A 144,179-nucleotide genomic window follows, 5' to 3' on the forward strand; every position below is an offset into this window, starting at 1 on the left:
CAGTTGTGAGGTAATTGTTTTATTGGCTATTTCATGTTAGCCTGTATTAGATTTGAGCTTGCCTCCAAACACTGGCCAAACAGAGCCTGGGCACAGGGCACATCCTTCCTCATGGGCATCACCAACCTTCCAGAACACTGCCCTGCCTCCCAGGTTTTCATCTGCCACTTGGCAGAGGGGAAGAAGAGACTCCCCTCTGGACCCACACAGCCACTTGCAGCCTGGTCTCCCTGTCCCCACCTTCGCTGCCCTCAGCTAGGGCTCCCTGGGCCTCATCCTCTCCTCCCTCAGCCCCTCCTGCACCTGTCTTGGGCTCCGGATTCCTCCTTCACCCAGATTCATCTAAACTCCAGTTTCAGAGATACCTCACAATTTCTGGTCCATTAAGGCTTTCTTTTTTCCATTCCATGTGTGTGTGTGTGTGTGTGTGTGTGTGTGTGTGTGTGTGTGTGTATACACAAGCATTTTAAAAATTAATTGTAAGGACTTAAGAAAATAGACATGAGATATGGTGAGTCTTCTTGGTCCTGCTTTTCAACCTAATCACCAGCCTTACATTCGTGTGTGTGTGTGTGTGTGTGTGTGTGTGTGTGTGTGTGTGTCTGCGCATCATTGGGTATTGAGCTCAGGGGTGCTTTACAACTGAGCTACACCCGTAGCTTTTTTAATATTTATTTTGAGACAGGGAATCTCTAAGTTGCAGTCTTCTTGATTAAGCCTCCAAAATACTAGGATTACAGGTGTGCACCACTGTGCCCAGGAGTAACACTCTTTTTTTAAGTTTCACACATGTGTGTGCACACACATGAAGACATCTAAATCTTTATGCTAAATCTAAATACAATATTATATTTTCATTGTTTACTACCACAAATAGTAAGCCACAACTATTTTCCTGACTTGCTTGGAGTTTGCAGACTTTCTTAAATATTTTTCTACCCTCAAAATAGTCCCCTAAATTTTTTCTTACCTCTTTTAAAGACTTTATAACTCTTGCTAAGGAAGCTTGATAAGGAAGTGCTGCTTCTGGATCTGGTGCCTGATTCTTCTGGGTGCTTCACTGTCTTTTTTTCCTCCCTCCCTCCCTCTCTCCCTTCCTCCCTCCTTTCACTTGCCTTACCCAGTGCTCACAGTCTACATAAAACTACCATGGGGTTCTGAGCTCAGCATGTTTTAAGGCTCCTTTCTTTTCTCAAGATCAAAACTTTGGAATTTGCATTTAGATGAAGTTATATAGACCCTTTGTCAGAGGCCACAACTACACACCCAGGGCCAAATAAAGACTATAAAAATATGGGCTACAAATTTACCACCACACATACACCACCCAGCCACATAAGTAAGCTTCCTATCAGTCAGCCCTAAGGAAAAATGCCTAAGGAGTGTTGCTAGGGACCAAGTTCTGTGCAGAAATATAGATGCTTGCACCTAAAACTCAGGCTCTTTGGAGGTCTCTTAAGATAAATTTGCTTGTGCTGCTAAATTCAATCACATCCTCTCACCCACTCTACTACAAGCTAACAAACAAAGTATCAGTAACTGAATATACAATGAGAGACAACCTAGTAGAGTAAGAGCCCAGCTATATTACCATTGAATATAGTGTTTTCTATGTCTCAAATGTCTAATCTGAGACAAATGACTTAACTTTTCTATGACTCAGTTTTTACTTGTATAAAATGGGGGCAATAGTGATACCTACTTCTGAGAATTGTGATGAAGAGGAGAAAACTTTGTGCAATGTGCCTAGAACTGCACTGTCCAGTAGCTAGCGCCATGTAAGTGCTTGCTAACATGAGTATTAATGTTAGTAGAAATTGCTGCTGCGACCTTCAGTGAAGTAGAACTAATGACCATTTTTGGAAAGAGAGCATTTTACTTGACATTTTACTGACTCCCACATAGTCCTGATGGGAATGGACATCTTCACAGAGTAGGCCACACAACATATGTAGAGATGACAGGTCAGCATGAACCCACAGGATCGTGCCCAGGGCCCTCTCGAGAAGAGTGACTCTGTCTTTAACATCCCTTAGCAACATCCACAACAACTCCCTGCAGCAGGCCAAACTCATAAACTTGTATCTGCTTTGGGAATCAAGTAGCCCTGAAGTTCAAAGCTGCTATGTCTCATGCTCTCCCCAGGTACAACCAAAAAGCCAGACCCCCACTCACCTGAGCTGCTTCTACCCAGAACACATGTACCACAGATGCTGCAGTTTTAGGCTCTGAAGATGGCAAGTGTCTGTACTCTTATTCATGTCATGCTCAGCCTCTAGACAGATAGTCCTAGAGGGCCAGGCTAAATAGGAGTGATTGCAAAGAGACTTCTCAGTCAGGCCCTAAATATATTTAACCAGTATCATCTAGATGGGGAACACTGTCTTAATTGCTTGAACAGGGTGAGGAATGAAAGTAATCAAAGATGGGCTGTTATTGGATAGTAGAAAAGAAGAAGACATGTGTATGGTTCTTGGGGTGAGAGCAGACCCTTGAAAAGTTTTTTTTAAAACTTCTTTCCAGGGTGAATTCATTCAAATCACTTCCCCCCATGTCACTCCTGAATGGCATGGGGCTGTAACTGCTTTCTGTATTTCCATCTTTTTAATAAACTCCTAAAAATAAACAAAACTTCTTTCCATATCGACTGGATGGTCTAGAGTTGGAGCAAATATTATCTTGGCCTCCCTGTACCAGTTCCCTTGTTACATTAGCCTCACAGCCTTTTGAAGATGCCTGTGTTTGTACTTTGCATGACTGCAATAAGCCTAGAAAACAAGTCCAGACTGAGATGTAGCCTCTATCTTGCCTTCCTAGAAATGGTTTCTTAAAGCGTGAGAATGTGCTCAGCACATGAACGGCTTTGTTACTTCTTAGAGCATCCAATTTCTTAGATAGAATCCTAATGAAAACAAGTTAGACAGTAAAATCAGCTATAAGAAAAATACTTTTCATCAGTGCATGCTCAGGCCAGGCTGAAATAAGTGGCTGTCCCAGGGAATAATCACCTTCTCTCTCCTCCCATCAACTGTCATTAAAATATGGACAAAAGAATGTGTGCCTGCATGTCGGAAGAATTAAGAGGGAAGTAGAATGTGTGTGTGTGTGTGTGTGTGTGTGTGTGTGTGTGTGTGTGTGTGTGTGTGTGTTTCCCTCTCCATCACCCCCGCATAGTTCACCTTTTGCTTCAAACTCTCACTCTCAGCATTGAAAAACAAAAGCCCTGTAATTAACCAATCTACACTCTTTAGAAGGCAATTTAGTAACCATTAGGATCCACTTAAAGCTCTTGGGGTCCTTTGAGTCTCCACACAAAGCTCTGTATCAAATTATTCCCACATTTCAAACAAAACACTCCTCACCAAAAAAGTTGACCTGGGAAAAATAAATGTCCCCATCTCAGGATATTTCCAGGGCTGCCTTTGTGTATCCGCACCCCAGTTAGCTCTCCAGGACACAGATGGGGAGGTAGGAGGGCGTCTGTCCTCTTCTACTCAGGACAGCCAAGAGGCCCAAAGGACCTACCTATGAGTTGTAATCATTTTCTCAACAACAAAATCTCTCTAAGAGGGTTGTCCATCAAAGAGGTCTAATAGGGAAGTGGAGGTGCAGTTTAAGAGAAGGCCATGGTAAATAGGAAAGATAAGAGAAAGAATGTGAAAGGGTCCATTCTGGAAGTGGAAAATAGCGGTGCGTTCTCCTTATGACAAGTTCTACAAGTTCTAATCGGCTTGGAAACCTTGCCTCTCATGTATAAATGTTCTGGAGAGGAACTCTCTCTCAGCGCCATGGAGAGTGCACCTGCTCCATTTCTGCTTTGTTGGAAACTCGTGCTTAGGTGAAACCCTGGAGGCCACCGAGCCTAAAGCAGCGATTGCAGCACCTGTCTCTTCTTCTGAGGGCTGCGGACTCTGTCCCATTCCTTCCTCTGTCCTGCTCATCTCTAACCTAACTACCCAAACAGAAGCTAATGGGAGCCGCCTAGTGTAAAGTAAGTCTTCTAGTAGCCACATTTTAAAAAATGCAAAGAATGAGGTGACATTTAGTGTAATATCTTTTTAATTCAAAATGCCCTACATTGTCACTTTTACCTATTTTTCATACTACTTTTCGGACAGTGTAGTTGTTGAGGCACTCAGCCTCATATGATGGAATTAGTCTTCATCCCCAGTCCCTGTTTTCAATCTGGAGACTTGGAGAAGTTTGAGGATGATCTGTCTGTTAGAGTGGTCTCAATGCCTATTCCAGAAGAAGCCTAGTCCCAGTGTGTAAGAAGCAGACCTAAGATGTCATGAGATCAAAGAAATGAGTGGGCAGACCCTGAACTGTGCAGAGTGCAAGGTATCATGGACTCCAGACAGAGTGCAGCCCTGGGCGTAGCAAGACCAAGTGCAATTTGGGTCATAAGCAGCAGAAGATGTATTGATCAAGACAGACGTGACTTACCTAGCCAGATGTACCCAGTTTATCTTAAGCTAATATTAAGGAGTCAAGCACATTCCTAGCATCAGACTCCAGCTGTCAAGCTTCACATACCGTCCTAGTGGTTGTGTATTATAGTTTATTGGGAAACTATACAGAAAAAACTATCCAGGATTATTCTGGGGTAATCCTGGCAGCTATGACTGAAGATGGCTGCAAGCATGTCAAAGTGAATCCATACAAAGAAGTAGTATAGATTAATGGGTAGAGATAAAGTCTCTGATGCCAGATCTCAGACCTTCAACTCTGTTCTCACCATCCATGATGCTCTGGGCAATTGCTTCTCTAAGCTTCATATTCTTTACCTCATATTTGTTTGGGTGCCTTTATATAATATAATAGAAAAGCAATATCTGTAATCATATCAATTATAAAATGTCTACTATTATTGAAACAACTACTAAGAATTTGGCATAGCCAAGTGTGGTGGTGCATGCCTATAATTATATTATGAAATTTTTACTATTATTGATACAGCTACTAAGAATTTGGCATAGTCAGGTGTGGTGGTGCATGCCTGTAATCCCAGTACTTGAGAGGAGAGTTCCAGACAGGAGGATCACAGGTTAGAAGCCAGCCTCTGTAACTTGGCAATACCCTATTTTGAAATAACAAAATATAAAGGTCTAGGTGTCCGGCTTGGAGGCACAATGTCTGTGGGTTAAATTTTCAGTACAAAAAAAAAAAAAAAAAAAAACTACCACATAATCTTTCATGTAAAGATCCCTGAAAATAATATTTGTAATTTACATTGCTTATCAAAGCCCTATGGTAAGAGAGTGAATTAGTTAACTAGGAAAAAGGAAGTAGATGTATATGACAGTGATGTCGGGAACAGGACTTTTTACAGATGGGGACCCAAACACTGGGCTTGTCTTGCTCTATGAAAAACACTGAAGAAATGAAGAAGCATTTTCTCATAAGTACTAAGTGCAGGCATTTCTTGACTACCATATGGCTGGTACATGGGAACCAGAAGAGCCAGCCCCTTTGGGCTATATTAGCCAGAGGGAATAAAAGCACGGATATGAGCAGGAGATCAGAGGTCTGCCAGCACCCAGTGGGCACCTAACAATCCAAATGCCTGACCCAAGCAGCAAAGTCTTGGGTCCCTCTTCCCTGCCAGCATTTTCTGGTCCCAGGATTTTTCCTCAAATCTGTCTGCAATAAAAAATAAAAGTTTGTATGAATTAGAACATCAACTAAAAAAGCATAAAATCTCTGAGGTTGTAGGACCTTAGCCCAATGTACTGACTAACCCTGTAACCCCCTTCCATGGGTTCCAACAGCATCTTTTACTCTCTGCTTGGTCATCTGCCCAGGGGAACTCTTTAATTGACAGGTAGCCTATGACTCTATATATTAAAAAGATTCTCCCTGAATGGAGCCAAAATGTGCTTTTGCTTTAAGTTCCATTTTATTCTTGGCTTTTGATTTGTCCTCTGGACGTGTGTACTGTCTCTTCTAAAGAATAGTTTTCAAATAACCTGACAGCTTCCCTTGCTCTTTGTGTGGACATGTACATGTGCGTGTGAGAAACGAAACAACCCGGGCTTTTTCTATTCATTTTTCATGAATCAGTTTCTAGACCCCTTCCTTGCTCTTTATGGAATTGGCTACATTTTTCAAATGTCCTTTTACATTGAAATGCACAGTGTAGAACACACTCCTTCCAACGTGTGCTGAGCAGGGTCCAGAACAGTGCACCATTGTTTCAGACACTGAGCCTGGCAGCCCCTTTAACGCCTGCCTGACCATGCTTTCCACGGGCCACCCTCCCCCTTCCCCAAGAGCAAATGCTTCTGTTCTCTTTTCATGACATCTCTCTTCTCTTCGTCCCATCCCATCCCATCCCTGCCTCAGCCCAGGGCCTCATCAGCACACACCTGCATGATCCAAATGACCTCCAACTTTTCTCCCTCTAGTCTCTCACCTCGGCAATTCATTCCTGCCCTGTTGCTATGTAGCTCTTTATGTCAATGGGTCAGCCGTGTAACATGTACAGAATCAACCCCCACTCCGTGGCCTCTGAACAAGCCTCACTTCCATGGTTTAGCTTTCAAAGCAAAGCTCTCAGTGATCTGCTTTTAAGCTTTTTTTTTCTTTTTTTCTTTTTTACCTCATTGTCCTCACCATTTGGTCCATTGACACTTTGGTAATAACATGGAGAAGAGGTAAGAACCAGTTAAAAGTGGAGGCACAGGAAGTTATTATGAGGCTGAAACAAAACTCCACATGTGGCAGTAAGTGTAAAGAATAATGTACAAGTCCCCAAATACCAAGGAAGTAGAACCCTTAAACTTGGTGAACTTGAGAGTGAACAGGTGGGAAAAAAGACAAATTATGGGTGTTTGGATCTCTTATTAACTTTTGTTCTATTATGTCTTATTTCATATAAACTGCTCCAAAAGAGGTAGCCCTACCTATAAGTCCCTGATTGTCCCAGGCACCATTTTATATTAGTTATTGATCTTCCATATTCAAATGGGGCCTTAATAAGAATTTGCCAAATTTGCTAAGACTCCTAATTTTGTAGGTAAGTTAAATTTATGATATCAGATAGGGCTTTTTTTACCCAAAGAAACACATATGCATGAGAGTTACCTTGAAAAACACCCATAGTTGGGCCATTCTATGATCATCTCTCCATTTTCAAAAGCACAGCTATTTACTGTCTGTCTCCCACATACCAGACATTATTTTAGCTCTTGTGGATAAAATATTTAAGATAATAGGCTTCTACCAAGGCAATTAGGTTAAGAAAATGGAAATATAAATTCACATAGGTATTAATATAGAGAGGAAAATGGAATAAGAAGTGAAAACAATCAACCAAAGAGGTAATATTTAAGCAAGCTAAAAACTGAATATCAAGAAAGAGGCAAAGCTGCCTGGAAAGAGTAGCCTAGGCAGAAAGGGCAGAAAAGTGCAGCTATCATGTATGTGAATTAAAACAGCATGAGAAAATGCTTGGGGATGGGCTTGGAATGGTGGGTAGCTTAGCTGGGGTCCATGGGTCATGAAAAGGAATCTGGATGTTCAGCAGGAGATTGCCATGCTCTAACCATGGAGATACTATTTTTCTCCACAGCTCTTGTCCCAAGCCTGCACCTAATGTTCTTAGAGAAAAGCAGAGAAGTTTTACATGACTTTGCTTCTCCCAAGAATGTTCCACAGGGAACAAGCCAAATCATGTTTATTACCTGTATTCAGTGAAATTTCACCTGGGCTTTGCTCCAGCATCTTTAGCAATATTTTTTTATTATCTATCCAGGTACAGGAATGTGCACTGCACTTGGTCCAGACAAGGAGAGCTAAGCATAACAAAGAACAAGGTCTCTATTGTGATGTGTATGGAGCTTTTCTCTGGTACCTGACTCACCTGAGAGCAAGAGGACCAGAGATATGGTGATGGACCAGGACCAAACCAACAAGGCCTGTCAGGATTGGAGCCTTTTACATAAAGAGAAACAGAAGAGGCTGGCACAGTAAGGCCAGATGGTGGTGAAGATGCACAAGCCGGTGATGAGCTTGAGGTTGAAAAAAAGGGGACATCTAAGGTCACAGAGAAAATCTGGCCTTGAGTTTCTTACAGTGAGGTGATGGCTCAGCATCAAAACCCCAGCTGTGGTTCCTTTCTCTCTTCTGGTTCACCAAGGAGAAGCAAAGGTCATTATTTCTGACATTCCAATGAGGAATAAAAAGGAGAGAGGATAACTAGTGCTAGAAGCTAGACTACAAAATGGAGCTAGAGAGAGCCAGCTCCTGCCCCCACGCTCCTCCTTTCCATGTTCATATCAGCTCTGCCCTAAACCTCAAGGAGCACTCCTTAGCTAAGAAAAAAATACTTCAAACTGGAACTTAAAGAGGAAAAGTGTAAATGGCAAACTGGTCTCTGGTTAGCAAGTTCTGCTTTATTTTTTTGTTGTTAAAGTTTAAAAGCAAGGGCTATGGTGTTTCAGTCATACTCTTCGTATTTCCTGACTCCCCCCAAAACTCCCCCTACAAAAAATCCTGCTCTTAGAAGAAGACTGTTTTCAATTATCTCTAGATTCAGAGATGATTATCCCTGCTGTTTGTTGCAAATATGGTTGAGACTATACCATATATTCTGAGTCTCCAGCTCTTTGGCTTCATCACTAGACCTTCCTCAGAAGCCCCACAGTGCAATGGTGCCCGTGCGGTAGTGACCCCTCACACATCGTGGTAATGCTTCATTATGGCTTTCCTTTGAGTAGAGAGCGAGGGGATGGGGCTCCTTAATAGATTCCAACACGAAAAACACACTGCTGTCAGAATCTGACCAACAGTAGTAGCCTGAGCATGTCATTCTAACCACAAGGGAACGGTATTGGCTTCTTGTCAAATGTTGAATTGATTTTAAAATTGCTTTGATGACTTATGTATTCAGTGCACAGTTTGAGGCCTCTGTTTATTTCTTCATATGAGCCTAGTCGCAGCTTGAGAACATTCAAAGCTTGTTCTATTGGCCATTTGAAAATATAGGTTTAAGTCACATGGTGCATGAGTTTTCAGCCAGTGCTGTGGAGTCTCACATTTGGAATTCTTTCCTGGCCGGCCTCCAAAGCACTGAATGAATAGATCTATTTAAGATGAAATCTGTTTTATCTTTACACAGAATGCTTTTGAATTAAACATACACATAAGTTGTGCATGATTTTATTTGGGGTTATATAGCACATGAGAGCTTAAAAAAAGAGAGAAGGAAAACAAAACATCCCCCAGTCTCCTGGATAAATTGGTTGCACATTACCTATTTACCTTCCAAGTTCATTCAGGTGTTCTGTACAGAGGAGGTCTGACTTTTATTTATGTCTCCCAGTAGAATAGATAAGAAAATCTTACCAATGTAGAGTGACAATCCAAAATTGGACAAGAAGAATTAGACTTTTGTTCACCCAGAAATGGATTAATAAAAGGAAGGAGGAGGAAACTGAAATAAAAACCAGGAGGGAATCTGAACTGCAGATCCAGGTGAATGTGTTAGATCAGTGAGGATGAAAATTAGTTGAAGTTAGGAAAATGAAAAGACAAGACAGGAACGTGATAGTCTGAAAAACCAGAGTCCCCAGAACTGTGCTTGTCCTATCTTGACTGGCTGATAGCTTGCACAGTTTTCCACAAAGAGGGTACAACACAAAATTCTTTATGCTCATGGACATTTTTGATGGATTAAACTAAAATCTAACTGTGGATATTTATTACATTGCAGTATGCATGGCTAATACACGTGGACTTGGCAGAAAATGTTTTTGGTTTGGTTTGGTTTTGTTTGCGGGGTTGGGGATGGAACCCAGGGGCATTTGACCTCTGAGCTACACTCCGAACCCTATTTGTTATTCTTTTTTATTTTGAAACAGGGTCTCACCAAGTTACAGAGGGCCTGACTATGCAGCTGAGGCTGTCAGCAAACCGCGATCCTCCGGTCTCAGCCTCCCAAATGCTGAGATTACAAGTGTGAGCCACCACACCCGGCTAGAAAATGTTTATGATGGAAGGTGGAGATGAGTCAGGCTTACTTTTTAAAATTCATAGGTCTAGGGGGCTAATAATTTCATTTTATGATCATGCTTAGTGCTTATCTGCATTGGGGGGAAAAGTCTATTGCTTCAATTCTACTTCCAGAGAAAACTACCCTAAGGCAACTCCATGAGCATACAATGATAAGAAGGGAGCCCTGAATTAGCTTTCCTCACCCCTTTCCAAGGAGTCACTGGAAAAGAGGCAGAAAGAAAAAAATGACATTATAGCTGCCGATCTTGGCCATGTTCTATCAATATCAATATTATAATTTTGTTTTCTAAAACACAGAACCTGCCGGGCGTGGTGACACATGCTTGTAATCCCCACGCTTGGGAGGCTGAGACAGGAGGATCACACAGGTTCAAAGCCAGCCTCAGCCATAGTGAGGCTTTCAGCAACTTAGTGAAACCCTGTTTCCAAATAAAATATTTAAAAAAAGGTCTGGGAGTATAGCCCAGAGGTAGAAAGCCTCTGGGTTCCACCCCCAGTACCACCAAAATAAATAAATAAATAAATAAATATAAATAAAACACAGCGCCTAAATGCTAAATTCAACAAAGAAAATTATATTGAATCTGATCAGATGACCAGGAATAAGGGGCAGCTGCACTTCCTACAGCTCCTAGGTTGCCCATCCAATACCAAAGGGTCAAGACCTGAAATCAAGACAACATGAGAGCAGCCTATTTGGGTCAGTCAACAGAGTTCCAAATAATGGTTTTAAGATCAAGAATCAGAGGTAAATTTCCAATGAAGCCATAATACTTAAACTGTATTTATTTAGTTATTTTGGCGATACTGGGGATGGAACCCAGGTACATTCTACCTTCGAGCTACATCCCCCAACCCTATTTTTTAGCCTTTATATTTTAATTATTTTTGTGGTACTTTATATTTTAATTTTTCTACCTCCAGGATACACCCCCAGCACTATTTTATAATTTATTTGGAAACAGGGTCTCACTAAGTTGCTGAGAGCCTCACTAAGTAGCTGAGGCTGGCTTCGAACCTGTGCGATCCTCCTGTCTCAGCCTCCTAAGTGCTGGGATTACAAGCCTACGCCACCACACCTGGCTAGTCTTTAATTTTTGAAACAGGGTCTCACTGAGTTGCAAAGGGCCTGGCTAAGTAGCTGAGGCTGTCTCCAAACTGCAATCTCTGCCACCCAAATGCTGGGATAACAAGCATACGCCACCACACCTGGCTAATACTTAAACTTTAAACTCTCTCACTTTTCAGAGATCCTGAAAGGGATCCCAAGAATGTGTTCTTGTGATCATGCATTTTTACAATTTTTGAAAAAATAAATATGTTTTTAGTAACCGTAGAGAGACACTCTAGTCTTTTTACACTCTCACCTCTCCTAGTGTTGGGAGTTGCCAGGGTAGCTGTGTGCATTTTGAGAATCTGATAACCGCAGGCTGACTTGGAGTCCCCTTAGTGTAGGTTTAATGTGATATACCTTTGCAATGATGACTTCTGTGTGTAGTTATCGCTGGTCATCCCAGAGAGTTTAGGATTCCTAGAGGAATGGCTCTATCACCCACAGAGCCAGTGTTGGGACAGGAAGTTACAAGGCTTAGTGAATTTTTCCCACGGTACTTAACAGCAAAAGTTTGCGAGTGGTTAAAAACAAAAAGAAATAAAGGATTTTTTAAAAATGGGTAGAGCCAGAATCTACTGTGGCTCCTCCCCCTACTCTATGGCTTTTTGATGTTTGTAGTATTTGATAGACCTTATAGATATATAATTTAGTGTTATTTATTATTTCATTCTAAATAGATACTTATTTTCATATGTAATTTATAGTTTTAATTGTGTGTTATTTTTCCAGAAGAGTTCCAGAAACCTGGAATCCTTTCTGCCAATGATGCAAAGTAGCATCTAAGTCAATGAAATAATATCAGATGCTGGTGACAGTGTTAGTGGGGTAAGCCTTCTTGGAAACTGAGATTCCAGAAGCTGAGAGGGTAGAGGATCAACTTTGCTAGAATCTGGCTCAGCCTCCAGATACCCTGTTCTTGCCAACCCTGCCTGACCAGTCTGTCCCCAGATTCTGAAGGGAGCACCTGCTTCACAGAAGGACAGAGCCTCTTTGCAAAAAAAGGTTGTAAATCTTGCCCAAACTGCTTTCCTACCACTGCTGTCTTCCTCCAAGAGCTGGACAGAGTTCCCACTGAAGAAACTGTGATAAGCTGTCATGTACTTGGTTAAATTCCCTTTACCACTTAAACTTACATATGAAACATCAAATCCAGGAAACCCTCTCTATCACTTCCAATCCCCATCTGTCCTCCTCCAGGGTGCCAAGCTCCTAAGTACCTTCAAAGATAGAAGAAAGAAATGAAAACCAAGTTCAATATGATGTATTTAATTATCAGAATAGATTTTTCTTTTATTTCTTAAAGTTCTTAAATATTACTTTCTAGAAAACACAGTTTGGTTTTAATGTCCTAATTTGATTTTATTATTTCTCAACCTCTTTACTTTTTCACATCCCATTTACAAACCATACTCCAAAAGGAATTTAATTAATAAAAGAAGTAGCTAATGGAATGCAGCGTGGTATTAGAACCTATTACCACATACCTCCTTCTGCTGCACAAAGTGTAATTTGGACACACAAGTCTTAAGCAGTTTTAGCCTGTCAGATGAGTTTAAAGTAAGATAATATTTCAGTTGTACAAGGCTACTTGCCTATCAGTGTTCACACAGAATTAAAGCAAAGTGAAAACAATTCCAGAGAAAAAAATAACTTTAAAAGAGAAAAGAGTAGGTAAGTCTAAATTTTACCTACAAAAACTGACAAAATTGTTTATAGGCATATGCAGAAAAGCATAGGCATATTATATGACTACTTCACAGGATTGATGTTACCCATGTGTCAGCAACCAATTTAAAGCTACCTTCTTTGGATACACTGTCTACTTTTAGTTCAGTAAAATCAACCTTGTTTTTATTATATTTATTATTATTATTATTATTATTATTATTATTATTATTATTGTACTGGGGTTCCTAGAGGAGGCCCTTCTACCTCTGGGCTACACTCCCAGACCTATTTTATTACATATATATATATATATATATATATATTTTTTTTTTTTTTAATTTGGAAACAGGGTCTCTTAAGCCAGAGAGGTTGGCTTTGAACCTGCATGACCCTCCTGTCTCTACCTCCCAAGCACGCGCCACCACACCCGGCTCAACCTTGTTTTGAAAACCATCAGAATGGAAGCACGATAAACATAGCATCATTATTTCAAATGTCCACAAGTAAAAATAATACTAAATGTGAACACTGTTGAACATACTTTTCTTACCTTGTACTGTTTCAACACATCATAAATAGGAAAATTTTATCAGACAGTTGTGTAAACTATAAGCAGCATCTGATGGCCACCTACAATCCCTCCTGACGTTTATACCCCTGTGGACTCTCCTCCCACATTGCCTCAGGTGTGGACTGTGTGGCCAAAAGAATATGAAAAAAGGGATGATATGCCACTTTTGAGATTAAATTATAAAATACTGTAGCTGTCGCATTAGACACACTCTTGCTTGTTCTCTCTCTCTCTCTCTCTCTCTGTCTCTCTCTGTCTCTGTCTCTCTGTCTCTCTCTCTCTCTCTCTCTCTCTCTCTCTCTCTCTCTCTCTCTCTGAGAAATACAAGCTGTCATGTTTTATAAGCAGCCTATTAGAAGAGTCCAGGGGGGAGGGGACTGAATCCTCTAGCCACCAAGGCACTGAGCCCTGCTAATATTTACACAAGTGGATTTGGAAGTAGACAAGAGTGATTTGACTGGCACACACCCACAATACCAAGTCCAAGCTTCAGTAACCTACTGGGTGGAGACCATGTCTCTATGACCTCATAGAGATGAGAAAAGCCTGTGTATGCTTGAAACCAAAAGTGTCACATGCTGAAGAAATAATCACCTCCCTTGTTCAACCAAAACAAAAACAAGTGCACTTTCAGGGCATGAGAAGGGGGTAGAGTGCAAAGAAGACTATCGATGCTTTTGTTCTGTTTCAGTGTCAAGCTCATCCTGTCCTCTTAATCTAGGAGAAAACCGCAAACTCAAGGCCTTCATTTTTGAGGCATATTTGCATCATATTGTACTTAACTTTTTGCAGTAGAATTCTTTGAATAAACTTTGCATTTGCTGTGCATTTTGAGACTATTTCTGATACTCAATTAGTGCTTTTTCAGAAACTGTTAACTTATGCAATATGTCAAAGTAAGGAAAGCACTTTTTAACCTACCAAGGGAATAGAATATGAAACATTCAATTTTGAAAGTTCCTAAGGTAGAGGTCAATAGCTGCTAATTCACTGATATTTCTGGTACTGATTCGAAAGACAAGAAGTCAATCTTTCAAACACAAACTGTAGACAGAAGCAGAGTAGGTTTCAAATGACTATGAATATTTAAAACACTTCTTTTTCTTTATATTTTTCTCCTTTCAGAACAGGACTCTCAGCCAGACATGGTGGCACACACTTGTAATCCTCGCACACTTGTAATCCCCGTGCTTGGGAGGCGGAGACAGGAGGAGCGTGCAGGTTCAAAGCCAGCCGCGCTGGCTTAAGAGAGCCTGTTTCCAAATAAAAAAGTATTAAAAAAAAATAGGTCTGGGAGTGTAGCCCGGAGGTAGAAAGGTTTTCAGGAACCCCAGTACCACCAAAATAAATAAATAAATAAATAAATAAATAAATAAATAAATAAATAAATTTGCAAAAAAAAAAAAAAAAGAACAGGACTCTCATTTGTTGTTTTTTCTTCTATCATATTCTGGAGGGAACAGACTGTAACTAGTTTACTTCTGAATCTTCCTCTCAGGGTGTTTCACATCACAGGGGCACAGACACAACAAATGACTTGATTTTAACCAAGTCTTTTTTTTTCCCAGCAAAACTTAATGAGATTTTATGAAATAGAACAATACACAGTAAAATAAAATGTGCCTAACATTTAAGAACACAAGAGAAGCAATACATAGGAACATTGGCACATTGTAGTATCCTACAAATGAAATCTTGATGAAATATACTCAGTGTGCTACAGGAGAAAAAAGAGCTGATGTGTAACCAGCAAGATTTATACCCAACACAACATATATAGTCTTTTGTTCTACCAATCTGTCAGAACAAGGTAGGGTTTTTTCCCCAAGTCCGTATGAATTATCAACTTATACATTTTAAGCAAGTGGAATAAGAAAAGTCTATATGTTTTTGTACATAATGTTGGGTAACAAGGAGTAATTCTTCCAATATTATGTTTCCAGTGAAAAGACTTTTCCATGAAGAATTAATTGCTAACCAAGAATCCTGGAATTTGTCTCATAAAAACAAAAAGAAATCCACTCAGTCTTCCAGGAGTCCATATATGTCATGAATTCTCATTTTAGGCAATCAGAAAATAGAACTCTATTTACAAAGTTAAAGTAGGAGTTACAATAAATAATTACTACCAGAAATCTAAAAATAAATTTCACTCCTAATTGCTGTAAAAATAATACAGGGAAATGATGGAGCTCTCTTTTCCAGTACTTCCTGGCTATGCAAATGTCAAAGTGTCATTTGGCAACAGTTGGACAAACAAGGGAGGTTTGTGTCAACCAAGACAAAGCGACTGGCAATCCCTGCCATGCTTCAGCAGAGGGAGGTGACCTAAGCTCCTTTATGAACAAGATCATTATCTACATTTTGCCCTCCCTTTCTTTTTTTTCTTTCTATCTTTCTTTTCTCCCCCTACCGCCCCCAAGCCACTTGTTAAATTTCCATTAGATTGGATCAGGAAGAAACACTCTCAAGTATGGAATAAGCATCTGGCCGTAACACAAAACAACTGTGCCGGTAAATCAGCACCTTTCTAAAATTGAGTTTAGCCAATGAAGCGAGAAGTGGAGAAGAACGTTTGCGTTCAACAACATCTGTCACTAACCGAGATAGCCCACTTGCTCTAAAGTTCCCATCTCCTAAATAGTTCCCATATCACTAATAAGTTCTATCTGACTTTGCCAAAATAATACTCTTCCGTGGAATTAGATGCCAGTATGTATTGCCCAGCAGAATGAACAGCCTGGATTTGAACCTCACTTTACCATGTTTCTGCTACATATCCCTGGGCAACTAACTTAGTCTAATTTCAGTGATGATTTTAAAAAAAGAATAGAATCTGTCTCATAAGGTAGCTCTGAGAATTGAGAGAGACAGTGAGTACACAGATGCTTGGCATGGTGTCCAGCATAAGGGAAACTCGGGAAGCGTTGATGCTCATTATTGTAGTCATTGTTTTTCAGTCTTATGGCTGTTGTTCATATTACTATGTCAAAACTATAAAGTCTGATTTGTAACAATGCATGCCCACTGGCAGGATCACATGAAAACAATTTAACTACTGTCCACGCATAAAGGACATTTTTATTAACGAGCACACTTATTATTAAACCAATACATGAGTACAGGGCTATGCTAAGTACAGACGAGGTAGAACATGAGCTTTAAACTCACAGTCGTGGGTACCCTTGTCCCATTTGAGTCACTGTGCTCTTTCTTCCTATGTTCTACACAATGATTATTTTATGTTTACTAATAAAATGTGTCCCAATCTCCTCTTAAACTCAAACTCTTCTGCTCTGCATAATAATTCTGAACTTCTCCAGTGATAGAATTCTCAGTGTTAAGTGATAAAAAGCACTTTCAGAAGTGCATCTCCACTCCAAAGAACAAAACTACCAGTAGCTAAGAGGACTTCTATAATTTACTCATGTCCTTATTCAAGTTAAGATGTGGAGACACCAATAAGGAAAGCCTAGGAAAGCTGTAGGCTAAATGACTCCTCCAGAAGGAAAAGGGGGCTCTGAAATGAAGTCTTGTTCATAAAAGCAAAATTCCTGCAGGGCAAGTCAGTTGATGGGCTTTTAATGGAGTGCAAAGTTTAATCCAGTTACAAACTAAATCACATTTAAATCAAATCAGGATCTCTCCAGCTGACAGCAAAAGAATCTAAGAGGATGCCAGCACTGTAACTATCCCAAAGATATCATGGCTACATGTGATAGTCATCATTCAGTCAAAAGTAGAAATTATCTATTGGTAATCCTTTTTTTTTTTTTTTTTTGCAGTACTGGAGATGAAAACCAGAGGCATTTTACCTCTGAGCTACACCCCCAGCCCTATTTTTTATTCTTTATTTTGAAAAAGGATCTCACTGGGTTGCAAAGGGCCTCACTAAGTAGCTGAGGTTGTTTGCAAAACACCATCCTCCAGATTTAGCTTCCTGAAGGCTGGGATTACAAGCGTGCGCCACCAATCACAGCTAGGATTTATAGTTAGTCACCTGCCCCTTAGAAAACACCCTCTGCTCTTCTGAAGGTCAGGGAATAGTCCAGAGCTTTTTTGAAAGAATATGAAAATAGTTAATGTTTTGAAGTTCTTACATACCAGGAGAACCACGTTAGTAGGTAGGGCTCATTTGACCATGGAACAAAGAAAGAGAAAGAAAGAATGAAAGAAAGAAAGAAAGGAAGAAAGAAAGAAAGAAAGAAAGAGAAGGACAGAAAGAAAGAGAAGGACAGAAAGAAAGAAAGAAAGAAAGAAAGAAAGAAAGAAAGAAAGAAAGAAAGGGAGAAAGAAAATGCTGTTCCTAGAGGCCCATTATGTGTCAAGCTCTAGTTCACTTTTTGTTTTTTGTGTTTTGTTTGTTTTTGTGGTACTGGCAATTGGACCCAGAGACATTCTATCTCTGAACTATACCTTCAGGCTTATTTTTTAATTTTAAAACAGGGTCTTACTACATTGTGGAGCTGTGGAAGGGCTCTCTGAATAGTTGAGGCTGACTGTCAATGTACAATTCTCTTGTCTTAGCTTCCCAAGTGTACTGGGATTATAGTTTTGAGCCACCACTCCAGCTTGTAAACTGTCATTTAATCCTCACAACAACCCAATGTGAATTGTCCCCATTTTAGAGATAATGAAATAAATTGATGCTCAGAAACCTTGATTAACTTGTACAGAGTCCTATGGTCATTAGTGATTCAGGTATCAGAGTCCAAAACCTATTCTGTTCTTTGCAGATAACATCAACCTGTAAGTGAACAAAGGTATTTTACATGCATACACATACACACATGTACACACAGAGATTAACTTTTAAGCAAGTTTTAAAAATTCAAGCCGGGTGTGGTGGCGCATGCTTGTAATCCCTGCGCTTGGGAGGCTGAGACAGGAGGATCATACAGGTTCGAAGCCAGCCTCAGCTACTTAGTGAGGCTCTCAGCAACTTAGTGAGACCCTGTTTCCAAATAAATTATAAAATAGATCTGGGGGTATAGCCCGGAGGTAGACCCATGGACATTCTATCTCTGAACTATACCTTCAGGCTTATTTTTTAATTTTAAAACAGGTTCTTACTACATTGTGGAGCTGTGGAAGGGCTCTCTGAGTAGTTGAGGCTGACTGTCAATAGGCAATTCTCTTGTCTTAGCTTCCCAGTACTAGGTTCCAACTCCAGTACCAAAATAAAAAAATAAAAAATAAAAAATAAATTCAAAGCAGTTTTTATTTGTTGTTTTTTTTTTTTGTGGGTTTTTTTGTGGGAGTGGTACTGGGGATGGAGCCCTTCTACCTCCAGGCTACACTCCCAAACCTACTTTATATTTTTTATTTGGAAACAGGGTCTCAAGCCAGCAAGGCTGGCTTTGAACCTGTGTGATCCTCTTGTCTTTGCCTCCCAAGAGCAGGGATTTCAAGCATGTGCCATGCCCAGCTCAAAAAGCATTTTGATACTGAACATTGTTATAAATGGTAGTTATACTTGTATGCCAGTTTGCAAATGAGAAAATAGAAACAGAATTTTACAAAAGTGCTTAGTGACTGTGGCATAATTTTTTTTTTCTTCTGCATTGTCTTTGGATATTTTTTTCTTCTGCATTTTCTTAGGTGTTTGGGTTGGAAGAATTACAAGTTTTGAGTCCAGATATTAGCCAAGGACTACCTTATTACAAAATTTAAGTTTGTTTAGGTGAAACAGGAGGAACACTGGGATTGAAGCCCTGATGAGAAAACTGATAAAAGCTGAATTTTACCCTCCAGCTCTAGGACTCACGTATTGCCTTTACTTTGTCCTGTGAGGTTGCTACTTTCTTCTCTTTTTGAGAATAATTTTCTCTGACTTTCCATACTCAGGCCAGAAAATTCCCTGATTTGTGTCATGTCCTACTTCAAATACAGTTTTTTATCTTGAATAAGATTCTTTGAAATAATTGGTTCACTGGAAGCTTGTATCTCTCTGCTCCCAAAGCAGAAGGAACCCCTCCACACTTCCGAGCATAGACTCAACTCACCAGTGCCCTGGTTCCCAGGCTCCCCAGCCCACTGCCAGTGTTCCATGGGGTACCCAGGTTCCACAATTCCTGGCCCTCGCCTTCCATTTCTAGGCTTTCTTCTGCTACCTGCACTTCCTTTTCTTTGCTTTAATTGCCAAGGCCTTTGGAAGAGTTGTTGGCCAAAGGAGTTTGGAGAAAGAGTTGTTTTGGCTTTGATAGCTCCACAGTGACAGTGGATCTAGGGGTTCTAAACGCAGAAGCCCAAAGGCAGATTCATGGACAGTCCTTTCCCAGTTTATTTCAGGATCTATTACCAGATATGGGATCTTGGACACGTCACTTTTTCCTCTACACCTCTATGTAAGAGGGAAAGGATCTGAGAATTCTACAGTTCTATGACCGTTACACAAGGGCCACTTTGCTATGCTTCCAATGATAGTAACCTGAAGCCTATATAACTGCCCTTGATTCTTAAGCTACATCTAACTTATACTACAAATAACCTTATCTGCATACCTGGGAGCACACTTACTATTACTTCTTCAAAAGTCACAATCAGTCAAAAGGTTGGCTGTTTTTGAGAGCTCTTCACAGTTGTTGTACCTCTGGGGATTCATGTGTTTATTTGTTCCTTCAGGTCTTGCTTAGTGGTCCTCTCTGCCAGGTACAAAGGAAAGTAAAAGACACAGATGGCCCTCAAAGGAAGCTGGGCCAGTGGGGAGAAACAACTGTTAACCATGAAACAATAGCAGAGAATCTAGGAGCTGCTGTGAGTGCTGACCATTGTAGCCGGTTTAGAGTACAGAGAAAAGGGAAGAAATGTTAGTGGTTTGTCAAATTCCTAAGCATAGTGAAAACACCTAGAGTCTTTACCAGAGGAGCTGCATTAAACTATTTTCTGAAGAATCAGTGTCATAAAGATAAGTAATCACGGTGTACAAAAAGGGAATTTGGGGACAGGAGGAATTCATGATTCATTGACACCCATCCTCTATCCAGCACAGTTTTAATTTTCTTGTTATAGGTGGGGAGGTGGTAGACAGTGAGAGCATCAAACCTCTGTCATTCATTAACTGCAGCTATAATGAGCACAATTCACCAAAGTCCCAGGCCAACCAGTGAGCATTTTGGGGTCTTCCCTATCATATCATTAACACCCATTATCATCACCACTACCACTACACAACTCAGTAACAGGAACCCTGTGCCTTCCATGACTTACTTTTTATTTTCCATCTACTATGCTGTGGACTGGCTCTACTATAGATAGATTGTTCAAAAAAAGGAGTGAGGTATGATAGGAGCCAAGATAAAGAAGTGTGGAATAAGAGGCGTAGTGCTGTATGTCTAAAGTTCCAGTAACTGGAAGGCTGAGATAGAAGATTCCAGGCTGAATGCCAACCTCAGCAACTTAGTGAGACCCTATTTCAAAATAAAATATAAAAAGAGTTGAGGGTGTGGCTCAGAGACAGAATGCCCCTGGTTCTAGTACAGAAAAAAAGGAAGAAAGGGAGTAAAGGAAAAGAAAAGATAGATAGATGAGTAGAATAAAAGTAATTATCAGAAGCTCACAGGAGAAAAAAATATCATGAAAATGTAACCCAGTACAGAGGATAATCTGTGGGTTTTACTGTTCCTCATGAATGTCTCAAGCCTGTGCCTCCTCTCTTTTCCCAAACCACCATCTTGTCACCTTCACAACAGGCTATGCTCCCTGTTCTTCAATCCTCTTTGCAAAACTTGACTATATTATCTTCTCCTAACTGATTCCATCACATCATTCCCCTCTCAGAGGCCTGTTTCCATCTGCATCAAAGGTCCAGGCCAAGTGTTCAAAGCTTCCTTCTCCATTCCTGTTAAACCGGCTTCCTCCCACCTGCAGCATGCTCGTTCAGCCTCTGCCCTACTCCTCTACTGGAGTACTTGGCACCTTCCCATCTCGAGCTTCATTCTTCCAGTCCTTCAAGGTCAATCAAGTTTAATTTTCTTCATAACAATTGACTATAACCATTCTGTATCTTCCTCTGCAGTGAATGGACCCTTTGCCAAACACCTACAATGCTGGTGCTGCTAGTTCAGACCTCAAGTGGCCTTCCAGGGTCCATGTGTTAAAGGCTTGGTGGTAGCAAGATGCTATTGGGAAGTGTGAAATCTTTGAAAGGTGGGGCCGAATGGAAGGTCACCAAGCTCTTGAGGGTGTGCCCAGAGGGGATTGTGAGATAGTGTCTTCTCCCTCTCTTCCACTTCCTAGCTACGAGGTGATTGGTTTTTTCCTACCTCACATTCCCACCATACACGCCACCATGGACCTGAAACCTTCAAAATAAAGTTGTTTTCTTTATAAGTTGATTATCTCAAGTATTTGTTATAGAAATGGGAAGCTGACTAATAAATAGAAATAAACAATATTGCAAGTAATGATATACTTGAATACCTTTTAATTGTCTTCCCAGTTAGACTATCAGCACCTGGCACTAAGCCTGTCATATAAGCTATAAACATATTTTGGGTTTTTTTGGTTTGTTTGTTTTGTTTTTTGTTTTTAGTACTAGGAATTGAACCCAGCGGCATTCTACTACTGAGCTACACCCTCAGCCCTTTTTAATTTTTTTTTACTTGAAAACAAGGTCTCACTATGTTACTGAGGCTGGCCTCGAAGCTGTGGTCCTTCTCTTTCAGTCTCCCAAGCACTGGGATAACAGGCACGTGCCACCCACCCAGCTCTATAGGTTTTTAGTAAGAAAAAGAGTGAATCATTATACTAGACATACTATCTAGATTCTTTATCTTTCATAAAACAAGACATCCAAGCCAGTGTCAATATTTTATCCCAAAGCATTTATGAAATAGTCTCCCATTGTAACACCTGAAGCACCTATTATGATAATAATATGGGCAAACTCATACCTTTACAGAGCAAGACACAGGGGTAAGAAGGACAGCACTCAGTATAAATGGCCAATTGAAAATTCTGAATAAATAAAAGATAAGGCAGTTGTCATGTGCATGCCAAGGGTTCATGTAAGAAAAAGTATTTTAGGGCAGAGAGATGGCAGGCAGAGAGCAAGTATAACTAGATTAATAATGTAAGAGTATGGAGAAAATTGCTCACATCTCATCTTGGATAATAGGAAGGGTAAGGCCAGTAATAGGGAAATGTATGCACAACCTGCTGCTCATTTAGGTCTGTCCCTAGAATACGAACCTGTCAGAGTTGGAGCTGAAGCAGGAAGGTGGGGGCCTGTTTGCTAATTTGTTGATTACAGATCCACATATCTGAATACAGAGTATGTGTTCATTGATTCCAGGTGTTGTGTGTGGGCTCTGCTGGTGATTCATTTGCTCATTTACCCTTTACTAGGTATTTACTGTTTGTTAGGTTCCCTGCCTTTAAAGCACACAAGGCATTGATTGGGCAAGCCCTTCAGGTGAAAATAAAACTGATAAAAAATAGAAAAATAATAATACAAAATGGTAGACAGGGTCTCAGTGGATCTGCCAGAGAGTAATAGTTTAAGTGTCCAGAGAAAGCAGAGCCAATTCTGGGGCCATCTAGTATTGTGGAAATTGTTCTGAACTAAGTGTTGTATTCATTTAGAATGCTAAAATTTTATATGAATTTAAGGTAGATGTTTTTATCTTACATTTTACTGTTTTTGGTATCAGTATAATAATAATACACATTTAAGTAGCACTTACAATATGCCAGAATACATTCTAAATGCTCTATAAATTGCTACTCTGAGTCTTCACAACAACCATATGGGATAGAAACTACCATCAGCTCCATTTTTGGTCGTACTAGGACTTGAACCCAGGGTCCTTTTCCTCTGAGCTAAAAGCCTATCCCTGTGTTTTTTAAAATAGGGTCTCACTAAGTTGTGGAAGGCCTTGCTAAATTGTTGAGGCTAGCCACAAACCTGTGGTCCTCCTGTCTTATCCGCCCAGCACACTTTTCTTTTTCTGTTTCTCTTCTTTTTTTTGAAACAGGGTCTCACTAAGTTGATGGGGGCCTCATTAAGTAGCTGAGGATGGCCTAAAACCTGTGATCCTCCTGTCTCAGCCTCCCAAGTACTAGGATTACAGGCATATGCTACCCTGCCCAGTGATCAGGTCAATTTTATAGATGAAGAAGTTGAGGCACAGAGAAATTGAGGCCTTTGCCTAAAATCACAGAACTTGCCAGTGATTTAGCTGGAATCCAAACCAGAGAGATAGACTCCAGAATCTATATATGCACGCACAGTAAGTTTAAGGTAATCCACTTGAGGACAATTAATATACCCATCCCTCAGCAGTAAATCAAAGGTACAGTATATAATGAAGGGACCCTTAAAAATCAAGGAATTCTGTTTCCTCCAGACCTGATACTGCATATTGAATTGGAGGTGGGAATTCAATTTAATCTAACAAATATTTACTTAGCTGTGGAGGATTAAGATATGAATGCGATGTAGTCACTCCTTAAGAGGTCAATACGTAGTGGGAAACATAGATAAGTAAACAGCTCATTACCGTACACTGTGGTAAGTGCTGTGGTACTGCTTCTATTGTGTCAACAAAGCGAGTGGGCTGCAAAAGACAAAAGGATTAATTCTGCCTGCCAGGTTTAAAGAGGCTTCACAGAAGTGGTAAGGACCAGCTCAGCCTTGCCAGTAGGCAGGCTTCACTCAAGGGTGGAAGAAGGACCTTCCTGGAGATAACAATCCAGGGAGCTTTAAATAAGGGCTGATAATAAACCTGCACTGTGGTATAGCCTGAATTCTGCCCTCGAGGGCATACTTTGCACAAATTAGGCAAAGCAAGGTCACTTAATATTTTTTTTATAGCTTTCCACCCTTACCCCAGTACTATAAACTCGGAGAAGCTAGGGTGAACCTATAAAGAATGTCTTCACTCAAGCTAGGATTGTTGAAACTTCCTAGAATCACAATAGCAGAGAAGACTTCTTCTAGTTCTCCCCTAACCCAAACCCAAGCCTAAACCCAAACCCAAATGCTGTGTCAACACTGTATTTGAGGCAAGTGAATCCTGAGAATAGTGTGCGAGTAAGAAGAAGCCAGCTAGAGAGTTAGGCCATCGTGCCTTTAGTGGGTTGGCCTGTCGGTGTGAGTGGACAGAAGCTGGCTTCTCCTGAGGCACAGGCTGTGGGCCCTGCAACCAACTAGCCCTCATGCAGGACAGAATAAGATGCAATTGCACAGCTCTCATTTCTACTCCACCTACTCACAGTGCATGCACTTATTTATTTTTATATATACTTTTATTAGTTTATCACAATTATACATCAAAATGAGGCTCAGAGTAGTAGAAACACATGCACACAGTATACCAGTATTGGGAATTGGCTTCAAAGCCAGAGCTCGGGTGTGGGCAGGCATTCAGACAGGGAAGTGACCCTGAAGAGTTCCAGGCACCAAGGGTGATTAGCAAGAAAATAGAGAAAGCCCAGGGTCTTTTACATTTTATTTATTTTTTTAAATAAAATTTTATTGGTGCATTGTAGTCATACATCTCAATGGGGAAAAAAACTTGTGGAGATATACATGCACACATAACCCAATCAGCCCCTACCCAATCTCTAACCCCTCCCCTCCCCCTCCCACCTACCCATGCTTAGCTTCCTGATTGACTTTGATATGTTTAAGTACACCATGTGCTTTAAAGAGTTCCCCTTATCCTTCCTCTTACCCCCTCAGATATGTCGCCTTCATTGCTCCTCTATAGGGTCACTTCTTCATCTAGAGTTCCTCCTGTTACCCATTTCTCCCTAATATTTTGCACATTAAGAAAAACATCTGATTTCTTATTTTTTGTGACATTTCACTGTAAATGCCATAATTTTATTCTTCCTTATGGCTGAGCAAAATTCCAGTGTGTACATATCCCACAGTTTTGAAATCCACTCATTCGTTGAAGGACATCTTGGCTGATTCCATAGTTTGGTAATGATGAACTGTGCAGCTATGGACATGCTTGTTCATGGATGCACCAACTTGCAATCCCACCAACAATGTATTAGAGCTTCTATTTCTCCGCATTTACTCCCACTTATTGAAAACCTGAAAGACAGAAGGTGAGTAACTTTGACAAGATGATCCACTCACAACCAATTTTTTTTAAATAGAGGTCACTTGGGTCTGGAAATCTGCTGAGAGATTAGGTGAGGCAGCGGCAGCTTCTATTGCTTCTTGGCCACACAGTTGAAGAAACCTGCTGGCCCTTTGCTATGAAGCAGGTCCCAGTTCCAGGCCTGCCGCGCAACAGGCTCCAGGCCCAGCCTCGCTGGCTCCAGACCTGGCCTCGTTGTGCAACAGGCTCTGGTTACTGTCACTGTGGGCATGACATTTACAGAGGTTCCTATTTTCCTCCATACATACATATATACATTTATTTCTTTTTTTCTTTTTAATAGGAGAAAACAGCACGTCATTTGCAGAAGTTGAGAGCCCAGTTCCCTAGCAGAAATGGATTTTATCTCCCCGCTGAAAGTGGAGGCTCACAGCCTCACCATGGAGAGTGAGATCCGCTGCTCCAAGCATACCCTGACCTCCAGCACAGTGCAGAGGAGCAGAGCGGCCATGAGCTGAGGTTTTCCGGGACCTCTGGTGCAGCGAATTGGCCCAGCAATATGAGCAGGGCTCCCTCTGACTTGCCCCCAGACATTTTTCTTACATAGTATGTTGTCCAGAATTCCTGCACATGTATGGCAAGAGAGTCTACTTTGGGGGAGATATTTTCAAAAATTCAAGGTGAATTGGACTGGATCTGTCTGCTTCTCCTGAATACTGGCCCTCACTGCCACCTTCTTGGTCTCTCCTAGTGAGACCTGTGCATGGGTGGCAGGAGCAGTCTGCTTTCTCATCTCTTTTGGGATGTCCCTCCACAAATCACTTTTCTTGCAGTGGTGGGTGCCGCGCTACAGTCTTGCCTCTGATTCCGCCATTTTCACTCTCTCTCTCCTATATTTCCGATAGGATGTGATGACTGGAAATGTTTCTGTGTGTTGTCCCATTCAGCTATTAAATCAAAATCTGTTGTCCAGGGTTTCTCAGGGGGGATGCATATCCTATTCAGCTGCTACAAAACATCACCGCTGGGGTCGTGGTCCCTGCTGCAGCTGCAACTATAGCCACAGCCATCTTCCTCCCTCTTCAATATTTTTTAATAAAAGAAAAGAGTACATGTCTTTTGCAGGAGTTGGGGGCTCAAGTACTTAGTAGCAATGTATTTTATCTCCCCGCCAAGAGTGGAGGCCCACAGCTTCACCACAGAGAGCAGGTTCTGCTGCTCCCAGTGCACCCAGCCCCACACTGCGCAGAGGAACATGGCAGCCAGGAGCACCCTTGGCTCTGGGACACGCGGCACAGGCTGACCCAACTATGCGGGGCTCCATCTGACACTCCTGAAATATTTTTCTTACATAGTATGTTGTCCAGAGTTCCTGAGCATGTGGGGCAGGTGCAATCTAGTTTCAGGGAGATTTTCTCAAAAGTTCAAGGTGGATTAGAATGAATTTATCTGCCACTCCCCGATACTGGCCATTGCCACCACCACCATCTTGGCCCTCCTCCAGAGCACTTTTCTTACGTAGTATGTTGTCCAGAATTCCTGAGTATGTGGGGCAATCTTTTTTTGGGAGATTTCTCCAACAGTTCAAGGCGGGTTGGATTGGTTTTATCTACCTCTCCCAAATACTGGCCGCAGCTGCCACCGCTGTCTCTCCCATCTTAGTCCATCTCTTCTTTCTTATCGGTCTTTTACATTTTAAAGACAAGCAAAATTCCCCAAGGATGTGGGGGGATGCCATAAGCCTTCAAGAGATCCCAGACTCCAATAATCAATTAACACATTTTGGGGTGTAACAAAAAGGCCTGGGGTCTGTACTAAGACAGGGCAGGCCTACAGGAAGGAATCCCCATATCAAAAGACCTGCCCGGGAGAGGAGAAGGGGCAGATCTAATCAATTCAGAAGATTATTGGTAGAGCAAGATGAAGGACCATGTATCTATAAAACTGTTCTGTATCCAAAAACTTCAGTGACTTATTTTTAAGTCACTCCACTATGTCATTCTCTCTTTATAATGTAATGCTATAATCTAAGTTCTGTCCTATTTTTCTAATTTTGTAATAATAAAATTGCTTAAGCTTACAGATAAAAGAGGAGTTCTGGCTATTTTCTACTCATAGCTAAAAACAAGAAGCGGTGGCTACATCTCACTGTTACAGTTTCGGAGCCCAACAGGGCGCTGTAACAGTTTCACCATAACACAGCACTTGGTGTGTTTCCCTGGATTCCACCCCATTCCCTCCCCTTCCCAGAATGTGTTATTGAGATTGGTATTGATAATTTCATGTATGGACACAGCATTATTTGAACTGTTTCCTTCATTAAACCTCTTCCCTTTGCCCACTCCTTCTCTTAATCCCCTTTTCCTATTTTACTGAAATCTCTCGTTTATTTGATATATCTTTTGTTTCTCCCTAGCTTCCATATACAAGACCCAAGTTTTTTTTCTTTTCTCCTCTTTTCTTTTCTGTTGTTTTTTTTTTTTTTTTTTTTAAGAGAATACAGTAAAATCTTTAGCCATTGACAGTCCTCTTAGGGACTTTTTTTATAAAGAAACTTTCGGTTGGCAGCATTTCGCTTTTATAGTCTAACCACTTTTTGCTACTAGTTATGATTGTGGTACTGGGGATGGAACCCAGGGGCATTCTACCTCTGAGCTACATCCCCAGCCCTATTTTTTATTCTTTATTTTGAAACAGGGTCTCACTGAGTTGCAAAGGGCTTCACTAAGTAGCTTAAGCTGGCCGCGAATCACAATCCTTTCATCTCAGTCTCCCATATGCTGGGATTACAACCATGCGCCACCATTCCCAGCTCCTACCCTTCATTTTATAGAGGGGCCCTCAATCCATTGGTGGTGATGCTTGCCTCCTCGTGTGGTCAGGATGATCCACCAAAAGGCTGTGTGTAAAATTCCTGGCATGTAGAATTTGTTCATTCCCTGTGTGCCCACCTTATTCACCACAGTTAAGACAATCCCTAGCTTTCAATTCTATTGGGCTCTGCCCAACTAACATTTTTCACTATAGGGTGAGTAAAGGAACCAGAACATGCCTTATGCACTTGAAATAAAATGGATTTAATGCAGGGATCAAGGGACTTACAAAGCACTAAAAAGGGGAAGAGGCGAATCTTTTGGAATAAACAATCCAACCAGCCTATTAAAGGAGCTGCTAAGGAGCTCAGCACATCCAGAGGTGTGGCAGTGGCACAACCTGAAGTCCTGCTGCAGCAGAAAGCAAAAATGGACACGGGAGGCAGAATGGAGAGATCAGAGACCAGATCAGCCTGCCCCAGCCACCACTGCTTCCTGACAGCTCAGCAGCAGAAGACGGTAGCCATGCAGGAAAGCCTCACTCCATAGCCAGTGAAGATAGCTGAACAGAAAAAAACCCACTTCTCCTCTTCTGAATCTCCTGTGAGAACTTGTACTGGAACCTAACATACATCCAGGACCTGGTCTTCAAAGGAGCGGGAGGTGGGGGGGATAGTTTCTTGGTCAGCAAGCATATGCCAAGCCCAAACTCTATTATGACAGAAGAGAATAGAAATCTGAAAACAATAAAATGCCTATTCCATTTAATATGAGATGGGAAGAAGAGGCATTAGAGAGTAGAGAACAATACCAACAAGGCCCAGCGGAAGGAAAGAGGTGCCAGCAATAACACAGGTAACTACAGTGAGGGAGTCCAAGAAAATCTCTAAAAAAAAGCTAGAAACATTACCTAGCAGCTCAAGTAGGAACCATGTCTGGCTTTCAATATTTTCTTCCTTTAGAATAGTAAAGGCTTATGATCCTTTCTTGACTGTTCTTCCCTGGAATTCCGCAAGTCCTACTGAAACTCCTATGACCTTGTCTCCACTAGAAGATGCAGCCCTTTCTCCAAGGCCAGCTCTCCACAGAGCTGGTCTCCATAAAGCTTTGCATTAACTGCTCAGGTTCAGTGAATGCATGAAAGAGTGTGTTAATAGCTACCTGCTGCTAGGCTTCCTGAATTCTTTTTTAAAAAATGTCATATGTTATTATTATTGTTATAGAAGGTATCTCTTTGAGTCAGGAAAAAAATTGGCTTACGAAAGAAAGCAGACAGTGGGTGACAATTGCACGTTTACATGGAAAGTGATATTTTACGTTTGAAGTGCAGGCCCTGATGGCTGAAGGCATTCTTTGTTGTTCATGCCCAATGGCGCAGGAACATGCTCTAGTTATTTACTGGTGAAATGGGGTGGCAGAAGCAAGCAATGGGAGACAGTGTTGTTTGCACTGTGCATTTCTCACATTCACTTTTTCAAGGCCTTTATTGTCCTCGTTTTTGTTCAAAATCGAGCCAGTGATGGCAGACCTGTTAGAATACTGAAAGCAGTGTATGACAGTACCAGGCAGGGCAAGGAGCTAGGCAATAAGAATAACAGCAAACTCTTACTCCCAAGTGCAATGGTGAGCTGCAAGTTGCCATCCCTGGATATCCCAGGCTGCAAAAGACAAAGATGGGAGTCTCAGTGAGGGTGCTTCTCAGCAAGCCCAACTGTAGAAGCCGAGGACAAAAGAGTTTGAGAAACCCCGTTTTGTCCCTTCCTGTTTTCCTGAGGAATTTACTATGCCTCTTCAATTTACATCAAGCCATAGTCTCCAAAGACAAGCTTAGCTTGGACTTTGAAAGAACAGTTTTGCGCAAAGCTGTTTGAACAAAGGATGGTAGATCTATCAAACAGATAACTTTGTTTGGAGTCTTTGATCTCTTCTTGGGCATGCCTCTGTGTGCGCTATCAACCACCGCATCTCACGATAGCTCTCTTCTTTGCCTAGGCAAGAGGGGGTAAGGAAATAATGTTTCTTGAAAACATAGAAGATGAAGTTTAGGATCAGTCCATAGCTAAGCTCTATCCTTCAATGAATCTAAGGGATCGTGGGCAAGAGAAAGACCAGAAAGTAGATAAACAGATAAGGGTAAGGATGAGAGATTCATCTTAAACATGTACCAGCAAAGGAATTATTCTGGAATAAGTCCAAATAATTATAGAGTGTGTTTCTAAAGATGTAGATAGACAGTCATAGCTAAAAATCCCCTGCCTACATTAAACCTTCCACTAGAGAAGGCAGGTCACCACTTGCAAAGAGAGATTGATTTGAAGTTTGTCATAAAGAAATTTTTTCAAAGAAAAGAAAATTTTATCTTGCCCACATGCTCCTGTCTGGAACCTATGTCAAACCTTTTGGAGGGAGGATACATCTCAAGTATCTGTTACCTACAAACTTTCAAGAATTTTCAGCCTAAATATTTTCAATAGAAAAGAAGGGCTTATTTATTCATATCTGATGAATGTCAAAAGTAGAAAACTACAAGATGATTCAAAGCAAACAAATACTTTTGCCTTAAGACCTATATGAATAAAATCATAAGAATTTACTGAGGGACATTAAAAAACATGGATAAAGAAGAGACATATGACACTGCTAGATTAAGAAAACTCAGTTTTCTTTTTAAAAAAAAGTATTGTTTTTGCCAAATTAATCTATAAATCCAGCACAATCTCAAGTAAAACTCTGACAATTCTTTTCATGGAACTGACAAGCTGAGTCTTTGAATTTCTGTGGAAAATAAAACATGCAAAAAGAATAAAAAATGTTATTAAAATACGATAAAGCTATGCTGCTTAAAACAGTGTATGGTTAGACAGGAAACACTAGCTTGAACAGATGAATGCCCTGAATACCTTCTGTGTGTGTGAATTTATTTCAAATTAATGAGTAAAAAATAATAGATTGTGAATACATATATTTGTGTGGTGCTTGGGTGTTCTACCACTGAAATACATCCTCACCTTTTTTATTTTTATTTTGAGGTAGATGTCTCATTAAGTTGCTGAGCTGGCCTCAAACTTTGCAATTCTCCTGCGTCAGCTTTCCTAGTCACAGAGATTACAGGTGTGTGCCACTGCATCAGGCTTGTGTGAATATAATTTTGATCCATCTGGAAAATAAAAAATCAGTCCCTACTTTATAACAAGTTTCCAAATAAATTCTAAATAGATTTTAAAACCACCTAAAGGTTATCATAAAAGCGGTAGAATAAAAGAAAATCTAGAAAATATATGAGTAGATCGACAAATATAACAGTGTAAAACAAACCATTGATTGTTTACAGTGAAGGAAAATCATAAGACAAAGAATAGACCAAAATAAAATATGTGAAGCATGTAACAGAAAAAGTATTAATAGCCACAGTATAGAAATAGATTCTAAAACGCAATAAGAAAAAGAGAGAAAGTACTACAGCTAATGGACAAAAGGTTTTTAAAAGTAACCACAGGAGAAACGGTGCTAGCCACTCAGTTTCTTTGACTCCTCTTACTCACTTTGTACAAACAGCTCATCGTTATGCTCACGTCTCTCCGATTCCAGCATCTCTGCCTTATGTTGTGCTGCCCTCACCTCTCCCTCTACCAAGACAGCCTCGCATCCCTCTAGTTGCTATCCTTCAGCTCTCCCCACACTGAAGCCAGGCTGAGCCTCACACGACACAGAGAACCTCCAGGCCTCAGTGCTGCTTGCCACTGCTCTTGAGGTTGAGAAAAGTCTCCAGTGGGGTCTGCAATGTCCTGCAAGGGATGGCTCTCTGCCCTCCACTCCGGTCTTACCTCTCACTGTGACAGACTTATTTCTGATGTTAGCCTTCCTTCATCTTCTCAAATGTGCATGCTCCCTCGGATCACAAAGCCATTAATCAAGCAGCATCCTCTGGCTGGAAGCTCAGCAGCTCTGGGCCTCTCCTTTTCTCTAGCACATCTTTTCCTGGGTTCATCTGTCCTCCACTCTTCCTTGACATCTGGACTCAAATACCATAACTTCTTCAGGGAAGCCTTCCCACACCTCCCCAGTTAAGTTCATTTTCCCTAATACAAGACCAACTACAGGCCTCCCCTTCATAGCACTCGCCACACTTGGAGTATCCTGTGGTTTGGATCACTTAGTGTCTGGCTTCTGCAGGAAGCTAGTGAGCAGCACATGGGGAGGTTCATCTGTTTTTGCCCACCATGGCATCCTGCTTCATAATCATAGCATGTGCTCAATAAATAATGTTGGATAAGCGCATTTTTATTTTTATTTCTGGAGGTACTTGGAAATTAACCCAGGAGCATTCTAAATCTGAGCTACACTCCCAGTCCTTTAATTTTTCAAAAAAAAAAAAAAAGGCTCTCACTAAGTTGCTGAGGCTAGCCTCAAACCTGCAATCCTCCTGTCTCCCAAGTACTAAAATTATAACCATGTGCCACCAAGCCCAGCTGGCATGGTACAAAATGTACACACATGAGCACACACACAAACACAAACATGCACACATATACACACTTATACGTATGTGCCATATAAAGATGTGATGCAAAATAGACACTAAATTTTTGCAAGCTTTCAATGGGGATTTCTATTTATTTGTTTGTTTATTTATTTAGTGGTGTTGGGGATCAAACTTAGAAGTTTGTGTGTGCTAGGCAAGTACTTTACTATTGATCTATGTCCCCAAATGCCTATTTAAAATTTTAATAGTAAACATCCATTATGCTGATAGGCTAACAAAATAAAGTTCTTTCTATTTGGAAAAAATACCCTAAAGTAAAAACTAAAGCTCTATAACTACTTAACAGTTGGGAAATTTAAAAATATATCAAACTTGGGTGAATTATGATTCCATATTCTTTTTTATTTTATGTCAGATTACATAAAATGCTAGTGATGCTCAAACAACTAGGTTGCCTGCAACTTCAGGATTTTTAGGTCACCTCACAGTTTACTCTTTGGATTAATTTCTAGGTCTCTTCAATTTTTCATTCTAATTTTTTATTGTTTACCAAACATCTCATTTACCATTATTATTAAAATAGTACTTTTTCCTTAAATTTGGCAAAGCACATTTTACTTGCTTGCTGCAAATACCAGCAACTTACCTGACAAAAGAGACTATCCTCATCCTGTTCATAAGACTTCCTTCTTTACATTCATCATTAGTAACAATGCTAACATGAAACTTGAATCAAGAGTGGAAGAGGAATTGAGAAGTATAACAGAAACTCTTTTTTTTTTTTTTTTTTTTTTGGTACTGGGGTTCCTGGAAGCCCTTCTACCTCCAGGCTACACTCCCAGACCTATTTTTACATTTTTATTTGGAAACAGGGTCTCCTAAGCCAGCACGCGTGGCTGGCTTCGAACCTGCGCCATCCTCCTGTCTCCGTCTCCCAAGCGCGGGGATTACAAGCGTGCGCCACCACGCCCGGCCAACAGAAACTCTTCTAAACAATTTAGGGCCAGGCGTGGTGGCGCATGCTTGTAACGCTTTTAACGAAGAGACAAGATCGCGCAGGTTCGAAACCAGCCATGCTGGCTTAAGAGACCCTGTTTCCAAATAAAAAAATATATTTATAATAGGCCTGGGAATGTAGCCCAGATGAAGAAGGGTTTCCAGGAACCCCAGTACCACCAAAAACAAACAAACAAAGAAACAAACAACTTAGGGCAGTGTGCTGGAAAAGCAAAGGTAGCCCTGAGTTTGGAGTGGTTGTAGGGCTTCTCAGTGGTGATGTTTCCCAAATACTTGCCTTAGTGTAGCCAAAAGAGGTGATCATTGCCATGATTATGTCATCTTTTCACCTTTGTGTAATTACTCATAGGAAATACAATGCAGCTCTGGAATGTCCTCCTATGAGCCATCTCCACCCTAACCTGGGAAGGTGCAGTATTATGATTAAGGAAAGTTTAAGGAATGAGAATTTTAGGTTACGCTTTAGATCTCGTCTTCAGTATTTGCAGAAGACAACATCCTCCTTGAAACATTGAAGACTGTCGGGCAAATGACTACATTTTAACAAAATTAAGCCATGGACCAATTTTAAACCTTGGAGACCCTTATAAATCCAGCCATTTGCTCTGGTTTTCATAGCTATTTGGAAATTACTACAGATCTCACCTGTAAAATTAATAAGCGACACTGCATGAGCATAATTACATTGTTCAGCTTTTTATAATCCATAATTCCTCTGCGTGTAGTAACATGTGATCCGTCCTTCTTGGACCCAGCTGCTTCACATAATTGCTTGCTGTCCTACCGAGAAAAACTTTTAATAAATGGTGCATTAAGTAAAATAGTGCAACTCTGCTCTCTGAGCTACAAAATCAGAAATGGATTTCACCCAGAATCATTGTGTAATTCTTTTCCCCTGTTTTCACAAGAGCATTGGGTAGATTGGAATGAAGGAAGAATTAGAATATTTCAATTAGAACCCCTGTGGTTCTTTAGGACTACCACCAGAATTCTGCCACTAATTGAAGAAATAGATAACACGTGTCTTTTCTTCAGTAGCTCTTATTTCCTTAATAGACATTTTTTTTCAACAACTTTAAGAAATGCTTCCCTTTGAAATACAACATCACATAATAGGCCCCATCTGGAATGGCAACTGCATATACAGGCTAAGAAATTAGAAAAAAGAAATCTCTTTTTGTGTGTGTCTTTGTCTAGGGTGAATAATTGCAATTAGTTACTGCGATATCTATATATATATTACCATAGTAGAAAAATGAACAAAGTTTTACAATAACTAGACATTCAAAATCTTGAAAAGGCTAATATCTAAGGAAAAAATCTGGTGAATTTTGTTTATTCAAGTTAAAAGCATCTCAGGTTTTTCTGTTTTATTGTTTTTTGTAGCACTGACTGAGATTTGAACCCAGGGAAGTTCTACCTCTGAGCTACACCCTCACCCCTTTTATTTTTTATTTTGAAACAGGGTCTCACTAAACTACTGTCTCACTAAATTACTGTATACTGGAATACTGGCTATAAACTTTATTTCTGGTAAGTATGGCTTTAAAAAATCATTTGGAGTAAAATCTGAATTTTATAGTTTCTTTCTTCAAATGTGGATGAATTCTTTATGGAAAAAAGGAAAGTTTTTGTTTGTTTGGGTTTTTTTTTTGGGGGGTTAAGACAAAAGACATGAAGAATTTCATGGGAAAAGTGACCAATGAAAGCCTGCATCCCAGTGTTGAAGAAAAGAAGAGCAGGAGCAGCAGAAGAACCCAAGACCCCTTGACAGGACAGCGCTAAATGGGAGCTGCTAGAGCTTTTCATCCAGTAGTAATTTCCAGCTGGGGATATGGCACACATCTGTAATCCCAGTACTTGGGAGGCTGAGAGAAGAAGATCACAGGTTGGAGGCCAGGCTCAGCAACTAAGTAAGAAGCTCAGCAACCTAGTGAGATCTTATTGCCAAACAAAAATTAAGAAGGGCTGGGGGTATAGCTCAGAGGTAAAAATCCCTGTGGGTTCAATCCCCATTACCAAAATAAACAAATAAATAAAGTAAATAGGGCTGGGGTATAGCTCAGAGGTAGAATGCCTCTGGGTCCAATTCCTAGTCTCACACACCACACACACTAAAATAGAAAATTTTCTAGATCTGCCTTCAAAGAAAGCTTAGAACACAGGCATGATTGAGTCCCACAATGCATGAAAACAGAGGCCTTGCAGAGGGAGGCTGTGGACCAAAGACGAGCGACAGAAGGAAGCAGGTGAGCAGGAGATGACGAGGAGATTGCTACGTTGTCAACCACGTCAAAGAAAGGTCCTAGCCCTGGGTGGGAATGGGCCTGTGCTTCCACTTGTGTGGAATAAAAGTCTAGGGGTTCATCGAAATCCTACATTCCGGCTTCAGCAGGTATTTGTAGCTTGGGTGTGTTCGGTGCCACATTAATAATTTCGTGTTTGCCTTGATCTTTGTCATCCATCAGTGGAACCAACCCTGGAGTACTCGGTCTCAGACTGAGGCATCCAGTTCAACCTTTCTCTTTAGTTTTATGGCATGATTCCAAATAGGTCTTTTTATTTTTTTATTTTTTTAAATATAGTTTTATTTATTTATTTTATTTATTTTTTAATTTATTTTTATTGGTGCATTGTAATCATACATCACATTGGAATATAAGACTTGAGAGGATATACAAGCACTCATCATCCAATTAGCCCTCATCCAGTCCCCATCCCATTCCCTCCCCCTCGATCCCATGCTTGTTTGGTGATTAACTTTGATACTTATGTTTATGTACCTCCTGCTTTTTAAAGAGGCTCCATCCTCCCCTATTCCATACCCTCTGATTGGTCACCTTAATTGCTTCACTATAGGGCCCTTTCTATAGCTCAACCACTTCCTATTGCCCCTTTCCTCCTAGTTATTGCTGATTAGGGGAAGCATCTGGTTTTAATTTTCTGCAATATTTCTCTGTACATGCCGTGTTGCAAGTACCGATCCCACTCTTGACGGCCCCAGTTGTGGCCTGGCTACCCAGTGGACTGATCCAGACCTCGCTGGCTCAAGCAGTGGCCTTGCCTCATGGGAGGCCCCGAATCTGGCCTCACTGGCCCCGACACCGGCCTAACCCCTCAGCTGGCTCTGATCCCAGCCTCAGAGGCGCCAGCTCCGGCCTTCCTCACAGCAGGCTCCGATGTTAGCCTATGGCCCCAGCATCGGCCTAACCCCTCGGCAGGCTCCTATCCAGGCCTCATAGGCCTCAGTAGTGGCCTTGCCTCACAGAAGGCTCCGATGCCGGCCAGTGGCCCCAGCACTGGCCTAACCCCTCAGCAGGCTCTGATCCCGGCCTCGGAGGCCCCAGCACCGGCCTTGCCTCGCAGCAGGCTCTGATCCTGGCCTCGCTGGCCCCAGCACTGGCCTGACCCCTCGGCAGACTCCGATCCTGGCCTTGGAGGCCTCAATGACAGCCTTGCCTTATGGAAGGCTCCGATGTCGGCCGTTGGCCCCGGCACAGGCCTAACCCCTCGGCAGGCTCCAATCCCGGCCTCGGAGGCCCCAGCACCGGCCTTGCCTCACGGCAGGCTCCGATCCCAGCTTTGCTGTGTCTGTCACCGGCCTCAACCCTTGGCAGGCTCTAATCCAAGCACCCTCTTCGCCCAACTATTTGTCCCACGTTCTCGAGGGTGCGTGGTGGTGATAGCATTCGGCCTCTGGGGTCATTACTTCAAAGAATCCAGGTGTAATGCATCAGATTTCTGCCTCCCCTGAGTACTGGCCACTGCCATTGCCACTGCCTCCATCATTTCAAATCTTTCCCAAGTTCTTTTTCCACTCTGAATGTTGTCCAGTCTTCCTAAGCATGCGCGACGGTAGCATTCAACCTTTGTTGTAATTTCTCCAAAAAAATAAAATAAAATAAATAAGGTTGGTAGGCTCTGATTTCTGCTCCTCCTGAACACAAGTCTCCACCGCCAACGCGGACACTGCTTTCAGCACCGCTTTTCTCCTTGGTCTCCGCTAAAGTCTCTTTCCTTACAGGTGATGTCCAAGATTCTTAACAGTGTAGAAAAGAAACAGTCCTCCTTAGTGGGGAATTTTCCAATTAGTTTTGTCTGCATCTCCAGTATTCTGGCATCCGCCATCTCCTTGACCCCTCTCCGATATTTTCCTTTTTTCTTTTTCTTTTCCTTTTTTACAGGGTCCTTCCGGGTGGAAAGGGGGTCGCCTAGGGGTGCCCCGTCAGAGCCTGACCACCTGTCCAGGGTCAGCCTGAGGGCCCGGGCAAGGGGTCCTTCCAGGTGGAGAGGGGGGTCGCCTAGGGGCGGCCCGCCAGTGCCTGCCCACCCGCCCAGGGTCGGTGCCCAGGGGCCCAGACCACGGGGTTCTTCCGGGTGGAGAGGGGGGTCGCCTAGGGGCACCCCGCCAGTGCCTGCCCACCCACCCAGGGTCGGGGCCAGGGGCCCAGACCACGGGGTTCTTCTGGGTAGAGAGGGGGGTCACCTAGGGGCGCCCCGCCAGCGCCTGCCCACCCACCCAGGGTCGGGCTGGAGCCCAGACCACCCAAATAGGTCTTTTTAAACCCCAGTTTGGGCAGAGACCACCCTACCTCCAGAAATTAAGAAAGAGTATGTTACTTAGCAAATGAAAAAGAGAGAAGGGGCTGGCTTTAACTAAAAGCAGAATATGTAACTGGCTTGAAAGTGCCAGGTCATGAGCGCTCCCTGCCATTATACCTGAAGTCTTTCATAAGCCCAGTCGTCACCCTTGACAGCCAGAATAAGAAGCCTCTCACTCCCCCACCTCTCTTTCAGTCCTGGGGACTGCCGCCTGCTAAAACAGAAACCCTATTACAGTGCCTGGTGGTAGAGAAAGCAAGTGTCTCCCAAGATAAAATAAGAGCTAAACACAAGGAGCATTAAAAGAAAACTGTCAGTATTTTCATACCTCAAAGGACCATAAATCTTAAGATAATGACATTTTGGACACAAAAATCACTACTTTATGATAGAAATATCTGATATTCAATCTATCTCTGTAAACATATGTTTCAAGCCTTTGATGCTGCTTATTTCATTAAGTCACTGTGAATCTGGGATTGAAATCATTATGCTATTACATTGCAATGCCTTTTTCTAAAGTATAATGTTCTCCATAAGTGTCTGTTTTCATTCTTTATTCCAGCCTCTATCCTATTTTTCCTCTTCTATTCCAATTATCCTCGACAATAAGAAGTGTCTGATAGTATCATTTGACATCCAGAAATACAGGTGCTCATGGAAAACTTTTACAATTAACTTTGGAAGATGCAACCAAAGACTCAGCACTAACTCTATGACTAACTGAATATCTATCAGAAATAAGTTAACAACTACCTTGGCAAACAAAAAAGCTAAACAAGTAGAAATTCCTGTGTTGTGTGTGGTCAGGATGTTCCCAAGGTGTTTTCCAGCAGCTAGAATCCACAGACCAAAATAACACCTTCCCCCAGACAAACAGGCAGGTCTCAATGGATAATCCCTTTGGAGAACAGATATCTGCTTAGGTGAAATGAAAAGTCATGGAAACTCAAGTTCCCCAAGTAAAGGAGGTAACCCAAGTGAAAGCAGTGTTTCAACATTGATCTCTCAGGAAAAGTAAAGCTAGATTCCTTATCATTCACATTTTGTAAATATTTCCTTGAAGAGGAAAAATATAAACACACCATAATTTTTTTAAACAAAAATAATAGCCAAGTTCGGATCTCAGCTTCTCCCCACATAAACAACTAGCTAGTGGGGGGTCTCTAAAGGCCCCTCTTAGGCCTGTTTAAAGGCGCTCTGCTCTCTTCCCAAAGTCTCCACGTTATAACACAATTTCCAGCAAGCCCCAATCCTGCCGTTACTCTCCTAAATTCAACCACACATGGAATCCGTTGCCTCTACGGATGTTGTCAGGTTTCACAAAGGCCACGTTGTGTCTCAGATTCTTACTGTTTTCGGTTTATTTTCTATGCTCTGCATGTGCGTATTTGATTTTCAGAACGTGACTCATGCCTTTTAAGCAACTCCTCAAACTTACAAATAGAGAAAAGGAGTGATGGGTGAGCTGATTGGAAGTGAAAGAAGGCATCCATTCCCTGGACAGTATGCCTTTTTAAAGAATGCACTAAGTGACCTTCTGGCTCACTGAGAGCAACATGAAGTGACATTTGAGCAGGGACAGGATAGGGGGTATTCTCCATACATTATTTGTAGACAGCCCATCATTTTTATTACTGACAGCAATAAATCTCCCCTCCCTTCGCAGAATAACGGAGCAGCATGGAATGTCAGAGCACAGCCAGCTCCTCAAGTCTATCTGTTTTAACCTAAAGATTTTGGTAAATGACTTATGAAGGTAAAAAAAAAAAAAAAAAAAAGTATTGACTGTGATACTATTATCTCTGTTACCCTGATGGGCTTCAGGATTCAGGTAATATGTAAATATATCTCATGTCTGGAAGGAGCTAAAAACAAGTTATTTTTGTTCACTTGGAAATCCTCATTCACTGACAGTATCTTTGGAAGAGGAGAAGCCCCACCGAGCTCTCTCGGCTAGGGTGGGTTAAAGCACTTGCTCTGCTTGAGGCAGGGAGGGAAAATCAGTCATAAGGCTTCTAACAGGGGTGAGGGGAAGATAGAAGCACATAGAAGCCAGGAGGGAGAGAGGAAAGAACAGATCTCTGAAAAGAAAAAAAAAAGTTCTGGATCTTCTCTGGAAAGAGGCAGTCAGCAGACACTTCCAGTACAGGTCACAGCGCCTCACCTGACTAATGCTGCCTCACTAATGCTACGGTGGTCCTGTAGGTGCATCCCCACCTGGGAAGCCTCTGCAGTCTCACCCGCTGAGCAAAGTGGACTGCCGTGTGGGGGGTGGACTGTTGCAATCAGAGAAAGGCTAAGTTTCTCTGTGCTGTCTGTGTTACACAGCAGAGTTGGCCTGTAAAATATAGAAACCCAAAGATAGGAATGATAGGAATTTGCATAACCATGCAAAATACTGGGGAGCTTGATGGGCGTGGTGGTGTAGCACGCTTGTAATCCCCGCGCTTGGAAGGCGGAGACAGAGGATCACGCAGGTTCGAAGCCAGCCATGCGAGCTGGCTTAGGAGACCCTGTTTCCAAATAAAAATATAAAATAGGTCTGGGAGTGTAGCCCGGAGGTAGAAGGGCTTCCAGGAACCCCAGTACCACCAAAAAAAAAAAAAAAAATTACTGGGGAGCTTGTAGGAATCCTGCAGAGACTTGGGGTACCTGATGCTAAACCTCTTATGAAGTTGGGGGGTTGAGGTAATCTGACACAGATCTCTAAGAACAGAGAAGTTCCAGAATGTAGAAAGAAGGGAAAGTATCTAGATCATACTTTCCCCTCTGTCTACATTTCCACAAGATCTGTGCACTTTTTGTGTGCATGCCTGTGTATGTGGGAATATGTTAATATGTATAGGTTCATGTGAGAGAAAACTGGGGGTCTGGCTCCAAATAAGAACTTCCCTTTTTTTTATTCTTCTGTTTCTCTAAGAAAGTGTCTCCTTTCAGACAAATCTGCACAAATCTTGAGTGAAAACTCTGGGCCTTGCAGAGAGACTTGTGCTTGTCATTGACATTGACCGCCTTGTCTCTCCTGAGCAGAGGACTCTGACATCATCATAATCATAATGTTCTTTGTTCTTCTATTATTTTTACTTGTGTTTTTATGCTTTTCAAAAGATTTTTACATCCATTATGTGATTTCATACTAATAACACCTTTGTGGGGTGGAAGGAAGGTATAATTATAATTCAGCCACTCCTATCAACAGAATCATGACTGAAGCCTCAGGCCCACAGAGGGGAGGCAAACTACTCACTTTATGACCTTCCCAGAAAGGTCCTCAGGGCTGACAGCGCGACGAGCCAGTGCAGGTGCCTGAAGGAAAGAGTGCAGAGGAAAAGGGCAGCCTCCAGATGGGCAGATGCCCACAGCTCAGCCTGACAAGAATGGGGTGATTGCGAACACTACTGTCGTGTAGGATTACTTTCTTCTGTTGGCTCTGTTAGGGCACACAGGGTTTGAGGCCTTAGAGGCATCTGGCATGAGTCTTCACTCTTTGAGTTCGATCTATGATTATAATGCAGGATAGGATGAGAAAGAACTATTCCTCTTTCTGATTTAGAGCTCTTTCTTTGGAGAAACAGCAAGAAAGCAAAAATATCTGCACTTCAAGAAAGAGACATAATGTTCTTCTTTTCTTTTATTTCCTCCACCAGTGATGGCCAACTTTATATGCCAAATGGCTGGATATTTCACAGAAAAGTGAGTCTTTTTGTCTTACTCAATGATTTATATGTGCACAGCATGAACTAAAGATAAATATATAAATTTATTGGCTCAGCACCTGATAGTATAAGTTCACTAAATTCCATGGACCATTATAATTATATGCTTAAGATCTACAACAGAATCAATGAGCATGTCTCTTGAAATGGCTATCTCTGCCTTACGATACTTCAGATTCCTAGGTATCTACTGTATAGGTAGATACAGGTAATAATTTTTGCTTGTTTGGGATGTTGGGATTGAACTCAAAGACTCATACGTACTAAGAAAGGATTTTACCACTGAGTTCCACCTCCAGCCATAGGGGTAATAGCTTCAAATAAGCAAAATAAGTGTCCATTCCAGGCACGGGGGTAAGCCAAACTGGGATGGTGTTATGCATAGAATATGAAACATCTCCTAGAAAAGCCAATGCATTGGCAGTGCAGCATGGGTCAGAGGTGGGTTTTGGCAGGAACAGATGTGTCACAGTGTGGCCTTGAGGACTTCATCTGTCCCTGGCTGCTTCCTGGCTCTCACCTTACCTCTGGCTGCCTTGAGCTGTGAGAAGCTTCTTCCAGCCCACAATGTCTGCCTTGGAGTTAGCCAAGTATAAATTATACCTCCGAAACCATGAATCCAAATAAATCTTTCCTTCTCTAAGTCTTTCTTGTCAGGTATTTTGGTCATAGTGACAGGAAAGTGGACTAAAACAAGTGGAGGGGACAATATGTGTAATGATATCATTGGCTTTTTGTGACCAATAAACAGCATGTGTGGACCGGCAAGCAGAAGACCCCCTTTTCCTAAGCAGAAGATCACCTTAGACCTGTTTCTAATGAGATGGCTCACTGGAATGAGGGCTCCGTGTCACCGAGTATAATATACCTGCTGGCATTCATTTGATTTCCCTAATCACACACAATTCTGAAGGCAAGAGCTTAAATTTATTTTCAAATGTATCTAATTCACAGCCAAGTGAAAATGTTTCTGTACCAAGAATAATCTTGCATTAAACTTTTTTTCAGCAGCCCAAATTTAACCAGCTGGAATTCTTTTTATAGATGCTATTCTATTCAACCTTTAAAACTGAAGGATCTGATTTTAATGTGAAATCTGCATTTCATCAAAAAGAGGACACACTGTCCTTGGCTTAATTATTCTTTGGAAAACAAACACCTTTACTACGGCATGCTTAACAGGTAGCAAAAACACAAATGAAAGAAGATGCGATTCATGTCTGAAGTACTTAATCCACTAATTTCATCCTCATTGCCAAAGCACAGGGAACTTGCCTTATATTGCTATTGCTCACATGCTCAACTAGTACATGGTACAATAGTCAAAGATAATGTCATTGAATGTCTACACACACAAGTCAAATTTTGAGTGTGAACAAGTAAAATAATAATTCTTCACAGTCACATGTGATGTGCTTGCATGCACTTTGCTTCACTTCACAAAGCCCTATATTATCTATTTTGCCATTTAATTCTTTTAGCAGCCTGAGAGGAGAGCAGCAGTAGAGGTCAGGTAAGCAATGATTATGAATGCGACCCTGCAGCTCATGAGTGGCAAGGCCAAGTCACCAGTCTTGCCTGCCCAGAACACTTTTTTCTGCTATGCAAATCCCTAAAGTTGAAATTTTGTGAGTGGGGCCAAGATGTACAGTAACTATACATATAAAGACACCATTTCATAAAAAAAGAAAAACTGAGGGATAAAAGTCAAAATCAGGTAGGCCTTGATTATACTTTTAAGCCAGCAAAGTGACCTAGGACAAGTGCTTTAAATGTCCAGTGTCTCCAGTGTTCAGCTCAGGAGAGAGGATGTTATCTGGTTCATCTATCTTGTCTAGCTTTCAAGGAAAGAGACCACTAATGAATATGAAGTTGTTTTTTTAAAATCAAAATTTCTTTTCAAATGTGACTATGAAGATCACTTTTTATACTTGTATTGGTACATTATTGTCTTATAGTCTCACATCATAATATAGTAAATAGTGGTAATGACCTACGTGCACACAGCAGTTGGTGAGTTTTGCCCCGGCTCCCTCCCTACTCCCCTCTCCCCCATACATGATGTTTATTGCAAGCTGAGTGTAGTGGTGCACATATGTAATCCTAGTACTTGGGGGGTTGAGAGAGGGGGATCACAGGGTCAAGGACAACCTCAACACTTTAGCTAGACCCTGTTTCAAAATAAAATAAAAAGGGTTAAGGGTGCAGCTCAGAGGCAGAATGTCCCTGGGTTTAATCCCCAGTACTAAAATAAATAAATAAAAAGAAGAAAAGAAAGGTATACTGCTAAAGAGACACATGTAGTGTAAATGAATGAACTTATTTCTAGAGTTGTCTGCCAGGCCTTGTAGATGTCTCCAGGAACCAGCCTAGCTTTCACTACTCATAATTGTTGCACTTGCTTTGTTCCCATTTCCCTTCTGAAAGCAAAAGGTACAGTGGACATAGGCCTCAAGGGAGGTTCTTTAGGAGATCCTCCTCCCTGGGCCTGGCCCCATGTTAGAAGTAGAACAGTGGGCCCATCTAGCAGGTGAGAGGGGTCTAGAAAGTTAGTTTTTTTTTTTTTTTTTCCTATAGGGAAAGACTTTACCTGCCCCCACCCATGTTGCTGGAGCAGCTCTGGTCTTCCTCTTTCACATCCCAGCAGTAAATCCAATCAATACCACCTAGCAATTTGGTTGTGTTTTTGAGCCAGGTAGTATTGGTACTAGCAACTTACAAAATACCCTAATAGTAAAGCAATACTGAGATGCTGACGAACTTGTGCAGCCAGAGGGAGGTGGAAAGGGGAAGGAAATCAAGAAAATCAAAATCACAGGAAGAAGCTGAATTCCAAAATCCTCACCAATGTTCTAATATTTCTCCAATGAGTGTTCAACAGCCTGAATATTAAACATGAAATGAAAATTTAAAGTTTCCTAAACAAACAGGAATAAAAATCGCCCAGACTCTTAGATCCTATTTTCTTTACATCTAAACATTGACTCTAATGCTCCCTCTATCAAGGAATCTTCCATTCTGATTATTGTGGCTACCTGACAAAGCACTCAAAGACGCAGTGGTGTGAAACTGCCAATTGATTCTGCTCCTGGATTCTTTGGGTCAGGAACAAGAATAGTAGGAGTGATCTGACTGCTCCCTGATGTTCAGACCCTGCCATGCTAGACTTAATGGCTGGGACGAGCCTTCTGAGCAGGTGCCTCCCTGCCTGCATCTGCTATTGATGCTGGCACCAACACTGACTCAGCTGGGGCTACTGACCAGGGCACACAAGCAGCCTCACTGCGAGGCCTCGCAGCCGCCCAGCACGGGGGCCTCGGGTCACTGGACCTCTCACATGGATGCGGGAACTTTGGACATGATGTTCTGCAACAGGGTGTCAGGGCCTGAGTCCCTTTTTCTGTCCTAGCCACGGAAGTTATGCAGTGAGAGCCCCTGTGTCCTCTCACCATGGAAGTTTCTCCTTCTCCTGCCTTTTCCTCCCAACAATGATTCAGAGCTCTCTGACCCCCTGTCTCCCAGGTTCCAATTTCTAATACCGTAAGTTAAAAAAAAAGTTATGTGGTGATATTTCCACAGTGCACTGTGTTGGCTACGAGTCGCAAGCCCACTGAGATTACCAAGAGGCATCCACCAAGACCTACTCAGGTGGGTGTCGGTGTCTCCTCATGGGAGACCATGTAGCATGAGAGACTGTGTGTGGCCATCCTTGGAAAAACACAAACTGTCACAGCTACCAGATCTCTCATTTCCAGCCAGAAATAAAGCTAATCCTTTTCTCCTCTAAACTTTCATAGTGCTCTATTTTCAAATTGATGCTTACCAATCGTCTAGCTTATAATTATTGTAATTATTACGGACATGTTTTGTCTTTCCCATTCTCTATGAGCTACTACAGCTTTCTTTCTTTCCTTTTCTTTTTTTAAATTATACCTTCCACAGTACATAACAGAGCTCTCAGCACTTAGGAAACACTCAAAATAAAGTTTATTGAAGAGATGTCAATTTTTTTAGGGGGAGGTGGTACTGGGGATTGAATCCAGGAACATTGTACCTCTAAGCCACACCCTTAGCCCTATTTTATTTTGAAACAGGGTCTGACTAAGTTGCAGAGAGCCTCGTTAAATTAAATTGCTTGAGGCTGGCCTTGAACCTACAATTCTCCTGTCTCAGCCTCCCAAGTACTGGAAATACAGGCATGCATCACCATGCTAGGCAAAATGTGGATTGTTTAAAATCAGTTTTAGCTGTGATCATTGTGGATCTAAGAGATACAAGGGCTATCAGAGGGAGAAAAAGTAGAAAAGGGAAAAGGAAGAAAGAAAGAGGAAAAGCAAGAAAAGAAGAAGGGGAAAGGTGTGTTTATTCTCAGAACATTCACATTATTATACCTTAAAAGTTTCCAAGGGAGAAAAGATATAATTCTCCACCTTTTGTGTATATCAGTGGCAAAGCAGAATATCCTTAGAGAAAAACACAAAATTCTGCTGATAGAGACTTCACTTTACATCCAAGACCAGGATCTGAATGTAGGTTTCCTTGTTTGTTTTTGTTTTTCTGTGGCACTGGAGATTGACCCCAGTGTCATGTTACTTCCAGGCTACACCCCCTGCCCTTTTATTTTTTTTATTTATTTTTTTATTTTTTTAATTAATTTATTTTTTAAATTGGTGCATTGTAGTCATATATCAATCACATTGGAGTACAAGACTTGAGAGGATATACAAGCACACATCATCCAATTAGCCCTCATCCAGCCCCAATCCCATTCCCTCCCCCTTCCTCCATCCCACACTTCTTTGGTGATTTACTTTGATACATTTGTTTATGTACCTCCTGCGTTTTAAAGAGGCTCCGTCCTCCAGTATTACATACCCTCTGATTGGTCACATTAGTTGCTTCACTATAGGGCCCTTTCTATAGCTCAACCTCTTCCTGTTGCCCTTTTCCTCCTAGTTATTGCTGATTAAGAGAAGCGTCTGATTTATATTTTCTGCGATATTTCTCTGTGCATGCTGCGTTGCAAGTACCAATCCCACTCTTGATGGTCCCAGTAATGGCCTGGCTACTCAGTGGACTGATCCAGACCTCGCTGGCTCAAGCAGCGGCCCCAGTTCTGGTCTCGCTGGCCCCTGAACCGGTCTAACCCCTAAGCTGGCTTTGGTCCCGACCTTGGAGGCCGCAGGAGTGAACTTGCCTCATGCCAGGCTCCGATGCTGGCCATTGGCCCCTGCACCGGTCTAACCCCTTGGCAGGATTCCAATCCCGGCCTCGGAGGCCCCAGCACCGGCCTAACCCCTCGACAGGCTCTTATCCTGGCCTCGGAGGCCCCAGTACCGGCCTTGCCTCAAGGCAGGCTCCGATGCCGGCCTCGCTGGCCCCAGCTCCGGCCTAACCCCTTGGCAGGCTCCGATCCCGGATTTGGAGGCCCCAGCACTGGTCATGCCTCAAGGCAGGCTCCGATGCCGGCCTCACTGGCCCCAGCACCAGCCTAACCCCTCGACAGGCTCTTATCCTGGCCTCGGAGGCCCCAGTACCGGCCTTGCCTCAAGGCAGGCTCCGATGCCGGCCTCGCTGGCCCCAGCTCCGGCCTAACCCCTTGGCAGGCTCCGATCCCGGATTTGGAGGCCCCAGCACTGGTCATGCCTCAAGGCAGGCTCCGATGCCGGCCTCACTGGCCCCAGCACTGGCCTAACCCCTCGGCAGGCTCTTATCCTGGCCTCGGAGGCCCCAGTACCGGCCTTGCCTCACTGCAGGCTCCGATGCCGGCCTCACTGGCCCCAGCAGCGGCCTAACCCCTCGGCAGGCTCCGATCCCGGCCTCAGAGGCCCCAGTGCCAGCCTTGCCTCAAGGCAGGCTCCGATGCTGGCCTCGCTGGCCCCAGCACCGGCCTAACCCCTTGGCAGGCTCCGATCCCGGATTTGGAGGCCCCAGCACTGGTCATGCATCAAGGCAGGCTCTGATGCCGGCCTCGCTGGCCCCAGCACCGGCCTAACCCCTCAGCAGGCTCTTATCCTGGCCTCGGAGGCCCCAGTACCGGCCTTGCCTCAAAGCAGGCTCCGATGCCGGCCTCGCTGGCCCCAGCACCGGCCTAACCCCTCGGCAGGCTCCGATCCCGGCCTTGGAGGCCCCAGCACTGGTCATGCCTCAAGGCAGGCTCCGATGCCGGCCTCGCTGGCCCCAGCACCGGCCTAACCCCACGGGAGGCTCTTATCCTGGCCTCGGAGACCCCAGTACCGGCCTTGCCTCAAGGCAGGCTCCGATGCCGGCCTCACTGGCCCCAGCACCAGCCTAACCCCTCGGCAGGCTCCGATCCCGGCCTTGGAGGCCCCAGCACTGGTCATGCCTCACGGCAGGCTCCGATGCCGGCCTCGCTGTCCCCAGCACCGGCCTAACCCCTCGGCAGGCTCTTATCCTGGCCTCGGAGGCCCAAGTACCGGCCTTGCCTCATGGCAGGCTCTGATACCAGCCTCGCTGGCCCCAGCACCGGCCTAACCCCTCAGCAGGCTCCGGTCCCGTCCTCGGGGGCCCCAATACTGGCCTTGCCTCACGGCAGGCTCCGATGCCGGCCTCACTGACCCCAGCACCGGCCTAACCCCTCAGCAAGTTCCGGACCCGACCTCGGAGGCCCTAGCACAAGCCTTGCATCATGGCAGGCTCCAATGCCGGCCTCGCTGGCCCCAGCATCGGTCTAACCCCTCTGCAGGTTCCAATCCCGGCCACGGAGGCCTCAGTAGTGGCCTTGCCTCACAGCAAGCTCCGATGTCGGCCACTGGCCCCGGCGCCTGCCTAACCCCTCCGCAGGTTCCGATCACTATCTCTGTGGTTATTATTTCAAAGGTTCCAGTTGTAATGTATCAGATCTCTGCCTCCCCCGAATATTGGCCACTGGCATTGCCACTGCCTCCACCGTTTCAAATCCTTCCCAGGCTCTTTTTCCACTCTGAATGTTGTCCAGTGTTCCTAAGCATGCGTGATGGTAGCATTCGACATTTGGTGTAATTTCTCCAAAAAAATAAAGTTGGTAAGATCCGGTTTCTGCTTCTCCTGAATACAAGTCTCCACCACCATCGCGGAGAACTCTTTCAACACCGCATTTCTCCTTGGTCTCCGCTAAACTCTCTCCTTATATGTGATGTCTGAGATTCTTAACAATATAGAGAAATAGCAGTCCTCTTTCACGGCGAATTTTTCCATAAGTTCCAGTGCATTTAGATAAGTTTTGTCTGCATCTCCAGTGTCCTGGCATCCATAAAGGCTTTCTTACCACCTCTCTGATATTTTTCTTTATCTTTTTATGTTCTGGGCCCGGTTTCTCCAGGGGTCTGGCGTGCTACTCGCAGTTCGGCCCGGGGCCCAGAGTCCCGCGACCCGGGCCCCAGCTGGCGTGCCCCGCGCGCGTCCCCTGCCCAGAACCCAGCATCTTACTGGGCCTGGTTTCTCCAGGGGTCTGGTGTGCTACTCACAGTTCTGCCTGGGGCCCGGAGTCCCGCGACCCGGACCCCATCCAGCGTGCCCAGCCCGCGACCCCCGCCCAGAACCCAGTGTCTTACTGGGCCTGGTTTCTCCAGGGGTCTGGCGTGCTATGCGCAGTTCGGCCGGGACCCAGAGTCCCGCGACCGGGGCCCCAGCTGGCGTGCCCTGTGCTCGACCCCCGCCCAGAACCCAGAGTCTTACTGGGCCTGGTTTCTCCAGGGGTCTGGCGTGCAACTCGCAGTTCGGCCGGGGCCCAGAGTCCCGCGACCCGGGCCCCATCTGGTGTGCCCCGCCCGCGACCCCCGCCCAGAACCCAGCGTCTTACTGGGCCTGGTTTCTCCAGGGGTCTCTGCCCTTTTATTTTTGAAACAGGATCTTGATAAGTTGCTGAGGGCCTCACTAAATAGTTGAGGCTGGTCTCGAACCTATCATCCTCCTGCTTCAGCCTCTCAAGTACTTGTATTACAGCATGTGCCACCATACCTGGCTCCCAAGGAGGTCTTTAATGCTGCCTGACAATTGTGCTAGGTTCCTTCCTTCCTTCATTCATCTTTCTATTTTCCCAGAATTCTATTTAATACCTCCCTTCTCAACCTCCAACATCTTTTCCTACATCATCATTTTCTTTTCTTATTCTATTCTTTTGTTGATGCATTATAGTTTCAAATCATAATATAAATCATATTGACAGTGACATATATGCACAAAACATTTGGTGCCCCTACCCCCACTTCCCAATTTCCCCCCTTTTTTATACAGGATACTGAGAATGACTTAGATATGTGTACACAGAGCCAATGGTAGTAATTCCTTCAATGAACCTCAGTCTTCCCCCTTTCCTTCCCTTAGACCACCTCCCTGGCTCCACTGAGGTTTCTTCTTCTTTATCTGGAGTCCCTTTGGCATCCCAATTACTCCCTAGCTTATGAATATTAAAGATCACACAACACCCTTCACTTTCTGTGACTGGCTATTCTCATTTAACATATTGTTCTCCATGTCCTTCCATTTTCTTACAAATGACATAATTTTTTTCTTCTTTATTGCTAAGTAGAATTCCATTGTGTGGATATCCAATAGTTTTGTAATCCATTCATCTGTTGATGGACACCTGGGTTGGTTCCATAATTTGGCTATTTTGAATTGTGCTGTTATGAACATAGATATGCATATACTACTGTAGTTATTTGGTTTCAACCTCTTTGGAAAGAAACCCAGGAGTGGTATAGCCAGATCTTATGGTGGATCCATTCCCAGTTTTCTGAGAAAGCTCCACACTAATCTCCATAGTAGCTGAACTAATTTGCAATCCTACCAACAAACTGTAGAAGAGTTCCTATTTCCCCACATTCTCTGAACAAAATAGCTCAAAGAGAGGCTCTGTAGACTTCTTGCCTTCTCAGCCAGCCTCTGCACACAGCCCCCTCCATGCCTTCCTGCAGACCCCATTCAACAGTTGCTGTGCTCCAATTCGGTGGCTGCACCAGCAATTCCATCAGCATATTAACATGCTGCTACTGTTCCCATCTTAAAAAACACTTCTCAGGTAAAATGATTTAAACCAGGTATAATGGTGAATGCCTGCAGTCAGCTATCCTGGAGGCAGGAGGATCAAAAGTTCAAGGCCAGGCTCCGCAATTTAGCCACACCCTGTCTCAAAAGAAATTTTTTAGAGCCAGAAAACACCATCAACAGAGAAACAAAAAAATCACCAGGCTCCAGAGAGAAAGCGGTCTGAGAACAGAGCTCAGAGCCACAGAGGAGATACACCGGCCTCATGCCCGAGCAGCACCATACTGCCGGCGGCAGCTGCGACTTCACCGGAAGGCTACAGCAAGCCAAGGTGAGCCGCTGCGGAACAGCCAGGCAGGATTTCTCGCCGCAGGTAAAATCTAAAGCTCCCAGTGGCTGAGCTCAGCACACGCTGCAGGGATTCAGAGTGGAAATCAAAACCAAGAAGAAATACGCCAGCCTCACGGCCAAGGGTGTAGCAGCGGTGCCATATTGCCACTGGCGGCAGCAGCAGAGAATTCACCGAATCCAGTACAGCTACATCTGCGTACTCAAGAACAGTGACTCAAATTGCGGGCCACAGAAGAGAAATCCCAGTACTGTACTCCCTGGGACTTGACCCAGTGGGGGAGGGGCGGTGGCAGAGATATCACACCATAGGAGAACGTGCAACCTGGCACCCCCCCACAGTCTAAAGCAGCTTCTATCGACTCTCTGGGTCGGAGACTCTGTGATACAACCCAGTAAAGGAGTAGTGGGGTCTGAGATACTACTGACTCGAGATCCAGAACACCTTAAGTGAAGTCATAGTGACCTAAGGGAAGAACCCAGAGAAGGCACAAACTTCCGAAATCATGGGAAAGAGGAATAATACTGGAGCAATGAATGCCCACAACCCCACAAAATCAGAACCCAATAAAACAGACAATCAGAGATTTCTAGAAGATCAAATCAGGAAAATAACTGTAGAAATAATAGAGGTGCTTCGAAAAGAACTCAGAGAGAGCCAAAAAGAGATAAAAGATGCAATTAATGAAGTAAAGGCCTCAATTCAAAGCACAAACAACCGATTAGACCACATGGAGAACAGAATCTCGCTCTTAGAAGATGATCATTCCAAAAATGAACGCATAGTTTCTAATCTAGGAAAAAATATCCGACAGCAGGAATCTGATATTGAAGAAATATGGGCCCATTTTAAGAGAGCTAACCTAAGAATAATTGGAATAGAGGAGGGAAAAGAAAGTGATACCAAAGGGATCAACAATCTCTTCAAGGAAGTAATAGCAGAAAATTTTCCAAACATAGAGCAAGAGGTTGATACACAGGTCCAGGAAACTTATAGAACTCCCTTTAGACAGGATCGGAGAAGAGGATCTCCACGCCACATAATTGTCAAAATGACCAATGTGGAAGCCAAGCAGAGAATCTTAAAGGCAACAAAAGCAAAGGGCCAAGTGACATTCAGAGGCAAACCAATTAGAATCACTCCAGACTTCCCAAACCAAGTCATGAGAGCCAGAAGGGCTTGGAGTAACATATTCCAAACTCTGAAAGAAAACAACTTTCAGCCAAAAATTTACTACCCAGCAAAACTTTCTATCAAATTAGATGGAGAAATAAGAAGCTTCCATGACAAACAGAAACTGAAGGAATTTATGTCTTCAAAACCAGCACTAGAGAAAATACTCAAAGAGATTAACTACAAAGAAGAAATAGGTAACACACACCAGAACCAGAGAAACAAGAGTTTCCATCCAACAGACAATTAAGATGGGTTATCTGTGGAGATTCATTACTTATGTTAGTCTTTTACCTATCTCTAAATGGTATTGTTTGCCTTTATTGTTGTTAATTTTTAGGATTTCTAGTTGGAATATTAATATACCTTCAGATATAGCATTTGGAAATATTTTATCCCATTCTAATAGTAACTGTTAAATCTGTTTACATTGTCTTTGGATATACAATATCTTTTTTTTTTTAGGGAGTTTGTATACTCTTCTGTTGCCTGTGCCATTGAAATCATATCCAAGAAATCACTGCCAATTTCAATGTTGTGAGGTTTTATGACCCAGATTTTCTCCTAAAAGTTTATAGTCTTAAGATTTATATTTAGGTCTTTTATCTATTTTGAGTTAATATTTGTATATGGGATTAGGTAAGGGTCCAACTTTATTCTTTTCCATGTAATTATTATGTTTCAACAATATTTAGTTAAAAGATTATTATTTCCACCACCAAATGTTCGTGGAAACCTTGTCAAAAATAACTTGACAATATAGGGAAGAATTTAGCTCTAGGCTTTTATTTAACTCCAGTGGTTTATATATCTGCCTTTAGAATAGTACTACACTGTTTCAATTATTGTAGCTTTATATGGTTTGAAATCAGAAAATATATATCTTCTAGCTTTGTTCTTTTTCAAGATTGTTTTGGGTATCTAGAGTCCATATTCCATATTAGGATAGATTTTTTTCTGAAAAATAAATATATAAATATATGATAGTTTCACCTAAAAAAATAGAAAAAAATATTCTCTGGTAAGAAAGAAAGTAAAAATAAATATTGAAATGTTATCTTTAAGTCATCAAAAGCTTGGTATCAGACAAATGAAACTATTATGTGAGATGATCATTTTTAATTTTGGATAAATTGCTATAATACTAGATGTCAACCACTAAGCCAAGCATGGGAGGGAGGGATGGGGAGAGAATGGGGTGGGGATCGGGTGGGGGCTGACTGGGTGATGTGTGCATGTATGTCTACAAAAGTTTGTATCCCACTATGATGTATGAATACAGTGCACCAATAAAAAATAAAAAAATTAAAAAAAAATTTTTTTAAAGAGCTAGAGATGTAGTTCAATAGCAGGGTGCTTTCCCAGAATATGAGAAGGCCTGGTTTCAATCTCCAACATTACTGCAAGAAAAAAAAAATGACTTGGATTTGTTGTTTATTCTCACAGCATCCTAGTCCAGGTCTTTCTCACATGCCTTCTTAAACTCACCCCAATAAGGTTTCACCCTTGCCACTCCACCAAAATAGTTCTGTCAAGGTCACCTTTGCCCATCTCAGGACTGTCTAATTCTTACTCCCCACTTCTAAGGCCACTCAGCCCACCCACAGCATGATGCAGTTGGCCTTCCATTCTTTTTTTGTACATTTTCTCAATTTCCCAGACACTGCACCCTTCCCCCATTACCTTCCTGACACTCCTTCTGTGTATCCTTCCCTGAATTCCCCTTCTCTTCTCTTGTACTCTAATGTTGGAGTGCTCACACAGACCTTAGCTCCCTTCTCTGTCTACTTTCACTGTTTTAGCAAAGTTTCTCCTCTAGCTTTAAATGTCATCTATATGCAGAGAACACCCAGAAATCACTTCCCAACTTCAAACTCAACTTCTCTGCTTCAGACATTTAGTAGACACCTAGCACTTAACATGCCCAACCTTCAGTTTCTAGTCCTCTCCTTCCAGCTCCCTCTGCAGACTGCTACATCTCAGAGGATGGCAGCTCCATTCCTCAGCTTTGACTTCTTGCTCTCTTATAGCCCATCTTTTACATCAAGATATTCTGTGTCTGTACTGTTTGGCCCCTTCTCTCCACTGTTCTAGCCACTGCCATGGCTTACCTTCTTATAATTGCTTCCTCTCTGGTCTTCCTCTCCCCTCCTTCCTCCTCTACCCCTGTTTCAATAGTACTCTCAAAATGATCACTTACAGTATCAGCTCTATCATGAGTCTCCCTTCAGCTCAAAACCCTTCAGTGCCTCTCCATCTCAATCAGAAAACCAGGCCAGGATTCTATCAGTGACCAATAAGTCATTACACAATTTGACTGCTGATTACTTCTCTGACCTCATCTTTTATTGGTCTCCTCCATTTCTCCTGGCCTTCTCCTGTAATAAGATCTCTTTGCCGTAAGCCGGACATGGTGGCATATGGGTGGAATCCAGTATTTGAAAGACTGAGATAGGAGGTTCTTGGCCACACTCAGCTACTTAGTGAGGCCTTCCACAACTTAGTGAGATTTTGTTTCAAATAAAGAATAAAAAAATAGAGCTGGGGGTATAGGTTAGAGGTTGAATGCTCCTGGGTTCAACCCCCAGTTCTAAAGAAAAAAAAAGAAAAGGAAAGGAAAGAAAAGAAGAAAGAAAGAAAGGAAAACCTCTTCGACTCACCCCTTTTGTGGACTGATCTTCCTCCAAATATCAGAATGGCTTATCACCTACAAGTTTTCATTCAAATTCTACTATTTCAGCGAGCACCCCTTTAGACCCACAGAGACCACTGACTCCCAGAATTCCTAAGCCTGCTCTCTTGTTTTCCATAGCAATTAATTGTTGCTTCTGTTTCTCTAGAGAAGCCTAACATACCCATTTCTCATTTATAATATCTACTACTTGCTCCCTGTCACTCTCTGTTGGAGTATAAGCCTCATACAATCAGAGACCTTTCTCTGTTAATCAATCTGTCCTAAGCCCCTAGAACACTGCCTGACACATAGTAGGTGCTTAATGATATTTCTGAGTGGATAAGTACTGTGAAGAAAAGATCCATCAGAAAAGGAATAGAGGTGGACTTATATAGAGGGATTTGAGGTACATCACAGGCAATAGACTTCCCACCACAATACAAAATCATCATTTCCCTTCCTCTCCAGCCAGGCCTGCAAGTCCTACTTTTACACTGTCGTTATTAGTACAAAAGAATGCAGTCAAATAGTTGAAACACACACTCTGAGATTGATTTAGAACCTCCAAGAAGAGTTGGGTTGAGGTTGGTGAAGAAGTAGGGAAGGCAAGAGACAGAAATAAAGTACAAAGTCACTGGGGCTCAGAAGAGTTATATAATCTTTATTTCATCATTGAAAATGAATGGTGTGTGTGTGTGTGTGTGTGTGTGTGTGTGTGTGTGTGTGTGTGTGTCTCACTGGGAATTAAACCCAGAGCTACACCCCCATTTATTTTTTTATTTTGAAACAGGGTCACCTTAAGTTGCTGAGGCTGACCTCAAACCTAAGAGCCTCCTGTCTCAGCCTCCCAAGTACTGGGATTATAGATGTGCACCACCATGCTAAAAGAATGAATTGGGTCATTGTTTCACCCAGGTACTGAAGTATGGTGAATTATCACCATACAGAAAATCTTTCTTACTTGATAGCTTTAGAAAATCACCTAACTTCCTACTCTACCCTGAATGGCAGGGATCATGAAAACTAGAAGATCCTGGAAGAGAATGCTCAGGGTATATCCTTGAAAACAGAAGATGAAGGGACTGCAAGGCATAAATGTGGCTGTGTTCATCATGAAGCCTGCCTCTGTAATGTGAATATGGCTGTGACAGACTCCCATTTAAAAGAAATGCTAGTTTTCCCAAGAGTATTTGTAATACAGCTAAGATGTTATCTTTTCATCCACTATCTGTGAACACGATGAAAACCTGAAAGGAAACATGTTCCAGCAGAGATTTGTCTTAGATCCTGGACAGATGACGATAGTAGAAAACCATATAAGTCAGGCAAAGGAGACTCAAAGGCAGGTTATAAAATCTGGCCCGGCCCACCCCTGAGGCCCTCTTTGGGTTTGCTGGACACTGAACATGCGCCCAAACATGTCAGGTCGACAAGACTTTTGTTCAGATCATTTCCTTTCTCTGTAACCCTAAGGTAGCCACTGTCTGAGTAACACAGTTTCTTTATATTCTTCTCAAATATTTCATGGGATACATCACTTCAAAGTGGACACAGACAAATGGTCCCTGCAAACCTACTCTCCTTCTCAGTCTCTCACCCACCTTTTCTTCCTCCTTCACTGCCTCCTTCTTTTCCCTTCCAAGAATTGACCTAAAATTCATCACAACATTATTTTACCAGATCACAAACTATAGAAGTGATCCTTGAGAGTGACCAGATGCCAGAAAGTGTGGTAGGGCTGCACTTAGAAGGGTCTGAGAGATGAGAGGTCCATGTAACAGTTAATTTGGTGGGACAGTGATTGGGGACAGGTTACTAGAGAGCTCTGGAGTGCTGGTAATGTCCTTTTTTCCTGTGGGAGCTGATTACATGTCTAGTGTCTTTTCTATATATTTGTCTTAAATTATTTATTTGGACATTTATTTATATTGATACTGAAGACTGAACAGGGCATTCTACCTCCAAGCTACACTCCTGGCCCTTTATATTTATTTATTTATTTTATTTCAAGACTGACCTCAAACCCGTGATCCTCCTGTCTCAACCTCACAAGTACTGAAATTACAGTTATGCACCACCTTGCCCAGCTGCCTTACAGTATTTAGAAAACAAATCATAGCTGGGAAGGTGGCACACACTTTGTAATCTCACAACTTGGGAGGCGAGGCTAAACAGGAGGATTGCAGGTTTGCAGCCAGCTTCAGCTATTTAGTGAGGCCCTCTGCAACTTACTGAGACCTTGTTTCAAAATAAAGAATAAAAAATAGGGTTGGGGACGTAGCATTGGAGGTAGATGCCCCTTGGTTCAGTTCCCAATACCGCAAAGGAAAAAAAATCATAAGGTGCTTTTGAGGGAGTAGATTTCTTCCTTTTATTAGTAAGAAGTTCAATCACACTAAAATGAATACTGTGTTAGTTCAATTCCAAAAGTGAGTGTATAGTCTAAAGAAAAAAAAATAACAAAAATAAATGAAAAATCAGTTGTGTCATCGCATAAATCAGTATAAATGCCTATTCCATTTGACTACCAAATTATTCAAATGTCCCAGATACCAAATCTGAAATGTGCGCCTTAATATAATAGCTAGCACCTACTAAAATATTAATTATGCAACTCAGGTGTTAAATTAGCATTTGAAATTTTGGGCAATACTGAGGCATGGTCTGAGAACAAAGGAGGCATTTCATTCTACTAGATATTTTGAGAAATATCACTCAGTAAAAGCCTAAACTTTTATATCAATTGTAATACAGGATTTGTTTTCCCTGCATAGTCTGAACCAGTGAGTTATGTGGGGCTTCCTCCAGTAAAGAAAGGAACAATTGTAGGTGTCAAGGCCAAAGAGAAAAGAGAAACTCACCAAACAGGTAATTTCATAAGCTCCTCTCTTCCCCAGCGAAAGATGAGTGAGGATCAAGGTGTCAACTAGGAGTTCCATCAACATAGAAAAAAACACTAAGAGTGGAGGCTGAGCTTCCCGCCCCCACTTACCAATGCCGAGGTATAGTTGATAACTAAAAGATACCGCCCTTAGAGGCAGTCACTGCTAAACGGGACACTTCCTAAGAGAAGGCTGTGCTAGAGCGCATGGCAGGCAAGCCTCACACAATGATGCAGTTCCATGCCTGCTTTTCCATATCATTCTGCACGTGTTCTATGTCAGTGCTGGCTTTCCACACACACACACAGAAACACACCGCAGCCTATCCTGTTAGGACTATTCTAATTCCACAGGTGTGGAAACTGAATGGTGGGGAAGTGAATGACTGTGGTCACGGTTACCACGTGGAGATGCCGTCCCATCCAGTCCACAGCACCAGCTGGCTGTGTGGCCTGGCTGCTGCTTCTCTAGGCAGTGAGAAAAGGTAGTAAACAGAGGCATCAGGTGTGTTCAGTGTCAGGGGTGAAGATGCTAAAATTGGGGGTTGCCTCTGCATAGAGGGATTGGGGGACTTTGCAGTGCTCTGGCTGCGGGCACCACAGTGAAAGATCAGGCTGTTTCCCTGAGAGCCCATGTTCCAAAAAGTTGATGCGGTGACACACCTGACTATAGTTATAGAAACTTCTATACTACTTTAGGTATGCTCCATGAAGTCTGGAAAGACCAACTTGTCTACTGGGGACAGAGTTGGTAGTTCTGGTCACAAGGGGGAAGTGACAAGCCTACCACTGATGGCAGTGTGATATAGTGGTTACCCACAAAAGACCAGCTGGGCTCAGATCTCTTGGCTCCAAAAGATACAGCTGCACCGACCCAGGCAAGACTCTTCAACCACGTATCTGCAAAATGGGATAACACAACTATCTCAAAGGATTACTGTGAAACATATATGAGAAAACAGATATAAGCATTTAAAACACCAGGCTTATGTGAAGTGTTTTATAAGTTTTAGCTGTATTAACATAAGCACCATAAATGTTAGCAGCTGAATATCTGTGTTCCACAAGACTGATAGACATCTGATCACCTAGATGACGTGCTTGGATCACCAGGGTGGAGTCCCAGTGAATAGGATGAGTACCTTCATAAGAAGAAGGCAAAGAGAGGCCACTTTCTCTCCACCAAGCAGGATACAAGGTGAAAGCAATTGTCCACAATCTGTAAGAAGGCCCACACTGGAGTTCAATCATGTTGGTACCCTGATCTAGGACTCTCAGTCTCTAGAACTATAAGAACCAAATCTGTATTGTTTATAAACCAGCAAACATGTGGTGCTTTATTATAGAAGCCCTAAGCAAAAGAAACATAAAAAGTAAGACAATTTAGAAGCCTGAAGACATACATATTATGGTTGCTTTGATTTGTTTTTTAATTGATCAAGGGAAAAGGTAAATAGGAATTTACAGAGTTAGTATTAGATGAAACATGAAATTACTGATATTTAGTCTTTGGGGGGCCTTGTAAAATAGCAATTTTATGTGGTTCAGGCTGTTATTAAAGTGGGGAGGGGTTAAAAGGTTTACTTTTCCTGATTGTTGAACTGCCAGGACCAGCTGTGAACCTCAGACCAAGAACTGAAGGTGGATTTGTGGACAGGTGGGCCCTCCATCAGGCAATCCATACCTTCTTGGGGGCTTCACACTAATTGGCCGACATGTCACAACTGTCATGGGTATGTTGGGAGATATTTTCCTCTAACCTAAAATTTTAAGTGAGAATACCCAAAAGTATCACTGATATTCTTCAAACTAAATAAATGGTGGGGCTTTTCCTCAAAGTGATCAAGTTTAAATTTATACCATTTTTATAAGTACCATGTGCTAACCAACTACACTGCTGGAGCTTCATGTACCATTTTTAAACTGAAAGAAACATGAGGTGTCCTCCCTCCAGCACATCTCCTCACCCACTGTGGGGAAAGCCTTGCCACGGTGTTCTGAACATGGAAATATTCAGCCTATTTTAATATGCAGTTATTTTAATCCATCCATTAAGGGAATAAAATAATGTCTTCCTCACCTATTCTCAGTAGCTAATCCCCTTCCTTAAAATACTCTTTAATAGTTTCGCAGATTGCCAGGTGTGGTGGCGCACGCTTGTAATCCCAGCATTTGGGAGGCTGAGACTGGAGGATTGCAGTTCGCGGACAGCCTCAGCTACTTAGTGAGGCCCTCTGCAACTCAGTGAGACCCTGTTTCAGAATAAAGAATAAAAAATAGGGCAGAGGGTGTAGCTCAGTGGTCGAATGCCCCTGGATTCCATCCCCAGACCCGCAAAAAAAAAAGTTTTGCAGATACTTTAAGAAAAATATGTTATGCCTTACTTGTAATCATGCTTTTTAAAAATTTACACAAGTGGGAACTTAACATACATGCTGATCTTTCACTTTTTTTTAACTTGAAAATATTCCATTTATATATGGACAGGGGAGCATTATGAACTGCATTAGGAGTACCCCCTGAGAAGTCAACTTGTCTGCTAGAAAACAAGTTAGCTGGTCAGGCTAAAAGTGTAGTGAGAGTCCAATTATAAAAGTGGGCTCAGAGGCTAGAAGAAAAACCTGTAGAAAATTCCATTGCATAGATGAGTTCCTATTTTTTTAAAGAGAAACAATTCCTTATTCCTGATCTTCTGTTTCACCAATACTTTAATATTATAAGTGTTGATATGATAATATTGTTGGCACAGAGATAAACTATTTTTGAGGCAAACTGTTCCATTTTGGGACATTTCAGTATCTAGAAAATTTGCTTTTTTGTTTTGTTTTATTTTTTGGTGTTACTGGGGGTGGAATCCAGGGGCTTTCTACCTCCGGGCTATACTCCCAGACCTATTTTATATTTTATTTGGAGACAGGGTCTCACTAAGTTGCTGAGAGCCTCACTAAGTAGCTGAGGCTGGCTTCAACCTTGTGTGATCCTCCTGTCTCAGCCTCCGAAGCATGGGGATTACAAGCATGTACCACCACACAGGGCTCAAATATTTGTTCTTCAATTGTCCAATATCCAATACCCTTTGAGTTCAAAGTAATTCTCATAGTTTGTACTTTTAGAGTCAGAAAAACTAAGAAAGTACAGAATAATCTTTTGTCAAGTTTATAGACCTCTTCAAGTATTTCAAAATGCATCCTTGTACACTTGACAGATTCAGCAAATAAAAATACAGGTTCCCAGATAGGGGGAGTGGGGTATCTCTTTGATAAGTGCTTGCCTAGCATGCACAAGGCCCTAGGTTCAATCCTCAGCACCGCAGAATAAATAAATAAAACAGGGGACCTGGCCAAATTTGAATTTGGGGAAAGTAGTGAATAATTTTTAGTGCAAGTTTGTTCCATATATCTGGGATATAACTGCATTCATTATTGTTTATGCAAAATTCAGATTTAACTAGGTATCCTGTATTTACCTGGCAAACCTACTCTTTGGTTTCTTCTTCTAACCAATAATTCCCCATCCTGTGACCATTTCCCATTCAATTTATTCCTAGGTGCTTTAACATTGGAGTCACCCTTCAACCATGACACAGAACTCTAGAGAGATTGCTTTCATCACCTGTCAGCACTGTGCTAACCATATCTACCCATCCCATAATGATGTAATAATACACACCTACGAATAAAAGAGAATCCACACATCTGGATCCTATCATACCAGAGAGAGATGGTCTCACACCCAAAACAAAGCAGCATGGACATCTCTGCGCTATGTGTGTCTCCAGAAAATGCCTATAAGAAACTATTTTGCTTCCTCACTCCTTTTGGCCATTCTTTCTGGAAGTTGTCAGACTCCAATAACCATAGACTAGAATTTTTTAAATTCAAATAATTCACATGCTCTAATAATAACACAAAGAACAGTGTTACTGGTACCTTCCTAATGCCAACTCTGTCCTTTCATTACTCAACCCATACTTGAAGTTTCTTTTTTATATTTTATTATTTTGTAAACTTGCCCAATTATTGGCTCATTTTTAAGCTCTTAAAATAGCTAAAGTGGGAAGGTTTTCATAGAACACATTATATTGCAGCTGCATTAATTATTCATCAGCTGGATCGTGTGAGCCAGGGCACAGGCAATGGATTCATTTATTTTGACATTTTAACTACCAGGTTAGATTAGCCACGGTGCTAATCAACTGAATTCAACTGGTTGTTAATGAGAGTAAACATGAACAGTTTACAGAATGCAGATTTGGCTTCAATTTTAACTTATGAAAAGAAGTGATTAAGAAAGGGGCGAATAAGAAGAAAGAGAAAGAAGGAAAGAAAGAAAGGAAGGAAAGAAGGAAGGAAGGAAAAAGGAAGGAAGGAAGAAGGAAGGAGGAAGGAAGGAAGGAAGGAAGGAAGGAAGGAAGGAAGGAAGGAAGGGGGAGTGGGGTATCTCTTTGATAAATGCTTGCCTAGCATGCATAAGGCCCTAGGTTCGATCCTCAGCACTGCAAATAAATAAATAAAACAGGATAAATAATAAATAAATAAATAAATAAATAAGGAAGGAAAGAATATAGCTGGGCTTGATGGTGCATGCCTTTAACCTCTGTACTTGGGAGGCTGAGACAGAAGGAGGTTCACAGGTTCAAGATCAGCCTCAGCAATATAGTGAGACTCTCAGTAACTCAGCAAGACCCTGTTTCACAATAAAAATAAAGAGGGCTGGAGGTGTAGCTCAGAGGTGGAATGCCCCTGAGTTTACTCCCTTACACCCCCTTGCCAAAATAAGAAGTGGAAAAATGTGGAGTGAAAGGGGAGACAAACGTGACGGTGCAATAGGAGAAGAAACAGCCAAAGGAGACAGAGCAGGAAGGGGTGTGAACCGGCCCCCCTCCTGCTCCTCTCAGCCAACCCAATTCATTTCTGTTGGCCTCCATTTTGCTGAGTAGCTCTAAAATATAGTCACATTACATATATCATCCTGCAATATCCTTTTTCATTAACAATACTTCCCGAAGAATTTTCCATGTTGTGTGCAAAGAAGGTTCACCTTACTGTTTTTACTGTGGCATACAATGTCATTGTATATACCATACTTACTTAGTCTCCTATTAAGTTTTTAGCTTTATTGCTAATATAAACAATGCTGCAATGAATATTCTTGTTCATTATTATGCACATTCAAGAGGCTTTTGTTCATGTAATTTCTGGAAAATAGAATTTCCTAGTCAAAGAAAATGCAGACCTTTCAACAGACTGCTGACTTGGAAAAGGCCTGGAGGTAATAGTTTGTCTTCTGGCGATGGGACTGGTGGCAGTTTCAAAGGAATTTTATCCTTATCTGTAATGGTGTAATTATTTTTTAACAAAAAGAGTAAATGCACTTATTAAGTCATAAGAATAATTTTTAAATGAGATTTTAGACACAAATATATCAGTGGCTTAAATAATTTTGCATGTCAAGAGATCTGTTAGTCAGCTTTCCTTTGCTGTGACAAAACACTTGAGGAAATTGCCTTTAAAGGAGCAACACTTCCTTTAAGCTCTTGGCTGTTTATTTGAAGTGTGGTCATACTAGGAATTGAACCCAGATATGTTCTACCTCCAAGATAGCCTTTTTTGTTTTATTTTGCAACAGAGTCTCCCTTAAAGTGCTGCGGGTCTTGCTAAGTTGCTGAAGCTGACCTCGAGCCTGCAAGCCTCCTGTCAAAATACCAGAATTACAGTTGTGCACCCCCATGCCTGGCATACACTGATGGTTTCAGAGTGTTCAGTCTGTGGCAGGCTGGCTCTGTTCTTTCTGGGCTGTGTGAGGCAGTGCATCATGACAGGGAGCAGGGATATAATGAAGCAGAGCTGCTCACCTCATGGAGACCAAGAAACAGAGAAAGAGAGAAGAGGAGCCAGACACAAAATACACTCATTGAGGGCATGCCTCTGTGACTTACTTTCTCGTATTATGGCCGACCTGCTAAGGTTTCCACCCACTCCTCATAACCCATTATGCTGTAAAACTCATCTGTGGATTGATCCCCTGGTGTTGGTGCCCTTATGCACTTCAAGGGAACATCCCAGATCCAAACCACCACAAGATCCAATCAACTTGTCTATTGGGGCCCCTGTCTAGGAGTGAAAATAGCTATCCTAACCAAAGAACACTGATCTTGCTGGGTACACACACACACACACACACACACCCCTAAAAGAAGCTCTTTAATAGACCAAATGCTTGATCCTGCCATTCAAATTCAAATCTGGTACCAGTGCTCTGGAAAGGGCTGGGATTTCTGAGAGAGTCCCCAAACACTAGCTTTCCCATTTTATGTTCTGAATAATTTAAACAAATAATTAAGGTAGAGGCCAACAATATCTTTGTTAAGCCAATTTTGATAGATTTGACGCTTTGGATTCTTTCTGTGGTTCTTTCTTTGGTGGTTCTTTCTTTGTGATTCTCTGGTGATTTCTTTGTGATTTCTTTGGTGATTCTTTCTTTGGTGGTTCTGCCAATAATGAGCCTCAGAACGGGACACTCACGGGATGCTGGCCTGGAGCAGGCCCCACCCAGTTCTCCACCCTGCCAATCACGGTCTCAACAGAACTCAGAGGGCATGCTCAGACTCAGCCCAAAGCAGAGGCAGAGCAGTACTCTGAGGTGAAGAATAGCATATGTCATACAGCCAATCCAAAACAGAGGTCTGTGGGCAGGGGAGTTCTAGGGGAACACCTAGAACTGGTACTGACCTGTGAAACAATGAGAGACCTGAGATTGGGCAAAGGGTAGCTAGCTACACTGAAGTTGTGACAGAGACCTCGGTCAATTCCACAGCAAGTTCATGGTTGGGATGAATTCTCCTCACTGTCTTGAAGGATGCAGGGACTTGGCCCTTTCTACCCCTGTCTTGACCACACACCATGGGGCTGCACATTCCCTGGGGAGTGGAACATGACCTGGGTTATTAGAGGTGGCTGTCTCACTGGGGGCAATTTCTAGAGAAGGTTTCTGCTGAGGGTTGCAAGGAACCCATGCTTCAGCAAGTTGGAGAATGATGTCCTCAGTCCCATTGAGAGGTCTGAGTGGTGCCCATGTCTATAGTAGGGTTCAGCTCCTGTCCTCTAGGGATCACTGTCTTCATATGGTGAGACCCAGAGGAAGCTCAAGAATCTGGCTAGCTGATTTTCTAAGGCAAACTTAACAAAAGGAAGGCTAGTGACGTGAAGTATAGTCCCCATTGCTTCAGGTGGCTTCAAGCTATTAGCCGGGTGTGGTGGCACACGCTTGTAATCCCAGCATTCAGGAGGCTGAGACAGGAGGATCATGGTTTGCAGACAGCCTCAGGTACTTAGTGAGGCCATTTGCAACTCAGAAGTAATATTATTGCTTCAAAATAAAGCATAAAAAATAGGGCTGGAGTGTAACTCATAGGTAGAATGCCCCTGGGTTCCATCCTCAGTACCACAAAAAAAAAAAAAAAGAAAAGAAAAAGAAAAAGATAACCACTATTTTTTACCTTCCTCCTGTACCACCATTCCAGATTCCCCTCACCCTTAGCTGGCACTGCTGCTGATCTAAGTGGCTTACCTGGTGGGTCACCTGGCCTTCATTAATTAGATCTGAACCCTTCTCAGGCCAAGGCTACTGCATTTGTTCACATATAATTGAAAACAAGAGTTCCAGAAGAACCCCAACATATAACAGCAGTCCTATCTCCTCCTGATCATCAGGATCTATTAGTCTTGCCAGGATGGGAGACTGCTCCCCCCTTTCCTGGCAAGCTCTGGCACTAGGGCCAGTCAGAAGGTTTTGCTTAAAGCTTTATGGGACCTGGGCTGGTTTTCCTGGTGAAAATGTTCTTCTGGGAACAAAGACTTCTGTATCCCCAAATCTTAGAAACACAGGAAGAGAAAGCACAGATTCCCTAAGGGGGTTGCTTGGGCTGATATAAGCTGTGTCATGCTTATTTCTCTTTCTTGGTTCCCAGAGTCACATTTGCTATGGACAGGGGACATGGCCCCATCAAATTGTTGATTGAGGAAGCATACTATGTTCAGGAGGACAATGCTTATCCTCAGTTTATCATCTCTAACCTGAGACCTCGGCGCTGTTAAGAAAGTGTTTCATCATTCTGCCAGGCCCCAATGTCTAGGTGATGCAGTGTGTAATTAGGTCATTGGGGCTATGGTTGTGGGCCTACTGGTACCCTTGGCTTTAACTGGGTTCCTCGGTCCGATGTAAGTCTGTGTGGCACCTGTGTCTGTGAATCCAGCACTCTGTGCCTTTGATTGTCCTGCCAGAATACGCCTTCAGGCATTTAAGGAACTCTTGTACTTGGTGCATATGTTGATTCAGTCAACATGAATCACTGCTTCTTCTGAAATGGGAGAGGTCCAATAGAATCACTTGCCACCAACTGGCTGGTTGTGGTTGGTCCCCACAGAGGATGGTGCCAAACCCCTGGCTCAGTGCTAGTCTCTGTTATAGAGTCTTGGACACTCAGCAGGGGCAGATCAGCCTGCCGAGCAAGAGTCCATGCTGTTGGGGCCATGCAGAGCTGCCATTTCTGCTGCAGGCATGGCGCCCATGACTGGCATCTGCTGGCCAAGGCATTATGCTTACTTGGCATTTTAGTACATCTTCCATGGTGAATGCTCTCTGTTGAGCAGTAGTGGTTAATACAGACTTTGTCACACATCCTGTTCCTTTCTGTAGGTGCTTCTAGGTGCCTCTTCCCCAGACCTCTTTGTCCCTAATCCTACAATCTTTCTCCTTCCCAGCCATTTACTGCTGATCATGAGCACACCTGTCTTCTTATTGTGGCTCACCTTTTCCACACGAGTTTGTATACTTCCCAAATTTTTGCCAGTTAAAAATATTTCTCTTCATGTTTTCCTTCAGAGTTTCCCTGAATGGAGCTATACCCCAACAGGGCCATTTTCAGCTTACACCATATACACAGCCAACCCATGTGTGAAACCATGTGGCTCTTCATCATCCAGTCTCTGGGTCCACACCTGCATGCAGCCATAGGCAAGGTGCCAGTGAAGTGCAGTGCAAGGGCCCAAGGTGCACGTGCCTCTGGTGCACTGACCACTGCTTGTGCCCAATTTCATGGCTCTTTCATTCTGCCATGAACTGCTGTTAAGCATATATGATCTTACAGTGGGGTAGATGCGGCAGAGGCCAAGGGAGATCACTGACAAAGGGCACAGGTCAGCCTCCAGGAGCTGGGAGGAGGGCGGGAAGAGTAGAGAGAGGACCTAAAGACAAACAGGAGCTATTCAGGACACCCAAACTCTGCTTACCATGGGGTAGGGCCCTGGAGGAATAGCAGAACTGATGTTCCCAGTGGGTAGCTCTGCCTAATTCTTCCAAATCAACCTTTATCTCCCAGGAACAGAAAGAGCAAAGGGGCAGGTAGAGGTTGGAAATGTGCTTAAGGAAAATTTCTCCCAATGCAAATGGTTTTCCTGCTCTAATAAGGAAGCTGAGCTGGATTCTCCAGTGTAATCTGATAGGGGAGATGTCATTAAGAAATTAAATATCCCTGTGTCTTTAACTCCAGAGCTTTCCAACAAAACTTTCTATGAACATATTCTAGATGAGAATATTCTAGGTGGCCACTGGCACATGTGGTTACTGAGCACACTATATGTGACTGATATGATAAAGGCATTGAGTCATCTGTTTTATTTAATTTTAATTAAGTAGCCACATGTGGCTAGTAACTACTCTTTTGTTATGTTTTTGTGGCACTAGGGATTGAACGCAGAGGTGTTATACCTGTGAGTTTTACCCCCAGCCTTATTTTTTTTTATTTTGAAATAGGGTTTTGCTAAGTTGCTGAGGCCAGCTTCAAACCTCCAATCTTCCTGACTTAGACTCCAAAGTACTGGGATTACTGGCATGCACCACAGCACCTGGTTATAGCTAGCTACTGTTTTAGACAGCACAGAGGTTAAGGAATTGACAATAGGGATAAGCACCAAAAGAGGCTCAATCCCACCTGTTACCATGGAGATAATGAATGCAACAGCTTTGGAGTCATTGCAGCCCAACCTACTGCTCACCAGCTTTATTCTATAAGGCCCAATTTCCTCCTCTGTGACCCTAGAATAATACTTACTTCATAGGATTGCTGTAAATATTAGTGGGAGGATATTTGTAAGGTATCTAGTCCACATGTGGTTAATACTTCCTCTGATTCCAGCCAGACAAAGTCTCAGCTTCCTAGTCTCAATTCTCTCCCACTTTTCCTTAGCTAATCTTCAGAATATTAACCCTTATCTTAAGTATGAGCTGGCTCTCCCACTGTGGAAAAAGAAGTAAACAAGCTTCCTGGTTTGGGTATTCATACTTATTGACCTTGAAGAATTATAGATGTAGATAATTTAGAGTATAAAACAAAGGATACTTTAGTTACTTTTGGGAGAGAAGAATGGAATTTATTCTGTCATCTCACAAACATGGCTTTCCCTTCCATCTCTACCCTTAACAACAAAATTAGCAGCCTCCTTGCATCACTGGAAGTGAGTTTCTTACCTATTTTGGCTGCCAGTTCCTAGGAATAAAAGTTGAAGAAACGAGGCTGAGATTCTTCGTCCAGGGCCCTTGTCTGGGACTTACGTCATTCCCACAGGGCGGACAGCCAGGAGCCAAGTCTGGCAATCCACCGGGGATACCCAGAGCTGACTTCTCTGTTTGTTTAGCTCTTTGGCAAGTGGCTTTTGTTTTGGTTTGGGGTGTTGTGAGTGGTGTTTTGAGCCCTGAAAGTATACTCAGGTTTGGGGAGAAGAGAGAGCTTCCTTTGTTTGAAGAGCTCAGTAATGATCTTGTTAGTTCTGTGGCAGGAGGTGTAGGGAAGTTCAGAAGTCCCAATTTTAATCTAGTTCCAAGATGGGTCCTTCTGATGAATTTATGCTTTAATTTTTTATTCGTGTCTTACCACCAGACATTATATAAATAAATGAATACATAAATAAAATTCATAAACCCAGCCTAGGGATTTGATGCTGGGAAGCCTTGCTGAGTTTCAGGGATGAGATTAAACATCAGAGCCTCTCATCTTGTTACTTATTATTTCCTGTGCAAAACCTTGTAATGAAGGAACAAAGTAGGCCAGTCCCAGTTGTACCAAAGCAGAATTCAGGGAAGGCCTTATCAAAGAAATTAAGAAGTCCATCGTGCCCATTGTAAGAGCACAGTTTTATAGGTTTTCTTTTAATAATAATCCTGCAAGTCAAACCTCTGTGGGTGGATTGATTCTTCCACCTTGTGGAAGCAGTGATAAGTCAGCATTCTTAAACATTTCTGGTCTCCTGTCTCCCTTCTCCATCTCCTGTAGAAAAGGGCCATGTGTATTCACGGTAATTAAAAGTGCCAGGAACCTAGGGAAACTTCTATTTCTCTTCCTTCCTCTCCCATGTGATTCTCATATCCCTTTCTTCTCTTTCTTGGAGCTCTGTTTTCCTGTGAGAAATAATAAAATAACATCAGTATCCTTCAAACTCTTAAAAATCATTTTGTATTTTTTGAGGAAAAAAAATCCATGCTTAAATAGAATACCCTGGATTTCTTCCTGTTAACTGCATTTAAATAGCTCTATCACTTTCAAAACTCTTTTAGAAAGATTAAAATAAAAAAGTTTTGGTAATTTGCCATCTTAAAATGAGCTGAAGTCAAATCCCTAGTGAGAAAGAAAACACAGGAATAATTATAGTCTCAATATCTTCAAAGACTAATATAATGAATAAAGGCACAGAGCAAGCAAAAAGAAGAAATTGTGTCCCAACCAGCTTAGGGGTCTTTTCCTTCAGAGCATTTCCTCCAGAAGAAATCCCCGTCAGAAGAAAGCATTCATCTTCTGGAACTGAGTCTGAGCAAAGGTGGGTTGGGGATCCAGATCCACTCGCCAGGCAGAAGGAGAGTAAGCACCACGTTCTCTTGTTCTGAAAAATGCATGTAAAGCAGGGCCTGTAACTGGGAACTCCCTGTCCATGGTCTCCTTGCACACCTCCATTCATATTACCACCCGGAGAAGAGCCCAGCCTCTAAAGATGTCCATGAAAAACCAACAGAAGCACTTTCTAGGAGCGCCTCTCCACTGAGGCTGAGGAACAAGTCCTTGCAGTGTCTGCCCAGCAGACAGGGCCACCTGAGACTTTGATCCCCTGCATGGAGAACATGCAGCCAGCCCCATCCATGGGTTGCAATGAGTGTTCTCCTGTTGCCATTTCAGAATGAAGAAATCCTTAAAGAGGAGAGGAGAGAAGTAGAGCCCTGGCTCAGGAGCAGTGCCCTGCTGAGTTCGGCTCCATCAGCCCCAGCCCTTGATCAAGCATTAGGCTGCCTGTTCTCCCTTAGGGAAGCAGCTGTCTGTGTCTGGAGTCCAGGTGGGCCTCCACACAGGCCCATGGCACCAGGGAACAGCCCTAAGCTGGGGAAAGGACCCCCAGACCCTCTCCTCCCACAAGTGCAATGTTCAGCAAATTATTTAATGTCTTTGAACTTTCATTCCTTATATGGTTCATGTAGATAAGACCACTTCAAAGCTGATATAAAGCTCAGTTAAGGTAATATGTAAAGAATTTCTAGTTTGACATGTGGAGAGGACTCGATAAATGTATTCAAACAAATTTCTGAATGAATAAATCTCTTTCTCACATACACATACACAACATACCAACACACACACACACACACACACACACACACACACACACACACACACACCATGGCAAGATACAAAGAACAGAGGAGTCATTTACTTGTGTGAATTTCTGGGCCATGCCCTCCTCGTCCATAAAAGGAGGATTGCATGATTTTGATTAAATGAAAACAGGAAAGCATCTTCACAGCAAGATGGGAGGTAGGATCACAATCTACAGAGTCACCACAAGCCTGAGAAAGCTACTCTGAAGAGGGTCATGATTCCTGACTCCCTCAGACCCCCAACCCCAGAGGATGTAGAGCGGACTCCACTTCACAGATGGTTGGTAGGTAACGGGATCAACTGAAGCAGGGTGGGCAGGGGGGTGTCAGCCGACCCCCACCCACCATCACCACCTTCCTCCAGCCTGGCACCAGAGCCCAGCCTCTCAAAAGGGCCACACTTTCAGGGTTTGTGAGAACAAACCAGAGCATGGATGGGTAATGAAGACTCCTAGGAGCATCAGTTTCAAAATCTATCTTCCCAAGAGACACTGAGTCCATGGTGAGAGATGAGAAGATGCCCTGCCAAGCCCATGCCCTTTGACCTGAGAAATTGGCCCTTTCTTCTTGATGAAATGAGGAAACAGTTGGGCCAGAGACTTCATTATAAGGAGTATCGAGGAATGAAGAGAACGCCAGGCATTGGTCAGGATGGCAAAGTGTTATCTTAAACTAGAGCTGGGAAGACACCTGGGTGGAAATCAGAAGTTGGGTGGTCCTGGAGAAGCGCCCAAGCAACACCCAGTCAGTGCCAAGCACACATTCTAAACAAGCAAAAGTTTTGCATTTTTTAACAGGGTGTTGGCCTTCAATTCAAGTTCAATTTAGTTTCCCTGGAGAGAATCGAAAGTCACCTATCCAGGCATGATAATACACTTGTAGCACTTGGGAGGCTAAGAAAGGAGAATTGCAGGTGCAAGGGCAGCCTCCGGAAATAGTGAGACTCATGAACCTAGGAAGACCCTGTTTAAAAAAAATAGGGCTGAGGGTGCAGCTTGGAGGTTGAAAGCCCCTGGGTTCAATCCCAAATACACACACACACATACAGAGAGAGAGAGAGAGAAGAGAGAGAGAGAGAGAGAGAGAGAGAGAGAGAGAGAGAGAGAGAGAGAAAGAGAGAGAGAAGGAAGGAACTAGTTGCCTGTCCTTGGGGAGGTGAGGGGCTCTTCTCATACTTTGGCTGGCGACTCAAGACCTGCAAGGTGAGGGTGGCTTGTTTCCATAGCTGCAGGCATTCTAGGTATTTCTGCTTACCTAGAGCAACCAAGGCAGATATAGGGCACTCATTTGTCCTAAAGACAGAGGGCTCTGTACTCCCTAAAAAATGCTTGGTGCTCTATCCAGCTATCACAGAAAATGAAGCTGAACATTTTTTGCTTGCAGGCTAAAAAGAAAAAGCCAAGTCTGATGGTGCAAATCCCAGTACTTGAGAGGCTGAGACAGGAGGATTCTAGGTTCACCCACCATCCTCAGCTACTGAGGCCCTGCTTCAAAATAAAGAATAAAAAATAGGAATAGGGATGTAGCTCAGAGGTAGAACTCCCCTGGATTCAATCCCCAGTACAAAAAAAATTATTGACATTAGCCCAAAAATGCTTCCTTCACTATTAGGCCCCCTTTTTTAAATCTCAGGTACAATGGTTACATGCTTTCTATCTTACAGTAAAGTGGGAAACACATGAAAATAAAGAGTTCTAATGAAATAAGTCTTCTGGAGGCTTTCTCCCCACAGTAACTGTGATATAACTCATGAAATACTTTTTACAGTTTCCTCGAATTCTGAGGAAGTTCATGCATCTCATTCAAAACCACACCCCATATCATGTGCCCTGCAGCATGCACCCCACATTCCAGCTCAGTTCCAAACCATGTGGGCTGTTGGCAGTTCAGTTCTCACACGTGGACTTTGTGGAGAGCACAGGGACAGTTGTACTGTGCATTGTCCAGCCTTTCTTGACTGTGCATTGAATCAAAGAGCAGTTGACAGAACAAAGTGTCCCCTCTGAGGTCTCCCTTATGTCCCTGCTGAGTTTGCAGCACCTCTATATCACAAGACTCAAGAAACTGGGTCAGATACTACAAAAGTTCCTCAAAGTTTTCATCTGGAGGTGCAGAAGGAATGTACATTTTTTATCATCCTAGCGTTTTGCCAGTAAATTTGCTGAACCCTCCCCAAGGGGATCAGGCCATTGTTCCAGTGAACACTGATTAGAATATACAAGCCCAGAGCTGAGCTTTTTTGCTACAGGAGAAGCAGGCTTGCAGCCTTGGCAGGGTTGGGAGGCCCAGCCCTCTGCAGTGAGAAGAGCTTGTTTGATTTAGTGGTTACACCAATCTGATCCTTTAAAATGTTTCCTAGCAGAATGTTACCAGCTCTTTTGAAAGTCAGTCTGACTGCAATTTGCTACTAATTGTGGTTTAAAACCAGCTACTCTGGGCCCAGCTGATAGCAGAACATAAATTCAGGTGGTTGCTTTTAGGATGTCCTTGGGCTAAGGTGAGTTTTAGTATTCTCACTACTTGGACTTCTGAAATCGAATAATTTCAATGTTTCTCCTATATATTTCTGTACTCATCAAATCAAGCCAAGCCCCCAAATTATAGGCAAGATCAGAATTGTTCTGGGTAGCATTTAAATTTCACTGGAACTCATAGTTGCTAATGGTGCAGTTTGCTTCCTTAGGGCCAGATTTACAAAGTGTGGCCTATGGACCACTTGGACCCTCGTAGAAATGCAGGTTAGTAGCCCAACCCTGTTTACTGAATCAGATTCTGGATGTGGGACTTGTGGAAAGAATCAAACCAAATAGTATTACACCAGTATGTGAAGCTGTCACTAACAACCTTACTAACAGGTACAGGTGGGGCAAAAGGGATGGGGTCAGGAAGAAATCACGCCAAGAAATGTTGTATGTGATAAGTCGGGTCCTTACTCTTGTGACCTCTGTGTGGGCAGGGGAGGTGGAACCCTCGCAAGAATCATGTGTTCCCACAAGTAAACCCCTCCCCTCCAAGATACATACCTTAAAAAGAAGGGCCCGCCTCTCCTAGCTTCGGATGAGCCGAGCAGGTCCCCAGAACTGATGGACTCCATCCCCAGGAGGGGCCTTACCAATAAAGGCTGAGATCGTGCACCTTGGAGCCCCCCACCCCGTGCTTTTGTGCTGCGCCCGGACTCGTAAATGTGTCACTTTGAATCTCACTACTGTCAGAAGTAAATTTCTATGGCATCATAAAAAAAGGAAGCAGCTCGGCAAAAAGGGATCCTGCCACCCGGGAATCAGGCACACAGGAACCACACGGGGAAAACTGCTGGGCATTTTATTTTTTTGGGGGGAGGGCTGTGCTGTGCTCCTATTGGTGGAATATAGCCTCACGGTCTTTATACCATTGGCTGAAGGGGATGTGGGGGTGGGGCGGCAGGGGGAGGGGCTTGGCACTCAATTTCCAAGAAATGCTATCTTTACAAAAATACAACAGCATAAGGTTGCACAATGGCAGTTTTACAACATGGAGCCCAGTCCAAGCTCTTCCTTTGATAGAAAAGATCTAATTAGCTGGGTGTGGTGGCACACACTTATAATCCCAGTACTTGGGGGGCTGAGATAGGAGGATCACAGGTTCACTGCCAGCCTCGGCTATTTTATGAGGCCCTCCACAAATTAGCAAGACCCTGTTTCAAAAAGAAAAGAATGAAAAATAGGGCTGAGGATCTAGCTCAGAGGTAAAATGCTCCTGGTTTAATCCCCTGTCCAAGAAAGAAGGAAAGAAAGAAAGATAGTTATATTCCCATACTATGATATCTAATTATATTGCTGAATACCAATAAAACTCTAAAACAAACAAATAAGATCGATTGTTGAGGCATTCTGAGGTACACTCAAGTGTGAGAACTCCTGCCTTGTAGAGATTAGGTTGGTTCATAATAGAAGACTTTTTAAGTCAAAACATTTGGTGTTGATTTGAATGAAATGGAACCTAAGAGAAAATGTGGAACCCAAGTATTAGGATGAGCTCCTGTGCCCCCACCCTCTACGACTGTCCAGATGGCTGTTCTGGCCACCCTAAGTCCCATCCTCCCAGGCTGGCCACAAAGTCACAAACTACATTCACAGTTCTCTAGTTCAAGTGCACTTCCTCTGACTCATGCACACTCCAGCCTGGCCAAAGGCTCTCTTCTCATAGAAGCCACTGTCCAGAGGGTCACTAAGTCTTTGCTCATGCCACAGGTATTGCTCCTGTCCCTGAACAGAAAGTGTTCCCTCTGGCCCTTGAACTAGCTCAACCACCCTGTCCATCTTTCCTTCTAGAGCTTAAACTCCCGTATAAAACTTACCATTCATTTCTTCATCTCTCTATTCTCTAAAACTTTACTCTTCCATAATTAAGAATCAGGGAAAAAAAAAAAAAAAGCCCTAACATTTCATTATGACATTTGTGTAAGATTCATGTTGCCAGCTAGATTTTGAAGTTTTTTTTTTAAGCCAAAGAGATTTTAATAGTTCCCTTAGTTTTTAGCCCTGAGCACAAAGTAGGGCATGAATCTAATAAATTCTTTTAGAATGATTGTTTCAAAGCGCATCTCTCTGCCATGTCTGTTGGCATGTCTGTTGTGTCTGGCTCCAGCCATCACCAGCAAGTGAGAGTCATGGAAAAGACAGAATTGCCAAGAAACACTCAGTGGGAAAGGCCTCACCCACCATCAGCTCTGAAGCCCTGCCTGTGGAGGGCAGGGCCGTGATGCCAGCTCTTGTGGGCACCTGGAATCCTAGTACTTGGGAGGCTGAGACGAGAAGATGGTAGGTTAAAGCTAGCCTCAGCATCTTAGCAAAATCCAATTTCAAAATAAAAAGGGCTTAAAGAAATCAAACAACAACAATTGTTGGCGAGGATGTAGGGAAAGAGGAACTCTTTTACACTGTTGCTGGGAGTACAAAGTAGTTCAGCCACTATGGAGATCAGTATGGAGATTCCTTAGAAAACTGGGAATAGATCCACCATATGATCCAGCTTTACCACTCCTGGGTATCTTTCCAAAGGAGTTGAAATCAGAGAACTATGTTAACAACATATGCATACCCATGTTCATAGCAGCACAGTTTGTAATAGCCAAAATATGGAACCAACCTAGATCTCCATCAACAGATGAATGCATTGCAAAATTATGGGAAGTACACACAATGGAATTCTATTCAGCTATAAAGAAGAATAAAAAAATAACATTTGCAAGAAGATGGAAGGAACTGGAGAACATTATGTTAAGTGAGATCAGCCAAGCACAGAAAGAGAAGGGACATATGTTTTCTCTAATATGCCCAAGCTAGGGAGTAGTGGTAATACCAGAGGGACTCCAGATGATGGAGGGGAAATCTCAGCAAAGCTAGAATAGAAGGATAGGAGAGGAAGAAGGGTGAGCTACATCCAAATATGTGTAATAGTATAAATATAACATGGTCAACCTGGACACTCTTTATTGGGAGGGGGGAAGCACAATGAGGGGAGAGAGCGCAAAGCACAATCTAAATGTACACCATTTTCAATATGTTCCACTTATAAATAAAATAAAATATGGAAAAATAAATAAATAGGGCTAAGCGTGTAGCTCAGAGGTTCAGCTCCCAGCACCCCCCTCTCCCACCACACACAAATAGGATACATTGGTGAGTAAAGCACTCTCCAGCTCTTCTGGAGTCCTCGATGGAGAAAGGTTATTTAGATTATCATAAAATGGAAAATTGCAGTATGATAAGTATTAAAGGGGAGGATCTGCAGACCCCAAGAGCTATAAACAAGCTGTGACCTTGCCAGGGGATCTGAAGAGAGGGGCAGAACTCTGGGCCCCCAGGTGAAGCATAAGTGACTGCCACGTGACTGACCTGTTTTATTCCACATTGACCAGATCCCTACAATTCTCCTTGGACTCCCTGGAAATGATGGGTCTAACAGAAGAGCCCTGCTAAACTCACACAGGGAAGATTTAGGAAAGTTGAAATGTGTTGGGACTCCCTGGGAGGTAGTTACAGTGCATTGTCAAATGGCCCCAAATCAGCAGATATAACCCAAAATTCTCTGTTAACCAACCCCAGAGAAAAAGTGAGGGAATGAGGGGTGAGGACACTCTGTGCCCGTGTGTGTGCATGCGTGTGTATAAGCAAGAAAGCAGTTGTTCCAGTCCCAGTAGGTTCTTAACAAAGCTCAGTCACAAGCCAGGCATGGGGGCACACGCTTGTAATCTCAGTACTTCGGAGGCTGAGACAGGAGGATCTCGGGTTCACGGCCAGCCTCAGCTATTTAGTGAGGTCGTCTGCAACTTAGCGAGACCCTGTTTCAAAACTAAATTTGAAAAATAGGGCGGGGGTGCAGCTCGGAGGTAGAATGCCCCTGGGTTCAATCCCCAGCAGCACACTCACAAAAGAAAATCAGTACATAGTTCGACCACTTCCTCATGACTTTCAATGAGTTGTAACAAAGGGACATCTTAGGAGGTTCCAAAAGAATCATCTTAGGAAATTTGGCTGCCTATCAAATGACAGAGGGTACTGTTTACCTCCCGAGTGTGCCTATTTGCCTTTGTCAGCAATAGGCAAATTTAACAAAATAGTTACCCTGAAAACTCAGTGGATAGAAAAAGCAATAACATATGGAAACAGAGATGTGTTTTCATTATTGTCCTTTTCTGTAGCTTACATAAACTGTGGCTACATGCATCTCTTGAGAATGTGTGGGAAGATACGGAAGGTGGTGAGGGGGAGATAGCAGAGCTGGGGCCACTTAATATAGCCCAATTCAGCCAGATGGGTTTAATTATGCAAACTCACACCTTGAAGACATTTTTCTTCAACCTTTAAAATGGGAGATTCAAATGGCACTGTCATCAGACCCAGAAGATTTAAATAGATAACACACCTGATTGTACTTAACAAAAAACAAAACACCTTCAATAGACTAAATCTACTAACACCTTTGCCATTAAATATAATCTGCTTCTAATAGCCATTTACTCATTAAACCGTGGAAGCTGAAGAGAACTCATTTTGTAAATATTTCTTTTTTTCAACCACCTCCATGTTCGTCTTTGGTAAGTACTGAAATGTAACAGATGATAGTTTAATCAGAAGACAACAGATTTGGGTTTTGCTTTTGGTGTCAAGTGTCCTTCTAATGCCTTTGCATATCCTAACTCATTCGCTTCTTGCCAAAACCCTTTGAGGAAGTCATGATCTTTACATCTTCTCTCAGTCGAGAACACTGAGGTTCAGAGAAGTTAAGTAACTAGCCTAAGGCTACAAAGCTGGTAATTGGTAAAAGAATGACTTGAATCCAGGCATATAGATGTGGGTCAATACTCTCGACTTCCCTGACCTATCTTCTCTCAGAGGTTTGTGAAGAGAGATGGTAATAATTGCAATTGTCTTTGAGTAGGTTGAAAAACATAATGTGTCCCTAGGCTTTCCATAGGCCAATTTTCAAAACTCTTGTTTAGCTAGATGGTTAATGATGAGATAGTCAAAAGTTAACACACAGCAAACTACATGTCATAAATAAATCACAAGCAACTAATTTGTACAACCAGTCAGAATTTGCAATGAAAGCAAGGGGGAGAAAGTGTTTGAGAAAAACATCTTTAGAGGAAAAAGCAATAAGTTAAAATTGACTCCCTGAGGTAAAAAGACTGTACTCTTTGCAATTTACCCAAGTGCTTGGAGGTGACTTACAATTCCCAGCCTTCACTCAGATCTGCGTTTAAAAGTGCTTCTTTTAGCAGCTCTTGCAGGATAAATTATGACTTCAAAGTAGAAATGTCTCCATTCACAAAATGGGTCGCTGACAAGAGCTCTAGGGTGCAAAGAAACCATAACAAGCAAAATATATGGCACCAAAAAAGATGAAAATTTCCCCTCGGTTCTGCCTCCCCTTAAGCATTCCACACTGCATAATAGCCCAGCCTCATCCTGTCCTCATCACAGAAGAGGGCTGCCTGATGGGGAGCACACTCTAAACCTGATGGGTCACGGGTCTGGTCAACACAGAATTGCATGGGAACAGAAGAGGAGCCACAGACTTCTGTAAGCCCTGTGTACCTTTCATGGTGAGACCTGCTGTGTTGAGGTGACCAAGCTGTGCTCTTACTCAGGGCCAGGTGACCTGCCTAATGAGGCTTCCTGCAACGTTCTTGTTAGACCAGAGATGCCAGGCCAGCTGAGGATCCCCGGAGGCCTGCAGCTACTCTTGCCTAATATGAGGGCATCCATTTCTGCACTAAGGTAGGGTTTCTATCTAGACAGAGGGAAGAGATGGCAAGTGAAGACACTTTTAATTTGTATTGGAAAGAACAGTATTCACAGTCGAAGAACAAAGGACATCCCTCTTACTGGTAGCATGGCTCTTTCTGTTAGCATCTGGAGGCCGGTAATAGGCAGAGCAGTGGCTCAAAGCACCCACAGTGAACACATGTGAAGCACCCAAACATGAGGTGACATCATGCGACAGCCGCCCTCCAGCCAGATGCAGAAGGAGCTTTGGAGACAGTCTCTTGGCACCAGCCTGGCATTCAGCTCTCTCCAAGGACCAGAGCACAGCAGGGACTCAAACCAATTGGCTAAGGCCATGGCCTATCTATCTATCTAACCCAAGAACATTCTATCTCCCAGCTTTCAAGCTACACCCCCAGCCCTTTTTATTTTTTTATTCTGAAATAGAGTCTCACTAAGTTGCTGAGGCTGGCCTCAAACCATGATCCTCCTGGTTCAGACTCCCAAGCACTGGTATTGCAGGCATGTGCCACTGCACCCTGCTCTAATGTCTTACCTGGGTTGTATCATCTACTCCCTCCATCCTGCCAGAAGCCCAACTCCTTCTCTCACCCCAACTCCCCAAAAGCAAACTTCCAGGAAGGGTGGCAATGTTGAAGCTTTGGCTCCTGGCTTCTTTATTCAGAGAGAATTTGTGAGTATTCCCAAGAGATCATGTCCTACTTGTTGGTATCACTCAGTAAGGATATCTACTCCAGGCCAGGTTTTGTACCAGCTCTTTATTAATCCTCAAATCTACCCAGCCAGGGAAGTATTTTATGTCAGGCACATCTAGCACACCTAGGAGGAAGAGGAAAAGAATGCGGCAGGCATTCTTCCTGTTGAAGGGGCAGGCCAGGGGTGCACTGCAGGTGAAGGTCCCACTGGGTGCTTGCCCACAGGAAGGTTACAGCCCGACACTGCAGCCTGCATGCAGAGTCCTTGAGGAAATGGTTAAAGGTAAACTGCAGAGCACCTGCAGAAAGTCCTGGAGATAGCAGTTAACAATTAAGCCACAGAGGCTGTGCAGAAAATCCTTGAGACAATGGTTAACATGCATCTTATTCATTCGGGAGTTTTCACCAGCAAGAAAAGACAGGAGTGTTTCCCTTGGAGAAGCAGGCTGCTTTCAGTGATGTCAAAAGTCTGAGCATGGCTTTCCATAATACTCAGAACTTTCGAGGCAAATATTGACCTGCCTCTGGTAGTCGTGTTCTCCACAATTTTGTCCCTATCTTTTTTAGGTGAGATAACAAGATACCAAGTGGGTGTGACTTAGCCAAGGGCCAGCTCTAGAAATTCAAAATAACAATTCAAAACAACAATTTTGTTGTTGCTAATAGATGCAGTATCAAGATATAGATAAAAAAGAAAACATGTAGGGAGAAAGGAAATAAGAAAGTTAAAATTTTTTGCAGCTGTGTCTTTTTCCTTAGTGGAAAGACAAGCTGAGGCTGGGCTTCAAACTGGCTCTCTCAGCAGCAAGCCCCTGGCCCTCTCTGACCTTCACCTCCAGGCTTGATCCAACCACCATCAAAACTTTCTAGCAGTGAAGAAAGCTTCTGGCACTTGCCTGTACTGGGTTGTTTCTACACGTGTGTCCCTAGACCGCAGAAGCAAGGGGTGGGGAAATAACAGCATTAAGTCACTGTCTTGTTACAAGAAGACTGTTTCATTTTAGTATCCGGAGATTGAGTTAATTTAAGCATCATCTTTATAACCCCCCACACACACACACACACTTTGCATGTGAATTTTTAAAAAGTTGTACTGACATTCAAAAAAGAACATGGTAGATGGATATACTATGAAATTCACATTGCCCTTTTTAGTTTGCCATCCTGAAACTGCAGCCAGACAGGATACACAGAGTTGACTACCTGCAGGGGCTTATAGAAAATACTGCACATTTCACATCCAGGAAGACTCACATCGTTTCCTGCAGACAAAACAATAAGTTAAGGAATTATCTTACCCCTTTTCCTTGTTCTAAAACTTAGAAAACAACATGGGCGCAATCATCAAATCCGAGGTCGTGTTTTCAGAATGCCTTCTCTTAGCTAATGAGATGGTCACCCACAGTTTTAAATGTTAAGTACACACAGTATAAGGTGACAGGTATCGCTGTGTCATTGCCATCAAAATTCATCTTTCTATAGTCACTAGAAACTCTAGTCTGTGAATAATTTTTCATAGGAGTCAGAGGCTTCAAAATGGCAGTCACTGTGAGAAGGAGAGCCAGACAAGCCTCAGTCAACACTCACTGTGGATGCTGAGCGGAGGAAACACAGGAATCTCTTCAAACCTTTGCGATGGCATGCTCTTTATTTAATGTACTCAGCTTCTTAATTAGTCTGCCAATATAAATCTTTAAAAAACTGTGTGCAAAGTCAGCAGGTGGTCTGAGTCCTGATGTTATTTTCCCCGCCACTGAATAAATGATTTCCACCACCACCACCACATCCCTATGCTTGTCCTCATTAGTATGTATGAGATGAGTGGAATAAGCATTGGAAATTTATACTGTACTATATCCAACTTAATTAATCAGAAAGGGAGCCCATATCTAGGGAAGGGAGTTGATGTTCACAGGTGGTTTCTATACACCTCTGTTTAATTAATAATATAAATCCTTCATGGGCAAGAAACTTTAAAAGTATTCTCATTTTCTTCACCTATTACAACTATTAACTAAACTTTTCAGTAACCCATAGAGATTAGGGCAGCACCTGTAATTTTATTATAACCTTATAACCTTAAAGTCCCTACCCATTACCCAACTTTGTCATTCACTGAATATTAAATGAGTGGCAGCGAGTGGTCCAGGGGTATGCTAGGTGCAGGAGACACACAGGTGGGCAAGACAGGGACTGATTTTCAAGTGACATTCAGTTAAGTGGAGGAGACACAGATATAAACATAGATAAACAGGGAGAGAATTTCTGAATGGAGCTTTAGACATCAATTGCTAAAAGAACCTCAGGGGAGGGTAAGAGGGAGAGAGGACAGAGAAGGAAGGCAGTCAATCAGAGAAGGCTTTGCAAGGAGCTGGGCTGAATTAAGATTTAAAGAACAGGTGCCCACCTCCCCACAGAATTTCACCTGCCAATGGGTCCTAGCACCTAGCACAGAGTAAGTGCTCAGTAAAAACTTCTGAAGGAATTGAGTAAGTTTGTCAGGCATAGAAGAACGTAACCTGCACTTCAGGGGAGGTATGTGAGCAAGGGTCAAATAGTCTTGGTGCTTTCTGGGAATTACAGATAACCATTAGCATGAGGATTGAGTGCGCAGGTGATGAAAGGTGGGGCTGGAAAGGGATTGAAAAAATCTGGACAAATGGGTCATAGGAGGAACTCTAGATGAAAAAGGGAACCCTATAGAAGAGCAAACAAGACAACCTAAAGGAAGAGAAAGGAGGGGGAAAGAGGAAAATCTCTAAAACACACAATGTACTTAAACATATCTAAGTCAATCACTAAGCCAAGCAAGGGAAGGAGGGACGGGGAGGGAATGGGGTGGGAATTGGGTAGGGGTTAAATCAGTGATGTGTGCATGTATGTACACACAAGTTTTTGCCCCAATATGATGTATGAATATAATACACCAAAAAATGGAAAAAGAAAAAAAGAAAAAATCTGGGCAGAAAAAAAGGCAATCTTCAAGGATATTTACTTCATAAAAACCTAGAAGCACATGAGTGTACATGTCAAGCTCCTGTATGAAGAAGCCCAACAGGAGAAGCACCTCAGTAACCACTGTATTGTTCCCTGGCTGTTTATGTGGCAGAAAGAAAACTGGGGCAGGGGCCTCACCAGCAAGATGTATTTCTTACAGTTTGAAATCATGATAAAGTTATGGAGACAGATGGTGGTATTAGTTGCAAGGGAAGGTAAATGTGCTTAAGGTCAATGAACTGCACACTTAAAGTGATTAAAGTGGTAAATTTTAGGTCGTGTATATTTACCGCAATCCAAAAAGAGTTTCTTGAGCACCTATCATGCACAGGGCGCACAGACCCACCTCAGAATTTGGTCATGATAAGACCAAGCTCACTGTCTACAGCTCATTACTTTTTATTGAGACATAAGTACACGCAGGACTTGAGAATGCGTCTTAATGAATTTTAATGTCTACACTCACCAGTGCTCAGATCAGACATCTGCCTTAAGACAGGGAGGGGAGTATGTCCAGCATTCTAGCAAGCTTCCTTCTATCCCTCCCCACAAAACTACTGCAATCCTCCTGACTTCCATTTGAAGGATTTTTTTTAATCTTTCTTTTTTTTTTTTTTTTTGAAGATGTGTTTATCTCCACTTTTTCTTTTTTTTTTAATGCAGCAGAATTTGGGGGCAGTAGTTTACATTGCTATTTAGTTTTGTTTTGGGTTGTTTGTTTGTTTATTTTTGCAAACAAAAATGTCAGAGGCATTCTACCTCCAAGCTACACCCCCAGTCCTAGTTTTTATTCTTTATTTTGAAACAGGGTCTCACTAAGTAGCTGAGGCTGTCCTCAAACCATAATCCTCCTGTCTCAGCCTCCCAAATGCTGGGATTACAAGTGTGCGCCACCATGCCTGGCTTTGTTTTTGTTTTCAAATACTGCATAACAAACTATCACAAACAAATGTAGTAGCTTCCAGGGGCTGGGCAGCCCAGCAACAGCCAGCAGGATGAAGGCACTGCTGGCTGGGCCACAGCTCTTCTAAGGTGCACAATCCTCTTCCAAGCCCACCGACTGTGGGCAGTGTCACGGCCTTGCAGCTGGGTTACTGTTTGCTTGCTGGCCAGTGGTCAGGACTCCTCAAAGCCACGTTCTATTCTTGCCACTAGCAACCCCCAACACAGCAGCTTACTTCAAGGCCAGGAGAAAGCTATTGCTGATTCTTGTCTCTTTTAAAAGCTCACCTGAGAGCCAGAAGTGGTGGCCCACAGCTGCAATCCCCATGTTCGGGTGGCTGAGACAGGAGAATCACAGGTTCTCAGCTACCCTCAGCAACTTAGCAAGACTCTCAGCAACCTAGTGAAACCCTATTTCAAAATAAAAATAAAATTGGGCTGAGAGTTAGAGGTAAAATGCCCCTGGGTTCAATTCCTATCATCTCCCCAGCCCCTAAAAAAAAATAAAAAAAATAAAAAAATAAAAGCATACCTGTAGCTCAAGCTCACTTCTCCTTTTGATTAACTCAAGATCAACTGCTTTTGGACCTTACATCACATCTGCAAAATCTCTTTGTCACGTAACATAACACAGTGTGGGAGTGCTATGCTCCAGCACTCACAGCCCTGCATACATTCACAGGGAGGGTATATAAGACGCCTAGGCTGGGGGCTGGAATCTTGAAAATATTCTAGAATTCCGCCACCCAGATGTTTTTCAGTTGTTTTACTTGACCCCCAAATGCAATGAGATCATCAGTTTTCTATTCAAGACCTTACTATAGGATATTTTAAAATATGGATGAGAGAAAAATAAAAATTAATATACCATTCATAATTGTAAGCAGATTTAATCAGCATTTTAGTGAATCTACATCCAGGTTTTTTTCTAAAAAACAAATATAAAAAATTTATTTTTATAGAAAAACAAATATGCACATATGGGTATGTTCAACTAATGTTATAGAATCATTTGAGTTTTCAGTATTTTTTTATTTAGTTCTTGGAGACCTACTTTTCACCTTTTAATTTTGAGCATATTATAGACTGACCCTGTGATTATTATGTAATATATTTCTGCTAATTTAGATTTTTCTGTGTGTTTCCAAGCTACATCCATATATATGCTATATATACATACATATATATATACATATATATACACACACACACACACATCTACATATATATATTGCAGTACTAAGTCTGGAACCCAGGGGCATTCTCCCTCTGAGCTACATTCCCAGCCGATTTTTTCTTCTTTATTTTAAAATAGGGTCTCACTGGGTTGCAAATGGCTTCACTAGGTAGCTGAGGCACTCCGTGAACTGTGATCCTCCTGTCTCAGTCTTCCAAATGCTGGGATTACAAGTGTGCACCACCATGCCCAGCTTTAAATATTTTTTTTGAAGGAGGGTATCACTAGGTTGCTGAGAGTCTTACTAATTTGTGAAGGTTGGTCTTGAACCTACAATCCTTCTATCTCGGCCTCCCAAGTACTGGGATTACAGGTATGGGCCACCATGCATGGCTTCTACTAGAATTTGACAATTAATAGACATCAGCAGAATATCCAAAATTCCCATCTTGGGCTGGGGGAATTTCTCAGCGGTAGGGCATCTGTCTAGCATGTTCAAGACTTTGGATTTGTTCCCAGCAATACACACACATACACACACCCCTCTTTCCCCGTTACAAACACGGAGAAAATGGACCATGTTAAAGGGTTGCCCAGCTAAGATTTTCCTAGCTAGCAAGAGAAGCTGTTAACAAGCTAAGCAGTTACATAGTTATAGTTTGTTTGTTTGTTTGTTTTTAATGAATTTTCTTCTTTTAAATTTGCAGTGGTTCCGGGCATGGTGGCTCATGCTTGTAATCCCTGCACTTGGGAGGTGGAGACAGGAGGATCGCGCAGGTTCGAAGCCAGCCACGCTGGCTTAAGAGACCCTGTTTCCAAATAAAAAGTATAAAAATAGGTACTGGGAGTGTGGCCCAGAGGTAGAAGGGTTTCCAGGAACCCCAGTACCACCAAAAAGTAAATAAATAAATAAATAAATAAATAAATAAATAAATAAATAATAAATAAATTTGCAGTGGTAAGCAGGGTTTTCATAAATATTTTATTTTTCCTTTTCTTTTTTCTTTTCTTTCTTTCTTTTCTTTTTTTTTTTTTTTGTGTGTGTGTGTGGAAATGGAACCCAGGGACATTTGACCTCCAAGCTACACACCCTGCCCTATTTTTTACTCTTTATTTTGAAACAGGGTCTCACTGAGTTGCATAGGGCCTCACTAAGTAGCTGAGGCTGTCTGCAAACCGCGATCCTTAGGTCTCAGCCTCTCAAATGCTGGGATTACAAGCAAGCGCCACCACACCCGGCTATTTTTCCTTTTCTAAGAATATGATAGGAATGTTTTCCCCTGCCCCCAAATAGTGTGACATATATGGCTTATCTTCATCACAAAATGAAATCAAAAGTGACATGTATCATCCCAGGGCAAAAATATCAAGAATGAGAGTTCAGTTTGTAGTATTGCCTTGGCCCAGCTCTGAATGTCTGCTACTTGGAGATGTCATCTCTGCCACCAGGGTTTCTGGGAGGCTGTGATGAGCCTCCCAGAAAGCTGAGTAGGTAAGCTAATCCACTGTAAACAACTCACATTAAGTGAGAATGAAAATGTGTTCAAACATTGAGAGTTGTTTCTTATTACAGCACAGTCTAGCCTAAGGTGACTAATAGCTTCTCTTCCTTTATGAATTAAAGCCAATTCAAGTTCACACCACAAGACTACCCATCTCTCATTTGCTTTCTAGAATGTTTTTCAAGTGGAGGAATGGGTTAATTAAACGTTTTAAGAAGTGCGCATGGGAAGTTCTCCTGGGGTGAACATCTTCCTCTTTTTGTGACTTGGCTGAAAAGGTTGGGAGCAGCAGATCATCACCCTGAAACTGGTGGACCAGAGGCCGAAGCACCGGCTGCCTTGGCAATTATGCATTATCCATCGCTATTTTTTCAGGTTAGTTAGAAACTGAAATAGAAAATCTCTAAGCATATGTTCAAGTTGTCAAAGTCTAATTCCACTAAAATTTTCTTGTGAAACTGGAGTGCCATAAATAATTACTTTCAAAATATGTGAATCGGCTTTTATAAACAACTAAGCCTTTTCAGTAATGTCTATTATGAACTTTCCCAGGGTAGAGTCTTTGGACTCAATGCTTTGAGCAATTACAATTCTTAGACATGAATGGGTCATGCTTTGCAGTTGATACAGAACCAAACAAGTAAGCAAACAACAACTAAAATAATCAGTCCTGTGTTGAGTGTGATTAGATAAAATGAGGCTTTTAACAGGAAGAAGAATGCTTTTAGATGTGCTAAAATCTAGCTTCTATTTAGTGGCATAGTTATCGTATTTGACACTGAAATGACCTTTCTAGTGTCATTGCTTCTCCTGTGAATAACTGTTCTGCTATTTTTTTTTCTTTTTTTAGGCAGCCACACTCCCAATGAGTCCTTATGCTCTGAAAGAGGCTGAAAGGCCCGTGTCCCATGAAAAGCACAGAACATAGCCCAGGCCTGAGCTCGGTGCCATCCCTCCCCTGCTTGCCACAATTGCTTCAAGTATGAATAACCCCCAGTAAGACTGAAGGGGGTGTTTTCTGTGACTTCTAAAAAAGAGGAGTCACTCCATGCTCTTTCTGAGAGCTTCTGGACATGTCTGCCCTCTGGCTTGCCCCAGTGACACTTGTGAGAGGAAGTAGCCTGGGAATTGTTCGTAGCCAAATTACCACCATGAGCTGAGGACCAATCCGTCATTGTGGTAGGCAAAGAAGAAAAATGAAAAGACACACTGATGGCTCAGTGGAACCAGTGAACTAAACCAACCCAGAGGTACGTCCTACTTGTCCACTTCCAGTTACATAGACCAATATATATGCTTTAAATATTTGCTTAAATTGGTGTTTGTTGGGTTTTGGTTCCTTGCATCTAACACACTTAAAACAACACATTTGTGGAATGACTAGAAACTCAGTTGCCTGAAAGTTCAGGTGGAACATAGAAATCAGAAAGCAGCTGCCTGTCTCAAAGTGATGGCAACTGGTAGCCCGTGCCTGTACATAGCCCATGAGTGTAATACCCCATGAGTATACATACCCTGAGAGTGTACATACCCCATGAGTATACCTACCCCGTGAGTGTACATACCCTGAGAGTATACATACCCCATGAGTGTACATAGCCTGAGAGTGTACATACCCCATGAGTGTATATACCCTGAAAGTGTACATACCCTGAGAGTATACATACCCCGTGAGTGTACATAGCCTGAGAGTGTACATACCCCGTGACTGTACACACTCCATTAGTGTACATACCCCATGAGTGTACATACCCTGAGAGTGTACATACCTCATGAGTGTGCATACCCTGAGAGTATACATACCCTATGAGTGTACATACCCCATGAGTGTACATACCCCATGAGTTTACACACCCATGAGTGTACATAACATAAGAGTATACATACCCCATGAGTGTACATACCCCGTGAGTGTGCCTACCCCATGAGTGTACAACCCTATGAGTGTACATACCCTGAGAGTGTACATACCCTGTGAGTGTACATACCCCGTGAGTGTACATACCCTGCGATAGCTCACATTGCCTGTTGCCACTCCAATCGCAGCATGTTGAGCAGATTGGTAAATTGTAAAGATTTCAGAGACCGTCTTTTTGGCAGTGTGTTTTGGGGGTAAAGAACTGAGATCAACAAAAGAACACAGACTAAAAATGAGCAAATGAAGTTCTGACGAAAATAGGAAGAAACGTGATGTTGTGGTCACTCTGTGCCAAGCAGTGCTCAACACAGGGATATATTTATTCATAATAGTCTTACAATAATATTATATTTATTCCTGTTTTTTGGAGAAGAAAATATAGGTCCCAGGGGTGTCCATGCCCCAGGCTCCACAGCTTTAATAGGAGCTGCAATCCAAGCTGCAGCGTCTGCTGTCAGAGCTGGCCCCAGCCTCTGCTGCTTTTGACTTTTGGGTCCTTCAAGGTAGATGTAGAAATATCTCACTATTTGAAGCCGGACATTCCCTGAGGACACTTTGTTTACTGCATCCTTTGAAATCCAGCCGAAGTGCCTAGGACTCATTTGGACAAAGCAGTGTTTAGACAGGCATGCACCTGGCAGAAACCAGTGGATTTGTTTACCAACAAATTATGCCAAGGAATGAGGTCTGCAGGTGGGGCAACCTTGGTGACCTGCACAAGCTCCACCACCACCTACTTACCTGGTGATGTCATCACACCCAACTTGGTGTACTGTAAACAGGTTCTTCACCTCTTCCTCGGTCCTCTCTGTAGAAAATGGTGTTATAAACCAAGCGTGGTGGCACACGCTTGTAATCCCCATGCTTGGGAGGCGGAGACAGGAGGATCGCACAGGTTCGAAGTCAGCCGCACTGGCTCAAGAGACCCTGTTTCCAAATAAAAAAGTATAAAATAGGTCTGGGAGTGTAGCCCGGAGGTAGAAGGGCTTCCAGGAACCCCAGTACCACCAAAAAGAAAAAAAAAAAGAAAAGAAAATTGTAACAATGATACTTATACCTAATTTGGCTGTAAAAGTGAATAATGCAAACAAACAAAAAACGTGTTTAAGTTTCTGATTCATAAAATGGCAGTGCCCATAGTTTTCATTATAAATGTAAAAAAAAAGTGCTTAATGAGTTCAATGAGAAAACCTTATTTGGACATTTCTGCATTATCAGCAATGCCATGTGTTAGGTACTATGGGAAAAAGCAAAAAAAAAATAAATAAATAAAGTAATGAAATAAAATACAATAAAAAGCATGCAGATGATGATTCTTTTTAAATATTTACTTTTTTCTTCCTCTCTGTATTCTTCATCTTTCCTTCCTTTTCTAATAAATCTCCCCCCTACACCCCCATGCTAGCAGGGGTCAGATCTGAGCTCATTCTGGGAGGCGCACAGTACGGTGGGAAATGGTAAACCACAAGCTTTTGTGTCTTTGTTTTATAAAAGCTTAAACCCTTGGGGAAAGAACTTCTCTATTCACATCCTGAAGAAACAAGAATGAAGAAGTTCCTCCAAACCTCCCCAATTCCCTGGGCTCAGGGAAGGGAAGGGTAGAAGAGGGGAGGTCTGGAGCCAGTCCCAAGGCAGAGAGGAGCTGTGCCCACATTAAGCAGCCCACTAGGAAGTCTGCCAGGCTGGAGAGGGATGGCCACATTGTGCACATTGACAGAAATATAAGCAGCCTTCACAAAGATCCCTGGGCTCCCAGCATGACATGGGAACAGCAGAAGACCATTAAAACTGAAGACAGAGATGACAAGCTCTCAGGCCTACCCCATCTGGAGCAATAACAGAGACCCCAGTGTCTCCTGCCTCCCAGCACTTGGCTTTGTGGAAGATGCCACAGCAGTGGCACAGCCCCAGGGAAGGCTAGAGAATCCCAAGACAAACTAAAATGTAGTTGTGTTTTACATGTTGTCTTGTTTTCCCACAGGCCGAGAAGAATGGGCAAATTATAGTCAGATTTCAAGTGGTGACAGAGCACCCAAGAAGAGGAAGAGGAGAGCTGCTTGCAGGGTTTGGCCTGTAGAACTCACAGCTGCCTCAGGAGAATGCCTCAAGAGCCTAGACTGTCCTGGGATATAGAACAGCAAGATAAGTGAATTTGAGAACAACCAGCATAGAAAGAGAACAAATGGTAGAATGTATGATAGAAGGCGACCTGGTAGCGGAGGTGTCTGACATGGCACCTGCATATGAGCATATTCAGTCAAGGGTGGTGGTAAAGGGGGTCATGGAAGATTAAAGACAAGGCCAGCCATGAGGGTCCTGAGTGCCTGGCTCAGAAGGTTGCATGGTTACCATGAACAGCAGTGCTCCAACAAAGAGTCTCAACTGGGCTACAAAATGATTTTTAAAATTAGTATTCTAAGATTAAGGTGAAGTTGGTATGATGGATTATTGACAACTGGGGAAACTGGAAGCGGTACAGTGAGTGGGCTACCATTTCTGTAAACTAGGGGAAAATGGGATGGAGGTTTGTGTTGGGGTGGATGGAGAGGAAAACAAGCACAAGAAACAGCGTAAGAGAATGTTTAAAGAGTGGAATTCATTTTGGTAAGTTGGAACTATGGATTGAGCATTCAATTTAACCAAGCTCAAATTTGGCTTATAAAGTTGGGCATAAAATAGTTCATTCAATCTAAGTAATGTTACTTTCAAAAATCCTGCTGTATATTTTAGTTTGCTATTTTAAATGGCTGTTCACCTCAGTCCCTTTGGAAATATACCATCTTGGCTAAGCTGGGAATCATAGAAGAGAAAGCAAGTGTTACAACCTTTCAGTGTTTTCATTCTTGTTATGTTTGTTGCTACTGCTGTTTAATGTCTTCTGACACTTTGACACATTGTTGCATGAGGCAACTATGAGAACAAACACGTCTAATTGCAGGAACAAAGCCACCTTAGAGTGCTCCAATCTGCTAGTCCTGGGGGAATGACAGAGAACTTAAAAAAGTGATTTGTGCAAAAACTAACTTTGGAACATACAGTATACTTAGTGATTTTGGATTAAAAGCTTTGGGTCAAGTTCTGATTCTAACACTTAGTGACCGTTAGACCTTGGCCACATTACTCAAGACTACCCCTTAGGAAAGACCTAAGCTGGGTGGAGGACTTATTCTGGCCCCCAGTCAACTCACCCCTTTGAACATCTATGTACAGTAAGCAATCCATACCACTGTACAGAGTACCTCAGCTACTTGGAAACACTAGATGTTCATTCCCACTTTTTTGTTTTTTTGGTGGTACTGGGGTTCCTAGAAGCCCTTCTACCTCTGGGCTACACTCCCAGACCTATTTTTATACTTTTTTATTTGGAAACAGGGTCTCTAAAGCCAGCATGGCTGGCTTCGAACCTGTGCTATCCTCCTGTCTCCGCCTCCCAAGCGCAGGGATTACAAGCGTGCGCCACCACGCCCGGCTCATTCCTTCTTTTTTTTTTTATATTGCGGATGGAACTCAAATGAAAGTATCTGTCTCATGGGGATATTTTAAGGCTTTAATTGCTATATAGGACACATAGAGTATTTAGTATAGTGCTTGGTCCATTTTAAACATTCTATAAAGGTTTTCATTCCTCTCATTATTATTAATAAAAAAGGTTCATATTTTAGGGAAACAATGGTCTATAGGCCAAATCCAGCCCAGCGCCTATTTTTGTACAGCCTGAGTTAAGCATCACTTTTATACTTTTAAATGGTTGGGAAAAAATAAAAAAAAGACTTTTTTGACACATGAAAGTTTCACAATTGCAATTTTTTTATCGTAAGTAGAGTTTTATTAGCACACAGCTACACTAATTTGTATACATGTTGTCTATGGCTGCTGTGTGGGATAGTGGCAGAATTGAGAGGAATCACTGAAGAAGGGATAAGACATAAAATCTAAAACATTCCCTACCTAGCTCTTTAGCGAAGGGTGTTGCCAACCCTTGTTTTCAGGTACTTTTCAGTAGTACCAGAATGTGTGCTTCAAGTTTTTCCCAAGGATTAGAACTAAATCAAAATGATTTTTGAAATTCTTGAGCACCAGGGAGCATCAAACTGTTGAAAGAAAGGGCTTCTCATTCTTCCATAGTGTTTCTTAAGAGCTTTCAAAATACCATCACCTTTTTGCACCAGGTGGGGGAGGATGACATTGTGCCTAACATTAATTCTCCTTCTAATATATAATGATAGTCGCAGCACAGTGCTGTGCCAGAACCAGACCAAACACATGCCTGCAGGGGCTGTCCTGACAGGACTTATGTGAAACAGATTCAAAGTTGGAAACACATTTTACATGGACAGGAGCCAAGTAATCTTTGGCTGTCACATGGTATCAACACTTATACATGCAAAGCAAAAGGTTCAGTCATTGAGATGTTTTATCTATTTAGTGCCAAAATCTAGATATTTGGAAACATGAACTTTTCCTCTATATTTGACATTCAGCCCATTTCAGCTAATGAGAATAGCCAGATATCAGTCATTCAAATAGGAGACCCCCACACACGGCCTTTTCTAAATAAGCTTCCTGGTTCTATTTCTCCTTTGTTGATGCACTCACTATTTTCTGTGATTCTTCCCTCTACTCCTCACTACTTTTCTTTTATTTTTTTCCCTTTTTACTTTTTGGCTTTTGCTATTTCCTCTAGGAAAATCTGTACTGTCAAAAGTTTCCAAAAGTATCATATTCTTTTCAGTCCTTTTAATCCAAGAAAAAATGATTGGCTTTATAATAATTGAGCCCTCAATTAAAATCCAGATTTCAAGCCTCTATTGCTAGGAGTCTGGGGTAAATTTCCCACACTAGGACCATGGCTGAATTAAAGAGAAAGATTACAGAAAGACACCTTTTGACTCATTTATTCACATTTTTCTCTTATTTTTAGTTGATTTTTAACAATCTATTCAATGTTACAAATGCATGCAAAAGCCCTATGGATAGAAAGCAGACTTCTCTAGGCCACTTATTGACAATTATGGCAATTACACCAATTCTGTGACCGGCCATGTCAGGAGGCATGGTTATGGTCCACACTGGCCCACAGGCTTCTGCTAAAACAACGTGGAGTCTGCCAAGACAAACGCAGTCCTCCCTGCCTGCTCCCCTAAATTCCTGACTGATACTCTGACTTTATGAGATCTTGCTGCGAACACAGCGCTTGGCCCACTGCTCTCTTGTCAGACGCTGCTCCACATTCCCAGGGAGGGCCTTTTCTTTTGAAAACAATACTGCAGGGTAAGCTGTAGCCCCAGATCCTATAAACAGGGAGAACAGCTGCAAAGCTGTAAACTTTATTATCTTTGGTCCTAAGATGCTGACTTCATATTTGAAAAAGGAAGCACATCAAAAATAAAAGGGAAAGTATCTTGATTTTTAAGTAATCACTGCATGATCCCGGAGAGTAGTGAGTGCTTTCAGTCTGTGTGTGTGTGTGTGTGTGTGTGTGTGTGTGTGTGTTGTATTTTAGAGGTTGAATCCAGAGGTGTTCTACCTCTGAGTTATAACCTCAAACCTTTAAAAAACATTTTTTGAAAAGGTTCTGGCTAAGTTAATCAGGCTGGCCTCAAACCCCAAATCCTCCCAGGTACTGTGATAATAGGCCTGCGCCACCAAGGACACTAGCTCTGTCATATTCTTACAAACACTTAGATTCCCTTTTACATATTAATCCCTACCAAAACAAACAAACAAACAAACAAACAAACAAACAAAAAGAAACATTTTTCCTGGAATCCCATATAATTAAAGAGGAAGTACTTATACTTACAGTACTAGATTGGGCAAGTTAATTTTAATGCCAGCAAAATCTTAGAAATATTAAGTATAAAAGTCTTTGAAGAATGTAAGAAGTGACAATAATCCAGACACCAAGTTGTATGAAACAAGAGTTATGCCAGGCTAGGGTAATCTGCAGGAAAAATTACACCATGAAGTAGATCATTACACATAATATTACAAAAATATTTCGGATTGCTAGATTTTCTTAATGCCTATGGGGTAGAATAGGATGGCAGTGATTGTTTTTCTTTTTTCTTTTGTAGTACTGGGGATTGAACCTAGGTGCATTCTATCTCTATGCTATACCTCTTGCCCTTTTTTTATTTTATGTTTTGGGAACAGGGTCTTACTATGTTGATGAGCTTGCTGTTAAGAGCTTGCTGATGAGTGTCTGTTAAGGAGGTATTGCCCTCAACACCCCTTCTACCTTCAGCATGGATTCGGGAGGGCGGTGGACACACATGACTTCACTCTCTTGTCATTTCTGGTTTTGAATGCACCACCTCCTTCATTAACTGACTCACCAAAGAGGCTGCAAAGCAGTTTGGTTCACTCCAAAAACTTCTGCTAAAAAAGAATTCACTGATTTCTAGAAATACATGAGGTAGTTCATGCCCCCTCCAAGGACACTCCAGGAAGCTTCCTATTCCCCTGGAGAGAATCCCAAAGTGTTTTCTAGGAAGACCTACAAAGCCCATGTATCCAGCCCCAGCTTTCTCCAGGATTTCCAGCTCTGTCTTTCCCTGACCCCAGGCCACTCTGCACCACCCACACCAGCCTTTCTCCACTCCTACATATGAGCCCAGCTCATCCTGCACAAAAGCCTCCTAACCTGCATATTCCCAAGAGAGCATTTCACTAGGTCCTCCCAGCTCACTCAGAACTCTGCCAGGAGTCAAACTTCTGAAGAAACCTTCCCCAACCCCATGCAGGAAACAGTGTAGTAGCCCTGGTGGATGCCCAGGTCCTAATCCTGGAAACATTACCACACGTGGTAAAAGAGAACTTGCATGTGTGATCAAGAATCTTGAGATGGGAAGGTTATTTTGTATTACTTGGGTGAGTTCAGTGAAATCACAGGGCTTCTTATGAGCAGATAAGTATCAGAGATTTGGTGATGCAAAGTTTCTGGCTTTGAAGATAGAGAATGGAGCAATGAGTCAAAGACTGCATGTGACTTCTAGAAGCTGGAGAAAGGAAGGAAATGACTCCTCCCCCAGAGAAGGTAGCTCTGGGAGTATTTTGGGTTTAAACAAGCCAGGCCCATTATGGACTCTTGACCCCAGCAAAGCAGAATAATAAATCTGTGTTGTTTTAAGACACTAAGTATGTGGTAATTTATTATAGCAGCGTTAGGAAACTTAATAATAACTTACCCTCCCTACTTTCCATAAGGCTACCTTCAACCCCCTTAGCCTGCTTCACTTTCTTCATAGCATTTAACAATATTGGAAATTACATTGCTCTTGTTTCTTGGTTGAGTATCTACCTCCTGCTAAAGATGTAAACATCATAAAAACAGGTTTTGCTTTGTTTACCACTGGACCTCTAATACCCAAAATATCACCTGCATAACGTAGGAACTTAGTGGCTTTTTGTTGAACGAAGGACAAAGTAAGTGAGCAAATATTTCTTAAACTAGACCCCACTGCAATGTAAGACAAATGCTATGGAGTTGTGTGTGCACCAATTGTAGTCATAGAGAAGTAGAAGGAGTAGGAGATAGTAGTAGTAGTAGTAGTAGTAGTGGTAGTGGTAACAATAGTAACAGTAGCCATAAGAGTAGAATTGTGGGATTTGACCTATTTTTGTGATGAAGCAGTGGCTCTGATAATAGTTAAACTGCATCAACATTTCAAGAGAGCTTTTGATTAGACCCATATGAAAAATGTCTTCCATGTATAAATTCAGAAATATTCTGAACTGTGCTGTTGCTACCATTTAGCTAATACTTTGAAATCAAAAGTCCTGCCCATGGGGTGATTATCAACACTCAGTGTTCATTAATGGATTGCAAACTCTGATAGGTTTCCCCAAATTACATGACTAAAGATGTCAATACAGTGATCAAAGCTGTAAAGACAAAATGACATTCAAAAAAATATAGGTCAATATTTAAATTCATAACTTGTAAGCAAAAGATCCCATATTAAAAAAAATAGGGAAAAAGGAAAGTTAAAAGTTTAATACCAGAAATAGGCCTTGAAAGAGTTATAAGCTCAATTAGTAAATTGGATCATGGCTGACATTTTTGTTTCCAGTGCAATCAAATATTTATTTAATTACCTTTAGAGGTTCTTTGTACTTAAAAAACAACAATTTTCTCTAAAATACTAATGACCCTTAAAGCAATAAAATTATAATTAATCTGAAACTTTCTTCAACTGTCTATGAAGCCTGTCACTATCCCAGTTTCCTCAAATGAACCTTAGTGCCACCAATTACATCAATTTGCTTCCTTCACACATGAGTCCATGTGCTGGGAGCACGCTCAGTGCTAGGAATTCAGTAGTAAAAAACCTAGGACCTGCTTTTAAGAATCTCACAAGTGAGCTGGACATAGTGCTGAATGCCTATAATCCCAGTCTTTGGGAGGCTGAGCAGGAAAATCTCAGGTTCGAAGCCAGCTAGTGGTGCTGGTAAGTTATGGAGACACTGCTTCAAAATAAAAAATAAAAAGGACTGGGGGTATAGCTAAGAAGTAGAACTTCTTGGGTTCAATCTTTAGTTCTACAAAACAAAATAATCTCTCTCACAAGTGAAACATCTATAATGATGATGATAATAATAATAATAATAGTAATAATAATAAATAATGCAATGTGATATATACAGGTCAACCAGACAGTGTTGGCCAGGCCTGGGATGGTGGGAGAGGAAGGAAGGGTAGTCAGTGGTCCAGTCTTTTTAGAGTGAGTAGAAGGAGGAGCCATCCAAGTGAATGGAATAGGGGTGGAGGGATGGGGTACTGTAAGGATATATTCACGGAGGGCTGGGAGCATGGGAAACCCTAGCATGATGGACATCCAAAAACACTTTTCAATCCACACTTTTGAACTTTTCTCTATTTATGATCTGTGTTAATATCCATAGGTATAGTTCATGTTCACTTCATATGGTTGGTATTTCAGCATCTTAGTTGATCATATTTTATTTGTTGTTTTCTTTTCCCTTTTCTTTTCTTTTTTTTTTTTTGTGGTACTGGGGATGGAACCCAAGGGCATTTTACCTCTGAGCTACACCCCCAGCCCTATATTTTATTCTTTATCTTGAAACAGGGTCTCACTGAATTGCAAAGAGCCTCACTAAGTAGCTGGGGCTGGCCATGAACCTGCGATCCTCCCATCTCAGCCTCCCAAATGCTCGGGATTACAAGTGTGCGCCACCATGCCCGGCCACTATTTGTTGTTTTCCCTATTTAAGTTGTTTCAACTGTTTGTTTTGGTTGTTACCATTATAGCAATACTGCTATTACCACCAATGAGTGGTAAACATTCTTACAATTACTAAAGAGTAAACTGCACTTACTAATGGTAAACCTTCATGAGAATACATATGAGAAATTTTATACTGAGTCATGGGCAAATGGCTTTATATTGCTTCTGGAATTCCCAAGACTCCTGTCCTGAGTTCTCATCAGTAGATGGGGAGCCAAGGGATCCAGGTCCCAGGTAAGTAGAGGAAGGTGACTGCCTCTATTTTCTCTCTCTTGCTGGGATGCAGCTACCTTGGAGGCCACAATACAGATAGCACAGCCATAGATGAGGAAGGGATACTCACCCACAGAGAATTTCATGAAAGCAAAAGGCAACCCTTTACTGTCCAGGTACTGAGATGTGGGGGCTTAGTTCCTCTTGCAGCATAGCACAACAAAGAGTCCTTGGATCAGCACTGTCAGCATCACCTGAGCACTGCTTAGGAGTCCATTCCTCAGGTCCCAAACCTGACCTGTGAGCGCAGACATTCTGCAGCTAGCACCTGTGGCTGTGTTTTAGCAAGCTCCACAGGTGAGTCTGATGTATGCCAGCATGTGAGAAGCACTGGTGCGGACCATCCTGACTAATGTAACCCAGCACTTAATGAGTGTCAACAAATGGTCGTTGTATTTATTGACCATTGTATTTCTTCTTTTGAGAAGTGTCTCTTCAGTTCAATTGCCCATTTTGCTTGGATTATTTGTTTATTTAGTGTTAAGTTTCTTAAGTTCTTTGTATATTCTAGAGGTTAGCCCTCTATCAAAGAAGTGGCTGACCAAGTATGTTTTCTCTCGTATGTGGAAGCTAGACAGAAATTGGGAAACAAAGGTGACTTCAGATAAAGGAGCAAGAACTCCATGGAGTGGTGGAGAGAGATGTAAAGAAGGCAACAGTTGAAACAATGCTATGTACATAAATTAAGTCACCACTGCTCATCTCAAAGACATGTACAAGGGAGGGAAGGGAGAAGGCTGGGATCCAGAGGGAAATGCTTCAAGTGTCCTGTGCATGTATATGCCAATCATCCTATACCTCAGTATGATGTATAATTACAATGCACCAATAAATGCATAAAATAAAACAAATGAGAGTTATAATTAGTCAAACCACCTGTAAGTAAAAACACTCCTGATCATATTCCTCACGACAAAAGGTACTGATCATACTTTATAAATAAAACCTAGTCCCAGGTTAATGTCTCCTCCATTTGGAAATGAAGATGGTGGAACTGTTAAGATGCTCAAGAGACATAGGATGTAGTAAGACGGATGCTAACATCAAGTTTAAGATTGCAATTAAATTGATACATGAGGTTCATTGGTGATGCTTGGAAATCAAATCCCCCAATTTATAAATATTTAATGATCAATTACACAATACAGCTGCAATTACTAAATAGTAAACCTCCAAGAAAAGTTGCAGTTGAATGTCTTCAAAATTACATTTGTCTAATTTAAGCCACACAAGAAATGTGTGTATAAGCATATGTTCATGATGATGAGATTGGCCTTCTTTAATAAAGTACAAAATAAATGATGAGATTAAGTGCAATGATCCTTCTTTCCTTTGCTTTTTCATTAAATTCTGTTGGATTTTATTTATTTATTTTTATTTAGTGGTACTGGGGATTGAACTCAGGGCCGTTCTATCTCCGAGCTATAACCTCAGCCCTAATTTTTATTCTTTTATTTTGAAACAGGGTCTCATTAAGTTGCAGAGGGCCTCACTAAGTAGCTGAGGCTTGCCTTGAACCTGTGATCCTCCTTCCTCAACCTCCCAAGAACTAGGATTACAAGTGTGCATCACCATGCTGGGCTTCTGTTGGATTTTATAATTTTGCTCTGGCTTGCCTTCATGTGCTGGAGTTGAAAGCCTGTGTTCTCAAACAAGTGCAGGATCCATGTGTTCAGGCCGAGCCACAAATGACCTTGAACAAATTTTAAATGGCCTAAAATGTGTAAGTGGTGCTGTACAGAGCCCATGGATTTTTTATTATAAGACAACACTTCTACCCTAGCCTCATTAATATGATGTGATGATCCTCTGCATGACATATATTTATTTGTCCTAATTTAAGTGAGTTAAAAATAAACTTTAAAACTTTGGGGGTATGCCTGGAGCTTTCCTGAGGTCAGCAAAATCAGACCTGGAAAGCAATTTTCTAAGAACACTGCAGCTTGACTGTTCTTAAGTAGAATGCACAAGAGAAAAGAACAATGAAAATCTTCCCTCAAGGACTATTTTTTTTAAAAGAAGTAGAGGCCAACTTTGCATTCATATTTGAAATATCTGATGCTAGTAGGAAATCATTTCTATTTTGTTTCTGCTAAGAGACTTGTTTATTTGTTCCAGTTTTACAAAATGGCACACCATTTCAACCTTGTATTCCTCTTTATTCTTAAAACTTTAGAGAAAATCCCCAACTAACAAATGGATTTTATAAACTCCTTCAGTTCTCTGTTTTACTCTTCCTTAAAAATTCATGCTTACTCACCTTGGTGTTTCGGTCACCTGCAAAATCATTTATTATTCATTCAATAAACATTTTCCCTATTTTGTTTTATTTTTCTACTTTATGTCTTAGGTCCATCCCTTCCCTATTTGGCAGCCATTCTGATATGTTTAATGTATACTTTCATGTTTTTGAAAAATGTTTATTGTAAATGGCATTGTGATATAAATCTAATTTTATTCATAGCTCTTATACTCAGCACTATTTTTTTTTTCAGTACTGGGGATAAAACCCAGGGGCATTCTACCTCTGTGCTACACCCCCAGCCCTATTTTTTTTATTCTTTATTTTGAAACAGGGTCTCGCTGAGTTGCAAAGGGCCTCACTAAGTAGCTGAGGCTGTCCGCGAACCGCGATCCTCCTGTCTCAGCCTCCAAAATGCTGGGATTACAAGCGTGCGCTACCACGCCTGGCTAGCACTATATTTTTTAGATACAACCACATTGCTATGTACACAGCCAGGTCTTTGGTTCTAATTCTTCTGTAATTATTACAGACCTTTTCTCTAGCTGTTAAGTATAAGGGATAAAACAAGAAAAATATGATTTCTGTTTCTACAAAGCTTACTTTCTAGTTGGTGAAATAGGTACTAAAAAAATAACCACACATAGTATGGTAAGTGTGAACCATTAATTTTTTTCAACAAATATTTATCAAATGCTTTTCATGTGCTAGATATGTTAAGCATTGGGAACAAGATAGAGAACCAGATAGAAGAGTTTAGTGTCCTTTCTAAGCCTACATTCTAGAGTATTATCCAAGCCTCCTAGATCTTGGTAAGAATTTTGTTTGTTTTGGACATTGGGGATTGAACCCCGGGGGCGGTGGTGATCTTCTTCTGAGCTACACATTCAGCCCCTCCTTTTTATTATCTTAAAACAGTATCTCTGCTGAGCGTGGTGGCGAACACTTGTAATCCCCGCACTTGGGAGGCGGAGACAGGAGGATCGCGCAGGTTCAAAGCCAGTCTCGCTGGCTTAAGAGACCCTGTTTCCAAATAAAAATATTTTTTTAAAAATAGGTCTGGGAGTGTAGCCCAGAGGTAGAAGGGCTTCCAGGAACCCCAGTACCACCAAAAATAAATAAATAAATAAATAAATAAATAAATAAATAAATAAACAAATAAATAAACAAATAAATAAACAAACAAATAAATACAGGATCTCACTAAGCTGCTCCAGCTGCCCTCGAACCTGTGATCCTCATGCCTCGACTTCCCAATACTGGACTACAGGCATACACCACCAAGCCTGGCTTGTGTAAGGATTTAAGGTCAATAGGAAATTATTAAATGTTTATGCAACAGAATGGTATGATGATGTTTGTATACTTATTCTGGATGCAGTGTGAATAATGTGGTAGAAGGAGCAGGGCTGGATTCAGGGAAACTAGTTAGGAGACTGTTGGAGTGAAGTAATTGAGAAAGGACAGTGGCCTCAACAGTGGTGTTGGTGACTAAACACAAAAGAAAAAGAGAATGATATGATATTTTGGAGACAACACACAGAATCTGCTGAGAGATTAACTGTGAGGGGTCAAAAGTTTCTAGTCAAGAAGCTAAGCTGAATACCCAGTGTGGTTTGGGAAGAAAAGCATAGTTGTGCTTGGGCTGTGATGCCTGAGCAGCACCTAAATGAAGGTCTCAAACAGGCAACCGAGTACACAGACCTGATCCAGATTTAGGCATCTTCAGGTAGGCGGTTTTTAATATCAGGGGAAAAAATTGCGTAGAAAGAACCAAAAACAAAAGCAAAATTAAACTTAAAAAAAGCCCATTACATCTCCCAAATGAATTTCTACATTAAGAGACTGTATGAAGGAATGAGCAGAGAAACAATATAGGAGTGAGAGGCCCTCTTGGGTCTGAAACATTTGGGTGTCTATCCACTTCCCTTGCTCATCCCTTAGCCAAAGCTGCCCTTGTGGAAAGGCGAGGGAGTGTGCAGATATACAAAGGTATGTTGATCAAGCCAGGCGTGGTGGCGTTCGTTTGTAATCCCAGTACTTGGGAGGCTGAGACAGGAGAATTGTAGGTTTGTAGCCAGCCTCAGCTACTTAGTGAGACCCTCCACAACTCAGTGAGAACCTGTTTCAAAATAAAGAATAAAAAATAGGGCTGGGGCCAGGTGTGGTAGAGCAGGCTTGTAATCCCAGCATTTGGGATGCTGAGACGGGAAGATTGAGGTTCGAGGCCAGCCTCAGCTACTACTTAGTGAGACCCTTTGCAACTCAGTGTTTCAAAGTAAAGAATACGAAATAGGGCTGGGGGTGTAGCTTGGAGGTAGAATGCCCCTGGGTTCCGTCCCTAGTACTGAAAAAAGGGTGGGCCTGGGATATAGCTCAGACATAGAATACCCCTGAGTTCAATCCTCAGTACTAAAATAATATGGAGAAAAATTTAAAATGTATCTCCCTGTTCTCTCCACAACTCAGATAATTCTGTGATTAAATGTGAATGTGAAGGGGAGGGGTACATACACACCAAACAGACCATCAGTGCTGCAGTGGACGCCACCCTCTGATTCAGCTCAGTCCTGCCTCTGAGGCAGGGCCTGTGTACAAGCACATCCCACAGTTTGAAGCTCAGTCCCACCTCTTTCAACATCAGTTGAACTCTTAGTTCGCATTATCCAAGCTTTTATCCAACCAGCTATAAACCAGAGTTCTCAGGACCCCCTTTTCTGGCTTGACTAATGAGACAGTGTGGCTCAGAGAACTCAAGGAAATGCTTCTACTTACTTCTATGAATCCCTCGTTAAGGGTATCACAAAGTGTACTGATGGAAAGATGCGCAGGACACTGAGTGAGGGTGAGGGGCCCAGAGCTTCCATGTCTCTTTGGCGCATCACCCTCTGGGACCCCGTCTATGTCCAGCTACCTAGAAACTCTCCAAGCCCTGTCCTTTCCACTTTGTATGGAGGCGTCATTACACAGGCCTGATTGATAACTGCAGGTTGGTGGGTGAAGCTGGAAGTCTCACTGACCCACTGATCATACCTTGGTCATTTTTTGCGGGGAGGGTACTGGAGGTTGAACCCAGGAACATTCTGCCTCCAAGGCTGGTCACAAACCCGTGGCCCTCCCGTCTCTGCCTCCCAAGTACCAGGATTACAAGCGTGAACCATGGTGCCCACTGCCTTGGTCGAGCAACCACCCTGAAGCAACTAGAGGCTTCCAGCCACCCGTCATCTTAGTAGCATACAAAAGACCCTCAGCTCTTACTTCAGACATCCTCAGGGTTCTAGGAGCTAGATAGTAAGGACAAAGGCCAAGTATTTATTTTATATCACAAGTAGTACAAAGACTAAATGAAAGTTAGGAAGAGAGATGGTATATGTAGATGAATCTTTGGTGAACTTGAGGATAAAGGGGGAAATAAGATAGGGAGGGGAATTTTGGATTAAAAAATATTTTGCTGGGAATGGCAGTGCATGCCTATAATCCCAGTTACCTGGGAGGCTGAAGCAGGAGGATTGCAGGTTTGAGGCTAGCCTCAACAACTTAGCCTGACCCTCAGCAACTTAGTGAGATGCTGTTTCAAAATAAAAAGGGCTGGATGTTTAGTTCAGAGGTAGAACACTCTTGGGTTCAATCTCCAGTATTACAATAAAATAAATAAAATTAAGGAAGGAAGGAAAGAAGGAAAAGAAAGATTGAAAAGGATTTTTGTTGTTGTTTTTGGTGGTACTGGGGTTCCTGGAAACCCATCTACCTCCGGGCTACACTCCCAGACCTGTTTTTATATTTTTATTTGGAAACAGGGTCTCTTAAGCCAGCCAGGCTGGCTTCGAACCTGAGCCTTCCTCCTGTCTCCGCCTCCCAAGCACAGGGATTACAAGTGTGCGCCACCACACCCAGCTGAAAAAGGATGTTTTTTTAAGTTGGCAAGATTGGACATGACTGAAACATTATCATAGGTGCATAAGGATAATGGACCCAGAAGATCCCCTGAGAGGAAGAAGGAGATGGGATCTGAGCTCAAGAGCAGCTTCCCACCGGGAACACATGCTCCCGCCTTCCTCTGAACACACTTCCTTTTGTGAAGAGAGGACTAGCTTGAGAGCTCTGTTCCAGTGGGTTTCACAATGAGCAGAAGGAAAGGGACCTAACTCCTTGAAAAGCAATTTGCTCAAATGTCACTGTCAAAGAAATGAGGCCTCAAAACAAGAAGACATGTAAAGAGTTTAGCAGAGAATCTGATTCTCTATTGTCACAGGGCAAATTTGGGTTGAGAGAAGGTTGTCTGGTGGAAGGAAATTACTCTCTTATGTCTGGGAAGAGACCGTAACTGGCTTTGACAGAAACCCAGAGAGAAATAGTGCAGCTTTTCATGGTGTTTATCAAAGACTTGAAAGTTCTCTCTTTCTGAACATAAGCAGGAAGACAGAGTCCTCAGGATAAGATGTAGGGATAGCAAAAGGAGGGTAAATGACCAACCAAACGGGAGCGACAGAGGTACAGTAAAGCCATTTTGCATCCAGTTGGTCACCGGCTAAGGTTAACCCTTTGGAGGCCTTACTTCAGGTTTGTAAAGTACTGTGATGAATGTTCTGCTAAGGCTTGTAAACAGAGCATACACAAATGAAGCAATATTTAATAACAGCTAAAGGGTAGGTGTAAATATATCTGAATAAAGTATGTCTAGTTCTTTAAATCTTGGCTGAAGAGTATAAATGTTTCATTTTCCTAAATATAGTATTCACAAATTAATGCTAATGTTTTGGCACTTTCTGATTGACTCCTTATGCATAGTAATATATTTACCAAATCATATCCTATGTTTTATTTTTTAAATCTTTGTGCCATGAAGAAGCATAGGCAGTAGGGTCACAAAGCCAGCATTGACCTGGGGGCAGCTATATATTTGGCACAGTAACTCAGGAAAGATAAGCCATCTCTGCAGTGTTAGACTTACTAACCCAGGCTTATAAAATAATATCACAGACAGTGAAGACAAGAGCAGTATACAATGTTGCAAAGAATGCTAATTTTTTTTTTTTTATGGTACTGGGGTTCCTGGAAGCCCTTCTACCTACATGCTACACTCCTAGACCTATTTTATATTTTTTTTTTTCTTTGGAAACAGGGTCTCTTAAGCCAGTAAGGCTGGCTCCGAACCAGCGCAATCCTGTCTCTGCCTCCCAAGCATGGGGATTACAAGCGTGCGGCACCACGCCCGGCAGAATGCTAAATTTTTTAGTGCTTGCCAATTAACTTGGTGATATGACTTGGATGAACTACCCAACTGCTCAAGTCTCTTCAGCTATAGAGTCCCCGCTAGGTACTCAGGGGGGTTTTAAGATCTTTCCCAGATTTAAAATCCTTTGTTCTGATGTATTAATCAGGATTAGTTTGATATCAAGTGATAGAAAGAGACCTCTAACTGATTAAGTTAAGAGGGGAAATTTACTAGTTCCCATAACTAAATACCTATTGGTAGCCCACATAGCATCTTCTAATAAATGAAAAGGGACTCAAGTATGTGGCTAGCCAACATTTATTCAGAAAATAAAACCAAAAATATGCCCTTCCTCTGGATAGAGCCTTGCTCTCAGATGCACAGGACGGATCTCAGCCCCCATTTACCACTTTGGATGGTAACCATTGCTGCTCATATTCTGTTCCACTCTGTGTAGAGGCCCTCCAGTCAAGGTTAGCCTGGCATTATTCCCAGTTGGGTCCAGGGACCTTCACACTGCACTAGGACTTGCTGTTTCCATTTGGCTCTGCCTGCCTCTTGCTGGATCCATTCCTCTCCCCCTGTTCCCCTATGACAGTCATCATGCTGAGACCTATACTGCTCCACACTCCTGTACTGACCTCTTGGATCTGAGAGTGGGGCTGATATCTCTTCAAATCACATGCACTGAGGGGTCAGAGAGCTCAGGCGCTGTTCCTGGACAAAGGAGATGGGCAAAAAAATCCATCCCTTTCATATATCTTTGTGGTTTCAATCAGCTCACTAAGAAGTCTTAGAAGATCTGAGGAATGCTCCTCTGCAGTTTTTACATCGGCAAATCCTTGGGATGTCACCAGCCAGTGCTGACAATGCAGTGGTAAAATTGGTGTATTTGCACATAACTGGTGGCATCGTTACTTGGCACAAAGCTTTGGAAAGCTATTGAGCAATTTTGATCAATAGTCATAAAATATGCTGATATCATGTGGTTTAGCAATCCCCCTGAGAATTTCTGGTAGGGAAACAACTCAGATTTAAAAATTCATGTGTATGAAAATGTTTACTCAACGTTATCTATGTTAACAAGTTGGAAAAGTCCTAGATGTCAACCACAGGGGAATAGATAAGTAAATTATAATATAGCAATTGAATGAAATATTGAGGACTCGTTAAAATGACAATTATGAGGAGTCCATAACACACATACTAAATGGAAAAAGCTATCTACAGAAGTATATAAACCTTTTGATGACAACATAAAATATGTAAGCATGTAGGTAAAGCCTAAAAAGGAAAATCCAAGAATGGCAATCGTGTTTGTGGAGGGAAATGGGGAATTTCTCTATCTTCAAATTTCTTGCAATGTTGGTATAAAATTTTTAGGTAGTATTTGGAATTGAGCCCAGGAGCATTTTACCTCTGAACTGTACTCCTAGCCTTTTCTAAAATGTTTATTTTGAAACAATGTCTCGCTAGGTTGCTGGCAGTCTCACCAAGTTGCTGAGGCTGCTCTACATCTGCAATTCTCCTATTTTATCATTCCAAGTACTGTGATTACAAGCATGTGCCACCACACCCAACTAATATTGTTTTATAAATAAAAATAAATAAATAAACAAAAATTTTTATAAAAAAATAATGAGAGAATTCTGTGATTTAAGAATGATTATCAGTTGGGCATGGTGGCCTATGTTTGTAATCCCAGTACTTGGGAGGCTGAGGATCATAGATTCAAGGCCAGCCTCAGCTACTTAGTGAGGCTCTCAGCAACTTTATGAAACCCTGTTTCAAAATAAAGAATAAAAAATTGGGGCTGGGGGGTATAGCTCGGAAGTAGCTATTGGAAATTGGTCCAATACCCAGCACCACCAAAAGAAAAAAAAAATAGAATGATTACCTCAATTTCCTCATGAAGCTTTGTTTCTCAAAGTTTAAATGAGATAAAATGTTTAGAGAGTGCCTGCCTGTCACATACTGAAGTTGCAATAAATGTTGACCATCAGTATTAAAATAATATGCTTAAAACACTGAGCACATACTCTGTAGTATTAGAAGAGGATAGAAAGTGTCTTTTACACTTGAGCCTCCTCCTCTAATGCGGAGTTCTCCTTGCCATAAACCCCTTATCAAATAATGCTCCCTCCAGCTATTGAACTAACCTCTGGATCTCCTGTAATGTAAAGATTTATTTATGGTAAGAGGATTTACTTTCAGGGATCCTGACTTAAAGGGTGGTCCTCTTAAAAAAATTTTACTGGGAAACTGACAAAGTAGATATCTACTAGGGGCCTTGATCAAGATTACCCAGGGGGAAATGGAGAGAAGAGGAGAAGGGCAGTTATGGAGGAAGAGGGAAGAGAACATTCAGTTTATTAAGTTAGCCAAGGTTGAAGTCCTCTGTGGCAACTTAGGCTTCGCAGGCCACCACCACAAAACTCCACAAACCACGTAGCCCACACAACAAACATGTTCTCATGATCATGGAGCTTGGGCATGATCAAGGTCCCCACAGGGGTTCTGGTAGAAGCCCTGGCTCTGGTTCATAGACAGCATGTCTTCATGAAGGTGGGTTCTCCGGTATCTCCTCTTATAAAGACGACGACGCCATCTGATCAGGTCTTGCCCGAATCCCTTGGAACCGCACCTGCCCTTGCTTCCTTGCTCCAAAGGCAGACACACTGCAGGTTAGGACTTCACACACAAATTTTGAGAAAACACAAATATTTAGCCCATAACAATGTCTCCCCTTCCCATCTAGACACTTCTTCCCCAATTACAAGTTCTTATTACCCCTTTTTAGGTAGAGGCACATATTTGGACATTTTTTAATTTTTAATTTTTAATTTTTTCTGGATCATATTGAAAATGGGATACATTCAGACTGTGCTTAGCGCCCTCTCCTCCCCCAATTCCCCTCCCCCTTCCAACAATGAATGTCCAGGCTGACCATGCTATATTCATACTTTTACACATATTCAGATGTAGCTTCTCCATTAATCAACCTCTTAGACATTTTTTAAAAAGAAAAAAATATATAACCATAGATTTTATGAAGTTGTTTTTATTCTGTGCAGTTTAGCAAATCTTCCTGTGCATAGACTTATTCAACTTGTGTTTTTATAAAATATGTCTTAATGAATTGTCAGAGTAGTATATAGTATATAGGTTTTTTATTTGTAACTATTACTAGATCCTACTCTTTTAAAGAACTAATGAAAATATTTATTCTTCTTTGTGTAAAAAAGTGTAGATTTCTTAAAGTTAATTTGCTAGGTCATAAAATATAAACATTATCAATTGTATTTATTAATTTATTTATTTATTATAGTACTTACTGGGGATTGAACTCAAGGGGCATTCTACCCCTGAACTACACCCCCAGCTCTAATTTTTATTTTTTATTTTTGAAAAAGGATCTTACTTAGTTGCAAAGAGCCTCACAAAGTAGCTGAGGCTGGCCATGAACCTGAGATCCTCCTGTCTCAGCCTCCCAAGTACTGAATTACGAGCATGTACCACAATGTTGGGCTCACATTAACAATTTTAAAAGATAATATTAAATTGTTCACCAAAGTAACTATACAAGTTCAGTCTCACTTGTAATTTCTTAGGCCACTTGAATATCCTAGCAAGCCTAAAATATTGTCAAACTTTAGTATTCTTTGCCAACCTGATGAGTACCAGAAATAAACATGTTCTGTTACTCTCTAAATTTATATTTTTCTTGTTGGTGTTAAATTTATGTGTTTTCTGAATTACTTATTGGCCAACCACATATTTCTCAAAATATTGCCTTTTTGTCACTTTTTCTAACAAATTGCTTATCATCTTTTAATCAATTGATATAACTCCTTTATTCTGCTAATCTCTAGTCTATTAAGTTCCAAATGTTTTCTTTCAATCTTCCATCTGCCATATTTCTTTATTTTTAGTATATTTTGTCTTAGAAAGATTTTATTTTGGAAACTGTCAAAATTTCTATTTTTTTCTTTAGGGGCTTTGCTTTCAGTGTCGTAGAAGGCCTTTTCTGCCCAAGATTATAATTGTGTTGACTTATACACTGATTTAATTCTCATGTTTTGTTTTTCTTTTACTTTTAGATATATAGCCCATCTGTAATTCATTTTTGAAAGTGGTATGAGGAAGGAACCAACTTTATTGTTTTCCAAACAGTTATTATTTCCAAATTATATATTTGTTATTTCTGAATAGTTGTCCCAGTGCAGGGAGTTGACTCCTTTTGTCAGAAGCTCATACTCTAAGAAGAAAAAAGCCTATTGTATTCTACTATTTCTGGGCCTGGCTCAAGAGAAAAATCAACTGGTGTGCACAGCCATGCCCAACACTGTCTGGAAAAGCTGGACCACACACTTGGAAGCACAGAACCCACATGCATCCATCCTTCATGCAACAGGTATAGGTTATAAGTATAATCTTAGTAAGGTTAAGCATTAAACCTGAATCAAGATCTTACTTCAAAATTTATCCCTCTCGAAAGCAAGTCATCTTTTCTGGAAATTGAATCATTAACCATTGCTTTATCTTTTTTATGATTAAGACTTTTCTATAATTAAGGTTTTTGGTGGAATTAACACATATGTGAATGTAGACGATGTGTTGAAACTGTGTTAGGGGATAATTTGCCATAATGTTATACACATTTTGAACCAACTTATATTTTTCTAAATTACTAGTAGCATCAAACACCTGTGTCTCAAAGAGATTTTGGACTTCCATATTTGTTCATTTGTTGTAGTGGGGATTAAACTCAAGGGCATTCTTCCTCTGAGTTATACTCGTAGCCTTAGCTTCACTAAGTTGCCTAGGCTGGCTTGAAACCTGTACTCCTCCTGTTTCAGCCTCCCAAGTACTGGGCTTTCAGGTGTGCACCACCATGCCCAGATTTTCCATGTATTTTTCAAAAGGGCTGAAACAAGGCACTAACACCCTTGCTTCCTTTGCTGGACTGTGCAGTACAGAGTGGGAGAGTGCCAGAGGTTGAGTTTCAACTCTGTTGCAGCCCTTCATAACCATATAATTAGCCAGGTTTTCTTAATATCTGTTTGCCTCGTTTACCTTGTCTGTTGAAAAGGAATAAGGAAAATTACACACATAGTAGAGTCATTAGAAAGACAGAGTGGGTTAATAGCCCGAGCTCCTGGAAAAGTATCTGCATGGCCATTCTAGCCCTGCAGGGCACTGTTTCATAATGCCCTACTTTCCTCCTTTTTAAAATTTTACATGTTTTCAGGTTATCATTTCTATTTCATCAGAACTAGTTCATTCTCATGTACTTTCAAAGTTAGTCTTTGTCCCAAATTCATTGTCAAAGAAGGTCGTGAGATGCCTTTGTGAGCTGCACCCTGATCCCCACAACCCAGTTTGTGTCCAAAAGACTGAGAGTTTCAGTCATGTGCTGCTCACAATCCGCCTGGAAGGGCTCAATTATGCCAATTCAGAAGACTCTTGGACCAAAGGTAAGTTACCTTTTCCCTGTGAAGCCTCAGAACCATGCCTGCCATGCTTTTCGACAGAGGCACTCTCTGTGAGCAGCACTTTGCTTGGAGGTTTCAGATATGTAATCTCAGAAAGAAGAAAAAAAGATAGGGCTCAGGATTGTCTGGGCCTGTACGGGTGTTCTGGGCTCCAGTTCTCTGTGCTTCGTCACATGTGCTGCCTCCCTATGCACTCAACTGCATCTCAATGAAGTCTCTCTTCTTATAGAACCCCAATCTCAGCACACCTTCAGGGGCTCCCATCTGAACTCCATCCTGGGAGAGCCAATTGTATGTTTCTGTGTCCATTCTAATAGCCAATGAAGACCTTGTTACCTAGGAATGGCCAGACAGTGCCTGGAATCCTTTATTCCACCATATTATGGGTGAACGAGGAGAAAGAAAGATTTGTCAGTGAAGACCCTGGGAATATAGGAGGCATAATTCATTCTGGAGAAAGCCTAGAGGGAATAGAATTATGAAAAGGAGGTTTGGAAGGGAGGTGAGGAGTGTGAGGTTTGGAGAGGAAGCATGGACAGGTACGGGCAGCAGAACACAAGACAGAATCACAGGTATGAGGGGCCAATGTTTGGATGATAAACAGATTACCAGGGGTGGCTGGAGTTGTGGATGTATTTCCCAAGTCTAGAAGGCAGGAACTCTCTCGTGTTGAGAGAGGATAGTGGTTCTATTATTTTTAAAAAGTGCCAAATATTCAAATATTTAACTTGTAAGATAATACGGTGATCATATATATGCATTATATATATTTTATATATTCAATATATTTTCTATATACTTACACTACATATAAATTCTTCATGAATGTGGTTTGTGTGTGAACATTATTTGAAGAAAAAGTCAAAGTAGATCACTGAGAACTTTTCTGAATGTGTCATGTTGGCCTCCCTTCCACAGAAGCCATCTGAGAGGACAGGAGCTTCAGGGGCTCAGCTAAGCCTAGGAAAGAGACTGCTGTGGACTGAGTGTTGTGTCTCTCCAGATTTATGTTAAAGTTCTAATCTCCAAAGAGGCTGTATTTGGAGTAAGGAAGTAATTACAGTTAGATGAAGTCATAAGAATGCAGCTCAAACAAACGGTATTAGTATCCTTGTAAGAAGAAACACCAGAAAACTACCCACCCCTTCGCACACATCAGGAAAAGCCATGTGAGGAGACAGCAGAAAAGTGGTGATCTGTAAGCCAGGAAAAATAAAGCAAGCTTTTAACATAACCCTAATTGGCCAGGGCCATGATTTTGGACTTCTGGTCTCCAGAAATTGAGTCTTGTCTAAACCATGCAGTCCTTGGTATTGTGTTATGGCAGTCCTAGATGACTATACAGATACTTAGAAGTTATGAAGTAAGACTAGCTCCTATTCCTGTCAGCCTTTGGAAGTGATCATCTGAGGTACCCTGCAAGTAGAAAGAAAGTCCTAATCCCCCATAGCAGGCTTTGCTCATTCAGAACCTCCTTTCCTCAGCCTACTGTAGGGGCAGGAAGATGTGAGATCTACGCTCCCATTGCGAGAGTCATGACCAACAACCTGTAACAAAAGGCAGGTTTGCAGAGAAAATCATTTATTGACTGAAGTCCTATGTGACATGGATCATTTAGAAATGAAGACCCAAAGACTCAGAAAAAAAAAAATTTTTATGCTTTGGTTCAGTGAAGAATGGGCAGACTTGTAGAAAAGTGATTAGACCAAAGGGTATTTATTACCTAAAGATAATAGAGTGAAAAGGGAAACCCAGCAAGGCCTTGTGTTAGTCAACTTTGCACTGCTGTGATCAAAATATGTGACAGAGACAACTTAAAGCAGGAAAGACTCTCTGGTCTCCTGGTTTCAGAGGTTTGAGGCCATGGTCAGTTGTCTCCAAGGCTTTGGGTCTGTGGCGCAGTAGAACACCTTGGCAGAATGGTATGCCATAGGGAGGCTGCTAGCTCATGGCCACCAAGGAGCAGAGGAGAGAGAGGAAAGGGCTGGGGAAAAAATAGCCTTTCAGGGCACCACCCATGGCCTATTTCCTCCCACTAGGTCCTACCTCACAGTAGTCCACTCAGCTTTCAATCAGTCCATCAAAGGACTATTTCACTGATGCTAGACCACCCAGTCATCGCCTAAAAGCCCCACCTCTGAGCCTTGCTGCCTGGGGACCAGGCTTCCAAAATCACAAGCTTCTGGGATATTCCACACCCAAACCATAACATCCATGTGTTCAAATTCTTCTTGGTATCTCTGTGTGATATTCCTATCTTCTGAAATAAAGAACATTTCATATTCTGCCATGAGCAAGGTAGAGCAGAGAATTTCTTATGGCTAGCTCTTATACAGAAAGGCAGGAAGGGTAGCGTACTATTTCTAGGTTTTATGACTGGCTTTGGGGAAGAGGGATTCTAGTTTCCATGATCCACATTGAGCAAGAGGAATTTAAATTTTTATGACTTGTACCTTGGGAGAAAAAGGAGAGTGGGACACTTAAAGGCAGGAGAAGGGCAAAAAAAGTGTTGATTCTGAGCTCTTCCAGGGCTCAGAATTCAAGGTTCTCAGCACAACAGAGCTTTACACTTTGGGGTATCATTCCTTGAGTTCCAAAAATATCCATTCCTACTCTTGCCAATAAACAGTGGGCATAACCTCAAACCAAACGTGTGTTTCTTCAAAATGCATCATATGCTGCCTAGTATAGCATTAGAGAAAGGACCTGCATTAAAGAAAACTATGTTTGGGAGCGTTTCTTGAATTAAAGCTACTTTCTTTGTTTTGTCTATTTATTTTATTATTATTAGTAGTAGTATTAGTATTAGTAGTAGTAGTAGTAGTAGTAGTAGTAGTAGTATTTAGGAACCAAAAATTGAACCCAGGGGCATTCTACCTCTGAGCTACGCACACAGCCCTTTAAAAAAAAATTGTTTTTTTTTTTTTTTCTAAACAGGGTCTCACTATTTGCTGAGGGTTTTGCTAAATTGCTGCGGCTGGCCTTGAACCTGTGATCATTCTCAATTTACCAAGCACTTGGATTACAGGCATGCATTATTGTACCTGGCTTACTTTCTTTGTTTTAAAATTTACCTAACATATAGTACATGCACATAGTGGCCCTACACTAAATGTAGTAAGGTGTACATTTTTGTTCATTCATTGAACAGATATTTATTGTATGTATAAATGAACCAGATGCTATTTTAATTACCAGGAATATGGTGGGAAGTAACAGAGTCAGTTTCTGCTCTAATGAAGCTTATCACTGATTGATGGGCAACAAACATTAAACAAACAATCAGATCAACATAAATGAATTCAGGTGACAATAAAGACTGTAAGGAAAAATAGAATAGGGTAAAAAGAAGTACGTGAGGTGAAGAGTCATTCTGTGCATCAGGCAGGGAAGTCAAGGATGAGAAACAACACAGAGCAAGGCCTGTAGGAGACAAGGAGGGAGCTGGAGGCTCCAGGAAGGGGCCGGAGGAAGTCCAAGGTGCCAGCTGCAGGAGGCAGGTGGATGGGGCCGAGTAACTAGGAGAGGAAGAGGAGATGGTAAAGCCAGGGCTTTAGAAGAAAAGACAGAATAAATTCTAGATTTCACAGTGAGAGAAGTGGAAAAGAAACCAATGGATGGCTTTGAGCACACAGTATTTCCTGGTGAATCTGTGAACAGTAACAAGGAAGGAGGGGCCAAAGACGACGTGTCCTTAGACCTGAGCAGCTGAAGGATGTTGTTCTGTGATCAGAGTAAGGCTGGAGTGAAGAAGTATTGTCACAGAGAGAGTCACTTCATCCAATACTGCATTGATAGGACCTGAAAACACATGACTTGATTTGGTCCATGATAAATGAATACTGCCATACTATGTTCTTACTACAGTTTATATGATGTGGAAAAAAAAAAAGAAATTAAGAGAAAGAGAGAGAGCCAGGCCTGGTGGTGCATGAGAGTCTGAAACAGAAGGATCAGAGTTTTGAAGTCAGCCTCAGCAACTTAGCAAGACCCTGTTTCAAAATAAAGTATTAAAAGGGCTGGAGGTGTAGCTCAGAGGAAGAAAGGCTCTGGGTCCAATACCCAGTACCAGGAGAAAAACAAAACAAAACAAAAAAGACTATTGTGAGAGAGGAAGTGACTCAATTCCTTTGAGGAAAGAAAAGAAAGAAAAGGAGGAGCACTATGAGGGTATCAACATGCATGTTTCTGTAAGACTCTTTATGATACAGCTCATGAGATGCAATTTCTTTTTTTTCTCTTCTTTTTTAGAGGAGCATTGTAGTCACACATCTTAATGGGGTACAAGATGGTAGGGGCATGCACACAACATTTACTTAGCCCCTCTCCAATTCCCACCCCGTTTTCTCCCCGCTCCCTCCCTCTCATGTTTGGCTTAGTAACTGATGTGCTTATGAATGTACATCATGTACATTAGGGGATTTCCCTCTTTCCTCCTTCCATCCCCTTTAGTTCGGTCACCTTATTTTCTCATCTTCTCTTTCATAACACAATTTCTGTGTGTGTGTGAAACTAGGAATTGAACTCAGTGACATTCTACCTCTGAGTTACATCTCCGGCATTTTTTTTTTTTTTTTTGAAACAGGTTCTCACTAAGTTACTGTGCAGTAACCTTGAATCTTCAATCCTCCGTCCCAGCCTTTCAAGTAAATACTGGGATTACAGGCATGGGCTACCACATCTGGATTGATATAATGTTGTTGTTGTTGTTGTTGTTGTTGTACTGGGGTTCCTGGAAACCCTTCTACCTCTGCTCTACACTCCCAGATCTATTTTATATTTTTTATTTGGAAACAGGGTCTCGTAAGCCAGCTGCGCGATCCTCCTGTCACTGTCTCCTAAGTGTGGAGATTGCAAGCATGCGCCACCACGCTGGGCCCTGGTACAATATTTTTTAAGAAAACAGGTATGCAGAATTTTTGTTCAGATGTTAAAATATAACATTCTAATTTCCATTAATAAGTGCCTGGTTATGAATAAAGGTATATTTTTAAATATTTACAAAGAAATTGACATCAAGCCAGGCGTGATAGTACAGGCTTGTAATCCTAATATTTGGGAGATTGAGAAAAGGGGATCTCGGTTTGAGGACAACCTTGGCTACTTAGTAATGCCTTCGCACTGCAGTGAGACCCTGCTTCAAAATAAAGAGTAAAAATAGGGGTGTAACTCGGAGGTAGAATGCCCCTGGGGATGTAACTCGCAGGTAGAAGGCCCTTGGGTTCCATCCCCAGTACTACAAAAAAAAAAAAATGAGAAAAGAAATTGACATAAATTATTTCACTTGTGTTTAGTCAAGTACCAGTCAGATGCTGGTAACCCACTAGTGACTGAATCACCTGAAACTTTTGGAATACACTAAATTATATGTTGTTCATTTAAAAATGTACCATCTAAACTCATTTCAGCATTTTATCTGAAAACACTTAAATCTAGTTAGTTAAGCGGTACTAGCTAGAGGCTAACAAATTAACTAGAAGCTCCTCCCAGGTATAAAATCCAAAGTCAGGTTAAGATGTTAGGAAACCACCTTACATTTCATAATTATAGGTATGGCATTCTTTTTTTCAGAGAATAATTTATTTCATTAGAAGAAAAACCTATTTTAGCTCCAAGCATATCATATATATGATATCATATATATCTATCATATCATATATATGCCCCAAAATATATCTATCATATCATATATATGCTCCAAAAATATATACCATATCATATATATGCTTATATAATATATATATATTATATAAGCATATATATATATATATATATATATATATATATATATATATATTGCAATACTGGGAATGGAACCCAGGAGCATTCTACCTCTGAGCTACATCCCCAGCCCTATTTTTTATTCTTTATTTTGAAAGGTTCTCACTGAGTTGCGGAGGGCTTCACTAAGTAGCTGAGGCTGCCCACGAACCGTGATCCTTCTGTCTCGGCCTCCCAAAGGCTGGGATTATAAGCATGCACAACCATGCCTGGCTTAAGCATATCAGTTTTAAAGAAAATTATCTGCAATTATCCAGCTCAAGTTTATATGTTTAAAACAACCGTCTTATGCTTTAATGTGTTGCTAGTAAAGCAAATAAAACATATTTAGTTGTATTCATTTCTCTGCTTGTAAAATTATTCAGAAATATACATTCATCATTAAGAGCCTGGATAAACATTCAGTTAATATAAGGAGAGTTTTCTCACATAATCTAAAAAGTAGAATTGAAACAAACTGAAGCTTAATTTTATATAAGAGCATTCCCTTTCTTAGCAGCATCTTCTACTATTTAGAGGCAAAGGCCATAAAAGTTCTCAGAAACAAGTATATTTTTACATTTTATTTATGGCCAAATAGCAAATTCCAAAGTAGTGTTTAATCAACGAAATTATCTGGTTATAAAAATATAAATTACATTTATGTAACTGAATTTTAAAATAAACTCATATCCAAGTAGATATTATTAGTGTGGGGGGGGGCAATTAAAAGATTATGTTGGACCAGAAAGATGAAAACAAGGCCAACACTGTCCGAGCTCTGTATTGTATAACCAATGACTTCAACTAAATGTAAAGCGCTTTTGTGGCATGGCAGAAAAAAAAAGAGTTCTGGTTTACTTAACACTCATTGTTCATTCATTATCTTATTTCTAATCTACCATTCTCTTAATTTCCTAAACAATAATTTGATATCAGAAGCGAATGTAGCCCAAGCTTCACGGCTGTACAGTGGCATGATTGTCGCACACGGGGAGGCACCGTGAAGCTATTCACGGAGGGGCAGACAGTGAATCACTGTTAGCCAACTCCAGCTTGCTGGTGGAGCAGGCCTCAGCCGTGCCCGCACAGCTCCACGTGACTCACATTGCAGTTTTATCTCCTGTCACCAGTCTTTTAGAGTTATATTTATAGTCTTATTGTACCTTTTTGTCGAGCATCTTGTGTTTGTAATTGTCCTGTTTACTGTAAATCTTTTTTTTTTTTCTTTCTCATTAAAAAACAAATGAGACACTGAAGTGGAAGTTGGATGTTGGAGAAAAGCCTAGATTTTGTTTTTCTTTATAACTGGAATCTCAAAATAAGAAGAATACAGTATCTTTCTAGTGTTTTGAGTTTTTCCTCCCCTTTTTAAATGCTACTATTCTAACCATAGCTCTGTTACTTCTGCTGAATCCTTGAGATAAACCCACTGCTTTCACTAATTCACCCCTTCCTATATGACCTGAGCCCTCACTTTCTGCTAAATGCTAAAGATAACAGGACAAATAGAAGAAATGTACAGAGTCCCAGGACTCCTGGAACTTCCTATCTAACAGGAGAGAGAAGCATTCAGCAGACCACTGCACCAGATATTAACTCTCCCTGTGATATATGATATGTTTATATGAAGTAAATTTGAAGAGTACTTTGAGAAAACATAATGGGGGATATGACTTACTGGAGTATCAGAGAAATCTTTTCTGAGGCAGGGACTTGTAGACTGACACTTGAAGTATAAATAAGAGTTAGCAAAAAAAAAAAAAAAAAAAAAAAATAGAGTTAGCCAGATAGAGAGGGAGAAGGAAAAGTCCCAGGCAGAAGCATAGGGATAGGCTTACAGCTACAAAGAGTTTTCCAAGAACTCAAAACACCAGCAATGCTGCAAAGAGAGAGTTCAGGGAGCATGGCAGAGAGGAGATCAGAGAGGTAGGTAAAAAACAAATCACGCACAGCTTTGGAAGCCATATTAAGGTATGGGGATGTCAAGAAATTTCGAGGTGTTTTAAATAGGAACTTGATATGATCACATGTTTCCCTTCCAAAGATCACTTTGGCTAAAATTTGAAGAATTAATTGGAAGATGTGAATAAATTTGAAAAAAAATTTGCCATATACTGGTCCAGATACATATGTATGTGTAAAAAAGCATAGAAAAAAATCTTTTAGCTGCTCATCGCAATTACTGTCACAATGTCATTGAAATTTTTAGCAAAAATCTTTTCGTTGGGGTGCTAGAAACAGATGCCAGAGGGAGAAGTCAGTAGATGGAGAAGGTGTCTGTCAATAATCTTTGGTGAACAGCCGGGCATAATGGCACAGGCTTGTAATCCCAGCATTTGGGAGGCTGAGACTGGGGGATCACGGTTCACAGACAGCCTCAGCTACTTAGTGAGGCCCTCTGCAACTTAGTCAGACCCTGTTTCAAAATAAAAAATAAAAAAAAGACAGGACAGGCAGTGTAGCTCGGAGGTATAATGTCCCTCGGTTCCATCCTCAGACCCGCAATAGTAATAGTAATAATAATAATAATCTTTAATGATACTTGGCTTTGGAAAAGAGAAGTCAGGGAGGCCTTCTTCCTTTTTTTTTTTTTTTTTTTTGTTGTACTGGGGATTGAACCCAGAGGCATTCTACTTCCCAGCTACTACACCTCCAGCCCAATTTTATTTCTTATTTGGAAGCAGGGTCTCACTAGGTTTCTGAGAGCCTCACTAGATTGCAGAAGCTGGCTTTGAAACGGTAATCTTCCTGTCTCCACCTTCTAAGTCCTGGGATTAGAGGGTATACCATCAAGCCTGCCCAGCTGGGAGGGCTCACTTCTAAGATAAGAGAGACAGAAGCTAGTTTGCACTTTAATGGGGGAGGTGCAAGAGAAGAGCTGGAAGCACTAATACAAAATTTCTGAGAACCTGTCAGTTATTGAGAACAGGGGAAAGAGATGGGAAAGAGCAGGAACACTGCCTCCAGGAAACATTTAGGAATTGTGCACTACAGAGGCAAACGCGTTCCATGGGATGGAGCGCATATTTCAGGGACATAGGAGCACTAAGGGTGAAACACTAGGTTAAGCGGGGAAAGAGACCAAGGTGAAATGAGGAAGAAGAAACAGCCCTCCATGGAGAGCTGGGAGCAGCATTCCAGAGCACACCCAGGACACCCTGCGGGGCCTCTTCCCTCTGCAGCTCCCCAGAGCCTTCTATAGAACTTAAAAAAGCCCATGCCCAGGTCTCCCTGCACCTGAAGAATCAGAACTCCTGGGGCATAAAGATCTGTGCCATTTAAAAGATTTCATGGTGATTTAAATGTGCAAATGCATTCTAAAACCACTGATTGAAGGCAAAGAGAAAACTTTGGAGAAGAGGCTGAGCATACACATAGGTTTCTTGATTAGGAATTGGCAATAGCCCAGATGTATAAATCATACTCCCAGCCAGTCTCCAGGGAGGGCTGGGGCCTCACACCCACCCCAGAGCTGAGCGGTAAGCACCTTACACCCTTCTTGTCCCAAGCTCTCTCCTCCTCTTCATCTTAAAGTGGAGATTCTGATCAAACAGATCTTCTTTAAAAGGATCAGGGATGAGTTGACTCCTGTTATATTTTAATCTCCCTCCCCAGTTTCTCCAGTGACTTGAGGGAAGCAGATATGGCTAGGTAAGCATCTGTGGAAGCAGAGTTGTCATGGCTGGCTCCCAGCCCTGACCCAATTATCTGTGCAATGCAAGCCACTTTTTTCCTCTGTACCTACAGCTGACCCTGTAAAATGTGACCTTAGGATTGATGTGGAGGATGACAAGAATGACAGCAATGCTAGTTAATATTTACAGAGTGAATGCCCTAGATTTTCCATTCCACATACCACCCAGTCTACACAATTTCCAGGAAGTGAGTGGAGTATGAATCCCATGGACAGGTGGGTCCACAGAGACTCCAGAGGTAAGGTGCTTGCCCAAGATCACCAGTCACTTAACCCCAGAAGGCCTCCAAAGACCAACCTCTGTACTTCATGCCACTTAACTACAAAACCAGCTAAGCTTTTTCCCCCCTAGTTCTAATATTCTGTAATTCTTACTATCATTGGCTTTTTTCCTCTGAAGGACAGTGGTTTCACTGAAAAGTTACAGCCGGCAGCAGCTGGGAGTGAGTGTAGGGCCACAGGAGCAATGACATAGTGAGGTTTCCTGGCTGCCTCCCTGCAGGTGCCCTCAGAGGCTATCCAGGGTTTGGGGAGCCTCACAGTGGCTGGCTTCTCTCTCCCAGTCCTGGAGCATCGCTCCTCTGGCAGATGGAAATACAGTCTGGTGTGGTCAGGACACAGGGCACAAAATTGGATAATAGAGACTTTGGGATCTAGGAATCACCAGGAAGATCCTGGGTGGTATGTCTTCGCTGTGCAAAAGTAAACACACTTTCCCTCTTGTATTCTACAATTTTAAATTAGGTAAATTTAATTCCTTGCCTCTTGGCTCAGTGTTACTACAAATTAAACATGCAAGTATTAATATTGAAAATAATTTCCCTTTAAATAATATCCTGAAACTCGATGTGGGGCATTTCCAATATATCCATAAAGCAAACACGACAATTTAATTGTTTGTTTCTCTAAGGGAAGAAGCTAAACCGGGAATTAATTTGGTTCAGCCTGTGAAACAATTCGTTTGCTCTGCCTAATTCTGCCAATTAAAGAACTTTTTCCCAGACACAATTAGCATGTAAATCAGCGGTGGAGAGCAAAGGAGGGGCCTTGGCGACCCCGGATGGGTGGAGGTGCCTGAAGGAGGACCCCGCAGCCTCTAGGGCCGGGACCGCGCCAAGACGAGCCCGGAGCCTGGCTCACGGTGGTTCTGCCATTCTCAGCCCAAATCTAGGTGTAACGCAGAGCAGCCAAGAGTCGAGAGGGGTCTAGGCATCCAGAGCTTTTCCTCCGAACCCAGCAGGATCGGAGGGACTAGACCTGCAGCCGGATCCCATCCAGCCCTGGAAGCGCTCGGCCCAGCCTCCCCGCCACCCCCCACCCAGCCCCTCCCCAAGCCGACTGGAGCCGCGGGGGCTGCGCGCGCACCTACGGGCCGCGCCCCCAGCATCCTGGGGCCAGTAGCCGCCTTTGCTAAGTTGGGAAAGGTGGACATAGCGGCATCTCCTGGCAGTTTGGGAGAACAGCAATGGAATTGACTTACCCATAACCATTCTTCCCCGCACCCCGGTTCCAGGTGGTTTTTGAAGGAAAATAAATAAAAAGAAAAAAAGAAAAAAGAAAATAAAAAGGGAGGGACGGGTTTTGGCGTGTGTGAATTTACTTTGCACTCAAGAGCATATGTTCTTTACATGCAGGGACAGAAAAAAGGGAATGTGGACTTCTCGGTGGCGCTAGCCCCAATTAGGGGACAGGTACGGTTTCTAGTAGGGGGCCACTCAGACTAAATGGGTCTGTGACTCTGATCTCACGCCCAACTTGCTTTTCTCCATCGACAGACCGCACGACTGGTAAAGATGTTTCTGAGGGCTGGCTGGCCGCCCGGCGTTACTTTCTTTGAGGGCTGCGGCCGACGCCCGCACCACCCGCGGGGCTGCTCTGCGCAGCGGCTGCGGGGCGCGGCGCGGCCTGGCGGGGCCCGAGCCGCGAGCTGCGGGACTCCTGGGCGGAGGAAGGCTGTGCCTGCCATTCTCCTGGTGACCATAACAATAGCGCCTTGGAGTAGTTGCGATTTTCCTTTTTCACGAAGCTGTTGGGTTCTCGTAGATAATTGGTTGCGTCTCATTTCTAAAGTTTACTCATTTGTAAGAACAGTCCACACCATGAAATTTAAAACTAAAGTTTAAACCATCATTGTCGTTCATGCCACCATTCTCTGTGCGGTAGTTCATCTGCTTAATTTTTACATGCTTTATTAACGTGCGTATGTGCGTGACTAATAGCTGTGTTCTTATCTTCCAAGTGTATTTTTAACCGCCCCGGCTTGTATCCAATTCATCTGGGTGCGTGGAGCGTCCATCATTTCTTGAATCTACCCCATGATACAGTAATCAGAATTAGATAGGCTCGCTGTTCAATTACTCTCATCCTTTCAAACTTTTCCATTTAAGAAAATCGATGAGCAAATCCTTTCTTGTAACTCGCTCCTGCACTACGTCTATTTTTATTTATTTTTCTGATTTGGCACGGCTCAGCACTGCTTCCCGCGATCTTTTTTCCCCCTCTACTAGAACAGATGTGGGGGTGGGGAGGCGAGCGCCGGGCTCCTCCCGCAGCCGCCCCCGCGGAGACCTTGGCGGGGCGCGCCGGGCCGGGCTGGGGGTGGAAGGAAGCGGAGCGAGCCGGGCGCCCGAAGCTCCACCTGCAGCCAGACCGCTCGGTTCTCCCTCTTTCCATTTAGCTCGCGTGCGCGCGCGCGCGAACACACACACACACACACACACACACACACACAGACACACACACACACGCACGCACGCACACGCACACACCAGTTTTCCCTGGGGTCGGACGAGAAGCCAGCCAAAGGAGGCGGGTTGCAGGAGCGGAGTCCGCTCTGCGCAATCCAGTCCGGGACTTGGCTCCGCCCGGGAGCGCCGGCCTCTGGGGTGGCAGAGGAGCGGCGAGCGGCTCGGGGTGAGGCTGCAGCCAACTCGCTCCAGCCTCGGACGCAGCGGCGCCTTCTCCGCGGTGCGCCGGCCCGCGATGCCCGCCTAGGAGCGAGCGGCAGCCGCGTCGCCACCCCGGCCGGCCCGGCTCCGGCTCCGGACGGCCCGCGCGCTGCGCCCAGCCCCTCGCCCGCCGGACCCAGGCTGCTCGCGCCGCCGCCGGGGACTCGCCGGAGTGGAATCTGAGTGCAATTTGGATTTGGAGAAGAGTTTCTTGAACATTTGCCCTCGACCTTGTTGGCTCTTCTTTTAGTCTTTTTTTCTGTTTATTATTATTTGGGGCTTCTTTTTTTCTTCTCCCTCTCCCCGCCTGTCATTGGAGATGAACGCGGCTCGCTTGCATCCCAGAAAGTAGTCGCCGCGACTGTTGCCCCAAAGAGACCGGCACACATGTAGGAATGACAAAGGCTGGCGCAGCAGAGCGCAGCTCGAGGCCCCGGGAGAGCTCCTGGATGACGGATTATTAAATGGGACACTCGCCGCACCAGCCCGCCCCGAGCCTCGGCCGCCGCCCGTCGATGCACCGAGAAGGTACGGCCGGCGCCCCTCGGGGGTCCCGGGGTCTCGGGGCCGCGGCCGGCGCGCCGGGCTTTGTAGTGGCTGCGCCGGATTCTGCCTGGTCCCGAGACCCTGGAGCGCGCCCCGTCCTGGGGAGCAGCCCGCGCCCCGACCGTCGGGCGGGAGGCGAGCGTGCACACCGCGGCCCGGCCGGGGCGCCGGCGCCGCTGCTCCTCCAGAGCCCGGGGCCGCGCGGGGGCTGCGGACGCGCCCGTCCGGGGGCCGGGGCAGGGGAGCGGGGTCTGCGCTCGAGGCCGGGGCCGGGGGGAGCCGCGCCGCCGTCGCCGTCGCCGGGGCTGGGGCTCGGGGTGTGCGCGGCGGCAGGAGAGCGCGGGGGAGGCGGAGGGAATCTTTTGTTGTCTGCGCGGGGTCTGGGCCGGCTCCGTGGACTGCGGGAAACTTGGGACGGCCCAGGGCAGCAGCGCTCTCGCTCTGGTTCTTGGCGAGATGCCCCTCCGGAGGCCGCTGGCACCGGAGGGTCCGGGCTTTGTTTGCTCGCTAAGTGCCCGGGGCGACCTCTCGGAATGGCGGGCGCACCCTCTCGGGGTCGCGCCCCCTGCCGCTCCCCCCACCCGAGCGGCGAGGACCGCGCCGCGCCCGGCTCAAGCTCCGAGCCTCGGGCTCCGGGCCGCCGCCCGCTCGCCCTCCTCCCAGAGCTGTGCGCAGCCCTGGGAGAGGAGGGTCCCCGGAGGGAAGGGCGGAGGGCGGGGGCCGGCGTGCGCGCCGCCCAGTCGGGGCCCGGGCAGCTCGGGCTCAAGCTGCCCCGAGAGCTGCTGGTGGCCGCGGGGCGCTCGGCGTGCTCGGGCACTGCCCACCCAGCCCGCCTGCCCTGCGGACGCGGAGGCTGGCTTTCCTCGCGCCTCTCCGCGTTGCCCTCGGTTTTCCCTATGGAAATGGAGCAAAGCAGTATCCTGAGGTCCTCTCCCTACTCTCACACCCGAGCGGCGGGGAGGTCCGGGACCTGCGAGTGCCGGCCAAGGAAACTGTCTTTCCTGCCACCTCGCTGTCCCTGCACCCAGAGCCTCCTCCTCTCTTACGGCGCCAGGACGCTGGACCCCGCGCTTCTGGAAAGTTTCTCTGGAAGCCAAGGGCTGCTGGCGAAGCAGGTCTGGGGCTCAGGTTGTTGAGTCTGCGGGAAGCTTGACCCAGGGAGAACCGTGTGGACTGCTGGGATGTGGCTAGGTGCTAGGTGGCGGCCCAGGGAAGAGTGTCGCCCCCGGCCCGCGCGGCACTTGCTGGACCAGTCTCTCCAGCAGTCGAGCAAAGGTTGGATGGGGGTGGAAGGAGTGTTTAAAGGCAGAACCGGCGATGCTGGTGAGCTCATAGTGGACAGAGGCTGGGGCAAGGCTGTGGACACAGGCGGGGACTTGCTGGCCTGAGAGGATTGTCCAGCTGCCAGCGCAGCATCCCGAGCCTCCCGCCCTCTTCAGGGGAAACCTCCAGCAGTGTCGCAGAGGCAGCGCAGCCCTGTTCCTCCAGGGCCACCAGGGAGAAAGGGGACTGCCTTGGCAGTGTGGTGCCAGGCACAACTACTGAGTAAAGGCTTCTTGTTAAAACTCTGGAAATCGTCGGGATGCTGTACTGGGTCAATGGAAGGTTTAAAGCAGGCATGCTTGGACACACACGCACACACTTGTATACACAACTTTCTTTACCTGGAGTCTGAAAAGACATTTAAATCAGTTTCAGCGTTCTGCCAGCAGGTCCAGGAAAAGCTATTTAATTCCCTCCAGTGCTGGTTTTTAAGTCTTTCGTGGGTAGGAAGATTGAGTGCTTTTGTCTTCTTTCCTTTAATCCTATAATTTTCGGTCTTCCTTCCTCGGGTGGATTTAACGTCTTGGGCATCGAGTCCACCCCCTGCCACTGTGCAGGCAGGAGGAAGTTTGAGGATTCTAGATATGTTCAGTTTTTTTTGGGGGGGTAGCTTCTCTCTCAAAGGTTCAAATCTGAATGAAAATACTCTACACTTTTTTTTTTTTTACAGCTCACTCAGATGGCTAGTAGAGGTGAAGACTGCAAGTATTTTGTATGGCTTCTCAATTCCACTTCTATATTTAGCCTTTTATAGTTATCTTTAATTATTAACTTAACCTTAAATACAGTGGCAGAACCACATCTCCACCTATTAACCTAAACTATCTGTTAAAAAACACTTGCTCTAGCTATATGAGTTTGTTTTACCTATTATTAGTTATGCTGTAACTTTTATTTAATCTTGAGTAAACCCCACTCCCTGTTTTTATTTTGGTTTTGGTCTCCAGGAAAGAATGAACATGAGCTTCAACATTTTGTTTCTGTGCCCTGAGTCTTTTCATCTTGATGTTTGGGGTGACAGTCTTCCCATGACAACTGTCACCCTTCTGAGATGTGCCACGTTCTCAGTAATGCATATAACCCACATATAACCCACATATAACCCACATATAATCCACATATAACCCACATATAACCCACATATAACCCACATATAACCCACATATGTAAATGTTAATCAGACACCTCGCACCATTATCTCAGGAGCTATTTATTTGCAGCATATACTTACTGAACAAAACATCTCATTTCAAACAGGGTAAACACTTGTAAGACCTGGTATAGAACACTGAAATAAATATTGGATGAATAAATGCATGAGAGAAATAGTCACACGTGGTAACATTTACCCACTCAGAACAGACATGTTTATTTTTCTTAGAGTGAAAAAAATTACCTTCAAGTAAGTGGTTATTACAAAATGGTAATAAGTGCAACTTGGCTTTACACACATGTGCCCCTCAGCTCTTTCAAAGTCTAGGAAATGCTTTTTTCATTAATAAAGTATTTGCATCTCGACTAGGCAAGTAACATTGAACTAGTGCAGTGGAGTACATTGGATCAGGGTACTAGGAGTTAGGAAGACTATTATCTTCATTGAATAAAAACAAGGCATACAAATTAATAACATGTATTAAATTTAAAACAAATACACTTTAAAAGTAAATGGCTAACTATTCACTTTAAAGTAAATACTTATGCTTTAAATATGAAATGGAGGAAATACTGCTTTGAACAAGGAGGCAAGTCAGATAGTTTACTATATGTGTATAGTGGTTTACCACTTTTCAGAGCAAAATAAAAGAGTGATGATTGGACAAAAAGTTTTTTTAGAACTAGATTGCCAAGAGCTAATGTATTCTTCCATCTTATTTGTTTGTAGGAAGGAATCACAGAACAAGCCAAACTAATTGCAAATGCTTTAATTAGGCATCTGCCATTTGCTTCAATGTATAGCTTATCTCTGCACTGCATCCCCTCCCCCACACCCTCCTTCAGGTTTAGACAATTTATTGTCCTACTCCCAGAATGGGTGTTCCTTAACATATTTACTTAAGAGCTCTGTGCTATGGTAGCCACATTTGTGCATGCCAGGAGTGGGAGAAACCTTGAAGTATTCTGCTGTGACCTCCCATATTGGCCCCCCACCACCACCACTTGCAGCCAATTTGTCTCTGAGATATTTCTATTTTGAAGTGAAGGCTTTTCTCATCGGCCTTTAAATGTGCTGCAAGAGCAACTGAGCTATTCTCTGCTGGCAACCACATGGCCGCCTCTTGGGGATATGGTAAGATAGGGAAGGGAGGGAGGCATTTAATCCCTTTGAAATGGGCAAATAAGATGTCATACCCACAAACCTCAAGGGGATCAGAAGTTCAGGACTACTCAGCATGGGACTATTACAGTAGAGTATATACACAAGGGTATTTTACATTGTGAAATAGACAAACTCTTGCAAAACGATTTTATTAGATTTTTTTTTTTTTTTTTTTTTTTGGTGGTACTGGAGTTCCTGGAAACCCTTCTACCTCTGGGCTACACTCCCAGACATATTTTATACTTTATTTATGTTTGGAAACAGGGTCTCTTAAGCCAGCGCGGCTGGCTTCAAACCTGCGCGATCCTCCTGTCTCCGCCTCCCAAGTGCGGGGGATTACAAGCGTGCGCCACCATACCCCGCAGCAAAATGATTTTATTAGATAATTCTAAGTATAGTAATGGAGACTGTCATATGCAACCATCAGTACATTGATGAGTCTCATCTAGCCTCTTTAGCCCAGACCTCTCTCCTGGACATTTCAAATGGCCAGTGCTTACTGGGAAAGTAGCTCCTCTTGGATCTAATAGACATCTCAGACTTATTATGTTCAAAAATGCTTTTCTCATCATTTCCATCATGGTAAATTTCATTCTTTGAGTTGTTCAGGCCCCCAAACATGAGAGTTGCCCTTGACTTTTCTCTCACACACATCCCTGTGCATTCTGGCTGCAGTGCTTTAAGTTCTGTCTTAAGAATGCAACAGCTCCTCTAGATCTACCTCACTTGCCTGTGCTTAGCCGAGCCACGGCCCTGCCTGGCTGTGCTACTGTGCTAGCCTCCCAACTAATATTCCTGCCTCTCTCATAGTTCCTACCAACTTTTCCAACACAGCAGTAATCTCTTCTTCTCCTTCTCCTTCTTCTCCTTCTTCTTCTTCTACTTCTTCTTCTTCTTCTTCTTCTTCTTCTTCTTCTTCTTCTTCTTCTTCTTCTTCTTCTTCTTCCTCCCCTTCTTCTTCTTCTTCTTCTTCTTCTTCTTCTTCTTCTTCTTCTTCTTCTTCTTCTTCTTCTTCTTCTTCTCCTTCTTCTCCTTCTTCTCCTCCTTCTCCTTCTCCTTCTCCTTTTCCTTTTCCTTCTTCTTTTAATATACTAGATTAGCTTGGTGGTGCATGCCTGTAATCCTAGTACTTGGGAGGCTGAGACTGGAGGATCACGGGTTCAAAGCCAGCTCCATCGACTTTTATCAATTTAGTGAGACCTTGTTTCCAAATAAAAATTAAAATAGGGCTGGGTGTGTAGTCTGGCGGTAAAACATCTCTGGGTTCAATCCCTAGCAAAACATACACACACACTCATAAACTAGCTCAGATACCTTCTCTGTTTAGTTACCTTCCCATCTTTTTCTAGTAAAAGCCAAAGCTCTTCCTGTGGCCTCTGCAGCCTCACGTGATCTGCACTCAGGACTCTCGGTGACTTCCACTTCTCCTGCACCTTGGGAGGCTTTGCAGGGGCTTTGCAGGGTTTGCATGGCCTGGGACAGTTGATTCCTCAGAGAGCTTCATGATTTGCTCCTCAGATCCCTCAAACCTCTGCTTAAATGTCACTTTCTCAGCAAAGCCTTTTCTGGTCCCCTTATTTCCTTTTTTCCCCAAGCCCTCTCTGCCCCATTGGCAGGCCTCATTTTGTTCCTTAGCACTTTTCACAGTCTGACAGAGTATAGGTTGTTCTCGTTTCTTTTCTTCCTCTAGAACACAATACCATGAGGATGGATACTTTTATGTTTTATTCACTGCTGCATCTTCAGCTCCTAAAACCATGCACCATAGGCCCCATAACAACTGTTCACTCAACAACTAGAGTGAATCTTTTGCAAACAAACAACTAGTTTTTATTTTATCTCTTTTGTCTACCCTGGTCTTTTCTATATTGTGTTTTCATCAAGCAAGGCATTTCTGTGCATGAACAAATGCATTTGTGTGTGTAATATCCCCCATGTATGTAGCTGTGATGTGCCATGTACCACTAGTAGAACATATACTTGTGTTGTTTTCCCAGTCTTGGTGATGGATTGGAGTCTGCTCATTCCCACTCTTTCATCCTGTCCCCTCCTGTGGCCAAGAGCCACATCTGTGAGACACCTGGTTGTAGCCAGAGGGAGTCTGAGTTAGGTAAAATCAACTTGCCAAGAAAAAGAAACAGCTAAAAAGACAGCCAGCATTACAGAGATTGGACTGTTGCTCCCTGCCTAATTTGTTCTGTGATCTACGCACTGGCCAACAGAAGCTTCTTGCATTTTTGGAGTTTGTGAACCCTTTTAAAAATTTCACTGGTTTATTATTATTATTATTTTTTTTTTTTGGTGGTACTGGGGGTGGAACCCAGAGGCTTTCTACCTCCGGACTACACTCCCAGACCTATTTTCTATTTTATTTAGAAACAGGGTCTCACTAAGTTGCTGAGAGCCTCACTAAATAGCTGAGGCTGGCTTCAAACCTGTGCGATCTTCCTCTCTCAGCCTCCCAAGTGTGGGGTTTACAAGCGTGCGCCACCACGCCCGGCTGAATTTCACTGTTTTATCAGAGAATATAGTATGCCTATTAGCCCATGTTCCTGCCCTATGCTGGAACAATATAACTATTGTCGAAGATCCTGTACCAGAAGATGTAGGTTCCAGATACTTAGTTCCTTGGACCAGCCACTTAAGTTCTGTGAGGCTGTGTTATCTTAAATAAAATTTGTGAATAGTAAAACTAGTCTTCCTATCTTGTAGTATTGCAGAGAGAGTAATGAAATCACAAACATGAATGTGTTTAGTACACTATAGCATGTACTCTGGAAATTTGGAAAGTTTGATGCTAACTTACCTTCCTATCCTGGATTTAGGCATAACAAAGGCCCCAGTGCATCATCTTTTAAACCATAAAATGAAGATTATACTCTCTTGATTTAGTTTTAGTGCAAACTACACAGTTAAATAAAATAATAACTTCAAATTCATTAAAAAATGCACAATCCACATAGGTTGTGGATAGTAACTATCAATCAGAAAGCCAAACAGTTCAATTGAGATTGATTTCAATCTGACAGTTAAATTAGGGGAGGTTGTGCGAGAGGTGCTCTGTCGGGCATTATAAAAAAGGTAAGAATTGCTTTTGTCCAGTTAAGTTCTAAAATTGCATATGTCAATATAATCATGACTGTATAGCACACATGCAAGGAATAGAAATAATGGAGGAAAGCTTTGATCTTTGTCTTCAACAATGGCAAATTTGTGAGGTCTTTAAAATTCGAGGTGCTTATGAAGGGGATAGTTAGTGGACAGCTCAAAGACAATGCTGAAACCGTTTTCTTGGGTAGATACAACATACTTGGATTTGTCTTTTTTTGTGCAATTTACAAACAATAAGTATGACTTTGAGCCAGTTCCCTAACTTCTATGCCTCAGTTTCCATTTGTAAATTGTTAGTATGATGATAGTGTTTGGTACTCTTTTCTTCTGGAAAGAGTAAATGTGATAACATTCATCACCCACAGAGCATGGTGCCTGGCAAGCAGGGAACAGGCCGTTAATAGGTGTTATTTTTATTTGGGTAACTGTGATCATGGAAAATGTCCTGGGAGTGGACTTTGAAAAAGCAGGCTGTGCTTTGTGGGAGGGAAGACAAAAGGAAATGGCTGGAAATCTGCAACATAAAGGGATGATGCAAAGGAAGCAACCTTTGGACTAGAAAGGAGCATAAACTAGTGTCCTGGGACTAAGCCAAGAAGCCTGTGAACAGTGCATGCAGGGGAAGAGGAGTAATGGTCTTTCCCCTAACTTTGGAAGTTAAAATATACACAAAGCATGGAGTGGGGGGCTATAATGCAATGGTAAGTAGTGCAGAAGAGTCCAAAGGCTAGTGTTTTTTTTTTAAAGATAGCTATTTCTTACTAACATAAAAATAAGAGGCACAGTCTTCACCACTCACATTTAGAATCTGAGAGCAGCCCCTTCAAGGAGGACTGAATTCCCAAGGAGAAGATTTGCAGGAGAAAACTGGGCTGTGGGTGGAAGGACTCCTCCTGGAGGTTGTAGCTAGAACTTCTGCAAGAGGGACTTCAGGTCAGCTTGGCCAGGCTGGAAATCAGTTGAGATGAGTTTCAGTCTCCAGGCAAACGCAAAGAACCGCCTTCTCCACCATAGGTACTCAGTAGTTGGCTGGCCTGAGAAGAGACAGCGCTACTGGGTTAAGAGATGCCTGCCAAAAACCTGGACTCAGGTTCAGATGATAGTCGTACAAGTCCAATCTGACTTCTAAAATGCACAGCTGAAAGGGAAATAAATTGGTATCATTGCCACAATTTCCCAAGGATCCCTGCTGCCATGTGCCTTCTAGGACTCCCTCCATGGCATAGGAACACCATTATTATGGGATGGGAGTTCTCAAAATCTGCAAGTAGAAAAAGGGATATGAAGAGATTGAAATAAATAAACAGTGAATGTGTCACAAAGACTGAAGGACCGCATCCTCCTGAGTGGCCAGGCTGGCGACTGCTACTTTGACATTATTGCTAGGAGTAGGTATTTCCAAGATGACTAGGTACTTTCCTGTAGCTTTCAACTAACCTATAATTGCCATCTGTAGAAAAGTTAATTCAAAGAATCCTTTCCAACTTAAAAATTTAGCAGAAGAACCTCTAAAATTGCTTTGTGTCCTTCCCTTAGCCCTCTGTCCCTCTACATCTCCAGCACCAGCCTTTGAGCATAATTTGATTTGAAGTATTTATGGACCAGGACAGGATGTGGCATTAAATATTGTGCAAACATGCAATTGGAAAATAAGCATTTCAGAGACTGGAAATTATGAATATATTAATTCTTATTTAATGGCGTGTGGGAGCTTTATAGATGAGCCATCCTCTGCTGGGTTCTTCTTTCCTTTTTCCTACTGTCGATTGTTAAGGAGGGTATTCAATCTTTTCATTAATATTGCAGCGCCCCCACTACATCCCCACCCCTCCTTCAGACTCCTACTGTCCTTGAATGAGAAAACTGAGAATACTGATTGAACTGATGAATAGAAATCTTCCTTTCCTGAAAATGGAATGCTTTATGAAAAATTCCATTCCACAGAACACACTCAAACAATCCAACAACTGACCCCCTTCTTTCTACTCAGAGAACCACATGACTCCATTCATGTATTTTGGCTTATGAATGTATTTGTGCTTGGGCCTCCGATGTCCAGGTAGAAAACCATTCTAGTCAGCCTTTGACTATTCCACAAAACCTGAGTCTCTGAGTTACTAAGAACATTCTCATACCTGCATAGTGAGCGATAAATAGAAACCAGATTGTTCACAGCATTTGAAACTCGAGTGTGTGCAGCAGAATGGCAGTGGAGTTGATTTCCATAAGAAGACTTGTTAATGGCTTGCGAGATGGATTCTGTGCTAATTCCGCTCACATCATGAATGATGGCCCTCGCTAGACACTGTCGCTGGGATCTTCATCTATTAATCATGGAGGCTGCTTTCTTATTCGGTTGCCATAGTTTCCGTGCCTCAGATAGTGTTGGGGTGTCTTGGGAAAGGTTGAAGACATACTCAGGCTCGCAAGCCTTGCAGTTATTTTGTAGTTGTGCACTGAAAGAACTGAAAACTGCTTCTCACATAATTCAGTGTCGGATTAAAAGAGGCAACTTCTGAGAGTGTCTCCCTGGACCTTGTTATGTGCACATCCAGCTGATATTTACTCCAGGATTTGCCTCTTGCCCAGTCCTGCTGGTGAAAAAATGATGGTCCAGGGGCTGATGTCACTTTCATCTTTCCACAAGAAAGCAAAGGAGTGCGAACTCCTCATTAGGGGCTATCCATACACACAGAGGTAAATGAGGATGTTCATGACTGTGCTCAAAACTCAGCTTTTGAATTTGGCTTTGGCTTTGCAGATTGTTAAAAAAATAAAATGACATCATCAGTGTTAGGCTTTGTTTTGTTTTGGCAATGTAAACATTTAGAGCTTTACTTTGAGTTTAACATTTAATTTTTTAGGTTTGACCTCATTACTGAGGAGCTAGAGACCATTTTACTGTATTTAGCAACAAAAGAACAATTGATTTTGGGCTGCAGGTCTGCTACCTTGTTTGCTTTTGAGAATATGAATATTTTTCATTCCTTTAAGAATTTTTAGGGTCTGACTTCTGGGAGGATTAGGAAAGCTCTCCAGTTATGTATATGTTATGTTACTCAGAGAAGTAAAGCTTTGGGGGAGTAAATTGCTGCAAGAGAGGACACACACACACACACACACACACACACACACACACTCCTGTGATTTATGTGCCTCACATGTAATGTAGGACACAACTTGCTTTTGTTAGGTAAATTTGGTCTTGTGTAACAGATACTGGTACACTTCTTAATGTTTTAGTTCCCATTTCTCAAGCGGACTTTCAAGGACTCCAGCTAGTCTAGCCAAGCAATTTGATTCCTTTGTAGGTTAAAACATAAAATAAGCTCACACTTTAAAGAAGCAAATAGTGCTGAATTTGGGACATCAAGTGAAAATTCAGGCAGATTCAGAAGAAAACTGAATTCATTACAAATGGAACTAATCTAGAAAATTAGTCACTTTTCTTTAAAACTAGAAAATGACTAGTTTTTATTTCAAAGCGAGCTTCAAAACAGCCGTTTTAAATTTCTCCAGATCCAGCCTGCCAGAATTTTTGTGTAAGATCAACAAGTATTTTTAATGCACGTGCCTATTATATAGACTCCTCCCTTACCAAACCACACTACATGATTGATTTTAGAGTCCAGTAATGTGAAGTAAATTAAAAGGATAACATGGCCTTAATTGCTACTGGCTTCTCCAGGCTTCTGGGCACCGGAATTCCTTGTGGAGAAACACTTTTAAGTGTCACAGCAGTTTTTGATCATGTGGTCTGGCTTCCCCATAGGCTGTAATTATCCCCACCCCCGCCCCGTGTCTTTCAAAAGCAATGAAAATGTGCATTCATAAATTCACTATTATGGACCCTGATTATTTGGCAGGGTAAGAATATAGTTCCAGCTCATTTTGCAGTATACTCCTAAGTTAGTTTCTGTTTATTATTTATTAAAGAAAAACAGTGTGGAGAACAGAGGAACAAAGATCAAACTTTTTTTGCTGAAAGAAGAATTTTGGTGAATTTACTTTTCTCTCCTCTCAGTGATAAGATTATTATTACTCTTGGTTGTCTAGTTTTATATTATATATTATATAATATACAGCATTGCGCACGTTCGTTTTCAGACAATTAGCATTACTTTTTGTGTGGATGTCAGTTATATACATCATGGACTTTAAGTAATCTTAATTAATGAGCTTTGATTTTAATTTTCTTTTGTGCCTGCATGGCACCAATGCATTGGAGGTCGAGTTTAGATGGCGCATTTTCAGACAGCAGTGACATGAACATGCTGCCATTCTCGTGTCTACGCACCACACGAGGTTCTTGTAACAGCAAAAAGTGGGATTCTGTATCACATCAGAATGAACATAGGAAGAGTGAATATCACTTTCAGGGATAACTGAAATGTCTAAGTGATGTGGAGTCTGGACCTTTAGAAGACATATTTTTTTTTAAAAGAATTTACCTATCCAAGTTACTGATTTTTATTGACTCCTGTCCAGATTCAAGGCCATTCCTTCTGAAAAGTCAATGGGACTTTGAGCGATGCCCCCATTTTTTGAAATAAAGGCCTGGCATTAGCTGGAAGAGAGGACTAAGTAGCTTTTCCTTTACCCCAAACTACCTTTCCTGGGTGCAGAACATTACATTCTAAGAATATTGTAGATACTGAAAAAACTTGGGTCTTACTTTTGTTTAAAATTACTTTTTTTCTGTCTTGAGTTTTAGAATAGATATCAAGAAGCTGAGTTATGGATATTAATGCACTATTTATATTCAATTTTTAACCAGTAGCCTAATAAAAGTTGGATATAATATATAAATGCTAACTTAGTAATTAAATTTTTGTGTGAACAATAATTTGTAACTTATGAAACCCTAATAGCACATAACACATCTAGATTAGCATAATTTGTGCTTATGGATTATAACTGTTTAGCTTTTACAATTAGACTTACTCATGTGTAGACATCTTAATGAGAAATTCCACAAATTGAATTGATTTGTAATATTTGCTATAGTGTTTCTAAGTAAGTGATTATCTAAAATAATATTCAAAGTAGTTGTTTCACTACACACAATATGGCCTTATTTTTAATAAAGGTAGAATTGGTTTGCAGCATGATCCTGTGTTTGCCCAGAGAAGGGATGTCAAAAGTGGAGATATAGAAAGAGTAGAGGACTTTCATTTGTAGCCGAGAGAAAAAGTAACATGTATCTTTTGGATTCCTTCCTTCCTTTCTTTCTTTCTTTCTTTCTTTCTTTCTTTCTTTCCTTCCTTCCTTCCTTCCTTCCTTCCTTCTTTCTTATTAGGGATTGAACCTAGGGGCTCTCTACCACTGAGCTATATCCCCAACCCCTTATATTTTATTTATTTTTGAGACAGGGTCTTATGAAATTTTCTGTGCTGGCCTAAAACTCATGATTCTCCTGCCTCAGCCTCCAAAGGCACGGATTACAGGCATGCACCACCACACCCAGCTAGAATACTTTTTTTTTTTTTAAAGGGATGTTCAGAGAACAGGGAAAAGTTTTTCCCTAAACACATCAACTTTTATCTACAAGGTGTTTCCTGACTTTGTGATGAAGGGAAGTCCAACATGTTGAATATGCTGATTAATTAATTCTCCTGGGGTATGGGGGGGTGGAGCTTTCATTTCACATTTTGTCATTTCCAGAATACAAGACCTGTTAGCACTGCCCCAACACACCCATTCCCAAGAATAAGAAGGACAACATAATTCCTTTGCCATTAGAAAACAGACACATCTAGTTCTTTAGCAGGTCCTCCAACAACAGGTGTGTAAGAGAAGGTTTTGAAATGTTGTGAATAACGACATCAGTGTATCATTATCAAAATGCAAATTCTTCTGAGCACAACTTGAAAGGGACTAGAAAAATTGTATTTTCTTGCATGTTGTCAATCATACCTTAGTTGTACCTGCAGGGCTTATTCTAGGAAAGTATTCATGATGTGTTTGCATCTTTTATTGTTTCTCCTTGCTCATATTTAGCATGCACAGCACTTCTTCCTGGGCAGCACCAGGTCCTCATCCTCTGGAGGCAGTAGATTGACTCCCAGCAGTGAGGTCAGGGCTCTTCTACTCAAGGAGTTTCCTCAGAGGAATCTTGCTGAGTCCCAAAACAGTAAGAGTCAGGCATGCTGTTGGTGATCCATGGTGACAGTGTTTAATGGTGTTATTAATAAGAAAGACTCAGGTAGTGCTTATATTTTTCAAAGTGTCTATAAACATTGTCTCATTTAATCTCATTACAACCCTGGGTTGCAGGGCAGGTGTTATTTTGCTCAATCGAAAGATAACTGAAGGTTAGAGGGGTCAGTTTGCCAAAGAGCACATCTCTGGCAAAGGAACGGCATAGAACAAGGTCCTCAACCTTTGGAGTCTGAGTTTACATTCCATGTCACTGTGCTGTTTACTTAATATTTAACAAAATCGGCAAAGGAGTTCAGTCTTCCAACCATAGATATTCTCACATTATGCCTAACATGCAGGTTGAACATTTATACAGAACAACTTTAGAAGTAGTTTTGTGCAGACTACCCCTGAGGTTGCAGAGCAGTTGGGACCGAATTTCTACTGCTAAGTGGAGAACCATTTTGGAGGGAACATTATCTCTGGAGGCCCTTGGAATCTTAAGTCAAAGGCTTCAACAAAAGATCAGTTGACAAATGGAGGACACTTTTATTTGGGATTCTAGCCCTGTTTTATGGTAGGAATAAAAATAAATAGCAACATAAGGGTGTTAGCATTGACCCTGGCACAGTGTGGAATGGGAGTGTCAGAAGGTTGAACCAGATATTCTGGCAGGAATACCCTCCTGGGGCTTGCAACTTGGACCTCTAAGTCAGAAAGACATTTTTTAAAAATAAGAAATAAAATAAATGAACTGTATGACACAAAATATGGGGATCTTCCTTCTGACATAGGTTATCTTATTCTGGCTCAGGCCACTTGGTCTGGTGAAAGCAGCAGTTCAAATTCAGCAGGTAGCTATTCAGCATCTACTCCAGGAAAGTTCTAGATCTCACAGAGAGATAACAAACTCGTCCAAAATGTACTCATTGTATATAGGCCGACCCTTAGGACCACCTTCTAGTGAAAAAAGTAGACATGCGAGAAATCCTTGTAGCATAAAGTCTGTCTATTCTCTGTCCCCAGACAGTGAAGAGGATGCTGGCAGGAAGGTGTGGCTCCATCCAGCTGGGAGGCCCCTTAAGTTGGGAGGCAGAGGGAGAATGGAAGGGCAGGGGGGGAACAGGAGAGGCCAAAAGCAAAGTCCCAGAGGCAGGGAAAGGAGAGAGCCAGCCGCTGCAAGCAAGGGGTACTCCTGGTGACAGCTGCACAAGGCAAAGGTGATGTGGGGAAGTCCTGAGAATGGAAAGGGAGATTGAGAGGGAGACTTTGCACCACGGACAGCTGAAGCTTTTCAGCAAGATGATGTCATTAGATGTGTGGCTTAGAAATGTAAATCTGCTAGGACTGTGAGTAGGAAAGGTGAACACATTTGGGTTATGTTGGTAAAAGTTAGTCAACAAAAATTGGAGACCCCTTGGATGTGTGAGTAAGGAGCAGAAAGAATAGAAAGGGGTTCTAAGATGTCACATCTGGGAGATGGGTGGACATTGGTGGCATGGTCCAAGACAGGAACCCAGGTTTACAGACAAAATATAAGTGATACTTCATAGAATGAACACCCAAGTCTTGGACCTGCTTCTATTTTACTTGCTCACTAAGAGACTGCTAACAGTCTTAGGATCAAGGATGTTTAAACTGTCACCTTTCAGACTGGCAGTGGGGCCACTTTGTCCAGCATTAGGGAGGCTTGGATCATAATGAAGGGTGGATGCCATGGGGGGGACAGAGGCATGGCCATGTCTGTTAAAGTGGCCTTACAAAAGAATGGGAGGGACAAAAGCCAGATGAGTCCTTCAGGTAAGAATCGGTGTATAGGTGCCTCTTTTTTATTTTATCAAAATTTTTTCAATTTTGAGATTCAATGTATATTGTTTGTCCCTCCCCCTCACTCCAGTGGGTATATTTATATGAGTGTTCATCTCTTAAATTTCCTCGTGCAAAAGAAATGTTGCAGATAATGTGATTCACAAAACAGAAATAACACCTCACTCATGTTGTTTATTTAATAAGACAGTGTTAATAAGATAGCTAAGTTTTTTTGCACTGCATTATGCTAAAATTGAACTCTGCTTATGAAGTGGGAAAAAAAGAAAGTGTGTTTTTATTTTACTTAGAATAAATCTTTGTTGCATAGGTGATTGAGGTATCACAGCTTTTACTTTATGGTTTCAACCTTTAGATAAATATTGATATAATATTGCCATCCAGGAGAATATTACAATGTCCCTACCAGTTAAAGAATACTTAAACCATGAAAAAAGTCCTTAAAGACGTATATTTTGTATTTATCTTTCTGATTGCACTTTTTTCAGGTTTTCTAAATGAAACTTGTAGCATAAAGCTTTTATTCTCATCTTGTACTTTAAAACGAAAACCGAGCCGGGCGTGGTGGCGCACGCTTGTAATCCCAGCGATTGGGAGGCTGAAACAGGAGGATCACACAGGTTTGAAGCCAGCCCCAGCTGCTTAGTGAGGCTCTCAGCAACTTAGTGAGACTCTGTTTCCAAATAAAGTATAAAATAGGTCTAGGAGTATAGCCTGGAGGTAAAAAAGCCCCTGGGTTCCACCCCCTGTACCACCAAAATAAATAAATAAATAAATAAATAAATAAATAGGAAACTGAGTAGTAGATGTAAATCAAAACAAGATTAGAAACAAATGTTTTCAGGGAACTTGAACAAGTGGAGTTTCTAGAAGGAAGAACCTTTATGAAACTGTTTGCTTTGATTTGTTTAAAGCACATTCAAATGAAAAGTTAAGGGAGTAAGGAGTAATTTTTGATGTTTGGACACCATGTTTAACCTGGTGTTCACAATGCTGAAAACCCAAGCATGGATCTTTTGCCTATTGCTATATCAAATTACTGCATTGATGTGGTGTCCCTGGTATCTAAATTTACTTATAGACTGCCCTCTAGTGTTACTTAATCTCAGCACAGCCGCTTTCAGTTAGATCCCAATAAAGGAGAAGAACAAGAGTGTTATCATCTCAGCAGCCAGCCCAGCTCCATCATACTGTATCTCTGAATGCAGCTCAGAAGTGTATGGCACATGGTTTGAAGGGTCGTGAGTAAATTAAAACGTAGCCATGGTCAATGATCTCGATAACACAGAGAATAATGTGTAAAAACACACACCGATGGGAGAATTGTAGCTGAGCTCTGTTGAATAGAGACTCCAACACCAAAAGAGAAGGGTTAGGACTGTCCAACTAATTTCGTTTATAGTTAATATTTGTGATGTACAGAGGAGCCATATATGTTAAAACAAACTTGGTCTAAGTTTAAAGGAACTTCTTTAATAGGTTTAAATGGAAAGGTCAAGTAGCCAAAAGCATTGCAGCTGGGTGTGCTGACTCAACTGTAAACCTAGTCCTTGGGAAGCTGAGACAGGAGGATCACAGCAGTTTAGGGAGACCCTCTGCAACTTAGCAAGACTCTCTCAAAATAAAATATAAAAAGGGCGAGGGGTGTGACACCAAAAACAACAACAAAAAGGCAATGCTATCACCAATGGGTGGGAGATAGTCTCAAAGTTTAATCCCTCAGAAAAGAAACTTCAGTACATTTCCCTACTCTAAATTGTCAAATAGTAATTTCAAGCACTTTAATCATCATTCTCCGAAGGCATGGGGGAAGCAGACCCTGCAGTCCACACTGTGGCATTAAGTACCTTTCTGACAGTAGTGCCAACTCGTCTTTTCCTTGGGTGACAAGTAAGTACGCTCCAGGCTCAGTGCGTAGGTAAAGTAAACTTCAGATTTGGTGGCTATTTTTTGCATGTATTAATGTCAGTGTTCTCAGTGGGTTATGAAGGCAATAAGGCAGTGTTCCAAGTATGTCAAGCTTGGAGTAGCAGTGACTGAACAACATTTATTCCGGAAAAATGTTTGATGATGAAGATGGTGTGGGGATGATGGTGTTTGTCCCAGAGTGAGATCAGGAAGAACAAGTAAGATATTAGTGTTGAAAAAAATACAAATAAAGCTGAAAGTCTAAATTACCTTTGGGATTGCTTCTTTTCTTCTAGAGGAGTGCTTGGAGTAATTCAAGTGTGAGCTCTGGAGTCTGCTTTTCTATTGGCTGTGTGATTTGGGAGAGTTTACTTAACAAGGAAATTGTAGTAGTGCTTCCCTTATAAGGATTTGGACAACAGAAACAAAATGGTAGCCATCCATGGTAAATACTCAGTAATCAAGTTAGCAATTATTACTTGCTGTCAAGCTCTCCTAATAGAATTAGCTGCATTTAGTGTGTTGTGTCAGCAGCAGGGCTTGGGATCTTGTTGTGGAGGTCAAAACTGAGAAGGTGATGGCAGTATGAGAGGTCCAGGCGAGGTTTTCTGCCTGCTCCATCTTTTTCTCTATGTTCTTTTGTGTCAAAGTATGATTTAAAACAACTAATTAAATAACCACACATTTGTTTTATGTAGGAAATGTGTAATGCATGCCTACTACGTGAAAAGAGCTAAGTCAGATCCTACTGGATATTTCCAAAATATGGAATAAGGCATTAGAGACAATGCGCCTTAGTCCACCAGTTTTCACCTGCCCTCCTAGGACCCTTGCTCACTCAAAAGCCTGTGCTTACCAGGCTCATATCCTGGGCTACAGCCTTCCTAGACTTTAGGAACAGAGATGGAGAAACTCTGAGGAAATATGCTGAGGGTTTTTTTACCTTCCGAGTTTTCTGAATGTAGTGTTTAGATTGTAGGTAATGCTAAATTTGGAATCATAATACTCAGGACTTTTTTTTAACAAAGATGGCCTAAAGGTCTCTGTTAATTTAATGCCCCGCTCAAAGCCAGTGTAGGGATGTATAGATATAAGCAAGTTTATTTTCTACAGTACAACTTAAATTTTATGTCTACTCACTACTTATATCAGTAAACAGAGATATCGGACTGAGTCACAGACTTTATTTTTTATTTTATTTATTTATTTTTGTACTTGATTGGTGTGTCATAGTCTCACATCATAATCTAGTTCATAGTGATAGTGGTTTGAAACACTTGTCTTTTGAAAAACCTAATAGTAGAATCACTAAACAGCAAAGTGGACAGATTGGAAAGTAAACCCCTGTCCTGAACTGGCCTTCATACCTACTTTACTGAGGTGTCTGAGGACAGAGAAAAGTTGGGGAAGGAGAACCAGGGCCAAACCAGTCATTAACTCTCAAGCAAGCAAGAGTTAATACTAGCTCTATTCATTCCAATTATGTATTCGAATGGGCAAAGCCTAATTCACAAAAATAAGAAAGTTGCTGGACAGGGCTTAGGGAATGTGCTAACAAGTAAGAGCTTGGAGACTGAGTGTCTCCAGAGATGGCTAATAGAAGCGGGGCTCCCCGGTGGCAGTGAGAATTATGTTCACTTGGTACTCACCCAAAGTCAGGACCAACTGACAGCTGTTTGCCGTTTCTTGTGAAATGGACTTGGGCCCTGGCCAGATGCTAGTGGACAGATGTTCACAACACAAAAACCTTCATCAAAACAGGCACTAATTGGCACTGTCCTAATGATCTCAATAAATACAGCAGGAGTGGGCTGGGTCACCTGTGACCACCAGCACCCAAGCCTGCTTTTTGTCTTAGGGTAGAGGCCCTGTTGGGAAACTGGGCTTTCTCCATAGTCAGGGACTTTTCATTCCAGGACTTCTTGACATCAAAACCTTCAAAAGGACCAGGTTTAGTGGTGCATGCCTGTAATCCCAGTACTTTGGAGGCTGAGACAGGAGGATTACAGGGTTGAGGCTAGCTTCAGCAACTTGATGAGACCCTTAGCAACTTTGTGTGGCCCTATTTCAAAAGAAAAAAATAGGGTATAAAAAAAATTGGAGGTATAGCTTGGAGATAGAATATTCCTGGGTTCAATCTCCAGCCCAAACCAAATCAAACAAAAACAAAAACCAAACTCCAGAGGGTATTTAGTTTTTTTTTTTTTTTTTTTTTTTTTTTGGTGCACACAGATGCTTGTATGTGTGTCTTTCCCCAAAACCTCTCGAGAAGGTGGACAAATTAGGGGCCTTTGGGACCTTATCACCCACCTCTCACAAGCCAAATGTTAAAATGCATAATTTTCCCCACTACTTTGATTTATATACAGTAGTTTTTGGAACAAGTGTTTTCGAAAAATTATTACATGTTATTTTCATTTGGACCTCTCCAATGAAATGCATATACTTTATTTCCCACCTCTACTAATGATTAATTGGTGATATCGTCAATGTAGTTCTGTGAAAATACTTTGGTTAATATGGATATTTAAAAAAAAACAAAATTAGTTCAAAGTGATTATTTCAAGGGCAAACTGGTTTGACAATGCTCCATTGGTAATTAGATGGGCTTGCACCTACTTGCACAGGCCACAATTAACTGTCTTTGATTTCAACAGTTAAACTGTCTTCTAAGTGCTTGAGGCAGTTTTTGAGTAAGAATTTTCTGCTCTGTCTCTCAGGTTTGCAAATTTGGAGCAAAGTTTAACTCATTTCTGACTTATTGCTAGTAGAATCCGTTATCTACCTATGAGCTGACAGATAATTCTTTCTAAGGCAGGGTGTAGTTTTATAATATGTAGTTTCATGCAAGTATTCATTACTTGTTTTGATGGGCTAAGACTGTTATCTAGACACAAAATAGAAAGACCCTCTCTGGCAATAAGGGCCCTCTGCAACCCCACTTCCATCCCTACTCATTAAAGTCTCCTTTCCCCAACCCTTTTCAGAGAGGAAGATCTAATAGAGATCCATTCTCCACAACAGATCTTTCTGAAACACAATCTGTATTAATCCAGGTTAGAGGATGGACATATTTAACAATCATTTCTATGGTTGTTTATTTTTAAGAATAAGAGTGTAGACTTGGTTGAAGCTATAGCATATTGAGTGTGAGAAGCTATCTGCGTATCTTATCACAGCATTTGTCCTGATTGAAATTCTGTTGGGTTTTTCCCCTAACATCTTACTCTCAGCCTTTCTCTGGACGATAACACACCCGCTCCTTTCCATTCTTTAGTGTGGCTCCTGCTCCCTTGAATGAAAGGCAGCTCTGACTAAAGGAGCTAGAATATGCCCAGCAACCAATGCCAGGCACTATTGAGCCCATTGTTTGCTCCTAGCACTGTGGAGCCAAATCTCATTTTATAGCACAGTGTGTTCTAGGAATTCCACTTCATCAGTACAACAGACCTTCTCTAATGCCTTCCTATTTTCCCCATTTGCCGCTGTCACTGGCAGCGCCACACAGTCCTGCGGCAGGCAATTATAATTCACTTCTCTCCCCCATTTGCAAAGGGACCACAAGGCATCAGCTGCCATATTAAGTAGACGCTAATGACAGTGGGCGTGATCAGCCAAAGTAGCAGTGGAGATGTTGTGTTTAAGATTCAGTCCCTTTGAGGGATTAAACTTGAGTTCAAAGGTGATCTCACTGCAGGGGTCACATTGAGCTTTAGAAGAAATTTGGCTATGAGTATACTCCATGGATTTTCAAGTGCTTAAAGGTAAATGAAATGACTGGGTCTAAAGTAAATTTA

Source organism: Muscardinus avellanarius (genome assembly GCF_963383645.1).
Source record: "Muscardinus avellanarius genome assembly, chromosome: 7".
Classification (NCBI taxonomy): Eukaryota; Metazoa; Chordata; class Mammalia; order Rodentia; family Gliridae; genus Muscardinus; species Muscardinus avellanarius.